Below are 144,179 nucleotides of genomic sequence, written 5' to 3'. Positions count from 1 at the left end.
CAGCCTGATGTGAATCTGCCTTTTCAGGTTGAGGTTGACGCTTCGGAGATCGGAGCTGGGGCAGTGTTGTCGCAGAAAGGTTCCGACTGCTCCGTCATTAGGCCTTGTGCCTTCTTTTCTCGCAAATTTTCGCCCGCAGAGCGGAATTATGATGTTGGGAATCGGGAGCTTTTGGCCATGAAGTGGGCGTTTGAGGAGTGGCGCCATTGGCTCGAGGGGGCTAGGCATCAGGTGGTGGTATTGACTGACCACAAAAATTTGATTTATCTTGAGACTGCCAGACGCCTGAATCCTAGACAGGCGCGCTGGTCTTTATTTTTTTCTCGCTTTAATTTTGTGGTGTCATATCTACCGGGTTCTAAGAATGTTAAGGCAGATGCCCTTTCTAGGAGTTTTGACCCGGACTCTCCTGGTAATTCTGAACCCACAGGTATCCTTAGGGAGGGAGTAATTTTGTCGGCCGTTTCTCCTGATCTGCGGCGGTCCTTGCAAGAGTTTCAGGCGGATAGACCGGATCGTTGTCCGCCTGATAGACTGTTTGTTCCGGATGATTGGACCAGCAGAGTCATCTCTGAGGTACATTCTTCTGCATTGGCAGGTCATCCCGGAATTTTTGGTACCAGGGATTTGGTGGCAAGATCCTTCTGGTGGCCTTCTCTGTCACGAGATGTGCGAGTCTTTGTGCAGTCATGTGACGTTTGTGCTCGGGCCAAGTCTTGTAGTTCTCGGGCTAGCGGACTGCTGTTGCCCTTGCCTATTCCTAAGAGGCCTTGGACACACATCTCGATGGATTTTATTTCAGATCTGCCTGTTTCCCAGAAGATGTCTGTCATCTGGGTGGTCTGTGACCGTTTCTCTAAAATGGTCCATTTGGTTCCTCTGCCCAAGTTGCCTTCTTCTTCTGAGTTGGTTCCTCTGTTTTTTCAGAATGTTGTCCGATTGCACGGTATTCCTGAGAATATTGTTTCTGACAGAGGTACCCAATTTGTGTCTAGATTTTGGCGGGCATTCTGTGCTAGGATGGGCATAGATTTGTCTTTTTCATCTGCTTTTCACCCTCAGACTAATGGCCAGACCGAGCGGACTAATCAGACCCTTGAGACATATTTGAGGTGTTTTGTCTCTGCTGACCAGGATGATTGGGTTGCTTTTTTGCCATTGGCAGAGTTCGCCCTCAATAATCGGGCCAGTTCTTCCACCTTGGTGTCCCCGTTTTTCTGTAATTCGGGGTTTCACCCTCGATTTTCCTCCGGTCAGGTGGAATCCTCGGATTGTCCTGGAGTGGATGCGGTGGTGGAGAGATTGCATCACATCTGGGGGCAGGTTATGGACAATTTGAAGTTGTCCCAGGAGAAGACTCAGCGTTTTGCCAACCGTCATCGTCGTGTTGGTTCTCGGCTTTGTGTTGGAGATTTAGTGTGGTTGTCTTCTCGTTTTGTCCCTATGAGGGTCTCTTCTCCTAAGTTTAAACCTCGGTTCATCGGCCCTTATAGAATATTGGAGATTCTTAATCCTGTTTCTTTCCGTTTGGACCTCCCTGCGTCCTTTTCCATTCATAACGTTTTTCATCGGTCGTTATTGCGCAGGTATGAGGTACCTGTTGTACCTTCAGTTGAGCCTCCTGCTCCGGTGTTGGTTGAGGGTGAGTTGGAGTACGTTGTGGAGAAAATTTTGGACTCTCGTGTTTCCAGACGGAAACTCCAATATCTGGTCAACTGGAAGGGTTACGGCCAGGAGGATAATTCTTGGGTCAATGCATCTGATGTTCATGCTTCTGATCTTGTTCGTGCCTTCCATAGGGCTCATCCTGGTCGCCCTGGTGGATCTGGTGAGGGTTCGGTGCCCCCTCCTTGAGGGGGGGGTACTGTTGTGAATTTGGATTCTGGGCTCCCCCGGTGGCCGCTTGTGGAATTGGACTTGTCATCTTCTTTCCTGTTTCACCTGATTCCATCAGTAGTGGGTGTCGCTATTTAAGCTCATTTCTCTGGTGGTTTCTTGCCGGTCAGCAATGTTATCTGATGCCTCTCAGTGCTTGTTCCTGCTTCTAGACAACTACTAGATAAGTTGGACTTTTGTCCATGTTTTGTTTTGCCTATTTGTTCCAGTTCACAGCTGAAGTTTTGTTACTGTGTCTGGAAAGCTCTCGTTGATCAGGGATTGCTACTCTGGCGTTATGAGTTAATGCCAGAGTTTAAGGTAATCTCTGGATGGTGTTTTGTTAGTGTTTTTCTGCTGACCATGAAAGTATACTATCTGTCTTCTGCTATCTAGTAAGCGGACCTCAAATTTGCTAAGACTATTTTCCTGCTGCGTTTGTTGTTTCATCTGAACTCACCGTCATTATATGTGGGGGGCTACTGTCTTCTTTGGAATATTTCTCTAGAGGTGAGCCAGGTCTTATATTTCCCTCTGCTAGCTATTTAGGTCTTAGGCCAGAGCTGGGCATCTAGCGATAAATAGGAAATGCTACCTGGCTATTTCTAGTTGCGCGGCAGGCTTAGTTCATGGTCAGTATAGTTCCATCTTCCGAGAGCTTGTCCCTCTATAGGCTTGCTATGATCTCTGCCTGCAGAGATCATGACAAATGCCGCTGTCAAACGCTGACCGCCGCGCGGCCAGTAATGCGGTCATTGCCGACCCCGTCACATGATCGGGGGTCAGCAATGCATCGGCATAGCAACCAGAGTTCTCCTTGAGGCCTCTATGGTTGCTGATGCTGGCTTGCTGTGAGCGCCACCCTGTGGTCGGCACTCATAGCAAGCCTGTAATTAAGCTGATGAGCGCTGCTATGTAGCAGAGACGATCAGTCTATGCCAGCTTCTAGCCTCCCATGGAGGCTATTGAAGCATGGCAAAAGTTAAAAAAAAATGATAAAAAATATATGAAATAAATAAAAAAATATAAAAGTTTAAATCACCCCCCTTTTGCCCCATTCAAATTAAAACAATAAAATAAAATCAAACATATGCATATTTGGTATCGCCGCTTTCAGAATTGCCCGATCTATCAATTAAAAAAAGGATTAACCTGATCGCTAAATGGCGGAGCGAGAACAAAATTTGAAACGCCAAAATTACCTTTTTTTGGTCGCCACGACATTGCATTAAAATGCAATAATGGGCGATCAGAAGAACATATCTGCACCAAAATGGTATCACTAAAAATGTCAGCTCGGCTTGCAAAAAATAAGCCCTCAGCCGACCCCAGATCACGAAAAATGGAGACGCTACGGGTATCGGAAAATGGCGCAATTTTTTTTTGCAAAGTTTGGAATTTTTTTTCACCACTTAGACATATTAATAACCTAGACATATTTGGTGTCTATGAACTCATATTGACCTGGAGAATCATAATGGAAAGTCAGTTTTAGCATTTAGTGAACCTAGCAAAAAAGCCAAACAAAAAACACGCATGGGATTGCACTTTTTTTGCAATTTCACCGCACTTGGAATTTGTTTCCTATTTTCTAGTACATTTCATGGTAAAACCAATGATGTCGTTCAAAAGTACAACTCGTCCCGCAAAAAATAAGCCCTCACATGGCCATATTGACGGAAAAATAAAAAAGTTATGGCTCTGGGAAGGAGGGAGCAAAAAACGAACACGGAAAAACGGAAAATCCCATGGTAATGAAGGGGTTAATGGGAGTACCATTTACTGCCACTGCTCAATGTGAGAAGCTGTGCTACTTACCCAAAATCCATTTGTTTCAACAATTTAATTAAAATTATCAGTGGGGTTGATAGTCGAATAGATTATTATTTTGTCAAACAGATCTTCATTTATTATGTATATTTCAATAAATATATAGGTTTTCTCATTGGATAATAAAAATGCTTTTATCATAGATAATAAACTCTCATATTTATTATTTGAAAAAATGCTGAATTTGTATTTGGTTTCAGTTCAGGTGCGACACTACATGGTTGTCAATATTATTTTTATGTAAGGGCCAAAGCACATTGAACCATGATAAGTAGAGTTTTTAGTTTCCTAGGAAACAAAACTATAGCAGTTTCAATTACATAAGATAAGAGAAAGTCATGTGAATTCTATAGAAAGTCTATAAAATTAGAGTGTTTTATAATGTTAGAATGGACACCCTACTGATATTACATGAATACTACAAGTCAGTAAGGAATTCTATGACTGTAGAGAAGCCAGCAGCCGCAGGCAGAGTTCTTTTATGTAAGAATGACACTAGGCAGGAATTGTCACATGTCCTTTGTATAAAGTAGGATAAAGGAGGATATTCATCAGGATATGGAGCATATACGTCTTCTAAAATTAGACTGAAATTATAATGCTGTGTCAGGTAATCTATATCTGATGACATCTCTACTCGTTAATTTTAAACATGTCACAGGCACTTTCACTATTTGCAAATTTTCTGTATTTACGAAACTATTTGAAAATCAAAATACGAGCAGATGGAGTAGCTTGAATCAGCAAATCTCCTGATTTATCAGTGAAATTTGATTCACATCGAAGTTATTAGATGCAAATTAAATGTTCCTTATTATTCTTTGGGATCTCTCTAAACACCATAGTATAATAAACATAAGAAATAAAAGGGAAAAAAAACTCACCTCACAGCTCACCTGTCCCACCGACCCCACAGCCCATTTTCCTGTCCTACAAGTTTCATATTTTCATCTTAGCACATCATGTGCATCTTCATTGGCCTACTACACTCTTTGCCACATCTTTCATTTCAACTAGGCCTCTGACATTCCATGTAGAGCACAAATTCAACAAAATTGCGGCCAGCTGAATACACCATTTTGCTAAACCATGGAGGACTAGCAAAAGGTAAAAAAAGAACAATATTCAACTCACCTCTTTCCTGTTCCATAGCTAAATATTTCAGTCTACAATGCCTCTTCTTTTCACCTTTCATAGTCATGTGCATCCATTTTGGCCTCCTTCACTTTATGCTGGGACCTCCGGTGCCAATTTGTACTCTAATGTCATTGCACGCCATGCTTCCATGGCACATATCATGACGTCATGCTCCCTCTTTGCTCTGATCAACAAAACGTGATTGCGATCGTGTCATGCCAATGGTCTCCATGGTGACCACAGGTTGAAAAATGTCCACTGAGTCACCCAGGTACAGTGGCCTCTTAGGTCCTGTCTTGGGCAGAACCGGACATGCTTCCTGCCTGTGATTAATTGACAGCTCTAATGCCTTGCAATGCAAAAGCATTGCAAAGTATTAGATCAGCCAATGTATGGGTATCAGTTAGATCAGCGATCAAACAAGGGAAAATTATGCCCATTCTTGGGACTAAGTAAAAAAGTTAAATAAAATGAGTAAAAATGTGAAAAAATAAAAGTGAAAGTACTAAAAAAAGGGAAAACATTTGTTTTCTCTAAAACAAAAGTACAGCAAAAAAAAAAGTACACATATTTGGTATTGCCGGATCCAGAATAAACAAATCAAGAAAACTGTTACATTGTTTAACCCACTTAGTAAATATTGTATAAAAATTAATTAAAAACACACCAAGAATATAGTTTTTTCAACATGCTGACACACAAAAGAGAATGAAAAGTGATAAAAAAATCAAATGAAAAAATAATATTATCTATAAAAACATCATCTTGTCAAGCAAAAAACAAGCCTTTGTGCAACTCGTTCAACAAACAAAATAAAAAGGTTACAGCTATTAGAGTACGTCGATGGAAAAACAAATTATTGCTTTGGAAAAATTTGATTTTAGTGTGCAAAAGTAGCAAAACATAAAAAATCTATATAAATCTGTTATCACTGTGATCGTAATGACCCGAAGGAAAAGTTACCTGATCAATTTTACCACACAGAGAATGGTGTGAAAAAATGGTGTGAATGCACTTTGACACTCCAAAATAACAAAAAAAAAACCAATAAAAAATGTTATGTAGGCCAAAATGGTACAAATAAAAAAAACTATCTCATCCTGCAGAAAACAAGCCTCCACATAGATCGTTCAGCGAAGAGAAAAAGTTACAGCTCTCAGAATGTGGCATTGGGTCTGTTACTTCAAGATGTTATTTCTACACAAAATAATGATAGATTAAATAATATTTTCATCTTTTGAGTTTACTCTGAAGAAGCTTTTTCAGTAGTCTTGATTTAAATAACCAATGGTGATTGTATTGTAATAATTGTTCTTACAGTACAGTTATTTTTAAATCAGTAAAATAATTTTAGTGAATTAAAGATGATTATAATTTTTCTCTACACACTACAGTAATTGAAATCAATCAGTGTGAACAAGCAGTAGCGTACTTACCATAGTGACTGCTATGGAAACCAGCGCTAAAGTTCTTTCCCTGGTTGTCATAAGACTTTTATAATGTTCCTTGCAGCTGACACTGAGATAGGCCTCAGCTTGAATCTATAATTATATCAAATTGTAACACAAACTAAAACTAATCTGATTGATGGAGCTAAATTAAAATAGTGGCCATTAATTTTAATACAGGCAGTACAAATTTGCTGGAGCCGCAATGGGAAGTGTGTATCATTCTCAACTTTGCTAACAGCATTATGTTTCCTATGTATATATTGCTGTGTCTTTCCATTTCTGTTTTCGGCTCAAAATATCCCGTTAAATAATAGTATTATGAGCTTATAAGACAGAAACATTATTTTGTGGCACTGTGTAATAAAAAGGTTTTATTTACCAGCATGTGTCTATATGTGGGATTATGAAGTGACTTATAAATTGTCAAGCTTTTTGATTTAAGGAGTAACCATTTTTTTTTTATATCATGAATAGTGTTGAGCATTCTGATACCGCAAGTATCGGGTATCGGACGATATTTGCTGTATCGGAATTCCGATACCGAGATCCGATATTTTTGTGATATCGGAAATCGGAATCGGAAGTTCCCAGTGTATGGTTCCCAGGGTCTGGAGGAGAGGAAACTCTCCTTCAGGCCCTGGGATTCATATTCATGTAAAAAATAAAGAATGCATTCCTAAGAATGCAGTGAGTGTAGGACCTGCGATGACGTCGCGGCTTGTGATTGGTCGCGTGAGCGGTCACATGAGCGGTCACGCGACCAATCACAAGCCGTGACGTCATCGAAGGTCCTTCACTCTGCATTCTTAGGAACGGAGGCTGCCGGTTACATTGCTAAGGTCCAGGGTCCGCCGGAGGGGTGAGTATATCCATAATTTTTATTTTTATTCTTTATTTTTTACATGAATATGGATCCCAGGGCCTTAAGGAGAGTTTCCTCTCCTTCAGACCCTGGGAACCATCCAGGATACCTTCCGATATTTGTGTCCCATTGACTTGTATTGGTATCGGGTATCGGTATCGTCGAGATCCGATATTTTGCCGGTATCGGCCGATCCAATCCGATACCGATACTTTTGAATATCAGAAGGTATCGCTCAACACTAATCATGAATCATTGGTGCACATGAAAATAAGAAACTCTCTCATATACAGGTGCTTCTCACAAAATTAGAATATCATCAAAAAGTTAAATTTATTTCAGTTCTTCAATGCAAAAAGTGAAACTCATATATTATAAAGAGTCATTACAGAGTGATCTATTTTAAGTGTTTATTTCTGTTAATATTGATGATTATGGCTTACTGCCAATGAAAACCCAAATGTCATTATCTCAGTAAATTAGAATACTTTATAACACCAGCTTGAACAATTATTTTAAATTCCAAAATGTTGCCCTACTGAAATGTATGTTCAGAAAATGCACTCAGTAGTTGGTTGTGGACTCCTTTTGCATCAAAAACTGCATCAATGTGGCGTTGCATGGAGGTGATCAGCCTGTGGCACTGCTGAGGTATCGTGGAAGCCCAGGTTGCTTTGATAGCAGCCTTCAGCATATCTGCATTGTTCGGTCTGGTGTCTCTCATCTTCCTCTTGACAACACTCCATAGATTCTCTATGGGATTAAGGTCAGGCAAGTTTGCTGGGCAAACAAGCACAGTGATACTGTTGTTCCTAAACCAGGTATTGGTACTTCTGGCAGTGTGGACTGGTGCCAAGTCCTGCTGGAGAATGAAATTTCCATCTCCTAAAAGCTTGTCGGCAGAGGAAAGAATGAAGTGCTCTAAAATGTCCTGGTAATAGGCAGGGTTTTATTCACTACCATAATAAACAAAGCAGCTAGTTTTTGAGCCAAATAATATTACTTAGTACCATCATATGCTAAACACATTTTTTGGAGCTACATAATATTCTTGCGTACCAGCATATAGATTTTTTTTTTACAGCTATATAATATTCCTCAGTGCCGGCATATAGTAAACATAATTTTTAAAAGCTAATTGCTAAATAATATTCCTCGCCTATTGCTGAAATAGCTAATATTTATTTAGCAGTTGTGTAACTGGCACAAAACCTGAGAGCTACTCAAACGTCACTATTTATTAGAAATTTTCCTGAGTCTGCTGTTGCCACGTGTCATAAAGGCGATATAAAATAACACAAAAAATGTATATTGGTTGAAAATAGTGAATCTTTATCTAGCAGTTCTGCACCTTCTGCTTTTGCAGTGTTATAAAGTTGATATAAAAAAATAAAAATTTTCTATTGGTTAAATAAATAGCATATCTTTGTCTAGCAGTTGTGCAACTGGCACAAAGCCTACAGAGATAAGCAAATGTCACAATTTACCAGTGCCAATAATTTTCCTTACTCTGCTGTTCCCTTGTGTCATAAATGTGATATAAAAAATAATGATTTTCTATTCATTAAATAAATAGTGCATCTTTATCTAGCAGTTATGCGACTGGTGCAAAGCCTGCTGAGATACCCAAATGTGACTATTTACCTGTAATTTTTATGAGTCTGCTGTTGCCGTGTGTAATAAAGCGGATATCTGAACCAAAATACCCATACATTGCTAGATACAGGGAACTTGTACATAACACCTCTGTGAGGGTACATGTGAAAAATGGTGGTGCCCGCCAAGGCCATGTGACAGAATAGAAGGTGACTGTCTCATTCTAGCTTCCTGTCCAAATTCAGTCAGCACACTACACCACTATCAAACCAAGACAAGTGCAAGGATTTTGAACTTGCTGGCATTGTCCACTTAATGACTGACACTTGGACAAGTGCTTGTGGCAAGGGACGCTACATTTGCCTTACGGCACACATGGTGTACATTGTGGAGGCTGGGGCCGAGTCACACCCTGTGTAAAGATTATAAGGGATAACTCATGAGACTCTTTGCATGGAACAAGACAACTACAGGACACAGTTTTATAAGTGGTAAAGTTTATATTATCACACGGTGATTCAAACAGGTACAGAGAGAAACTCAAGTCCACAACACTTGGTGTAAATATTAAATGCAGCTTAACAGTCTATAGGAACTTCAGAGGAAAATGCAATCATGCAGAAAGTCTATGAAGCACAATTATTCTTGAGGATACTTGACACAAATAAGTCCTTGATAGTCCAAACACAGATAGATATGCTTATAAGGCAGTTCAAATAATATCTTAGCACAACCAGGGAGGCCTGGGTAAAAGTCTCAGGTTTAAGCAGAGTAGCAACAGCTTACATGTCCAGCAAATGCAGATGGAAACAAACACAAGCAGCCAGATGGAGGATTACTGGAAACCGATGTATGCAGCAGAAACTCAGAGCTGAGTAGCAGGATCTCCACACAGGTTCACAGGAGCAGGTACAGGTGCAAAGCCAGGGAGTCGTCAGGAGCTGGATGCAAGGCAGAATACTATAGCACAGACTAAAGGCTGGGGTGGAGTTATATAGCAGGAAGAGACAGTGCACATGAGACCAAAGACGCCATCTTGGAAAAGGGCAGTAATGCACAAAAGGTCATCAAAATGTTCAGAGTCCTGATACCCTGGCATGGCACATGTGTTCCCAACACCGAGGACTGCTGGCCCTACTTCGAATATTATTTCCTCCTACTCCCACAACAAATCCTGCACCCTCTCCTGCTTCTCCTCATCCTACATCTCCAATGTGCTATCACAGAGCATGTCATCTACAACAGCCAAAGATGAAAATTCTGCAGCACTGCCTTAATGAAGCAGCAGCAGGCTCTGCTGAAGCTAATTTGTTTAGGAGACAAACTGCACACAATGGCAGATCTACATAAAGAAATAACAGACTTGACAAATCTGTGATTTTTGCCGCTGAACCTCCAACCAGGATAGTTGTGTGTCAGAATGGTATAATCTGGTGGAGGCTGTGAATCTTGGGAAGCTCACACACTCAACTTGGTAGTTTAGCAGTTTCTGAAAACCTACCCAGATTTGCCAGAGCTTCTGGTCAAGGTGAAGAATCTCAGTGCTTATTTATGTAAGTCATCTACAGCTGCCACTGCTCTGGCGGTGCTGCAGCATTGCATGCAAGTTCCAGCTAACCAACTGGTGTGCAACATCACCATATGCTGGAACTACACACTGCACATTCTGGCAAGGCTTTGCAAGTAGCAGAAGCCAGTGGTTGAGTATTAGCTTCAACACACCCATGAGTATTCTGGACAGCCTCTGCACAAAAAAAACTGAATAGTGGGCATGGATGTCTGACATTTGTGTGGTACTCCAAGACTTTAAGGACTCCACACATATCATAAGTGGTGATAATGCCAAAGTCAGCGCAACAATCTCACATCTGTGCTTACTTAAGCAGTCGCTGGTAACAATGAAACATGAAGCTTTGCATGCAGACCAAGTGGGAATGGAGGAAAACAGAACACAGAGAGATTCTATCCAGCTCAGCCTCATATCATCTGTTTAGTGCAGATTGGGTAACAATGAGGTGGTGGATTTTGAGAAGGAGGAACAGGAGCTGGTGGCTAGTGCAATAGAGAAACCTTTGCCCATCTCTTCTACTTGTATGGGCTGAGGAGCAAGAGAGGGAAGAGGAGGAAGAGATGGAAAGCTATCATCAAGGTGGAGGCAGGAAAATGTTGGTTGTATGAAGCTTGGACATATGGCTGACTTTGTTTATCACTGCCTTTCTCGTGATCCTCGTGTTGCATTCATCTTGGCCAGAAAAGAGGACTGGTTGTTCACCATGCCAGACCCATGCTAGAAGGAGAACTTTAAATCTCTTCTTCCTGAGGTGAAGAGGTCTTCTAAAATGATGGCGCCATACCAGAAGGCCATTGTGGAAAATATGTTGAAAAATTTTTTATCAGACGGTGTTAGCGGCAGGGAGACATACAGCATAGGCAGGGGTACACTGTCAAAGTTATGGGCCAATTTCATGACACCAGCCCAGTGTCCAGGGCCAGAGGACCAGGTATTTTTGACAAGGAGGGAAAAGTTTTTAAAGATGGTCAAGGAATACCTGGCTGACCAAACCAGTGTACTCCCTACTTCCTCAGCAATTTTCAACAATTGGGTCTAAAAGCTGGACACCTGGCATGAACTGTCCCTCCATACCTTGGAGGTATGATGCTGCCCTGCCTCAAGCATCTTGTCTATATGAGTTTTTAGTGACCCCGGGGGTCATAACAGACAGGCGCTTTCACCTGTCAACTAAGAATGCTGACAGGCTCATTTTCATATAAATGAGCAAAGCCTGGGTTAGCCCACACTTTTTGCGCATCACAAGATGACAGCAGCCTAAAAGTGTTTTTAATATTCAACATTTTAATGAGGCTCAACAGTTGTTGCCTTTCAGGGGTCTATGGATGACTTTCCTTATAATTTTTGGCTGGCTTTGCACTTTCTGCAAAGCCTTTATGACTGTATAAGTGCATCAATTACACTTTCAAAATATTTACATTCAAATTTTTTTTATCCATTCAATGAGTCATCCATACAGGTCAACATTGTAATTATTGCATTACGGTGGTATGAAAGAATCACAAAAAGCATTGAAAAGTATTTCTGCAATAGATTACTCATCCATAGAGTATTACATGCTTTCTGTCACGTTTTGGTGGTATATAACAGTCCAAAAAGTGTTTAAAAATTTTGCTTGGTTACATTTCTTCATTTCTTACCCATACATTATTCGGTGATCTGGGGCTCATTTATGTAATATACAGTATAACTCTCAAAAACAGCATTTAAAAATGTAGCTGGGTTATATTTCTTACAAATACAGTGTTCTGTGGTCTGGGGTACATTTTTGACATATGCAACACTCAAAAAAAGCGTTAACAAATTTGCTGATTTACATTTCATAGCCATAGAGTATTAAGTGGTCTTAGGTACATCTTATATAGCACTCCCAAAAAGTGTTAAACATATTTGTTGTGTTAAATTTCTCACCCATACACTATTCCGTTTTCTTGGGTACATTTTGTTGTTATATAACCCTCAAAAAACGTGTTAAAAAATTTATCAGTATTATATTTCTCATCCATACAGTATCACGTGTTATTGGGCACATTTTGATGGTATTTAACCCTCAAAAAAATCTTCAAAAATGCATTGGTATTATATTGCTCATCCATAGAGTATTACAGCTTCTTGGGTCCTGCGTGAGAAAGGGAATTAGACTAAAAGATACTCAAAAGCTAGACATCATGCCGTGATTCAAAGAAATTCTGGAACAGATGAAAAACAAAGAATCAGTCTTGAAAAGGTTCTAAAGCTATTTCTAAAGCTTTGAAAGTCCAGCGAACTACATTGACCGCCATTATCCACAAATGGCAAAAATATGGAACAGTGTTGAATCATCCCAGCAGTGGCCGGCTGACCAAAATTACCCCAAGAGCGCATTGATGACTCATTCAAGAGGTCACAGATAACCCCACAACAAAATCCAAAGAACTACAGGCCTCACTTGCCTCAGTAAAGGTCAGTGTTCACGGCTCCACCATATGAAAGAGACTGGGAAAAAATGGCCTGCATGGCAGAGTTCCAAGACAAAAACCACTGCTGAGAAGAGATGAGCGAACATGTTCGTAAAACGTTCGCCAATCTCAAATTTGGCACAAACATAGCACATTTGTATTTGTGTTCACTTTCACAAGCATTTTTATTCAAAGTCAGCAAATGTTGGTCACTGTTCAGTAAATCATCGAGTTTCCAATAATGCTTTTGTAATAATTTGGCTACAATAGTGCTGCTGTATGATGAGGGGGTTTGGAAACATTAGAGTAGCATCTGAAGAGATTACAGAAGTGGCGCATGTTTTTTTTGCCTTTAACTTTATGTGGGTTGATTCCGGCAACCAATCAGGGCACATAAACCATTCACAATGTTATGATACAAGGTCTTCTGTGATTGGCTTAAGAGGTTACATGTCTCTGGCCATATAAAAAGTAAGCATTTTATTTTGTTGACACCATTTTCTCAGTGTCACAGTGCAGAGACGTTGCTTCTGCGATAGTGCTAGTGCTGCTGAAAGTGAACTTGTCCTGTGTGGAATCGTTCTTCCAGCATCAAAGTAGATTTCCACTTACAAATTGTTAGGCCTAATATAGTGATGCAGCCACGAGGCCCAATTGCCTACTCCAAATCGTTTGTGCTAAAATTGTGTTTCAGTGTCAAATCAATAGGCCAGATTTCCACTTAAAAATGATTAGGCCCAATATAGTGGTGCCTCCACAAGGCCAAATTAGCTACTTCAAATCGTTTGTGTTAAAACTGTGTTTCAGTGGCAAATCAGAATGCGAGATTTTCACTTAAAAATTGTTAGGCCTAATATAACAGTGCAGCCATGAGACTCAATTACCCACTCTAAATCACTTGTGCTAAAACTGTTTCAGTGGCAATTTAGAAGACCAGATTTACACTTAAAAATTGTTAGGACTAATATTGGGTTGCAGCCACGAGACTCAATTACCTACTCAAAATTGTTTGTGCTAAAATTGTGTTTCAGTGGCAAATTAGAAGGCCAGATTTCCACTTAAAAATTTATTAGGCCTAATATAGTGGTGAAGCCACGAGGCCCAATTACAAATCCGGCACCACTGCGGCAGCGCATGCAAGTGCCAGCTCACCAACTGGTGTATGACCGCAAGCTGGAAATACACACTGCACATGCTGGCTAGGCTTTGTGACCAGAAGAGGACAGTTGTGGAATACCAGCTCCAACATGCCTGTCTGCATTCTTGTCAAGCTCCACACATAACAACTGAAGAGTAGGCATGGATGTCTGACATTTGTACAGTTTTCTAAGGCTTTGAGGACTCCACAAAAATGGTAAGCACAACAATCTCGCTTCTTTGCCTATTTTAAGCAGTCGCTGCTGACAATTAAACATGAAGCTTTACATGTGGACCAGGTGGAGACGGATTCTCGAAACAGAAGTCAGTAATAACCCATCAATTTACACAGGAAAATAAATCAAACCAGCGATTTCCATATATTAAATTATGTGTAATAATGATAAAAGACATATTGAAAAAGAATTGAACATGATTATTGAAATTTTAATAATACTTTGCGCAAAAGCTTTTAAGCTTTTGTTGGTGGTGATAGTTTCATGACCCCTCATCTATGCAGAAATTAGAAGCTTTCATTGCTCAGCTATGATTTTGGCCCATTCTTCCATGCAAGCACTCTTTATAACCTGGAAACCAAAAGAGAACACCAAATATATGGTCAGAAAAGAAATATGAAGCAAAAGATAGATAAAAATACCTTTAGACAAGAAATGGTCTATGGTGGCACTACATGCAGAGAGATGCCACTTAGCTAAAGACAATTTTTCATAAAAGAAAAAATACAATAACAAAATACCAAAAGGGACCACTCAACGGAAGTGTAAATCAATTTGTGTATATTGCTTGCTGGATATAAATAAATCACAATGGATAATAGATACAAATAGATCAAGACAATATATCAATGTGTGTACGTTGCCTGAAAACAAGTGCCCCACAAAATGAGATAAGAACACCCATTCCCAGCTTTAAAAGGGTTGTATATAGTAAGGTGAAAGTAGATAATTCATGATGTAAATATATCAAACATAGGTATAGATGTGGTAGGTGACAGCCAAACAGTTGCCTAGTAATGGCTAAGTACCCACAATTTGGAAGTCAAAAATCCATGGCTCTAGATGTATGCTGCAGATAATGTTAGCTGATAAAGTGAGCAGTAAAATATATACATGAGCATGCATAGATGATCGAAAATAACCTACCACGTATAAATACAGAGCAGGGAATTTATATTGCAAATAGTTAATCACTGATGCATGTCAGTCAAAGGTATAGTTTTTAGAGTAGGCATGGAGGAAACATGGTGCATAAGAGTGTCTAGATAATTATACAGGTGCACATGAGTGAATCAATTAGACAGATGCTGTACAAGAGTAGATCAGACAAATGTGTACCAAAGAGGTATTTATCCTTCCATCTTTTGTTCCATATTTGTTTGACGGATTGCACTAAATAGATTTAATGAGTGCAATCGCAACTCGGGATCCACTGTGCAGAGATGTAAAACTGCAGCTAATGTGAACAATGACGGAGAATGCAGTGAGGGATTGCTAGCTCGCACCGAGTTTCACGTGACTCAGTGAGCAGCACAAGAGGTAGTGTCACTCACACACAGTAATGAAGCTGATGTTCTGCAATAGAGCTGTGTCAATCGCACACAGTAACGAAGCAAATGCTCAGCAATAGAGCTGTGTCACTCGCACACAGCAATGAAAGATATGACGCTAGACACAATCTCTGTTAACTTCACAGAGGATCGAAGCCCACCAACGGAGCAGATAGCAACAGTGGTCAGTCAGCAAAAGCACTCAAACAACTCCTCTCCGGAGGTGCCAGAATTCTAACGGCTAGCAGCCAACCCTGAGCTCATGTTGACACAGACCACACCGTTGCAAAGTACATTCACACATGAAATTAGATTGATAGCGCACCTCTGAGAACCTTTTATATGTACAGCTCAAGTCCAGTCGTACAGGACCTTGCCCGTGGACCAATCCAGAGCTGCCACATCACCAGAGCAACTGACGACCGACCACCAATGAGACGTCGCCACATAATGAGCATGTTCAGTAAGGTGATCTCTGGACTTAGTCTCCAGAGTGTTTGCTCGTCACTGACTACTGCTGGTTACCATAGGCTTGGCTGAAGAGCCAGCAGTAACCAAACGAATAGCACGAAACTGAGCGAGACGCTGGGATGAACATCTATGATCAGCAGCCCCCACAGTGGTCAAAGCAGAATGGGAGACTGCAGATGCAGGCAAGGCTTGGGATCTACCCCATGCAGCGAGAGAATCCTGGCACCTAACAATATGTTCGGTGTTCTCTTTTGATTTCCAGTAATATTCTGAATGGTCTGCCATCCATCCACTAAGCAAATATATCACTTTTTCCACATAGTGGTCTATTCAATTTTCCCAAGTTGATGTATTTTATTTGCTATGTTCAGCATGTGCTCACTCTTCAAGACTTAAAGGTTCCGTGGGCATCTTCTATGAACTCTGAGCTCTAGTTCCTTCCATGAATTGTCTATTGGATTCAGATCAGGTGATTGGCTGGACCATTCTAGCAGCTTTATTTTCTTTCTTTGAAACCAATTGACAGTTTCCTTGGCTATGTGTTTGGGATCATTGTCTTGCTGAAATATCCACCTTCATTTCATCTTCACCATCTTGCTAGATGGCAGCAGATTTTTATCAAGTACATTTGTTCATTCATCCTTCCTTCATCTCCATGAAGTATGCCAGTGCCGTAAGCTGAAAATCAGCCCCACATCATGATGTTCCCACATCCAAACTTTACTGTTGATATGGTGTTTTTGCAGTGATATGCAATGCCTTTTGGCCTCCAAACATGTAGTATATTATGACATTCAAAGAGTTCAATTTTGGTTTCATCTAACCAGTATATTATCCCAGTATTCCAAAGGCTCATCTAAATGTTGTTGATAAAACTTTAAATGTGCTAGAACATGCTTTTTGTTCAGTAATGAAGCCTTGCATGGTGAGCATGAACACATGCCATGTAGGTTATAGTTTTCTTTGAATCAAATATACCTCCTGATTCCAGATCTTTCTGTGGCTCCCTGCAGGTGGTCTTTGGCTCTTAGACAACTCTTCTGATAATTCTTTTCACTCCTTTGTCTGACATATTGCAGGTTGTGGCTGGTTTATGATTAAATTATGTTCTTTCCTCTTCTGGATTATTTCCCCAAAAATGCTCACTTGAGCCTTCAATAGTTTGGAAATTCTTCTGTAACCAATGCCATCATTATATTTTGTAACAATAAGATTGTGAGGGTCTTGAGACAGCTCACTGGTTTTACCCATCATGAGGTGTTTCTTGTATGGCATCTTGGTAATGTGACACCTTTTTATACAGCTGACATTATTTTTCAAAAAGTGGCAGGATTTCTTTCTAATTTCTCATAGATTTCAGCTGGCATTTTGACTTTCCATGGCCTTTTGCACCTTTTTTTTTCATGTTTTCTATACTTTACTCTGTGTCATTTCTAATTGCTACACATAACTTAATCTATATACATCATGCCAAGAATGAACAGACCAAAATTACATTAGCTGAAATAAGAGGCCTTTAGAACAGGAAAGTGAGCAAAGAGCAGGACTGCCATTGCGATGATGCTTCTTTGGTCTGTTTACTTGAGGCTGGAACTTCAGGTCACCAACTGATCTCAAAGGTCAATACAGCATACAACCTTGTGGTCACAACATGCAAAGGGCAGTGAATGTGACCCCTGAGGTGCAGCTGTGGCCAAAAGTTAAAAGAGAACAGGCTGGAAGATGTGGGTCAAAATGGTGGAAAGAAGCTCTGAGGACTGGATGGTGGACAGATGCAGGGAGGAGTGAGGTAATGAGTGAGATGAGTCTTTTGTTTCTTAAACTTTTGCAGGGTATCTACTGTTCAACAATTTAAAATGAAATAAAAAAAAGCCATATTTTTCAAAAATGCAGATTTTATTGTATATTCGAGAAGAATTCAATTCCACTAGAATTTCTTCATCTCTAGTCTTGATAGCATTTTATCTTTTGAGCAAATGTCTTAATTAAATTCAAGAAGACAACTATAGAAAACATGGACCGCATGTTGCTGCCAAGCAAAATAAATGAGTTTCTTAGTTAACATTCTGACTAGAAAATAGAAAGCCCATTTCCCCATCACGGCAAATCTTTCAGTGGGTTCCAAACATAACAAGTATAGTGACACACATTGACCACTACAGCCATGACATCATGCCAGCAAGGAGAGCAACCAGGGTGTCTCAGAGCACGGATGCTTAAAAGCACAGCCCCGATAAGTCCAGGCCACAGCACCACACCACAGCAACAATGACCATGACACACAACCAACACTAAATGATTAGACCTAAAAGCTCACTTTGCATGTGGCGTAAGATAAAAAGCTGAGACAAAAATTGCAGGATCCACTCTTTCAGTCTCCAGCTAGTTAAAATCACCAGGGAGGGAAAACAGCAAATGGGAGAAGTGATGATCCAAGTAAAGCAAAAATAATGTTGGAAAAGACTATGCAACATACCATAACTGTAGAAAAAAAATTAGACTTCAAATCCAAAAATTATGCGTTGTTTTTTCGCAGGTAAGCAAAAGAACTATGGTTCTTTATTAATGTTCTGATTGGAATGCATAAAGTCCAGTACCACAGCAAGGAAGTCAACAGGAAGCAGAATTGAAAATAAAACTGGCTCTGCTCTGTAATATAATTGGTTGTGCTACTAAATGTTGTAAATGCAACCTGATCACGTAAAAATATAGCTTTTTGTTTGATTTTTCTGCATTACATGTTTAGTTACCCTGGGGTACAAAAAGATAAAATTATTGCATACAATGAGCCCTTTTCAAAGACATAAATCCAACAATAATTAATTCAGACAATTTTATCCCTAGAGTCTTCCAAAACAAATATTCCCTTATGACTTTACACCAGACATAAAACATCAGGAAGATATAGCAATGCATTAGCATTTTCGAGTTTTCAAGGAAATTTAATGTTACTCTTAAAAATCTAACATTGACAATTGGTGTCTTGTTGACATTTACTTGTCACTCATTCAAGCTTGAGCTCCTTCTCTATATTATTCAAAAATTCAGATAGTTTTAGGCTAGTTTAAGTTGCATTATCTGTCTTATCTTTAATAAAAATAACTTGACGTGAACATCCAGTTTATATGTTTCCAATTCTTTTAGATAAATCAGTAAATGAATGCCAAGAAGTACTGCAAGGTAAAGATATGCTATACTTTCTTGAAAACCAAGCCAGTGAAAACTAAAGGAACTTTTAAATAGTTATTCTGAAGTTGTCTCTTGAGCAGCACTCAGCTTTCCAGTCTTTTTCACTTCCTAATTTAAAGGTGGCCACCCTCCACGATACTACCAGGCTGTATACTGGAGCATTTAACTTATTGGGATCTTGAGATTAATGGAAAAAAACATATATTTCGTAGCGGCACTAATGTAGGTGCATAGAGTCAGCTGCAAGTATAACCCCAAACCACATAGGACTACAGAGAATAATATATATATATAATATATGTATATAATACCTGCGATCAAGGTCAATATGCACTTGTAAGACACCAATAAGATATTAGTTACCTGTTGGATGGAAAAAAGGCTGTGCACCGTTGAACACTGAAGGTGGATCAGATAGGTATGTGCTGACTCAACTAGAGTGAAAGGGAAAAGGGTTAATTAGTATACACCCCCACTGTCCAAGTGCTAAGCGATAGCTAAGGGATGCCGAGGTAAGAATAAATACATATGTATGTATGTGCCGCGGCACACTTCCACGGGTTAATACTGGAGGACTTAATAGCAAAAAAAGAGCAAAGTGTATTAAATCGTAATGGAGGACGTGCCTCCTTAATGTAGATACAATAAAACGGCAGGACTTCCGATATTAAAATTATCAATACCTGTATGGAAGGTACAAGTTGTTTCCGGAGAAGGTGTCCTTATTGGTGGTAATGAGATAGTGGAATAATACTTAGCTTCTATCTTTTCTGAACACACTGTACTGGCCGGTGACAGGTGCTCGTTCAATAGGAAGTGTAGTGCTCATTGTGCTGTGCTGAGCAGCAGCTGATTGCAGGACCTGTGTGAAGTTCAGGTCACGTGACTCGCCCGGTCACGTGGTGCCCCTGTGTGCAGTACGGAGCCCTGCAGGAGCCAATAACCAATGCGTTTTGGAATAACAACAGATTCCTTCATCAGGGGTTCCGCTAGCCCTAACAGTATACTAGCGCCCGGGTCTGGCTAAATAATGGCGGACGAACAGCGATTGCAGGGGTACATTCAGCAGCTGAAGGGCAGGTTGGCGGCTCTCGAGCGTGCAACCTCAGCTGTGGATGTTACTCCAATAGCTGTTCAGGCTGCTAGCGTGGCTGCAGCAACTTTAACCACTGCCACCCCTGATCCAACCTTATGCCACCTCCCGCTGCCAGAAAAATACTCTGGTGACAGTAAATCATGTAGGGGTTTCGTAAGCCAGTGCGGTATACACCTCGAGCTCCTGGCTGCACATTTTCCCACAGAGCGGGCAAAGGTGGGATACATTATTTCTCTTATGTAGGACAGGGCGTTGGAGTGGGCTGGCTGACATGTGGTGCAGAGTGCTCCTTGGTTTTTGAGCACTCTGAAAACAGGTCTTTTTAGGACCTTGAGTCACCCATGATGCGGTGCTCCAACTGCTGGCATTGACTCAGGGTTTGTCCATTGTCAGCCATTTTGCTGTCCACTTCCGGACTTTAGCATCCGAGCTGGAGTGGCTGGATAAAGCCCTCATCCCAGTATTTTGGAGGGGGCTGGCTGACCATGTGAGGGATGCATTGGCCACTAGGGAGATTCCCGCCACGCTGGAGGAGCTCATAGCAGTATCAACTCGCATCGACCTTTGTTTTAAGGAGTGAAGGTTGGAGCGAGCCCAGTGTAGGCAGAGGTTTTGACTTGCTCCCACCTTCGCCGAACCTCTGGAATCTCTGGTCCAGGTGTCCGACTCACATGAGGCCATGGAGGTGTCACGAGCAGGATCTAAGTCCCGGACCGCTTGAACACTTAAGGTCTGTCATGTTTGTCGGCAATCAGGACACCTTGCCTCCAGGTGTTCTCAGCGGTCGGGAAAACTTCAGCTTCTAGTGGTAGTCGGAGGAGGTACACTAGACCCGGCGACCTTTTCCTGCAAATTGTCCTTCAAGGGGACAATTACCATAGGCCCATCCACTCTTATGGTAGAGCTTTTAGTGGATTCCAGGGCGGAGGGCACTTTTATGCCATCTGCTTTCGCCCAACGACACGCAATACCCCTGGTGATGCTCGCCAAACCTGTGACCATTCGAGTGGTAAATGGGTCGACACTACCCTCACAGATTACACACCAAACCATTCCTTTCACTCTTTCCATGTCTCCATCTCATCAGGAGATTATTTCCCTACTAGTCATTCCCAAGGGAATTGATGAGGTTGTTTGGGATACCATGGCTACGCTACCACTCTCCTCATATGGAGTGGTCCTATGGGAGAATTCTGGGATGGAGTAAATCCTGTGAAGGTAGATGTCAGAGGGAGTGCATTCAGGTTGCTATAACAGAGGTACCCGCAGATCTTTCCTCTCTCCTCAAGCACTATTGGCCCTATGCGGACGTGTTCTCCAAAAGGGCTGCAGAGACCCTTCCGCCTCACCGCCCCTATGACTGTCCTATTGATCTCTAGCCTGGTGCAGAGCCTCCCCGAGGTCGAGTCTATCCGTTATCTCTTCCAGAGACAGAGGCAATGTCCCAGTATATCCTAGAAAATCTGGCAAGAGGATTCATTAGGAAGTCAGTGTCACCTGCAGGAGCTGGGTTCTTCTTCATGCAGAAGAAGAGTGGAGAACTACGTCAATGTATAGACTACAGGGGTCTTAACGCCATCACCATTAAGAATAAGTACCCACTACCCTTGATACCTGAGCTCTGAGCTATGGGGAGCAAGGGTATTTGCTAAATTAGATCTGTGGGGTGCTTACAACCTGATTCGCATCCGTGAGGGGGACGAATGGAAGACGGCTTTTAACACCAGGGATGGGCACTATGAAAATCTAGTGATGCCCTTTGGGCTCTTTAATGCCCCTGCCATTTTCCAAGACTCTGTGATTGACATATTCCAGGATATGCTCACCACCTCAGTCGTGGTCTATCTGGATGATATTCTCATCTTCTCTCCAGATATTGACTCCCATCGGAGAGATGTTTGCAAAGTCTTCGACCTCTTACGGGCAAACTCCCTCTATGCCAAGTTGGAGAAGTGTGTGTTTGAGCTGGAGTCCTTGCCTTTTCCTGGGCTATATCATATCTGCCAGGGAATGGCTATGAATCCTGCCAAGTTACAGGCTGTGATGGACTGGCAGGAACCTCATTCTCTTAAAGCGGTGCAGCGCTTCATGGGGTTCATCAATTACTACCGCCAGTTCATTCCCCACTTCTCAACTTTAGTAGCTCCCTTGGTTGCCCTCACCAAGAAGGGAGCAAATCCCAAAATTGTGGTAGGAGGAGGTCTCCAAGGCCTTTCTCGCTATTAAGTCAAACTTTCCTAGCGCTCCCATCCTACATCGCCCTGATATAGATAAGCTGTTTATAATGGAGGTGGATGCCTCATCCGTTGGTGCTGGAACAGTCATCTTCCAAAAGGATGCTCAAGGTCGGAAGCATCCTTGCTTCTTCTTCTCCAAGACCTTCTCACCAGTGGAGAGGAATTATTCCATTGGGGACAGGGAGTTGCTAGCCATGAAGTTGGCATTCTCAGAGTGGAGATACCTCCTGGAGGGGGCTCGCTTTCCCTTCCAAGTTTTTACAGACCACAAAAATTTTGGGTACTTACAGGTAGCCCAGCGGGTAAATTCTCACCAGGTCAGATGGTCCCTGTTCTTCTCATGGTTCCATTTCACCTTCCATTTTCTCTCCGGGGAGAAGAACATTCGTGCCGACGCTGTCTCCAGCTCCGTAGTGTCATAGGAGGAGGAGGAGTCTCGGTTTTTGTCCCTTCTGAGAGCCTGAGAATCGTGGCTCTGATTTTGCTAGAGTCTGTGCCCCCGGGCAAGACTTTTATACATCAAATTAGTGACCGGAGGTTCTCTCTTGGGCTCATTCGTCCAGGGTAGGTGGACATTTTGGGACCAAGAGGAAATCTGAGCTTCTGGCGAGGACATACTGGTGGCCGCATATGGCTCGTGATGTTGGGGATTATATTTGGGCGTGTGTCTCCTGCGCCAAGAATCGATCTCCTCAGCAACGGCCTGCTGAGCTACTTTACCCCCTGCCGGTAGCAGACAGACCCTGGGAGATGGTCGGGATGGATGTCTTGGTGGGATTATCTAAGTCTCATAGCTGCACCATTATCTGGATAGTCACCGATCATTTTTCTAAAATGGTGCACTTGGTGCCGCTTCCACAGTTACCTTCTGCATGGGCCTTGGCGGCGTTGTTCATAAAACATATTTTCCATCTACATGGCATGCCTGACAAAGTTGTCAGTGACCGGGGTCCCCAGTTCGCGTCTCGGTTTTGGAGAGAGCTCTGTCGTTTACTCAGCATTGAGCTGAATCACTCTTCTGCATAGCATCCCGAGACGAATGGGTTGGTAGAGAGGACCAACCAGACTCTGGTGACATAACTGCGACATTTTGTCTCTGCTAGGCAGGATGACTGGGCATTTTTGCTACCTTGGGCAGAATTTGCTTTGAACAACGCCGTAGCTGACTCCACTGGGCAGACTCCGTTTCTCCTTAATTACTGCCAGCATCCGCATGTCCATGTGCCCATGCCCGTGTCATCCACTGATTCCAGGGTGGCAGACTGGGCAGTGGGGGCACGTGACATTTGGGACTGCACACAATGCCATTCGGACCTCCAAGGAGAGAATGAGGGTTTCTGCTGCTGCACACTGGTGCCCCACTCCAACCTTTGCTCCTGGTGACTTAGTGTGGCTCTCTGCCTGTAACATCAGGTAGCGAGTTGAGTCCACTAAGTTAGCGCCTCTCTACATTGGTCTGTTATGATCCTTAGTGGTTGAGGATCACAAATTACTCCAGCTAAGTAACATACATAGGACAAGCTCTAGGGAGGTGGCAAACTGGACTGACCGCAAATCTGAACCTATCCAAACACACTAGAAGTAGCCGGTGAACGTGCCTAAAAATCCTAGACGTCTCGAGCCAGCCTGAGGAACTAACTACCCCTAGAGAGAAAGAAAGACCTCTCTTGCCTCCAGAGAAATAATCCCCAAAGAAATAGAAGCCCCCAACATATAATAACGGTGAGGTAAGAGGAAGGCACATACACAGGGGTGAAAACAGATTTAGCAAATGAGGCCCACTAATACTAGATAGCAGAAAATAGTAAAGGGGTCTGAGCGGTCAGTAAAAAACCCTTACAAAATATCCACACTGAGATTTCAAGAACCCCTGCACCAACTAACGGTGTGGGGGGGAGAAACTCAGTCCCCTAGAGCAACCAGCAAGCGAGGAAATCACATTTTAGCGAGCTGGACTAAAAACATAATAAATGCTGATAATCAAAAAATTATCAAACAAAAACTTAGCTTGTCTTGGAGAGACTGGGAGCAAGGTAGTCACAAGGAATCTGAAGAGCACTGAATACATTGAGAGCAGGCAAGGAACTGAGTATCCAGGTGAACTAAATAGGAAACCAACCAAGGATAACGAACCAGCTGATGCTGCCAACCTGCAGAAAGACAACACTACACAGTACCGCTTGTGACCACTAGAGGGAGCCCAAAAACAGAGTTCACAACAGTACCCCCCCTTGAGGAGGGGTCACCGAACCCTCATCAAGACCCCCAGGGCGATCAGGACGAGCCGCGTGGAAGGCACGAACCAAATCGGCCGCATGAACATCAGAGGCGACAACCCAGGAATTATCCTCCTGACCATAGCCCTTCCACTTCACCAAATACTGAAGCCTCCGTCTAGAGATACGAGAATCCAAAATCTTCTCCACCACGTACTCCAATTTGCTCTCGACCAGCACCGGAGCAGGAGGCTCAACAGAAGGAACCACAGGTACCACATACCTCCGCAACAAAGACCTATGGAATACATTATGAATGGCAAACGATGCTGGGAGATCCAAACGAAAAGACACCGGGTTAAGGATTTCCAAGATCTTATAAGGACCGATGAAGCGAGGCTTGAATTTACGAGAGGAGACCTTCATAGGAACATACCGAGAAGACAGCCACACCAAATCCCCAACACGAAGTCGGGGACCCACACCGCGGCGGCAGTTGGCAAAGCGCTGAGCCTTCTCTTGTGACAACCTCAAATTGTCCACCACATGGTTCCAAATCTGCTGCAACCTATCCACCACAGAATCCACCCCAGGACAGTCAGAAGGCTCAACCTGACCTGAGGAAAAACGAGGATGGAAACCAGAATTGCAGAAAAAAGGCGAAACCAAAGTAGCAGAACTAGCCCGATTATTAAGGGCAAACTCGGCCAATGGCAAAAGAGTCACCCAATCATCCTTATCAGCAGAAACAAAACATCTCAAATAAGTTTCCAACGTCTGATTAGTTTGCTCGGTTTGGGCATTAGTCTGAGGATGGAAGGCCGACGAAAAAGACAAATCAATGCCCATCTTAGCACAAAAAGTCCGCCAAAACCTGGACACAAACTGGGATCCTCTATCAGACACAATATTTTCAGGAATGCCGTGCAAGCGAACCACATTCTGAAAAAATAGAGGAACCAAATCGGAGGAAGAAGGCAACTTAGGCAAGGGCACCAAATGGACCATCTTGGAAAAATGATCACACACCACCCAGATGACAGACATTTTCTGAGATACCGGAAGATCCGAAATAAAATCCATGGAAATGTGCGTCCAAGGCCTTTTCGGAATAGGCAAAGGCAAAAGCAAACCGCTGGCACGAGAACAGCAAGGCTTAGCCCGAGCACAAATCCCACAAGACTGCACAAAGGAACGAACATCCCGCGACAAGGAAGGCCACCAGAAGGACCTAGCCACCAAATTTCTGGTACCAAAAATCCCAGGATGAACCGCCAACACCGAAGAATGAACCTCGGAAATAACTCTGCTGGTCCATCTATCCGGGACAAGCAGTCTCTCTGGTGGACAACTGTCAGGTCTATCCGCCTGAAATTTCTGCAGCACTCGTCGCAAATCTGGGGAAATGGCAGACAAAATCACTCCCTCTCTGAGAATACCAACCGGCTCAGAAACTCCCGGAGAGTCAGGCACAAAACTCCTAGAAATTGCATCAGCTTTCATGTTCTTCGAACCAGGCAGATATGAGACCACGAAGTTGAAACGGGAGAAAAACAACGACCAACGAGCCTGTCTAGGATTCAGGCGCTTGGCAGATTCAAGGTAAATCAGATTTTTGTGATCAGTCAAGACCACCACACGATGTTTAGCTCCTTCGAGCCAATGTCGCCACTCCTCAAATGCCCACTTCATAGCCAACAACTCCCGATTACCAACATCATAATTCCGCTCGGCAGGCGAAAACTTTCTTGAAAAGAAAGCACATGGTTTCATCACAGAGCCATCAGAGCTTCTCTGCGACAAAACAGCCCCTGCTCCAATCTCAGAAGCATCAACCTCGACCTTGAAGGGGAGAGAGACATCTGGCTGACATAAGACTGGAGCTGAAGAAAACCGGTGCTTCAGCTCCCGAAAGGCCTCCACGGCCGCAGGAGACCAATTAGTCACATCAGAACCCTTCTTGGTCAAATCCGTCAAAGGTTTAACCACGCTAGAAAACTTAGCGATGAAACGACGGTAAAAATTAGCAAAACTCAAGAACTTCTGAAGACTCTTAACAGACGTGGACTGAGTCCAGTCATGAATAGCCTGGACCTTGACTGGGTCCATCTCCACAGTAGAAGGAGAAAAAATAAAACCCAAAAAGGAGACCTTCTGTACTCCGAAGAGGCATTTTGAGCCCTTCACAAATAAAGCATTAGCACGCAGGACCTGAAACACCATCCTGACCTGCTTCACATGGGACTCCCAATCATCAGAAAAGACCAAAATGTCATCCAGATAAACAATCATAAATTTATCCAGATATTCTCGGAAGATGTCATTCATGAAAGACTGAAACACAGAAGGAGCATTAGAGAGTCCGAAAGGCATCACCAAGTACTCAAAATGGCCTTCAGGCGTATTACATCCTGTTTTCCATTCATCTCCCTGCTTAATGCGCACAAGGTTATACGCACCACGGAGATCTATCTTGGTGAACCAACTGGCACCCTTAATCCGAGCAAACAAATCAGACAATAGTGGTAAAGGATACTGAAATTTGACTGTGATTTTATTCAGAAGACGATAATCTTTACAAGGTCACAACGAACCGTCCTTCTTGGCCACAAAAAAAAAATCCTGCACCAAGAGGGGAAGAGGATGGGCGAATATGTCCCTTCTCCAAAGACTCCTTTATATAACTCCGCATCGCGGCATGCTCTGGTATAGACAGATTAAAAAGTCGTCCCTTAGGGAATTTACTACCAGGAATTAAATTTATAGCACAGTCACAATCCCTATGAGGGGGCAGGGCACTGGACCTGGGTTCATCAAATACATCCTGGTAGTCAGACAAAAACTCAGGGACCTCAGAAGGAGTGGAAGAAGCAATAGACACCAACGGAACATCGCCATGAATTCCCTGACAACCCCAACTTGACACAGACATAGCTTTCCAATCTAAAACTGGATTATGAGCCTGCAGACATGGCAGACCCAAAACGACAACATCATGCAAATTATGCAGAACAAGAAAGCAAATCACCTCCTGATGTACGGGAGTCATGCACATGGTCATTTGCGTCCAATACTGAGGCTTATTCTCAGCCAATGGCGTAGCATCAATTCCCCTCAGAGGAATAGGAAATTCCAAAGGCTCCAGGACAAAACCACAGCGCCTGGCAAACGACAAATCCATCAGATTCAGGGCAGCACCCGAATCCACAAAAGCCATAACCGGGTAGGATGACAAAGAACAAATCAAAGTAACAGACAAAATAAACTTAGGCTGCATAGTACCAATGGTGACAGGTTTAGCGATTTTTTTTAAGCGTTTAGAGCATGCTGAGATAACATGAGTAGAATCACCACAGTAAAAGCACAACCCATTTTGACGTCTATGACTTTGTCGCTCAATTCTGGTCAGAGTTCGGTCACATTGCATAGACTCAGGTCTCTGTTCAGAAAATACCGCCAAAGGATGAGCAGATTTGCGCTCCCGCAAACGCCGATCAACCTGAATGGCTAAAGCCATAGAATCACTCAGACTTGTAGGGGTGGGAAACCCCACCATAACATTCTTAACGGCCTCAGAAAGACCTTCTCTGAAATTTGCAGCCAAGGCACACTCATTCCATTGAGTAAGCACCGACCATTTCCGAAATTTTTGACAATACACCTCTGCTTCATCCTGACCTTGAGAGATAGCCAGCAATGCTTTTTCTGCCTGATTCTCAAGATTAGGCTCCTCATAAAGCAGTCCAAGAGCCAGAAAAAATGCATCTACATTAAGCAATGCAGGATTTCCTGGCGCCAGAGAGAAAGCCCAATCTTGAGGGTCGCCACGCAACAAGGAGATAACAATTTTAACTTGCTGAGCGGAATCACCAGAGGAACGAGGTCTCAGAGATAGAAATAACTTACAATTATTCTTAAAGTTTAGAAACCTAGATCTATCACCAGAAAACAATTCAGGAATGGGTATCTTTGGTTCTGACATAGGGCTATGAATAACAAAATCCTGAATACTTTGCACCCGTGCAGTCAGATGATCCACACTAGAAGTCAGAGTCTGAAAATTCATGTCTGCAGCTGAGCTCAAAACCACCCAGAGTTCAAGGGGATGAAAGAAGCTAAACAGACTGCAGCAAAGGAAAAGCGGGAGGAAAAGAAAAAAAAAATGTACTCAGGTCTTCTTTTTATCCCACTTCTGCTATGCATTAACACTTTTGAGGCCTGCTCTACTGTTATGATCCTTAGTGGTTGAGGATCACAAATTACTCCAGCTAAGTAACATACATAGGACAAGCTCTAGGGAGGTGGCAAACTGGACTGACCGCAAATCTGAACCTATCCAAACACACTAGAAGTAGCCGGTGAACGTGCCTAAAAATCCTAGACGTCTCGAGCCAGCCTGAGGAACTAACTACCCCTAGAGAGAAAGAAAGACCTCTCTTGCCTCCAGAGAAATAATCCCCAAAGAAATAGAAACCCCCAACATATAATAACGGTGAGGTAAGAGGAAGGCACATACACAGGGGTGAAAACAGATTTAGCAAATGAGGCCCACTAATACTAGATAGCAGAAAATAGTAAAGGGGTCTGAGCGGTCAGTAAAAAACCCTTACAAAATATCCACACTGAGATTTCAAGAACCCCCGCACCAACTAACGGTGTGGGGGGGAGAAACTCAGTCCCCTAGAGCAACCAGCAAGCGAGGAAATCACATTTTAGCGAGCTGGACTAAAAACATAATAAATGCTGATAATCAAAAAATGATCAAACAAAAACTTAGCTTGTCTTGGAGAGACTGGGAGCAAGGTAGTCACAAGGAATCTGAAGAGCACTGAATACATTGAGAGCAGGCAAGGAACTGAGTATCCAGGTGAACTAAATAGGAAACCAACCAAGGATAACGAACCAGCTGATGCTGCCAACCTGCAGAAAGACAACACTACACAGTACCGCTTGTGACCACTAGAGGGAGCCCAAAAACAGAGTTCACAACATTGGTCCTTTCAAGGTTCTGGAACAGGTTAACCACGTGGTCTACCATTTCGCTATTCCTCCACGCCTTGGTATCACCGACACCTTTCATGTTTCCCTCTCAAAGCCCGTCTATATGTCCCGCTTTTCCGAGTCTTCTGCTTGGACATCGGGTTCATCCACGGATGGGTACGAGGTGAACTCTATCTTGGGGTGCAAGGTGGTGCGTGGCAAGAAATACTATCTGGTGGACTGGAAGGGTTACGGCCCAGAGGACAGAACCTGGGAACCTGTCGAGCACATTCGGGCTCCGCTGCTCAGTGCAGCCTTTGAGCGTAGCAAGGCTCAAGGAGGAGGGGGCATAATGTTAGGTGTCGAGTTCCCACCACTGCACAGGGGGAATCTCGAACCATGTCTGCTGCCATCTCCCATTCTCCTCAAGCCACAGTGGAACCTGCTCAGCGGAGACGTCGGTCCCAGCGTCTGGCTCAGCCTGATACTGTGCGAATGGTTACTGCTGCCTTTTGTAGCCAGCAATGGTCAGCGGCAAGCAGGCTTTTCTGGGACTAGGTCCTGCTTTTTTATGCACTGAGCATGCCCATGGGAGGATCTCTCATTGGAGGTCGGGGGTCACATGCTCAGGTCCTGTAGCAGCTCCCATTGGTCTATCACGAAGGTCCTGAAGAGCTGCAACTATAAAAAGTTTGCATGGCCGCACGGCCATGCGTTAATATCAAATGTGATTGGCTTATGCCAGTGGATACTATACCACTCTATTCATATGTGGTGTGAGGCTGTAGCTTTGGGACGGTACACTCAGGCAGGCAGCTAACGTCAGTGGGGGCAATTAGCCTTAGCTTAGCATCTGGTTCCTTCATGTGTGCGGTTAGCACAGAAGACTTCCAGAGCAAGCACAACCCTAGTTAGGGTAATAGTTTTGTGTACAGTACGACTCTGTGAGGCAACAGAGATCGCTTCCAGTTCACATGGGGTGAAGCTTAACCCACGTGAGAGCTCAGAGTTTACCCACCGTTCCTTAGCAGCAGATATCTCTGCACAGTGGACCCTGGGCTGCGAATGCATCTTGTAGCTACCTATCTTTACTCAGTGTGTTCTGCTAGCCCTAACAACGTATGCCTGCAAAGCGAGGATTTTTACACCACAGATATACCAGTAGTGTTGAGCATTCTGATACCACAAGTATCGGGTATCGGCCGATACTTGCGGTATCGGAATTCCGATACCGAGTTCCGATATTTTTGTGATATTGGAAATCGGAATCGGAAGTTCCCAGTGTATGGTTCCCAAGGGTCTGGAGGAGAGGAGACTCTCCTTCAGGCCCTGGGATCCATATTCATGTAAAAAATAAAGAATTAAAATAAAAAATATGGATATACTCACCCGTCCGGCGGCCCCTGGACCTTACCGCTGTTAACCGGCAGCCTCCATTCCTAAGAATGAGGAGTTTAGGACCTGCGATGATGTCGCGGCTTGTGATTGGTCGCGTGAGCGGTCACATGAGCGTCACGCGACCAATCACAAGCCGCGACGTCAGCCGCGACGTCATCTAAAGTCCTAAACTCCTCATTCTTAGGAACGGAGGCTGCCAGTTAACAGCGGCAAGGTCCATGGGCCGCCGGACGGGTGAGTATATCCATATTTTTTATTTTAATTCTTTATTTTTTACATGAATATGGATCCCAGGGCCTGAAGGAGAGTTTCCTCTCCTTCAGACCCTGGGAACCATCCAGGATACCTTCCGATACTTGAGTCCCATTGACTTGTATTGGTATCAGGTATCGGTATCGGCAATATCTGATATTTTTCGGGTATCGGCCGATACTATCCGATACCGATACTTTCAAGTATCGGAAGGTATCGCTCAACACTATACACCAGGCATCTGACGGAGATATCAGACCATTTACATGTGTGGCCTTGGTTTTTTTTTTTTTTTTTTTTAACCACTAAATAATGAGTAGACCTAGGCTAGCAGACAAAACAATGAAACATATGCCTGCAAAGCAAGGATTTTGACACACAGATACACCAGACATCTGACAGAGATATCAGACCGCTTAAATGTGTGGCCTTGTTTTTTTTTTTTTTTTAATTTTAACCACTAAATAATGAGTTGACCAAGGCTAGCAGACAAAACAATGCAACATATAGTCTGATTGCCGTATGTGGAGTCGGGAAGGAATTTTTTTTCCCCAATGTGGAGCTTACTCTTTGCCACATGTTTTTTTTTTGCCTTCCTCTGGATCAACATGTTAGGGCATGTTAGGTTAGGCTTTGGGTTGAACTAGATGGACTTAAAGTCTTCCTTCAACCTTAATAACTATGTTACTATGTATGGCTGCAAAGCGAGGATTTTGACACCACAAATACACCAGGCGTCTGACGGAGATAACAGACTGATCAAAATGTGGCCTTGATTTTTTGGGCCCACCAAAATTGTGTCAATAAGTAGGCTATGACACTAGAAAAAAAATTGAACTACTAAAATTGTAAGATATTTAGCGCAATGATATGCGATGCGTGTGGGTACAAATCACAGTGATAAATATAAGAACTGTAGCTAAATATTTTGGGGCCAGCTACAGATTTTTGAGGTGGCAAAATGGTGTCCTAAAATGTTGCAAGACACTCCAAAAAAATAATATAGTACAAAAAAAAGGCCAAATTTTTCTGCGCACTCACATCTCATGCCTGGGACAAAAAATAAAATAAAATTGATAGATTTTCATGCTCTTTTATTTCAATGACCTGGCTGTAGTCTGCAGCGTAACCAAGCAAATAAATGTAGAAAAAAAGGGGGCTATGGATTGCTTTCTAATAAAATGAGCTGGTATAAGCTGCAAAAAAAAAAAAAATGGCCACGATACCTGCAGCTATGTATATATAAAATATGCAGCAGCAGACAGGAATGGAGCTTTTGATGTATGCTGTGAGATCTATATACTCACATACAATGCCTGCAGGCCTAGCACTGATGTGGATATGTGCACATAGGCTCCCCTGCCTACCTAGCGCTGCAATCTATGTACCCCTGAATTAGCCCTAAAAAGGACTGTTGGTTTATCAGGATTTGTGGATTCTGTGATGGCAGACCCACACTAACCAATAAACTAGCTGAGTCCTGAGTAGAATGCGGCGAGCAGGGCGGCGCCAGGTCTCTTATAGACCTGATGACGCTGTGCAGCCATACAATCACTGTAATACCACAACAAAGATGGCTGCAGTATTACAGTGCATGGCAGACAATCAATGCATGCTGATTGGCACTCTAAAAAGCGCCAAAATTAAAAGGAGGAGACCCGACCTCCCGCCGAATAATCCCAGAAATACTCTGTGCTCGCCGAGTACACCGAGTATAGTGATACACAGGCAAATAATGAGTATTGGCAAGCACGTTCGCTAATCACTACTGATGGCACATGCTGTGTGACATTGTTATCTTTCTTTGCACTGCCACTTTATCTGGATTATGGCGAATGAGTAGCCTGGGGAGATTTTACTATAAATGACAGATTGAGATTTAATGCTTTTGCATAGACCCCTGCTTTTGCATTTTCCCAGCTAATCTCCATTCTTGAAGCTTAGGGTACCATCTCACATAACGATTTACCAACGATCACGACCAGCGATACGACCTGGCCGTGATCGTTGGTAAGTCGTTGTGCGGTCGCTGGGGAGCTGTCACACAGTCAGCTCTCCAGCGACCAACGATGCCGAAATCCCTGGGTAACCCGGGTAAACATCGGGTTACTAAGCGCAGGGCCGTGCTTAGTAACCCGATGTTTACCGTGGTTACCAGCATAAAAGTAAAAAGTCTGCGCCAGCCGGAAAGCACAGCGGTGACATCACCGCTGTGCTCGCTTTCCGGCTGGCCGGCGCTCACAGTGCAGAGAAGCAGAACGCCGGGGGACAGACACCGGAATGTAAGTATGTACTGTTTGGTTTTTTTTACTTTTACGCTGGTAACCACGGTAAACATCGGGTTACTAAGCGCGGCCCTGCGCTTAGTAACCCGATGTTTACCCTGGTTACAAGCGAACGCATCGCTGGATCGCTGTCACACACAACGATCCAGCGATGACAGCGGGAGATCCAGCGACGAAATAAAGTTCCAAACGATCTGCTATGACGTATGATTCTCAGCAGGGTCCCTGATCGCTGCTGCGTGTCAGACACAGCGATATCGTATGGATATCGCTGGAACGTCACGGATCGTACCGTCGTAGCGACAAAAGTGCCACTGTGAGACGGTACCCTTATACAATGTTCTAAAGTTATGGGTATTATTTATTGGTAATAGTAATCATTTTCCTTTGGAATCTCCCTTGCACTTTATGGTAGTATAGATTGTGGTGCTACTGATATCTTTGTCCTCAGCACTGTGACTTTTTATAGACATTTTTTATATTTCTTTGTTTAACTCCCTAACGACTAGGGGTATTTCTGTTTTTGAATTTCTGTTTTTCCTCCCCTTCTCCCCAGAGCCATAACTTTTTTATTTTTTGGTTAATATGGCCATGTGAGGGCTTGCTTTTTGAGGGACAGGTTGTACTTTTGAACAACAACACACTGTTTATTGATTCTTTTAATTCTTTTTTTTAGATTGATAGATCGGGTAATTCTGAACTCGGCAACACCAAATATGTGTATATTTCTTTTTTTTGTTTGTTTCATTTTGAATGGCGTAAAATGGGGTGATTTTAACTTTAGTATATTTTATTTTTAAAAAATATTTTTTGGAAACATTTTTTTTTACTTTTGCATGCTTCAGTAGTGTCCATGGGAAGCTAGAAGCTTCAGTACTCTGATTGCCTCTGGTAAGCAAAGGTAAGGTGATGATCAGATCACCTGTGTATAGCAGAAATGCTCATTTGCTATGAGCGCTGACCATGGGCAGTGCTCATAGTAATCAGCCAACGAAAACCATAGAGGTTTGCGTGAGACCTCTGGTTGTTATGCCGACCCATCGGTAACCCGCGATCATGTGATGGGGTCACCGATGGGAGAGATAAGTGACACGCTTCCAGTAAGCGCGAGTTAAATGCATCTATCACAGATTGACTGTGGCATTTAACCGTTCATAGACATGGGTGGATAGCTATTTCTCTCTTGTCTGTTGCGGGCACATGTCAGCTGTAAAAATCAGCATTCAAGTGTCTGGAAAGGTGCGCCGGTGCCCGCACCGAACAGTGGTATTCCTACATAATTGTATGCCCAATATTAGAAACCGGTTATAGAACATGTGGGCCTAGAAACTTGTTAGCCAGTTGAGATAAATGCTCTTAGTTGGAGAAACCAGATAACCTTGTGGTTATGATAACGTTGGTGAGCTTTCTACTTTTTTGTGCATATATTCACAGGTGTTCAATAGGATTTAGATCTGGACTCATTGCTGTTCAGTTTGGAATGCTCCAGCACTTTTTTCAATCCATTTCTGGGTACTTCTTAAAGTATGTTTGGGGTCATCAAACCCACTTTTCTGAAATTTGGTCACTGCATTGCGACCCAAAAATCTTTGATAATCTTCAGATTTCACGATAACTTGGAAAGTCAAGGCACCCAGTGCCAGATACAGCAACACATCCCCAAACCATCTTTGAACCTCCACCATATTTGACTGTAAGTGCTGTGTTCTTTTCTTTGTAAGCCTCATTCCATTTTCTGTAAACAGCAGAATAATGTGCTTTACCAAAAAGCTCTCTCTTGCTCTCATCTGTCCTAAAGAAGCTTTTATAAGTATGTATATAAGGGGTGCACCCCTGTGTTCATAGTAAGACAGGGTACAATACCTAGTCTGTTAAACAAATTAAGAAGAAAAAAAAAGACTAGACCAATAATGGTATGCACACCCATGGATAGTACAAAAACATTATAGTACTTTATTGACACCTCAGAAAAAGACAAACACAGGATAAAACCAAAGAAGCTTTTGCTGAAGGCTTTTAGCTTACTCATGTACATTTTGGTAAACTTCAGTCTAGATTTGTTATGTCTTCGTGTTAGCAGTGGGGTCCTCCATTAACTCCTGCTATATCATTTCACTTCATTCAAATGTTGACAGATAGGTGGCGCTGACAATGATGCACCATGAGCCTGTAGGACAGCTTGCAATTCTATGGAACTTGATTGGCACTACTTATCCACCATTTGGACTATCCTTCAGTGCAACATTTCATCAATTTTATTCTGCCGTCCATGTCCAGGGAGATTAGGTACAGTGCCATGGGTTGTAATCTTCTTGATCATGTTTCACACCATGCAAAAAGGAACATCAAGATCTCTGGAGATGGACTCGTAACCTTGAGATTGTTGACATTGTTCAACAATTTTGGTTCTCAAGTCCTCCATCAGTTTATATCTCCTTTCTGTTCTCCATACATAGTGTGGCACACACAGACACACAATGCACAGCTTAAGTCACCGTCCTCATATTGTCCACACCTGTTACCTGCTACAGGCGACTTTGAATAAGCATCAAGTACTTGACACAAAGTTGTTTACCCACAATTTGGGAGAGGTGCCAAAAAGTTTGTCCAGCCCACCTTTAAGATTTTGTGTGAAATTACATCCAATTTGCGTTTGATTCTACATTTTTTTGTTGTCCCAATATGCACAAAGGAAATAAACATGCATATAAAAAGCATGGAGAAATGCTTTATTTGGAACAAATTCAATGTTGTCAACACTTTTGGCCATGACTGTATGTCCACTTTCACCTATTCATGATTTTGATTAACAGAGTTTCTGAGGAGAAAAAAATACTTAGGCTATTTGCAATATTAAATTATATAACTTATTAATTTTATTTTTTAACTTCTGAGGCTGATGTAGATACTCCTACATCAGCTTGGATCCCAGGTGACTTCCCGCATGCTTGCTCTTCTGTGCTTAACACAGGATAGCATTTCCTATTATGCCATGTAATTATAAGAGTGTGTGAGGGCCCAGCTAGCTATTACTTGCAGTTTTTAGGCTGCTCTTTTCTTTACAGTATAAAGAGCACTGGGCCAGAAAAGCAATGTCAAGTACATAAAATCAAAGAAACCATGTGAGGATAGGAGCAATAGAATTAATAATTATAAATCTGTAAGTTACATAATTTTCTACTTTGTTGTATGTGCGCATGACATCTTTTAAACTCAAGCTAGACCATTAAGTTTTATAAGCAGAAACAGTTATGGGAAACAGCAATGTTTTTGCCTCTTATTTAAAACATTACAAAAGAGGCTTTTTCTGTCTGTCTTTTTGGGATCCCCATTTAATTTTTTTATTTAGTCTATGGTGTGTGCCAAGCAGAAGATGTCATAAGAATGTAATGTCGCTTCTTTTAACTTCTTTGCATCTTTTGAGATCTAAAGTGGTTAAAGGATGATAAGATATGTAAAGTGCTGTGTAATATGACGGTACTATATAAGCGAGTAACATAAAAATTAAAATAATTGACCCCATAAGATGCTTCCTATTAAATTGGCCCCATAAGATGCTCCCTATACAATTGGCCCCATAAGATGCTCCCTATAAAATTGGCCCCATAAGATGCTGCTTATACAATTGGCCCCATAAGATGCTCCCTATACAATTGGCCCCATAAGATGCTCCCTATTAAATTGGCCCCAAAATATGCTCCCTTTTAAATTGGCCCCATAAGATGCTCCCTATAGAATTGGCCCCATAAGATGCTCCATATTAAATTGGCCCCATAAGATGTTCCATATTAAATTGGTCCCATAAGATGCTCCATATTAAATTGGCCCCATAAGATGCTCCCTATATTACTGGCCCCATAAGATGCTCCTTATATTACTGGCCCCATAGGATGCTCCCTATATGACTTGCCCCATAAGATGCTTCCTATATTACTGTCCCCATGGGATGTTCCCTATATTACTGGCCCCATAAGATGCTCCCTATATTACTGGCCCCATAAGATGCTCCCTATATCACTGGCCCCATAAGGTGCTCCCTATATCACTGGCCCCGTAAGATGTTCCCTATATGACTGGCCCCATAAGATGCTCCCTATATCACTGGCCCCATATGATGCTCCCTATATCACTGGCCCTATAGGATGCTCCCTATATCACTTGCCCCATAAGATGCTCCCTATATCACTGGCCCCATAGGATGCTCCCTATATCACTGGCCCCATAGGATGCTCCCTATATCACTGGCCCCATAGGATGCTCCCTATATCACTGGCCCCATAGGATGCTCCCTATATCACTGGCCCTATAGGATGCTCCCTATATCACTTGCCCCATAAGATGCTCCCTATATCACTGGCCCCATAGGATGCTCCCTATATCACTGGCCCCATAGGATGCTCCCTATATCACCACTGGCCCCATAGGATGTTCCCTATATCACTGGCCCCATAGGATGCTCCCTATATCACTGGCCCCATAAGATGCTCCCTATATCACTGGCTCCATAGGATGCTCCCTATATCACTGGCCCCATAAGATGCTCCCTATATTACTGGCCCCATAGGATGCACCCTATATCACTGGCCCCATAAGATGCTCCCTATATCACTGGCCCCATAAGATGCTCCCTATATTACTGGCCCAATAGGATGCTCCCTATATTACTGGCCCCATGTATGGCTCCAAATATTTAAAAAAATGGAATACTCACCTCTCCTTGCTTGATGCTGCTCTGCTCTGGACTCCTCACCGTCGGCGTCTTCCTGCTCTGCGCTGTGACTGCTCAGGCAGAGGGCGCACACTGGTGACGTCATTGCGCCCTCTGACCTGAACGTCAAAGTCAGAGGATGGAAGATGCTGCAGCACTGGAACCGGGAGAGGTAAGTATCTCAAGTGCCGGAGCCCGGAGCAGGCGGGGGGTCCACTCACAGGGGCCGGCACTATAGCGTGCCAATGTCCCTGACGGCGAGGGGGCCCCCTGCCTGCTCAGGGCCTCGGCACTTACCCGGGTGCTGACGCCCGCCCTGGGTGGGTATTACAGGCAGCGAGGCGGCTCCCTAGGGACTTTTTTTTCTGTGATCGTCGGCGAGCCACATGTCAGGGGCTGGCGAGCCACATGTGGCTCGCGAGCTACGGGTTGGGGACCCCTGTGTTAAATCAAGGTGTGTCCACTAACTAGCATCACAGGTGTTTACAATCTTGGAATCAGTGAGTGGGCTTGTATGTAGGGCTACAAATACTTATTGTGCTGTTTGGTGACGTGGTATGTATCACACTCAACATGGACCAGAGGAAGCAAAGGAAAGAGTTGTCTCAAGAGATTAGAAAGAAAATTATAGACAGACAAGTTAAAGGTAAAAGTTATAAGACCATCTCCAAGCAGCTTCATGTTCCTGTAACTACAGTTGCACATATTATTCAGAAATTTAAGATCCATGAGACTGTAACCAACCTCCCTGGATGTGGCTGCAGGAGGAAAATTGATGACAAATCATGGAGATGGAAAATACGAATGGTAACAAAAGAGCCAGGGCCGTATTTGCCACTAGGCATGTGAGGGCACGTGCCTAGGGTGGGGACAATGCAGGGGGCGGCACCTGAGCGAGGTTTGTTGTTTTTTTTTATAAAAGCTGGGTCACCTCCCGACCAACCCTGCCCCGCCATCACCTTCCCCCTCCCCCCCGCCCGGCCGCCCGCCTCCCACCCACCCTCTTTGTAGACGATACTCACCCTGCTCCAGCGATGCCTGGTCTCGGCTTCTGCAACGCTCCTGAATGAGCGGTCACGTGGTACCGCTCATTAAGGTCATGAATATGCACATATTCATGACCTTAATGAGCGGTATCACATGACCGCTCACGCAGGAAGAAGGTGCTGCGCTGGGAGTCGAGACAGAGCCAGGGGGATGACGGCGCGGCCGTGCAGTGAGGAACAGGTAAGTATGAGGGACGGAGGGACAAGGGAGGGGGGATGAAGGAGGACGGCAGTGGGGTGGAGAGATGAGCCATGCATACAATAGGGGGAAATATGAGCCATGCATACAGGGGGGGAAATATGAGCCATGCATACAGGGGGGAATATGAGCCATGCATACAGGAGGGGGAAATATGAGCCATGCATACAGGAGGGGGAAATATAAGCCATGCATACAGGGGGGGAATATGAGCCATGCATACAGGGGGGTGAAATATGAGCCATGCATACAGGGGGGTGAAATATGAGCCATGCAAACAGGAGGGGGAATATGAGCCATGCATACAGGGGGGCGAAATATGAGCCATGCATACAGGAGGGGGAATATGAGCCATGCATACATGAGGGGGGTCATTATACAGTATGGAGCATCATGTAGGATTATAATACAGTATGGAGAACTGTGTGGCCATTATAGAGTATTGAGCATCATGTGTGGCCGTTATACAGTATGGAGCATCATGTGTGGCCAATGGCCATTATACAGTATGGAGCATCATGTCTGGCCCTTATACAGTATGGAGCATCATGCGTGGCCAATGGCCATTATACAGTATGGAGCATCATGTGTGGCCGTTATACAGTATGGAGCATCATGTGTGGCCAATGGCCATTACACAGTATGGAGCATCATGTGTGGCCGTTATACAGTATGGAGCATCATGTGTGGCCAATGGCCATTATACAGTATGGAGCATCATGTGTGGTCATTATACAGTATGGAGCATCATGTGTAGCCATTATACAGTATGGAGCATCATGTGTGGCCAATGGCCATTATACAGTATGGAGCATCATGTGTGGCCGTTATACAGTGTGGAGCATCATGTGTGGCCAATGGCCATTATACAGTATGGGGCATCATGTGTGGCCGTTATACAGTGTGGAGCATCATGTGTGGCCAATGGCCATTATACAGTACTAGATTGTGGCCCGATTCTAACGCATTGGGTATTCTAGAATATGCATGTCCCCGTAGTATATGGACAATGATGATTCCGACTGTGCCCATCGCTGATTGGTTGAGGCAACCTTTTTGACATCATCATCGCCATGGCAACCATTATGACATCTACGTCGATACTGTGCTCGTCACTGATTGGTCGAGGCCTGGCGGCCTCGACCAATCAGAGACGCAGGATTTCCATTATGACATCATCGTCGCCATGCTATGCCCGTCGCTGATTGGTCGAGACCCAGGCGGCCTCGACCAATCAGAGAAGGAATAAACAGGACAGACAGACAGACAGACAGAAAACCCTTAGACAATAATATATATAGATGGAGCATCATGTGTGGCCGTTATACAGTGTGGAGCATCATGTGTGGCCAATGGCCATTATAGAGTATGGAGCATCATGTGTGGCTGTTATACAGTATGGAGCATCATGTGTGGCCAATGGCCATTATACAGTATAGAGCATCATGTGTGGCTGTTATACAGTATGGAGCCATCATGTGTGGCCAATGGCCATTATACAGTATGAAGCATCATGTGTGGCCGTTATACAGTATGGAGCATCATGTGTGGCCAATGGCAATTATACAGTATGGAGCATCATGTGTGGCCGTTATACAGTATGGAGCATCATGTGTGGCCAATGGCCATTATACAGTATGGAGCATCATGTGTGGCCAATGGCCATTATACAGTATGGAGCATCATGTGTGGCCGTTATACAGTATGGAGCATCATGTGTGGCCATTATACAGTATTGAGCATCATGTGGGATCATTATACAGTATGGAGAACTGTGTGTGGCCATTATACAGTATGGAGCGCTATGTGTGGCCATTATACAGTATGGAGCACTATGTGTGGCCATTATACAGTATGGAGCATCATGTGTGGTCATTTTACACTATGGAGCATCATGTGTGGCCATTATACAGTATTGAGCATCATGTATGGCCATTATACAGTATGGAGAACTGTGTGTGGCCATTATACAGTATGGAGCATCATGTGTGGTGGACGTTATACAGTATTAAGCATCATGTGTGGCCATTATACAGTATTGAGCATCATGTGGGGCTATTATACTGTATGGAGCATCATGTGTGGCCATTATACAGTATTGAGCATCATGTGTTGCTATTATACAGTATGGAGCACTGTGGTCATATTTTTTTTGTTTATAATTATTGTATATAAAACAGTGTGATCAGCAGTGCTAAATGGGTGTGGTTGGGACGCGGATATAGGTGTGTCTAGTTGTGAAATGGGTGTGGTCAGAGGCGTGGCCTAAAATTTGCCGCGGCGCACTACGCATGCCGCAAACTTTATACCTCCTTCCCTTCTTCAAAAGTTGGGAGGTATGGTACCGCATTTGCCAGATCATGGCAAGTGCCGCAAATCTCATAGGGAATGATTGAGGCCGAACGCAGTGTTGCCGTAAGTGATCCGTTACGCAGCAGATACCGAAAAACTGCCCGATCTGCTGCAAAAGGCGACTTTCACATCAGCGATTTTTGCCAAAGTCACTGCCGATAGTGTCATACTCACCAAAGGGGGAGGCAGCACTAAAAATGCCTAGGGCAGCAGAAACTCTAAAGAGCCCAGAAAAACTTCTACATAGATTAAAGGTGAACTTCAAGCTCAAGGAACATTACTGTCAGATTGCACCATCCGTCATTGTATGAGCCAAAGTGGACTTCATGGGAGATGATCAAGGAGGACACTATTGTTGAAAAAAGTCATAAAAAAGCCAGACTGGAATTTGCCAAACTACATGTTGAAAAGCCACAAAGCTTCTCTGAGAATGTCCTATGGGCAGTTGAGACAAAAATTGAACTTTTTGGCAAGGCACATCAGTTCTATTTTCACAGACGCCCTGACCTAAATCCTATTGAGCATCTTTGCAAAGAGCTGAAGCATGCTGTCTGGAAAAGGCAACCATCAAACACGAGACATCTGGAGCAGTTTGCTCTTGAGGAGTGGACCAAAATACCTGTTGAGAGGTGCAGATGTCTCACTGACAGTTACAGGAATCGTTTGATTGCAGAGATTGCCTCAAAAGGTTGTGCAACAAATATTAAGTTAAGGGTACCATCATTTCTGTCCAGGCCTATTTCATGAGTTTTATTTTTTTTTAATTCTGTGGAAGCATGGTTGAAAAGCAATGTCTGACTTTCATTTGTTCATTTTCATAGATTTTTTTAATTTATTATTGCTTTTTGTCAGATTCAAGTTATTTCTGTGAATATTGTGGGTTTTTCTGTCATTAAACGAGGGGTACCAACAATTTTAACCAAGTGTGTATGTACAGTAAATCACTTTAATACAAAAATGCAAATGTTCAAACTTTTTAGCGCTTTTAAGGTATTTCTTCAGCTTGGTTTCATACTGGACCCCCTGAAAAAGATACTCCTAAAACTCAATGAAGGTCCCCGTATTGCCTGCACACTGTGATGGCACATGCGCATATTAGGCTACTTTCACACTAGCATCGGTACGGGGCCGTCGCGTTGCGTCGGCCCGACGTACCGATGCATACTGTGCAAGCGCCGCACAACAGGGGCAGCGGATGCTGTTTTTCCGCGCATCCGCTGCCCCATTGTGAGGTGCGGGTAGGTGGGGCGGAGTTCCGGCTGCGCATGCGCGGTCGGACATGGCGGACCGTCGGCACAAAAAAACGTTACATGCAGACGACTTTGCAGGATGCGTTTTTTCGCCAAAACGACGCATTGCGACGTATGCAAAAAAACGCTAGTGTGAAAGTAGCCTTACATTGTCATCTTTACAATGTGAATGGTCAGCTTCTTGTACCACATTCTTGTTTTATGCAAGGCACTATAGGGCTGGAGGACTTGATCAGAGATATCAACTCCCCCCATGTTCTTACTGTACCCTAGGACACAGTACCTCAAACAGTGGAGGGGCTGCTGCCATTACCATGTATTGTGGTCAAGAAAAGGACATCCCTCTTGTCCTTATACTTGACCACCAGCAGATTGTCACTTTATTGAGCCCTGCTTTCACCCTTTCTGAGCAGCTGCCCAATTACCGACCTAGTGAGGTCTCTATGATTTTTTTTTGCACAGTACCACTTGCTGTGGTAGTTTTGGCAGAAAGGAATGTGAAAAGTTGGATGGTTTTATAGTAGCTATCTATGTAGAGGTAATAACTCTGTTCCAGCAGTGGGTGCACCAACTCCCACACAATTTTCCCACTCACCTGCAGGACAAGGGGGCATTCAATAGAATCTATCTAGGTGACCTTCCCTTCATAAACTCTTAAGGTACCATCACACTTAGGCTAGGTTCACATTGCGTTAAGGCAATCCGTTTAGCGCTAGCGGATTGCGCTAACGCAATGTTTTTGTAGGGGCCGCGTTTAGGGGTTGCTCTAACGTCCCCGCTCTTGCAGATCCCCGATTTGCGAGAGCGGGGAATGGACCTCGGGCGCGCCGCAGACGCTGCAAGCAGCGTCCGAGGCGCGCTACAAAAGAACAGCACATCGCTAGCGCGAGCCGAAAAAGGCACGCGCTAGCGATGCGCTACAGGCGAATTTTACATTGTTGTCAATGGGTGCGCTAACGGACCCGTTGCACGGCGTTAATTGCGACATTTTCACCATGCAACGCTGTCCATTAGTGACCACCAACTAACGCAATGTGAACCTAGCCTTAGCGACGCTGCAGCGATATAGACAACGAGCCGATCGCTGCAGCGTCGCTGTTTAGGTCGCTGTAGAGATGTCAAACACAGCAGCTCCAGAACGATGCAGGAGCGATCCTGTGATGTAACGGTGACTCACTTATCGTTCTCACAGGTCGTTAGCTCCATGTAAAACATTGCTGGCATCGGTGCTTTTGCTGTCAAACATGACGATACACGCCGACCTGATGACCAAATAAAGTTCTGGACTTCTAGCTCTGACCAGCGATATCACAGCGGGATCCAGATCGCTGCTGCGTGTCAAACACAACGAGATCGCTAATTAGGACTCTGCAATGTCACAGATCGTTGTCGTTCTCGTTGTAAATTGCTGAGTGTGAAGGTACCTTTATTCTGTGGATGTGCTCTGAGATATTCTCACACAGCATGTGCAGGTTATTTCTGTACCTGGCTGTCTTATTGGGCAGGTATTGCCTAATTCTAAGCCTCAGCATGAAGTGAATTAGTGACTAATCCACGAAGATTTATCTTTGTGGAATGTACACCTCAGCAAATTTGTTGCTAAAGTGGTCTACGACTGATCTAACTACGACTAAAAAGTCGGTCAAAGTTGGGGTCATCTAGGGATGAACACTGCATAACTGTTGCAATGCAAAAGTTTGAGAGTGGCCTCAAAACATGTCCAGGTCATAGCCGTGAGGAAAATTGGAGCATTAAATAAAATATCAGCACTCTAGTATTGGCAAACTTCTAGCCTCTTCATTATCCCCATGAGAAGCTCAAGACCCCAAAACATAATTTCTGCAGCATCGGCAGGGGTGGGGTTTTCGGATACACATTGTTGTGAGTATAATTTTGTCTGGGATACCATGTGATTTTAAAAATCTTCAGAGACAAAGACTTTGAAAAAGTCAATTTCTAAGAGGGTGGCAGGGTCAATTTGAATTCCTGATCAGGCCACAAAATCAGGAATCTGAGACTCATAATCTTCGTAGGGTGAAATCCATAGGAGGTCAGTAGCAATGGGTCCTGGCTCACATGCAGTACTGGTGCATCTATGTGAGGGTTCATTTTCATTAGAGAAGGTGGATGATTAGGAAAAACAGAGGAATGTGGCATAGAGGAATGTTGGCAGCAGATTAAAATTTGCATAATATAAATTCTTGCAGCGTATTTCACAAATACTAATAAGGAAAAATACGTAAAGCATGGGAAAAATTTGGAAAATAAATAAATGTATTTTACGCAGTGTACTTCTTGCCAACACATTAAGACATGCAGCAGATTTTTCTCCTGCAAATCCTGAATATGTGCTCATAGTCTTAGTCTCTGTCCTGTGCCCCCCATTCATTTTAAGTCCTTGATAGCATCATAATGAATATGGGGGTGAGAGAAGACAATATCAGATACTGAGCATCCTCCGCCACTTTCCAATTCATTACAAGTCCCTGACAACGTATTCTCCCACCTTATAATTCATTATTAAGAGTCCTATGCACCTTACCCCCTCCTCTCCCAATTCCCAATAAGTTTTAAGTCCTCAACAGCGTCACAATGAATTGTGAGGTGGATAAAGACACTATCATGAGCTTAGGACCCTCCTCCACCACTCAATTCATTTTGCATCCATATCTAACATCCTCCTCCCCCTGTTAGTATGTTCTTTATAAGTCCCCCTTAGTCACATCCCAATCCCCCACATCCCTCATTGTCTTCCTCCCCACCACCATCATTGCCCTCTCCAACACTTCCATCATTGCTCTATCCACCACCCTCATCATTGTCCTCTCCACCACCCCATCATTGCCCTCTCCACCACCCTCATCAATGCCCTCTTCACCACCCCATCATTGCCTTCTCCAACATGCTCATCATTGCCCTCCCTCATCACCTTCATCATTGCGCTCTCCACCACCTCCATTATTGCCCTCTCCACCACCTTCATCATTGCCTTCTCACTCACCTCCATCATTGCCATCTCCAGCACCTCCATCATTGCCCTCTCCACCACCCCTATCATTGCACTCTCCAGCACACCAATCACTACCCTCTCCCACACCTCCATCATTGCCCTCTCCACCACCCCAAACATTGTCCTCTTCACCACCCATATCATGTTCTCCCCCACCACCTCCATCATTGCCCTCTCTATTACTTGTAAGGCTGCAGTAGCATTATACGCAGTGAAGAAGCAGTGACCCACAAATTCAAACACAAAAGTCTCTTTTAATGTGTTTCTTCACAGCATTAAAGTCCAATTCACATAAATGCATATAACTTCAGTGGATATTTTCAGTGACCAGTTTACACCACTTCAAAGCAATACATATCACATGGCTTTAGATTTGCCGTCCCTAAACAGGCCAGACTTCATTTGTCCAGTTTCCCTGGGCGACCGCACGCCATCTCACAGTCTCTATATGTCTCCATACACACAGCCTCATATGTTGCAGACACTACACACACCAGCCCTCCTCTGACTAGTTCTCGTGGGTGTCCTGCATCGCTGTATCACAGTCTCTTTACAGACTCTTTACTCACACAGTCATACACAGTTCAGGATATCCTCTGGATAGCAACCAGGCACCATATCCACCTGTTTGCAATCATTGCACATGCTAGTCCTCTTTCGGGCACAGGACATCCACCTCCGGGCACAGGACTGTCCACATCTGACTCCTTCGGGCACTGGACATCCATCTCAGGGCACAGGACTGTCCACATCCGAGACCAGTACCATGGACGAATTGCATCTCTGTGTACGCTAAAGGGTGCCAGGCTATTCAGCTGCCCTGGGTGCTGGCTCTGCTGGCCTGTGCCTCCATGCACTCTGCAGACAAGCACACATCAGACTGACACTGACGTGCACCTCACACACCTGACACGACCCGATACGTGACACACCCATACCCCTTACTGCAGGGTTTCTAAACACACAAACCTGTGGCCTTCAGCCACCTGGAAAACCCGGACCAGAAATTTGTGACTCTCATGCACACCTATGGACTTCATCCGTCTGCATGTACATTCTGGGGAGAACAAACAGCGCCCCCTAGCTATATCAGAGGCCACAGCCTCACACACTCTATTCATTGTTCTCCCCAGCACCTCATCATTACCCTCTCCACCACCCTAATTATTGTTCTCACCTACCACCTCCATCATTGCCTTCTTCACTACCTCCATCATTGCCTTTGCCCCCACCTCCATCACCAACCCCAATATTACAAACACACAACACATACATATTATCTTTCACCTCTCCGCATGTTTCCCCTGCTGCAGCTTTCTATCTGTCACAGACATGCAATGAATGCTGATGTCATCCAGCCGCGTGGCTGTGTCAGACAGGAAGCCAGGCAGGAAGAAGAGGTCAGATCCTTGCAGCTCTACTCTGCTGCCATTTCCTCCTGTAGGCAGCAGAGCTCCAGGGATTCGAGGGAAACCAGGCCAGGCCCTTCCTGGAACCTTGGGGCCAGAGAAATAGGCTAGATTGACCTCAGTGTTAGCCACCCTGCAGGGACTCCCCTCCACCTCCGGGCACCGTTGCGCCTGTAGCAGCTGCACATGCGGTATGTCCACCCCTGCTCTACACAAGTTTGCATGAACTCTGCGATTTGTGACAGAATATTTATTTTAGGATGCAGGACAGAGTTTTTAAATTTTCTTTTTTTGGAGATTTATAATTAAGAAAAGACAATTGTAGATAGTTATAACAATGTGTTCCAAGCAAAGTTTTGAGTATAATCTAATAAAAGAACAGTAGCAAACATATGGAAAATGTATTAAAAGTAGTAAACATTAAAACATAGTGGAGGGATGTTCTTTTGTAACCAACTTTATAACCTGCTGTGTCATTGTCACATACCAAACAGGAGGTAATAAATCCTCACACTCATTTTGGCAGCAAATGAACAGCGTACCCTGGTCTTGCTGTCAGTTCTCTTTGGATGTTTCTCACTGAATATACAGAGCAAATGACTGTGTGACTGATGATATGACATCGCAAAGGGTGAAGTCATATTGATCTTATTGACATGGGATTCATTAGTAGTCTCTTGAGTGTCAATCAGATGACCGCAAAGCATTTAATATATCATCCTGGTAGATTTGAAACCATTGAGGTTAGATGAAAGATGAATAGATGAAAGTCATAAATAAGTAAATAATTCAAGTTATCTATCAATAGACTGTCTCTGTTTTATTTTTTACTGAGAATGCTATTTGGACGTTTCATAGTAATGTCTCTATGCACGTTGGAGTACATTTAAAGGGAATTTTCAAGAAAAGTTATTTTGATCCCATAGACCAGCGGGTAGTTAAATTAACAAAATAGTTGTTACTCAAACTCTCTGGGTCAAGCGCTGCCTCTCTGCCAGTGCTACATTGATTTAAATACACTGTTTCTCATCCCTTTCACCAGTGGTTGATTTACGCCTTTACACCCAGTGATGGACATAGCAGGTCATTAGTGGGTGAAAGTTTCCGCATCATGCTGTGCTATGTTCCTCATGACTTTACCACTGCGTGTAAACACACAGTGACAGTTTTGTCCTGACAGCTGTCACTGACAGCTGAGTCACACGGGAAGACGTGTGGGGACCTATGTTTTCAGTACCCACATTCGTGCTGTGAGTGCTTGGTCAATCTGATTGATCGATCACAACATGATCGTACAGGAGGGGCTGAGATATCAGCCCCTTCTTCCCGATCACAGCAGGAGCTCAGCGCTGCTAGTGGCCAAGCTCCTGCACTAACAACTAGGGATGGTGCCAGCTCATCTTCTGGCTGTTTAACCCCCTAAATCCTGCGATCGCAACATTTAAGAGGCATGCAGAGGAAGCAAGCTCTTCAGAGCTTGGATTAATAATGGATAGGTGTCATAATTGACTCCTCTCCATTATTAATCTGGCTTAATGTCACCTTACAATAGCAAGGTGGCATTAACCCTTCATTACCCCATATCCCACCGCTACACGGGAGTGGGAAGAGAGTGGCCAAGTGCCAGAATAGGCGCATATTCCAGATGTGCCTTTTCTGGGGTGGCTGGGGGCAGATGTTTTTAGCCACGGGGGGGCCAATAACCATGGACCCTCTCCTGGCTATTAATATCTGCCCTCAGTCACTGACTTTACCACTCTGGTGGGGAAAATTGCACGGGAGCCCACGCCAATTTTTTCCGCGATTTAACCCTTAAATTTAATAGCTACAGCGCCGAAATTTTGCACATACACACTACTAACATTAGTAGTGTGGAATATGCAAAATAAGGGGGATATGACGTGGTTTACTGTATGTAAACCATGTCTCATATCATGTCGGGTTTAGGCAGGAGAAATGAAAAGCCGGCAATTGAATTACCGGCTTTTCAACATTATCGCGCTGAAGTAAATATAAATATATATACACTCACTGGCCACTTTATTAGGTACACCTGTCCAACTTCTTGTTAACACTTAATTTCTAATCAGCCAATCACATGGCGGCAACTCAGTGCATTTAGGCATGTAGACATGGTCAAGACAATCTCCTGCAGTTCAAACCGAGCATCAGTATGGGGAAGAAAGGTGATTTGAGTGCCTTTGAACGTGGCATGGTTGTTGGTGCCAGAAGGGCTGGTCTGAGTATTTCAGAAACTGCTGATCTACTGGGATTTTCACGCACAACCATCTCTAGGGTTTACAGAGAATGGTCCGAAAAAGAAAAAAAATCCAGTGAGCGGCAGTTCTGTGGGCGGAAATGCCTTGTTGATGCCAGAGGTCAGAGGAGAATGGGCAGACTGGTTCGAGCTGATAGAAAGGCAACAGTGACTCAAATCGCCACCCGTTACAACCAAGGTAGGCCTAAGAGCATCTCTGAACGCACAGTGCGTCGAACTTTGAGGCAGATGGGCTACAGCAGCAGAAGACCACACCAGGTACCACTCCTTTCAGCTAAGAACAGGAAACTGAGGCTACAATTTGTACAAGCTCATCGAAATTGGACAGTAGAAGATTGGAAAAACGTTGCTTGGTCTGATGAGTCTCGATTTCTGCTGCAACATTCGGATGGTAGGGTCAGAATTTGGCGTAAACAACATGAAAGCATGGATCCATCCTGCCTTGTATGGAGCATCTTTGGGATGTGCAGCCGACAAATCTGCGGCAACTGTGTGATGCCATCATGTCAATATGGACCAAAATCTCTGAGGAATGCTTCCAGCACCTTGTTGAATCTATGCCACGAAGAATTGAGGCAGTTCTGAAGGCAAAAGGGGGTCCAACCCGTTACTAGCATGGTGTACCTAATAAAGTGGCCGGTGAGTGTATATATGTGTCTCTATGACATATATATATATATATATATATATATATATATATATATATATATATATATATATATAAAACAAAACCCGACTTTGGAGAAAGTAATATAGTGGACAAAGAAATATTTTTAATGAACTACTGAGCCAAACTAACAGCATTGCTTTATCAACTTTATATGAAGTGTATTGTGTCCAATGTGAGCAGCCAGGCAACACAAAAAGTAGCTTTTAAAGTGAGCTCTTTAAGGTATACAAATGTTATGAAGTCTTTGCTAACAAGGATGTGTCTTTCACCAATGTGGAAAGGAAGGAAGCAGATGCGAAACGCGCGTTGGGGTAATCAAGGTGCAGCGTGACACAAGGCACGGGAGCAGCGGATTCATTCAGGTAATATGTACCGAGCAGTTTGCTCATAACCCCGTGTGATATTTCAGATTACAGAGGTATTAGTTTCACGGTAGATATGATGATCTGCGGTTTTGTCTGGTGGGATTTTTTGATGGTGGGACCTTTTCGCCCTGGGTTCCACTAACGTAGTATGAGATTATGAGATATGGATAACGTGCAATATTTTGTGGTCCCACTTTGATTATCTGGAAAAGGGATTGGCTTTGGCTTTTGGGTATATCCGTCCCGTGTAGTGCCATCTATTGACATACGATTGATAATTTTTGCACTGTCACTTTAATAAAAAAACTTTTTGAGCATTTACCGTAGGAAGTTTATAGGGGTATTTGATGTTTGTGTACCCTTTAAGAGCATTTCAGCGCTGTCCAAAACTCTTCTGCATTGTGCGGTTTGTCACCTATTCAGATTAGCTACAGCACAGCCTGTTGCCGCATCACTGAGGCAGTGCTGCTGTGCATCCAGCTTCTGACTGATGTGTTGATTTCAGAGATGGAGGGTGAAGAGGAGGAGATGGTGCAGGAGCTGTAGACTGTGGGGCAACCCTGATTGACGTAGGGCCAGCAATCCTCGGCGTGAAGAGGATGCGTTCCATCCCAAGGTATGACTGGGTCTTGGCTTCCACTAAGTTATCCCATTGTGCCATCAGTGAGATGTACCATCCCAGCCCACAAACACTTGTCCATGTGTCTGTGGTTAGGTGGACATTCCCTGTAACAGCATTGTTGAGGGAATGGGTAATGTTGTGGGACACATGCTGATGTAATGCTGCTACGGCACACAGGGAAAAATTGTGGCGACTGGGGACTGAGTACCTTGGGACGGCCGCCATCAGGTTGCGGAAAACTTCCGTCTCAACGAGCCTAAAAGGCAGCATTTCTAGCTCAAGCAGAAGGGAAATTTTAGAATTTAGGACTGTGGCCTGTGGGGCATTGGCTGGGTATTTCCGCTTGCGTTCCAACGACTGGGTTACAGACAACTGAAGGCTGTGCTGGGACAAGGATGTGGACAGGCTTGATAATGGTGCTGCGTTTTTTTTGCATACGTTTAGCCGCGTTTGACAACGCATGCGTTTTTTCCATGCTTGCGGCAAAAAAACATACTGCTGTCTATGTAAACGCATGCGTTTTTAAGCACATGTGTTTGTTGCGTTAAAAACGCATGCGTTTTTATAGAAAAAAACAAGAATACACACTTATAAGCCACCCCCCACCATCAAGGTGATAAAGGGATCCAAACCCTAACCCTAACCCTACCCCTAACCCTACCCCTAACCCTAGGTATCCTAACCCTAACCCTACCCCTAACCCTAACCCTAACCCTACCCCTAACCCTAACCCTACCCCTAACCCTAGGGATCCTAACCCTAACCCTACCCATAACCCTAACCCTAACCCTACCCCTAACCCTAACCCTAACCCTAACCCTTACCCTACCCCTAACCCTAACCCTAACCCTAGGGATCCTAACCCTAACCCTACCCCTAACCCTAACCCTAGCTATTTCTATTTATAATGGGTTTTCTTGTTGATTTTGATGATTGGCAGCTGTCACACACTTCTCAGCATGCGTTTCAAAAACGCAAACGCAGGAAAAAAGGCATGTAAACGCAGCAAAACGCCGCACTTTTTTTCTGCATGCAAAAACGCATGCGTCTAAAAAACGCAGCGTTTGCACGCGTTTACATGCGTTTTTTCACCACATGCGTTTGCGTTAAAAACGCTGCGTTTTTAAACGCAAATGTGAAACTAGCCTGACTGTGGGCCACAACAGGTGCAGGGCTAGAGGCATCTTCACATGCACGGTGTACTGGGGATTGTCTTCTACGCAAAACAGTGAAAGAAGCAGTGGTGTGACCTGCAGGCAGTGGTTCTGGAGCCTGGGGTTCGGCCCACAAAATCAGGTGCTTTGCTGCCATGTGCCTGATCATGCTGGTGGTGGTCAGGCTGGTTGGTTTTGCTACCCCTGCTGATGCGCGCATGGCAGATGCTGCAAATGGCCTCTTTGGGGTTATCGGCAGAGTCTTTAAAAAATAACCAGACTCGGGATCTAACAGTTGGAATGGCAACTTCCCTCATGTTGGTGTTACGGGGAACGGATGCACACCTTCTGTCTGTGGCCACCACACTGCTTCTTTCTGCCTGTTGGGGTGATATGCCTCCTTCCCCATGTGTGCTGCTGCCCTCGCTCTGCATGTCCTCCTGAGAGGTTGGGTCAGTCACATAGTCATCCACCACATTGTCTTCTACATCCGCACCCTGCTCCTCCTGACTTTCTTGCAATTGTGTCTCATCATCGTCAACCTCTTCTGACACTTTCCCACCATCACCTTTGCATAGCCAAGGCTGGTAAAAGCTTTCGGCATCTCTACATGTGATCTTATCTGTCCCCACTTCAGTTGTCTTAGGGCACTCGGCATGGTGGGAGGAAGGAGGATCAAGGTGAGGAATATCCGGGCGACACTCATGGCTACTCAGACTTGACCGTGTAGAAGACATGGTGGTGGTGGTGGCTAAGTGACTGGAAGCATTATCCGCTATCTAACCAACAACTGTTTCACACTGCTCTGGCTTTAATAGTGGTGTGCTGTGGTCACCTAGAAACTGGGACAGGAAGGTCGAGCGAAAAGATGTGGGTCTTTGTTGCTACCCACTTTCACCCTGGCCACGGCCTCGTCCTCTGCATGCACCAACATCATCACGTACCACTTCCCCGTCCCTTGCCTTTCACATTTTAAATGGACTACTGCACTATTTCAAAGGCTCAACACAAATATATTTATTAGTAGAGAAATAATATCTGATCAATATGACTGCAAATCTACGATTTTTCAAACCCAAACACAAGGCAGGCCTCAGCCTGATATAACAGACTGTATTCAGTTTTTGGGGGCTTTTTTGTGAAGTGAATGTTTGCGAAATAGTGCTGCATATAAGTAGAGTATCAGACAGCAAAAAAAGTGGTCCACCGACCTACAATGACCAAACTTGGAGCACGCAGATATATGAAGGCTGTCATGGAAATACCACACTTACAAATATGTTGCCTTTTTATATTTTTTATGCTAAATAGTGCTGTATATAATTACAGTATCAGACAGCAAAAAAAGTGGTCCACCGGCCTACAATGCCAAAACTTGGAGCATGCAGATACAGTACAGACCAAAAGTTTTGACACGCCTTCTCATTTAAAGATTTTTCTGTATTTCCATGACTATCAAAATTGTACATTCACACTGAAGGCATCAAAACTATGAATTAACACATGTGGAATTATACACTTAACAAAAAAGTGTGAAACAACTGAAAATATGTCTTATATTCTAGGTTCTTCAAAGTAGCCACGTTTTGCTTTCATGAATGCTTTGCACACTCTTGGCATTCTCTTGATGAGCTTCAAGAGGTAGTCACCGGGAATGGTCTTCCAACAATCTTGAAGGAGTTCCCAGATATGCTTAGCACTTGTTGGCCCTTTTGCCTTCACTCTGTGGTCCAGCTCACCCACACCAGGAAAGCACCCCCACACCATCACACCTCCTCCTTCATGCTTCACGGTGGGAACCAGTCATGTAGAGTCCATCCGTTCACCTTTTCTGCATCGCAAAAAGACACGGTGGTTGGAACCAAATATCTCAAATTTGGACTCATCAGACCAAAGCACAGATTTCCACTGGTATAATGTCCATTCCTTGTGTTCTTTAGCCCAAACAAGTCTCTTCTGCTTGTTGCCTGTCCTTAGCAGTGTTTTCCTAGCAGCTATTTTACCATGAAGGCCTGCTTCACAAAGTCTCTTCTTAACAGTTGTTGTAGAGATGTGTCTGCTGATAGAACTCTGTGTGGCATTGACCTGGTCTCTAATCTGAGCTCCTGTTACCCTGCAATTTCTGAGGCTGGTGACTCAGAAAAACTTATCCTCAGAAGCAGAGGTGACTCTTGGTCTTCCTTTCCTGGAGCGGTCCTCATGTGAGCCAGTTTCTTTGTAGTGCTTGATGGTTTTTGCCACTGCACTTGGGGACACTTTCAAAGTTTCCCTTAATTTCTTAAAGTAATGATGGCCACTCATCTTTCTTTACTTAGCTGCTTCTTTCTTGCCATAATACAAATTTTAACAGTCTATTCAGCAGGCCTAACAGCTGTGTATCCACCAGACTTCTGCGCAACACAACTGATGATCCCAACACCATTTATAAGGCAAAAAATCCCACTTATTAAACCTGACAGGGCACACCTGTGAAGTGAAAACAATTTCCGGTGACAACCTCTTGAAGCTCATTAATGAAATGCCAAGAGTGTGCAAAGCAGTCATCAAAGCAAAACGTGGCTACTTTGAAGAACCTAGAATATAAGGCATAATTTCAGTTGTTTCACACTTTTTTGTTAAGTATATAATTCCACATGTGTTAATTCATAGTTATGATGCCTTCAGTGTGAATGTAAAATTTTCATAGTCATGAAAATACAGAAAAATCTTTAAATGAGAAGGTGTGTCCAAACTTTTGGTCTGTACTGCATATGAGGTCTGTCACGGAATTAGCACACTGGCAAATATGTGGCCTTTTTATATTTTTTTTGCTAAATAGTGCTATAATTAGAGTAACAGACAGCAAAAAAAGTGGTCCACTGGCCTTCAATGCCCAAACTTGGAGTACGCAGATATATGAGGGCTGTCACAGAAATACCACACTGGCAAGTATGTGGCCTTTTTAGAATTTTGGAAGCTAAATAGTGCTGTATAGAATTAGAATATCAGACAGCAAAAAAAGTGGTCCTCCGGCCTACAATGCCCAAACAGAGCACGAAGATATATGAGGGCTGTCACAGAAATACCACACTGGCAAATATGTGGCCTTTTTATAATTTTGGAAGCCAAATAGTGCTGTATAGAATTATAGTACCAGACAGCAAAAAAGTGGTCCACTGGCCTACAATGACCTAACTTGGAGCACAGATATATGAGGGCTGTCACGGAAATACCACACTGGCAAATATGTGGCCTTTTTATAATTTTGGAAGCTAAATAGTGCTGTATAGAATTAGAGTATCAGACAGCAAAAAAAATGGTCCTCCGGCCTACAATGCCTAAAATTGGAGCACACAGATATATGAGGCCTTTTTCGGTGAATTTAAAACACAAAAAAGTGGCACAAGGCTAGCACACACAACTATGCTACGTGTGCCTGACAAACTATGATTTTTCAACAGGCCTCAGTCTGACAGAACAGACAGTATATTTTTGTTTTTTTGAGGTGAATTTTTGGAAAAAATGCAACTAGGTATACAGTAAAGAAGTGCTCACCGAGTACTCCAAGCACAGTGATACTCGTGCGAGTAACGATTAGTGGTGAGCACGTTTGCTCATCATTATTGCTTTTTAGTCCTACATTCCACTTTTTTGGCTGTCTGCTACCCTAGGTCTATAAATTATTTTGGGGTAAAAAATAAAAATATAAAAGCCACATATTGAACAGTCTGGTATCTCTGTGACACGCCTCATCAATCTCTGGCCTACAAATTGTGTCATTAGTAGTGTTGAGCATTCCGATACCGCAAGTATCGGGTATCGGCCGATACTTGAGGTATCGGAATTCCGATACCGGGATTCCGATACTTGCCGCGTATCGGATACCGGAATCGGAAGTTCCCAGATTCAACCTGCACAAATTCAGCCAATGAGAATGATTCCAAGTGTGGGCATATCCTGTTCAGCATGGAGGGCATGAAACTACTGGCATGGCTGTGATTGGCTGCTGAAATGATGTCATGATGCAGTTTAAAAGTCGCTGGCGCCATTTTGCGCTCACTCTGCTGTGAATTCAGTTAGTGACAGGACGCTGTTTGCTGACTGAGGGCCAGTTTAGAGATAGCGATTTGCTTCTTTGTGCTTTTCAAAGGCTAATTTAGCAACCGCTGTGTTCACCTACTATTCACCTTGCTTTTGCCTTGTAGCGCTGTTTTCACAGCGATCTGCAAGGTCTGTGTGTGTGTGTGTGTGTGTGAGTGCAGCCCACTCTCTAGTCTGAGTGCAGCCATAGGCCATCCATAGCTGGTTGTATTCAGTTCAGGGAGGGTGGTTCATTGCCTCATACTGTTTTTTTTTTTTTTTTTTCCAAGTAGTGTAGTCTGCTGCTCATTTTTTCAAAAAATTCCTATTAGTGTCTTTCCACCCGTCTCCAGCTAACTTGTGGAAAAACACTACATAGGATAACGTAGAGGAGGGTTTTTGGGCCTTGCAGCGCCGTTTACGGCTGTCTGCACGGTCTCCGTGTGACTGCAGCTCGCCCTGTAGTCTGTGAGCAGCCATAGCCTGGTTGTCTCCAGCTCAGGGTTCTTCACTGCGTCATACCGTAAAATCAATTTTCCTTTTGTTTTAAGTAGTGCAGGCTGCTGCACATTTTTTCAAAAAATTCCTATTAGTGTCTTTCCACCCGTCTCCAGCTAACTTGTGGAAAAACACTACATAGGATAACGTAGAGGAGGGTTTTTGGGCCTTGCAGCGCCGTTTACGGCTGTCTGCACGGTCTCCGTGTGACTGCAGCTCTCTCTGTTGTCAGTTCAGTCCCCAAAAAATAAATAAATAATAAAGTTCACCAAACACACCAGTGACACCACTTAACATTTGTGTAGGCCACATTAGCTCATATTAAAGTCTAGTCCACACTTTATAAAATTAGTGTTTCTTATACCTGTTAGGAGTTGTTCAGGAATAAGCACACAAAGCCGTTAGTACTTTTCTGCTTATCTTTATCAGTCAACCAAAATGAAGAAGGCAGTGAGTAAGGCACGTGGGCGTGGGCGCGGAGCAGGGAGAGGACGTGGGGATTCTGTGCCTGCTGCGGGCACCGGTGACTCATCAGCACCCACTTTCACCAGGGAACAGTCCTTCATGCGCAGCTTTGTCGCAGAGCGCCGTACACCGCTGCTGCGTGAAGAACAAATTGAAGCCGTTGTCGGATGGATGGCAGCTAATGCATCAACTTCAATTAGTGCCACATCCTCTCAGACACAGAGCACTGGAGAGCAGCCATCTGTCTCTTCACCACCTGCCAAATTGCCCAGGCAGACAGAGAGCCCAGGACAGGAGCCGTCTCTACTTCTGTTCTCTGAATCTCTTGGCTTGGAAACAGGGGGCCAGCCAAGCAGCATTGGAGAAATGGAAGAAGAGGCAGGGTGCAGTGATGCCCAACAGCTTTTTCTCTCTTCCTCTGAAGAGGCGGGTGGGCCAGTGCTTCCGGTCACCACATCGCAGGCCACATCCGCTGATGATGACACTCAGGTGCCACTTTCTGGTGCGTGCTCTGCTGCTGAGACTACCCAGGAGGAGCAGTTGGGGGCAGAGGGTAGTGTAGATGATGAGGTCCTTGACCCATCTTGGCGTGAGGGACAGGAAGGTGGTGGGAGCAGCTCTGAGGAAGAGATTCCCCGTATGGCCCAAAGAGGGAGAGGGAGGGGGAAGACTGCGGATCCTGCAGCCTCCGCTTTGGCACCCGTTAGGAGCATGTCTCTTCCAAAAGCCAAAAAGGGCGCTCCCAAGACTTGCAGTGCCTGGGCCTTTTTTGACACAGTTACAGATGACATTTGCTATGTCAAATGCAAGGTGTGTCATCACAAAGTCAAAAGAGGTCGAAATGTCAGCAGCCTCAATACCTCCAACATGTGGAAACATGTGCGGACCAGGCACGCGGCGTTGTTAGAAAAACACACTGAAGAGCTAGGCCAACCAACAGCGGCAGCTACCACCTCTTCAGCTCGTGTTGCCTCTTCCTCCAGCTCACACGCAGCTGGTTCGGCTTCCTCCCAGGATCACCGTGGAAGAACCTCTGGCCCTGTTGTCCAGAGACCCGCTGTAATTCCACCCGCAGCACCACTTTCCCAGTCATCCACACACTCCCAGCCCAGTCTACAGCCATCGGTAGTACAGGCATGGGAGAAAAGGCGGCCTTTCTCGTCAAACCACCCACGAGCACAGGCTCTGACTGCAGGCATTGCCAAACTTCTGTCACTGGAAATGCTGTCATTCAGGCTGGTGGAGACTGACAGCTTCCGTGACTTGATGTCATTGGCAGTCCCACAGTACAATGTGCCCAGCCGCTTTTACTTCAGCAGGCAAGCCGTCCCTGCCCTGCACAAGCATGTGGAGGGACACATAAAACACGCGCTACTGAATGCCGTCAGTAGCAAGGTCCACCTCACCACCGATGCGTGGACCAGTCAACATGGACAGGGGCGATACCTTTCCCTCACTGCCCATTGGGTTAATGTTGTTGAGCCGGGTACAGATCGTGCGAGTGGCGCAGGACGTGTCCTGCCCACTCCAAGGATTGCAGGAATCCATTCTGTACGCATTAACTCCTCCTCTTACACCAGTTCCTCAGAATCATCGCTGCAGGAGCCGTCACAGTCCACCTCCACATGGACCCGTGATGAACGTTTACCTGTTACGACCGACATGAGCACAGCCGTGGCCAAACGTCAACAGGCCATCTTGAAATTAATTTCTTTGGGGAATCGAAGCCACACAGCGCAGGAGCTCTGGAATGCCATCAAGCAGGAGAGCGATGTGTGGTTTGTGCCAGCGAATCTCCAGCCAGGCATGGTAGTGTGTGATAATGGCCGAAATCTGGTGGCAGCTCTGGGCCTCGGCAACCTCACTCACATCCCATGTCTGGCACATGTGCTCAATTTGGTCGTGCAGAGTTTTTTGAGGGACTATCCGGATTTTGATGCACTGCTGCACAAGGTCCGCCTAGAGTGTGCTCACTTGCGGCGTTCCAGCACGGCAAAAGCGCGCATTGCAGCTCTGCAGCACCGACACCGCCTGCCGGAACATCGCATCATATGTGACCTACCTACCAGGTGGAATTCCACGTTACATATGTTGGAGCGGTTGTGTGAGCAGCAGCAAGCTGTAATGGAGTACCAGCTGCATCAGGCGCAAAGAAGTCGCACTCCGCGCCGTTCAGACTTCACAACCACAGAGTGGGCCACTATGAATGACGTCTGCCAGGTTTTGCGTCCCTTCGATTATTCCACGCGGATGGCGAGTGCAGATGATGCACTAGTCAGCATGACTGTCCCCCTTATCTGCCTGTTTGAAAAATCACTGCAAGCGCTAAGGGATGATGTTGTGGAAGAGGTGGAGGATGAGGATTCAACATTTCCATTATCTTCTGGACAGTCAGCGCCACGTGGTTCCTCACAAATGCGTAGGCAGGGGACACTTTGTGAGGAGGATGAGGAGGAGTCAATGGAGGAGGAAGACATCCGTCCAGAGGAGGGAGTTACACAATTGTCCAGTACTCAGTGTGTACAGCGAGGGTGGGGTGATGACGAGCGGGCAGAGATCACGCCTCCAGCAGGGGACAGCGTTTCTTGGGCAGTTGGCAGTCTGCAGCACATGGTGGATTACATGCTGCAGTGCCTGAGAAACGACCGCCGCATCGCCCACATTCTCAACATGTCTGAATATTGGGTGTTCACCCTCCTCGATCCTCGCTACCGGGACAACGTAGAAAGCCTCATCACACCGTTGAACCGGGAGCGAAAAATGCGGGAGTACCAAGACACACTGGTGAATTCCATCATCTTCTCCATTCCAAGTGAGAGAAGTGCTGCTAGTGCATTACAAAGCAGCTCAGTGCGTCCAGGCAGTGGTGGAGGCTCTGCACAAAGAGGGAGCAGAAGCAGTGCCTCTGCCCAAGGCAAGAGCAGTATGGCCCAACTGTGGCACAGTTTTCTGTGCCCGCCACAAAAGTCAACACCATCACAGACGGCTCCAGTCAGCAGGAGGCAACGGTTCCGTCAGATGGTGACAGACTACATGTCTTGCCCTCTTGCTGTACTCCCAGACGGCTCTTCACCTTTCAAGTTTTGGGTCTCAAAGCTGGATACATGGCCAGAGCTAAGCCAGTATGCATTGGAGGTGCTGGCTTGCCCTGCGGCTAGTGTATTATCGGAACGCGTCTTTAGTGCTGCAGGTGGTGTACTAACTGACCGTCGCATGCGACTATCCTCCGATAACGTTGACCGGCTTACTTTCCTGAAAATGAACAAGGCCTGGATCTCGCAGGAATTTGCCACTCCTCTTCCTGATTAAATAATTAGGTGACTGTCTACGTTATCCAGGTCTCCTGTTGTGTTCATCTTTCTACCACCTGAACTTAAATTCCTGGGCTCCAACACCGCCAGTAGAGGCTCAGAAGTGCCGTCTGCACAGTCAAAACATACGACCCAGTGTTATTGGGTTTCAGTAACGTCAGCTGATCCCCAGCTGTGTAGCCAGCAATGTGTCCTGCGACCGCCACGCTGACACAACAACTGAAATGTAAGGGAACCTGTCCCCCCCCCAAGGCGTTTGTTACTGAAAGAGCCACCTTGTGCAGCAGTAATGCTGCACAAGGAAAAGGTAGCTATTTTTGTTTAGCTCCTTGCACACGCAGAACTTAACACTTATAAAATGTGTCCACTGATACCGTAAAACCGTCCCGGAGGTGGGACTTTCCTTCGTAATATGACGCAGCACAGCTGTCATTCCTACCCCCTTGGCGCCGTGCCCCGGCTCCTCAGCGTTGTTTGAATCTGTCCCGGAGCCTGCGCTGTTATGTTATCCCTTGGCCAGGCACACTTAGCGCTGCCCATCTTCTGACATCATTTGGTGTCAGGCTGGCTGCGCCTGTGCGGCCGCGCTGGCCGAGAGCCCGCCTCGCATTGTCTTCTGATTTCATCCCACTGGGGGCCTGAGATCCATGGACATGCGCAGTGCATATCTGAACCTCCGCCTCTCACTCATCTCCCTACGCCTTCTTCAGACTGTGCGCCGTCAGCTGATCCCTAATAGCATGCCACGGCCGTGACGCCGCACAGTCTGAAGAAGCAGTAGGGAGGGGAGTGAGAGGCGAGGATATGCACTGCGCATGGCCATGGATCCCAGGCCCGCGGTGGGATTACATTAGACGACACTGCGAGGCGGGATCTCGGCCAGCGCGGCCGCACAGGCGCAGCCAGCCTGACACCAAATGATGTCAGAAGATGGGCAGCGCTAAGTGTGCCTGGCCAAGGGATAACATAACAGCGCAGGCTCCGGGACAGATTCAAACAACGCTGAGGAGCCGGGGCACGGCGCCAAGGGGGTAGGAATGACAGCTGTGCTGCGTCATATTACGAAGGAAAGTCCCACCTCCGGGACGGTCTCACGGTTTCAGGGGACACATTTTATAAGTGTTTAGTTCTGTGTTTGCAAGGAGCATAATGAAAAGAGCCACCTTTTCCTTTTGCATCTTTTGTGCTGCACAAGCTTGTTCTTTCAGCTACAAACGCCTTGGGGGGGGTTAAAGGTTCCCTTTCTCCAATCAGGCTTCGGCCTACATTGTGTTCCTCTGCTTCTCCTGCTGTCCCTGGGCTCCAACAACGCTAGTTGTTGCCTGGTAGTGCTGTACGCACAGTCCCAACAGTCCCTCCTCTGTTATTGGGGTTCAGTAACGTCAGCTGTTCCCCTGCTGTGTGTGTGGCAATCCCTCCTATCTCCCCCACCTCCTCCTCCTCCTCCTGTCCCTGGGCTCCAACACCGCTAGTTGCTGTCCAGAAGTGCTGTACACACAGTCCCAACAGTCCCTCCTCTGTTATTGGGGTTCAGTAACGTCAGCTGTTCCCCTGCTGTGTGTGTGGCAATCCCTCCTATCTCCCCCACCTCCTCCTCCTCCTCCTGTCCCTGGGCTCCAACACCGCTAGTTGCTGTCCAGAAGTGCTGTACGCACAGTCCCAACAGTCCCTCCTCTGTTCTTGGGGTTCAGTAACGTCAGCTGTTCCCCAGCTGTGTGTGTGGCAATCCCTCCTATCTCCTCCACCTCCTCCTCCTCCTCCTGTCCCTGGGCTCCAACACCGATAGTTGTTGCCTGGTAGTGCTGTACGCACAGTCCCAACAGTCCCTCCTCTGTTATTGGGGTTCAGTAACGTCAGCTGTTCCCCTGCTGTGTGTGTGGCAATCCCTCCTATCTCCCCCACCTCCTCCTCCTCCTCCTGTCCCTGGGCTCCAACACCGCTAGTTGCTGTCCAGAAGTGCTGTACGCACAGTCCCAACAGTCCCTCCTCTGTTATTGGGGTTCAGTAACGTCAGCTGTTCCCCTGCTGTGTGTGTGGCAATCCCTCCTATCTCCCCCACCTCCTCCTCCTCCTCCTGTCCCTGGGCTCAAACACCGCTAGTTGCTGTCCAGAAGTGCTGTACGCACAGTCCCAACAGTCCCTCCTCTGTTCTTGGGGTTCAGTAACGTCAGCTGTTCCCCAGCTGTGTGTGTGGCAATCCCTCCTATCTCCTCCACCTCCTCCTCCTCCTCCTGTCCCTGGGCTCCAACACCGATAGTTGTTGCCTGGTAGTGCTGTACGCACAGTCCCAACAGTCCCTCCTCTGTTATTGGGGTTCAGTAACGTCAGCTGTTCCCCTGCTGTGTGTGTGGCAATCCCTCCTATCTCCCCCACCTCCTCCTCCTCCTCCTGTCCCTGGGCTCCAACACCGCTAGTTGCTGTCCAGAAGTGCTGTACGCACAGTCCCAACAGTCCCTCCTCTGTTATTGGGGTTCAGTAACGTCAGCTGTTCCCCTGCTGTGTGTGTGGCAATCCCTCCTATCTCCCCCACCTCCTCCTCCTCCTCCTGTCCCTGGGCTCCAACACCGCTAGTTGCTGTCCAGAAGTGCTGTACGCACAGTCCCAACAGTCCCTCCTCTGTTATTGGGGTTCAGTAACGTCAGCTGTTCCCCAGCTGTGTGTGTGGCAATCCCTCCTATCTCCCCCACCTCCTCCTCCTCCTCCTGTCCCTGGGCTCCAACACCGCTAGTTGCTGTCCAGAAGTGCTGTACGCACAGTCCCAACAGTCCCTCCTCTGTTATTGGGGTTCAGTAACGTCAGCTGTTCCCCTGCTGTGTGTGTGGCAATCCCTCCTATCTCCCCCACCTCCTCCTCCTCCTCCTGTCCCTGGGCTCCAACACCGCTAGTTGCTGTCCAGAAGTGCTGTACGCACAGTCCCAACAGTCCCTCCTCTGTTATTGGGGTTCAGTAACGTCAGCAGTTCCCCTGCTGTGTGTGTGGCAATCCCTCCTATCTCCCCCACCTCCTCCTCCTCCTCCTCCTGTCCCTGGGCTCCAACACCGCTAGTTGCTGTCCAGAAGTGCTGTACGCACAGTCCCAACAGTCCCTCCTCTGTTCTTGGGGTTCAGTAACGTCAGCTGTTCCCCAGCTGTGTGTGTGGCAATCCCTCCTATCTCCTCCACCTCCTCCTCCTCCTCCTGTCCCTGGGCTCCAACACCGATAGTTGTTGCCTGGTAGTGCTGTACGCACAGTCCCAACAGTCCCTCCTCTGTTATTGGGGTTCAGTAACGTCAGCTGTTCCCCTGATGTGTGTGTGGCAATCCCTCCTATCTCCTCCACCTCCTCCTCCTCCTCCTGTCCCTGGGCTCCAACACCGCTAGTTGCTGTCCAGAAGTGCTGTACGCACAGTCAACAGTCCCTCCTCTGTTCTTGGGGTTCAGTAACATCAGCTGTTCCCCAACTGTGTGTGTGGCAATCCCTCCTATCTCCTCCACCTCCTCCTCCTGTCCCTGGGCTCCAACACCGCTAGTTGCTGTCCAGTAGTGCTGTACGCACAGTCCCAACAGTCCCTCCTCTGTTATTGGGGTTCAGTAACATCAGCTGTTCCCCTGCTGTGTGTGTGGCAATCCCTCCTATCTCCCCCACCTCCTCCTCCTCCTCCTGTCCCTGGGCTCCAACACCACTAGTTGCTGTCCAGAAGTGCTGTACGCACAGTCCCAACAGTCCCTCCTCTGTTCTTGGGGTTCAGTAACGTCAGCTGTTCCCCAGCTGTGTGTGTGGCAATCCCTCCTATCTCCCCCACCTCCTCCTCCTCCTCCTGTCCCTGGGCTCCAACACCGCTAGTTGCTGTCCAGAAGTGCTGTACGCACAGTCCCAACAGTCCCTCCTCTGTTATTGGGGTTCAGTAACGTCAGCTGTTCCCCTGCTGTGTGTGTGGCAATCCCTCCTATCTCCCCCACCTCCTCCTCCTCCTCCTGTCCCTGGGCTCCAACACCGCTAGTTGCTGTCCAGAAGTGCTGTACGCACAGTCCCAACAGTCCCTCCTCTGTTATTGGGGTTCAGTAACGTCAGCTGTTCCCCTGCTGTGTGTGTGGCAATCCCTCCTATCTCCCCCACCTCCTCCTCCTGTCCCTGGGCTCCAACACCGCTAGTTGCTGTCCAGAAGTGCTGTACGCACAGTCCCAACAGTCCCTCCTCTGTTATTGGGGTTCAGTAACGTCAGCTGTTCCCCTGCTGTGTGTGTGGCAATCCCTCCTGTCTCCTCCACCTCCTCCTCCTCCTCCTGTCCCTGGGCTCCAACACCGCTAGTTGCTGTCCAGAAGTGCTGTACGCACAGAGCCAAACACCTCGCCAATGTGTTAGTGGGGTTCAGCACCGCCAGCTGTTCCCCTGCTGTGTATACGGCAACGTGTACTGCGACCGCCACGCAGGCACAACAAGTTAAATTTAAGGGAACCTGTCCCCCCCCCAGGCGTTTGTTACTGAAGGAGCCACCTTGTGCAGCAGTAATGATGCAAAGGGAAAAAGTGCCTCTTTTCGTGGTGCTCCTTGCACATGCTGAACCTGACACTGATGAAAAGTGTCCCCTCCTACCGTGATACCGTCCGGTTGGTGGAACTTTCCTTTGTGATGTGACGCAGCACAGCCGTCATTCTTACCCCCTTGGTGCCGTGCGCCGCCTCCTCAGCGTTGTTTGAATCAGTCCCGGAGCCTGCGCTGTTAGGTTAGCCCTTGGCCATGCACACATTTTGCGCTGCCCGTCTTCTGACATCATTAGGTGTCAGACTGGCTGCGCCTGTGCGGCTGCGCTGGCCGAGATCCCGCCTCGCAGTGTCGTCTAATGTAATCCCACCGCGGGCCTGGGATCCGTGGCCATGCGCAGTGCATATCCTCGCCTCTCACTCCCCTCCCTACGGCTTCTTCAGACTGTGCGCCGTCAGCTGATCCCTAATAGCATGCCACGGCCGTGACACCGCACAGTCTGAAGAAGCCGTAGGGAGGGGAGTGAGAGGCGAGGATATGCACTGCGCATGGCCACGGATCCCAGGCCCGCGGTGGGATTACATTAGACGACACTGCGAGGCGGGATCTCGGCCAGCGCAGCCGCACAGGCGCAGCCAGTCTGACACCTAATGATGTCAGAAGACGGGCAGCGCAAAATGTCTGCATGGCCAAGGGCTAACCTAACAGCGCAGGCTCCGGGACTGATTCAAAGAACGCTGAGGAGGCGGCGCACGGCGCCAAGGGGGTAAGAATGATGGCTGTGCTGCGTCACATCACAAAGGAAAGTTCCACCAACCGGACGGTATCACGGTAGGAGGGGACACTTTTCATAAGTGTTAGGTTCAGCATGTGCAAGGACCATAATTAAAAGAGCTAAGTTAACCTTTTCCAGCATTAGTGCTGTACACGATGGCTCTTTCAGCTACAAACGCCTGGAGGGGGTTAAAGGTTCCCTTTCAACTTGCTCCAGTGCAGGCTTCGGCCTACACTCTGCTCCCTCTCCTCCTCCTGCTGACCCTGGGCTCTAACACTGCCAGTTGGGGCCCAGATGTGCTAGCTGCACAGAGAAAAGCACCAGCCAAAGTGTCAGTGGGGTTCAGCACCGCCAGCTGTTCCCCTGCTGTGCAGCCGGCAACGTGTCCTGCAACAGCCACGCAGGCACAACAGACCCAAAGCTGCCGCCAGTGCAGGCTTCGGCCTACACTCTGCTCCCTCTCCTCCTCCTGCTGACCCTGGGCTCTAACACCGCCAGTTGGGGCCCAGTGTTGTGAATTCTGTTTTTGGGCTCCCTCTGGTGGTTACTGGTGGTACTGGCTGACTTTTGTCTTGCACCTGTTCCCATCAGGAAACTGGGAGTTTCCTATTTAGTCTAGCTTCTCAGTCATTCTAGTGCCGGCAATCAATGTTACCAGAGCACCTCTGTTGCTTGCTACCTGCTCCAAGTCTGCAATTCAGCTAAGTTGGATCTTTGGCATTTTTTGTGTTTGTTTGTCCAGCATGCATTTATATTTCTCTTGCTGCTGGAAGCTCTAGTGATCTGAAATTACTACTCCGGTGTCATGAGTTGATAACGGAGTTAAAGTAATTTCAGGATGGCTGTTTAGGGTTTTGAGGTGACCGCGAAGTCCTCTTTTGTATTTTCTGCTATCTAGTCAGAGGGCCTCTCTTTGCTGAATCTATATTCATACTGCGTACGTGTTTTCCTCTTACCTAACCGTTATTATATGTGGGGGGCTACTATCACTTTTGGGGTTTCCCTGGATTCCCAGCATTGGGAACCATGACAGTATTGCCGGCCACAAATGTATTAAAGGTATTGGCTGAAGAAAGAGAAAAGAAGAAGTTTCTGACATTTTTTTTTTTTTTTTTACTCAGAAGTTCTGTCTAGCCATAATTGCAATCTGCTGCTTTTTTCTCTCCTCTTAACCCCTGAATGGCTCAGATCTCAGCTGTTGAGAAATGGATATACAGAGTTTAGCTACAGGCCTGAGTGCTCTTGCTTCTAAGGTTCAAAATATCCAAGACTATGTTATACATGCTCCTATGTCAGAACCCAAGATTCCTATATCTGAGTTCTTTTCTGGAGATAGATCTCGTTTTTTGAATTTTAAGCACAATTGTAAATTGTATCTTTCTCTGAGATCTCGCTCCGCTGGAGACTCCGCTCAGCAGGTTAAAATTGTGATTTCCTTGTTGCGGGGTGACCCCCAGAATTGGGCATTTGCATTGGCACCAGGGGATCCTGCGCTGCTCAATGTGGATGCGTTTTTTCTGGCACTGGGGTTGCTCTATGAGGAACCTAATTTGGAGATTCAGGCTGAAAAGGCCTTGATAGCCCTCTCTCAGGGGCATGATGAAGCTGAAATATATTGTCAAAAATTTCGAAAATGGTCTGTGCTTACTCAGTGGAATGAGTGCGCCCTGGCGGCGAATTTCAGAGAAGGTCTCTCTGACGCCGTTAAAGATGTCATGGTGGGGTTTCCTACGCCCACAGGTCTGAATGAATCCATGACTATGGCTATTCAGATTGATCGGCGTTTACGGGTGCGCAAACCTGTGCACCATTTGGCGGTGTCTTCTGAGCAGACTCCGGAGATTATGCAATGTGATAGAATTCTGTCCAGAAGTGAACGGCAGAATTATAGGCGTAAAAATGGGTTGTGCTTCTACTGTGGTGATTCTGCTCATGTTATATCAGCATGCTCTAAACGCACAAAAAAGGTTGATAAGTCTTTTGCAATTGGCACTTTACAGTCTAAGTTTATTTTGTCTGTAACTTTGATCTGTTCATTATCATCTATTACTGTGGATGCCTATGTGGATTCTGGCGCTTCCTTGAGTCTTATGGATTTGTCCTTTGCCAGACGCTGTGGGTTTAGCCTAGAGCCTTTGGAAGTTCCTATCCCTCTGAAGGGTATCGACTCCACACCATTGGCTAGGAATAAACCACAATACTGGACACAAGTGACTATGTGTATGACTCCTGACCATCAGGAGGTGATTCGCTTCCTTGTGTTGCATAACTTGCATGATGTCTTAGTGCTTGGATTGCCATGGTTGCAAACTCATAATCCAGTCCTTGACTGGAAAACAATGTCTGTGTTAAGCTGGGGATGTCAGGGGGCTCATGGGGAAGTACCTTTGGTTTCCATTGCTTCATCTACTCCCTCTGAAATTCCGGCATTTTTGTCTGACTATTGTGATGTTTTTGAGGAGCCCAAACTTAGTTCTCTCCCCCCTCACAGGGATTGTGATTGTGCTATAGACTTGATTCCGGGCAGCAAGTTTCCCAAGGGTCGTTTGTTTAATCTGTCTGTGCCTGAGCATGCTGCTATGCGGGAGTATATTAAGGAGTCCTTGGAAAAGGGACATATCCGTCCATCCTCATCCCCTTTAGGAGCAGGTTTTTTTTTCGTGGGTAAAAAAGATGGCTCCCTGAGGCCCTGTATTGATTATCGCCTGTTGAATAAGATTACAGTCAAATACCAGTATCCTTTGCCACTATTGACTGATTTATTTGCTCGTATTAAAGGGGCAAAGTGGTTCTCTAAGATTGATCTTCGGGGTGCGTATAATTTGGTGCGGATTAAGCAGGGAGATGAGTGGAAAACTGCATTTAATACGCCCGAGGGCCATTTTGAGTATTTGGTAATGCCTTTTGGTTTTTCTAATGCTCCTTCAGTCTTTCAGTCCTTTATGCACGATATTTTCCGTAAATACCTGGATAAATTTATGATTGTGTATTTGGATGATATTTTGATTTTTTCGGATGACTGGGAGTCGCATGTTCAACAGGTTAGGAAGGTTTTTCAGGTTTTGCGGGCCAATTCTTTGTTTGTAAAAGGTTCAAAGTGTATTTTTGGGGTTCAGAAGATCTCCTTTTTGGGGTATATTTTTTCCCCTTCTTCTGTTGAGATGGATCCTGTCAAGGTTCGGGCTATTTGTGATTGGACGCAGCCTACTTCCCTGAAGAGTCTTCAGAAGTTCTTGGGCTTTGCTAATTTCTATCGTCGATTTATAACTGGGTTTTCAAGTGTTGCTAAACCTCTGAATGATTTGACTAAGAAGGGTGCTGATGTTGCCAATTGGTCCTCTGCGGCTGTGGAGGCCTTTCGGGAGCTTAAGCGCCGCTTTTCTTCCGCCCCTGTGTTGCGCCAGCCTGATGTTTCGCTCCCTTTTCAGGTCGAGGTTGATGCTTCCGAGATTGGAGCGGGGGCGGTTTTGTCGCAGAGAAGTCCCGATTGCTCAGTGATGAGACCATGTGCATTCTTCTCTCGAAAGTTTTCGCCCGCCGAGCGAAATTATGATGTCGGTAATCGGGAGCTCTTGGCTATGAAGTGGGCATTTGAGGAGTGGCGTCATTGGCTTGAGGGTGCTAGACATCAGGTGGTGGTCTTGACTGATCACAAGAATCTGATTTACCTTGAGTCTGCCAGGCGTCTGAATCCTAGACAGGCGCGCTGGTCGTTGTTTTTCTCCCGGTTTAATTTTGTGGTTTCATACTTGCCGGGTTCAAAAAATGTGAAGGCAGATGCCCTTTCTAGGAGTTTTGAGCCTGACTCCTCTGGTGATTCTGAGCCTACGGGTATCCTTAAGGATGGGGTGATTTTGTCTGCTGTCTCCCCAGACTTGCGACGTGCTTTGCAGGAGTTTCAGACTGATAGGCCTGATCGTTGTCCGCCTGGGAGACTGTTTGTTCCAGATGAATGGACCAGTAGAGTCATCTCAGAGGTTCATTCTTCTGTGTTGGCAGGTCACCCTGGAATTTTTGGTACCAGAGAATTGGTGGCCAGGTCCTTCTGGTGGCCTTCCCTGTCTCGGGATGTGCGTGCCTTTGTACAGTCTTGTGATGTTTGTGCTCGGGCCAAGCCTTGCTGTTCTCGGGCTAGTGGATTGTTGTTGTCCTTGCCTATTCCGAAGAGGCCGTGGACGCACATCTCTATGGACTTTATCTCGGACCTCCCGGTTTCTCAGAAAATGTCCGTTATTTGGGTGGTGTGTGACCGTTTTTCTAAGATGGTTCATTTGGTACCCTTGCCCAAATTGCCTTCTTCATCTGAGTTGGTTCCTTTATTTTTTCAGAATGTGGTTCGTTTACATGGTATCCCGGAAAACATCGTTTCTGACAGGGGGTCTCAATTTGTATCTAGGTTCTGGCGAGCGTTCTGTGCCAGGATGGGCATTGATTTGTCTTTTTCGTCTGCATTCCATCCTCAGACTAATGGCCAGACGGAGCGAACTAATCAGACCTTGGAGACTTATTTGAGGTGTTTTGTGTCTGCTGATCAGGATGATTGGGTCGCCTTTTTGCCGTTGGCAGAGTTTGCCCTCAATAATCGGGCCAGTTCTGCCACTCTGGTTTCTCCTTTCTTTTGCAATTCAGGGTTTCACCCTCGTTTTTCATCTGGCCAGGTGGAATCTTTGGATTGCCCTGGAGTGGACACGGTGGTGGATAGACTGCACCGGATTTGGAGTCATGTGGTGGACAGTTTGAAGTTGTCTCAGGAGAAGACTCAGCAGTTTGCTAATCGTCATCGTTGTGTGGGTCATCATCTCCGCGTTGGGGACTTGGTGTGGTTATCTTCTCGTTTTGTCCCTATGAAGGTCTCTTCTCCTAAGTTTAAACCTCGGTTCATAGGTCCTTATAAGATTTTGGAGATTCTTAATCCTGTATCTTTTCGTTTGGACCTACCAGCATCTTTCACCATTCATAATGTCTTCCATCGGTCGTTGTTGCGGAGTTACGAGGTACTGGTTGTTCCTTCTGTTGAGCCTCCTGCTCCTGTGCTGGTGGAGGGTGAATTGGAGTATGTTGTGGAGAAGATTTTGGACTCTTGTGTTTCCAGACGGAGACTTCAATTTTTGGTTAAATGGAAGGGATACGGTCAGGAGGATAATTCTTGGGTGACTGCCTCCGATGTTCATGCCTCTGATTTGGTTCGCGCCTTTCATAGGGCGCATCCAGATCGCCCTGGTGGTTCTCATGAGGGTTCGGTGCCCCCTCCTTAAGGGGGGGGTACTGTTGTGAATTCTGTTTTTGGGCTCCCTCTGGTGGTTACTGGTGGTACTGGCTGACTTTTGTCTTGCACCTGTTCCCATCAGGAAACTGGGAGTTTCCTATTTAGTCTGGCTTCTCAGTCATTCTAGTGCCGGCAATCAATGTTACCAGAGCACCTCTGTTGCTTGCTACCTGCTCCAAGTCTGCAATTCAGCTAAGTTGGATCTTTGGCATTTTTTGTGTTTGTTTGTCCAGCATGCATTTATATTTCTCTTGCTGCTGGAAGCTCTAGTGATCTGAAATTACTACTCCGGTGTCATGAGTTGATAACGGAGTTAAAGTAATTTCAGGATGGCTGTTTAGGGTTTTGAGGTGACCGCGAAGTCCTCTTTTGTATTTTCTGCTATCTAGTCAGAGGGCCTCTCTTTGCTGAATCTATATTCATACTGCGTACGTGTTTTCCTCTTACCTAACCGTTATTATATGTGGGGGGCTACTATCACTTTTGGGGTTTCCCTGGAGGCAAGCCAGGTCTGTGCATTCCTCTACTAGGGGGTATCTAGATCTCCGGCTGGTGCGAGGTGTCTAGGGATAATCGTAGGCACACCCCCTGGCTACTATTAGTTGTGTGTTAGGTTCAGCGTCGCGGTCATCTGAGATTCCATCATTCCTAGAGCTAGTCCGTTTTTGCCTGAGTCCCTGCCATTGGGAACCATGACAGCCCAGATGTGCTAGCTGCACAGAGAAAAACACCAGCCAATGTGTCAGTGGGGTTCAGCACCGCCAGCTGTTCCCCTGCTGTGTAGCCGGCAACGTGTCCTGCAACAGCCACGCAGACACAAGAACTGAAATTGAAGGAAACCTGTCCCCCTCCCCCAGGTGTTTCTACGTTTTACAGCCACCTTGTACGACAGTAATGCTGCATGTGTGCAAGGTGGCTCAGAAACTTATTCTCCTTGCCCATGTTGAACTGAACACGTCTAAAATGAGTCCTCTGCGACCATTAAAACGTCCCTCAGGTGTGATTTTCCTTTGTATTGACACGCAACAAGCTCCTTGGTAGCGCTGCTCGTCTTCTGGCATCATTGTTTGGCTGCCTGCGCCTCTTTGTCTGCCTTGCCCCACACAACGCCCCTCAAGGTCTTATTTATTTGGACTGCGAGGGTGTGATTGATGGGCATGAACGGTGCATTTCTTCGCCTGTCCCTCATCTCCTTCCGCCTTCTTTGGACTGTGCGTCTTCATGGCCGTGGCATGCGATAAGGGATCAGCTGACGCCACATAGTCTGAAGCAGGTGTAAGAACCCAAGCGAGAGGCGAACATATGTACTGCGCCAGGCCATGAATCCCAGCCCCGCAGGGTTTTAACAATGTTAAGACACTGCGGGGCTGGGATTCATGGTCATCGCAAACCGCAACGGCCGACATTACATGATGTCAGAGGATGGGCAGCGCTAACAGCGCAAGGCCAAGGGATAACACGACAGCGCAGACTCCTGTGCAACAAATAACGATGCTCAGGAGGCCACGCCAAGCACCAAGGTGGCATTTTTGCCAGCTGTACTGCGTCTCTTTACGAAGGGAACTCACGCCTCAAAATCAGTTTGACTGTGTAAGGGCCTAAATGTTATACGTGTTCCTTTCAGCGTGTGCAAGGAGAAAAATTAAAAGAGCAACCTTTGACTTGTGCAGCACTACTGCTGCATAAGGCGTGGCTCTTCTAGTTTGTAACACCTGAGGGGGGGTTAAAGGTTACCTTTAAAATTGGTTCAATTAGGCTTCGGCCCTCACTCTGCTCCCCCTGCAGAGCCTGGTCTCTAAAACCGCCAGTTGGTGCCCGGTACTGCTAGCTGCACAGAGAAAAACACCAGCCAAAGTGTCAGTGGGGTTCAGCACCGCCAGCTGTTCCCCTGCTGTGCAGCCGGCAACGTGTCCTGCAACAGCCACGCAGGCACAACAGACCCAAAGCTGCCGCCAGTGCAGGCTTCTGCCTACACTCTGCTCCCTCTCCTCCTCCTGCTGACCCTGGGCTCTAACGCCACCAGTTGGGGCCCAGATGTGCTAGCTGCACAGAGAAAAACACCAGCCAATGTGTCAGTGGGGTTCAGCACCGCCAGCTGTTCCCCTGCTGTGTAGCCGGCAACGTGTCCTGCAACAGCCACGCAGACACAAGAACTGAAATTGAAGGAAACCTGTCCCCCCTCCCCCAGGTGTTTCTACGTTTTACAGCCACCTTGTACGACAGTAATGCTGCATGTGTGCAAGGTGGCTCAGAAACTTATTCTCCTTACCCATGTTGAACTGAACACGTCTAAAATGAGTCCTCTGCGACCATTAAAACGTCCCTCAGGTGTGATTTTCCTTTGTATTGACACGCAACAAGCTCCTTGGTAGCGCTGCTCGTCTTCTGGCATCATTGTTTGGCTGCCTGCGCCTCTTTGTCCGCCTTGCCCCACACAACGCCCCTCAAGGTCTTATTTATTTGGACTGCGAGGGTGTGATTGATGGGCATGAACGGTGCATTTCTTCGCCTGTCCCTCATCTCCTTCCGCCTTCTTTGGACTGTGCGTCTTCATGGCCGTGGCATGCGATAAGGGATCAGCTGACGCCGCATAGTCTGAAGCGGGTGTAAGAACCCAAGCGAGAGGCGAACATATGTACTGCGCCAGGCCATGAATCCCAGCCCTGCAGTGTTTTAACAATGTTAAGACACTGCGGGGCTGGGATTCATGGTCATCGCAAACCGCAACGGCTGACATTACATGATGTCAGAGGGTGGGCAGCGCTAACAGCGCAAGGCCAAGGGATAACACGACAGCGCAGACTCCTGTGCAACAAATAACGATGCTCAGGAGGCCGCGCCAAGCACCAAGGTGGTATTTTTGCCAGCTGTACTGCGTCTCTTTACGAAGGGAACTCACGCCTCAAAATCAGTTTGACTGTGTAAGGGCCTAAATGTTATACGTGTTCCTTTCAGCGTGTGCAAGGAGAAAAATTAAAAGAGCAACCTTTGACTTGTGCAGCACTACTGCTGCATAAGGCGTGGCTCTTCTAGTTTGTAACACCTGAGGGGGGGTTAAAGGTTACCTTTAAAATTGGTTCAATTAGGCTTCGGCCCTCACTCTGCTCCCCCTGCAGAGCCTGGTCTCTAAAACCGCCAGTTGGTGCCCGGTACTGCTAGCTGCACAGAGAAAAACACCAGCCAAAGTGTCAGTGGGGTTCAGCACCGCCAGCTGTTCCCCTGCTGTGCAGCCAGCAACGTGTCCTGCAACAGCCACGCAGGCACAACAGACCCAAAGCTGCCGCCAGTGCAGGCTTCTGCCTACACTCTGCTCCCTCTCCTTCTCCTGCTGACCCTGGGCTCTAACGCCGCCAGTTGGGGCCCAGATGTGCTAGCTGCACAGAGAAAAACACCAGCCAATGTGTCAGTGGGGTTCAGCACCGCCAGCTGTTCCCCTGCTGTGTAGCCGGCATCGTGTCCTGCAAAAGCCACGCAGACACAAGAACTGAAATTGAAGGGAACCTGTCCCCCCTCCCCCAGGCGTTTGTATGTTTTCCAGCCACCTTGTACAGCAGTAATGCTGCATGTGTGCAAGGTGGCTCATAAACTTATTCTCCTCGCACATGTGGAACTGAAAACACGTCTAAAATGTGTCCTCTGTGTGACCATTTAACCGTCCCAGAGGTGTGACTTTCCTTTGTAATGACACGCTGCAACCCCCTTGATAGCGCTGCCCGTCTTCTGGCATCATTGTTTGGCTGCCTGTGCCTCTGCGGCCGCCCTGACCCACACAACGCCCCTCGGTGTCTTATTTATTTGGACTGCGAGGGTGTGATTGATGGGCATGAGCAGTGCATAAGTTCGCCTGTCCCTCATCTCCTTCCGCCTTCTTCAGACTGTGCGGCTTCATGGCCGTGGCATGCGATAAGGGATCAGCTGACGCCGCACAGTCTGTAGCAGGTGTAAGGACCCGGGCGAGAGGCGAACATATGTACTGCGCCAGGCCATGAATCCCAGCCCCGCAGTGTGAAACACTGTAAAGACACTGCGGGGCTGGGATTCATGGGCATCGCGAACCGCACCAGCCGACATGAAATGATGTCAGAAGACGGGCAGCGCATGGCCAAGGGATAACGCAACAACGCAGACTCCTGTACTTCAAAATGCGATGCTCAGGAGGCCGCACCAAGGTGGTATTTTTGCCAGCTGTGCTGTGTCTCATTACGAAGGGAACTCCCGCCTCCAAGACAGATTGACTGTATAAGGGCCAAAATGTTGTACGTGTTTCATTCAGCTTGTGCAAGGAACAAAATTAAAAGAGCAACCTTTGACTTGTGCAGCACTACTGCTGCATAAGGCGTGGCTCTTCAAGTTTGTAACACCTGAGGGGGGGTTAAAGGTTACCTTTAAAATTGGTTCAATTAGGCTTCGGCCTACACTCTGCTCCCCCTGCAGAGCCTGGGCTCTAACACCGCCAGTTGGTGCCCGGTACTGCTAGCTGCACAGAGAAAAACACCAGCCAAAGTGTCAGTGGGGTTCAGCAACGCCAGCTGTTCCCCTGCTGTGCAGCCGGCAACATGTCCTTCAACAGCCACGCAGGCACAACAGACCCAAAGCTGCCGCCAGTGCATTCCATGTAGTGATGCCCAAATATTGGAGCAGTCACGGTCACACGAAGGCGACAGTGTTAACATGCCACAAGAGGTGGACAAGGATGAGACACAATTGCCAGAAAATCAGGAGGAGGACCAGGGTGCGGAAGTGGAAGAAGAGGTGATGGATGATATAGTAACTGACCCAACCTGGCAGAAGGACATATATAGCAAGGACAGCAACAAACAGGGGGATGAAGGCTCAGCACCCCAACAGGCAGGAAGATGCAGTGTGATGTCAACAGACAGAAGGCGGACAACCGTTCCACGCAAAACCAACATGATGGAAATTGCCAGTCGAACTGTAAGTTCTTCACGAGTATGGTTATTTTTAAAGACTCTGCTGATAACCTCAAACAGGCCATTCAAACCACCTGCCATGCCCACATCAGCAGGGGTAGCAAAACTACCAGCTTGACAACCACCAGCATGGTCAGGCACATGGCAGCAAACCACAAGACTTTCTGGCCAAACTACAAGCTCCAGGAACAGTGACTGCGGGTAACATAACTCCTTCCTCCACTGTTGTGCGTGAAAGCCAATCCACTGTCCACAATGCATGTGAATGTGCCTCCTGCCCCGCACCTGTCGTTACCCAGACTCAACTAGCACCATTATCGAGCACATCCACGTCCTTGTCTCAGCGCAGCCTTCAGTTGTCCATACCACAGTCATTGGAACGCAAGCAGAATAACACCTCCAACGCCCCACAGGCCACAGTACTAAATTCACAAATTTCTCATTTGCTCTCATTTTGCCTTTTAGGCTCATGGAGATGAAAGCTTTCCATAACCTGATGGTGGCGGCCATCCCATGGTATTTGGTCCCCAGCCACCACTCTCTTTCTCCTGGTGTGCCGTTCCAACATTACACAAGCACATGTTTCACAACATTAGCCATGCCCAACAATGCTGTTACTGGGAAAGTCCACCTAACCATGGACATGTGGGTAAGTGCTTTTGGGCAGGCAAGGTACATCTCACTGACGGCACACTGGGTTAACATAGTGGAAGCCAGGACCCAGTCGGACCTTGGGATGGTGCATGTCCTCCAAACCCCTAAGATTGTGGGCCCTACATCAATCTGGGTTTCCCCCACAGTCTACAGCTCCCGCACCTCCTCCTACGCCTCCTCTTCAGCCTCTATCTCCAAAAATAGGACATCAGTCACAAGCTAGAAGCACGGCATCAATGCCTAAGCCAAGCGCCAACAGGCTATGCTGAAGCTAATCTGCTTAAGTTACAAACCGCACAATGCTGAAGAGTTGTGGACAGCTCTGAAAGAGCAGTTAGATCTGTGGCTGACACAGCTGACCTACAGCCAGGTATGGTCGTGTGTGACAATGGCAGGAACCTGGTGGCGGCTCTAATGCAAGGTGAGCTCACACACGTACCCTTCCTGGCCCATGTGCTTAACCTCGTGGTTCAGCATTTTCTCAAAACCTACCATGAGCTGCCTGATCTGCTTATGAAAGTACGCTGACTGTTTACCCAGCATCCGGCTCACCGACTGGTGTGTTATGTATCCACGCATTAGTACTCAACACTGCATATGTTGGAAAGGATGTCTGAGCAGAAGAGGGCAGTTGTTGACTACCAGCATCAACAAGGCCATCGTTATTCAGTTCAGACTCCACATATAAGACCTCAGGAGTGGACTTGGATGTCAGACATCTGTACCATTCTGCAAAACTTTAAGGAGTCAACCAAAATGGTGAGCAGCGATTATGCCATAATTAGCATCACCATCCCGCTTCTCTGCATTCTGAAAAGCTCTCTGCTCACAATGAAAGAGGATGCATTGCAGGCTTAGCACAAGGACATGAAGTAAGGAACCATGCAGGGTGATTACATACAGCCCAGCCTCATGTCATCCCAACGTGGATTGGGTTGACAATGAGGAAGAGGAGGAGGAAGAACAGGAGCTACTTTCATGTGGTACAGATGGGGCTACAAGCACAACTGTAATGCTGTCTGTTCAGCGTGGATGGCCTGAGGACAGGCAGGAGAAGGAGGAGGAATTTAAGGATGAGGATGACACCTTGGTCACTGGACCTGTTGTTGAGGACACGGAAGGCTTTCCTGTTACCAGTTTGGCATGAATGACTAACTTTATGTTGTGCTGCCTTTCCTGTGACCCTCATATTGCAAAAATTTTGGGTGACAGTCATTACTGGGTAGTGACACTTTTAGACCCATGCTACAAAGAGAACTTTCAATTTCTTGCACCAGAGGCAGACAGGTTTACTAAAATGGTGCAGTACCAGAGGGCCATTGTTGCAGAATTATTAAACAAATTCCCATCTGAAAACGCTGGTTGCAGACATCACAGTTCGTTGGACAACCAAAGAGTACAGGTGAGAGAGACACAACTCCAATCTAGCAATGGCAGGGCATCACTGGCAAAGTTCCGGGACAGTTTTCTCAAACCCTCCCATCGCCCTGGCCCAGACGAGTGGGGTAATGTCTTAGGAAACGGAATGTTTGGGAAGATGGTGAGGGAGTACCTTGCTGACTGAACCAACATCCTACTTGATTCCTCTGTGCCTTTTAATTATTGGGTATCCAAGCTGGACACATGGCATGAACTGGCTTTCTGTGCTTTGGAGGTCCTGGCCTGCCCTGCCGCTAGCATTTTGTCAGAGCGTGTTATTAGTGCCACTGGTGGAATTATAACAGATAAGCGCATTTGCCTGTCAACTGAAAATGCAGACAGGCTGACTCTTATAAAAATGAACAAGGGCTGGATGGGGCCAGACTTCTCTACACCACCAAATGATAACAGCGAAAAATAACCTCCTATACAGTGTCTTTTTGGGAGGTGTACTCCCATGAACCTCTTCACAACCACACATGGGTATATGCTTTCTGATTTTGGCTATTTTGTGTCCGCCTCCTTCTCCTCATCCTTATCATCCACCACCACTCGAACGCCAGGGTGAATGTGTTCTGTGATGCTACAGCCAGTCTATTTTTTTGCAAGGGTGTCTTTGAGGCATGTAATTTTTTTAAAAAATGTACCCCACATGGGGAAATGTTTGTCAGCCCTTGTACTTAGTTTATGGGCATTACAAGTATAGGAGACCGGCTCCTTTTCATTGGGAAAACAGTCATTGGAGCGCATCCTCCACGTCTCTTCAGACACCACCACTAGAAGATGAATGTGAACGTATTCCATGATGCTACAGCCAGTTATTGTAGTGCGGTCCCTTTTTTTATATATATATCTTCCAGCCACGTTCTGCCACTTACATTGTGTAGTGTAATACAGCAGGCCTGATTTTTGCAGCAGTCTCCTGTTGTGAGCTCTGTTTTCAGGCTCCCTCTTGTGGTCACTGGTGGTATGGTGTGACTTTTGCTTTGGGCTCCCCCTGGTGGCTTTGTCTGTTATCCTGCTGGTCTCTGGCTATCAGCTGGTTTGTTATCCTCTGGGAGGTTTCTATATAGCTCTGTTTTACTTCCACTTGTTGCCGGCTGTCGATGGAATCAGTGCTACTCAGATTCCTTCTGACTACCTTGCTCCCAGTCCATCCAGGATAAGCTAAGTTTTGTTTGCTCATTTTTTGATCAGCAGTGTTTATCATGTTTTCTTGTCCAGCTTGCTAAAATGTAATGCCCTCGCTTGCTGGCTGCTCTAGTGGGCTGAGTTTCTCCCCACACACCGTTAGTTGGTGTGTGGGTTCTTGAAATCTCAGGATGGATATTTTGTAAGGGTTTTTTATTGATCGCATAGACCCCTGCTCTATTTTCTGCTTTCTAGTACTAGTGGGCCTCTTTTGCTGAATCTGATTTCATCCCTACGTATGTGCCTTCTTCTTACTTCACCGTTAATATTTGTTGGGGGCTTCTATATCTTTGGGGATTATTTCTCTGGAGGCAAGCGAGGACTTTCTTTCTCTTTAGGGGTAGCTAGTTCCTCAGGCTGGCTCGAGACGTCTAGGAATTTTTTAGGCACGTTCACCGGCTACCTCTATTTGTGTTGGATAGGTTCAGATTTGCGATCAGTCCAGTTACCATCTCCCTAGAGCTTGTCCTTAGTTTATTCACTTGCTGGTCTGTTCGTGATCCTCAGCCACTAAGGATCATAACAGTACAGCCAGCCCATAAAGTGTTAATTGCATGGCAGAAGCAGGAGAAAAGAAGCCTTGAGATTTTTTTTTTATTTTTTTTTTGTTGCCGTGTGTCTAGCTGCTGTGCTAGCTTCTCTCCTCCTCTTAATCTTGGTGTGGCTCTGACTTCAGCTGCTGACATGGATGTCCAGAGCTTGGCTTCCAGTCTGGATCATCTTGCTGCTAGGGTTCAAAGTATTCAGGATTTTGTTGTTCACAGTCCTATGTCTGAGCCTAGAATACCTATTCCGGAGTTGTTTTCTGGAGATAGATCTAGGTTCCTGAATTTTAAGAACAATTGTAAGTTGTTTCTTTCTTTGAAACCTCGTTCCTCTGGTGATGCCGTTCAGCAAGTTAAGATTATTATTTCTTTCTTGCGTGGTGACCCTCAAGATTGGGCCTTCGCATTGGCGCCAGGGGATCCTGCATTGCTTAGTGTAGATGTGTTTTTTCTGGCCCTTGGATTGCTCTATGAGGAACCTAATCTTGAGAACCAGGCTGAAAAAGCGTTATTGGCCCTCTCGCAGGGGCAAGATGAAGCAGCGGTGTACTGCCAGAAATTTCGGAAATGGTCAGTGCTTACTCAGTGGAATGAGTGTGCCCTGGCTGCAAATTTCAGAGAGGGTCTTTCTGAAGCCATTAAGAATGTCATGGTGGGGTTCCCTATGCCTGCAGGTCTGAATGAGTCAATGACTCTGGCCATTCAGATTGATCGGCGGTTGCGGGAGCGCAAACCTGTGCACCATTTGGTGGTGTCTTCTGAACAGACATCTGAATCTATGCAGTGTGACAGAATTCTGACCAGAAGTGAACGGCAAAATTATAGACGGCAAAATGGGTTGTGCTTTTACTGTGGTGACTCAGCTCATGTTATCTCAGCATGCTCTAAGCGCAAAAAAAAGGTTGATAAATCTGTCACCATTGGTACTTTACAGCCTAAGTTCATTTTGTCTGTTACCCTGATTTGTTCCCTGTCATCTTACCCGGTTAATGCCTTTGTAGATTCAGGTGCTGCCCTGAGTCTGATGGATTGGTCATTTGCCAGGCGCTGTGGTTTTGATTTGGAGCCTTTAAAATTCCCTATTCCACTAAGGGGAATTGACTCTACACCATTGGCTACGACTCAATACAAAACTCACAAAAATTAATACATATGCGTGGCCGAGAGACAAGGATTGTTATATCTCTCCCAATATTTCTGTCCGAAACAATAGGACAGTCTAGGAAACTCCCCAATAAATACAAAACAACAGAACGGAGTATACAAGTCCCAATACGCATTTTATTTAAAAATTGTATAATTTTATTTATATTATCAAAATATATAATTCAAACTGAGTAATCAAATATAAATACAATACATATAAATAACAGGATTAGTGGAGGAGGAAACACTATAATAGTGGCGGAGCGGATGACAACACCTATCACATCATATCACAAGGACTGCTATTGTGGGAGCCATAGTATGAAAACAGTCTGTGGCAATAGCCCTAATCATCATAGCTATATTGCTCAAAAAAAAAAAAAAAAAGTTGCAACAGTGCAGGTTATATCACTAGCTAAAGTGCCATAGTGCCTACAGGACTCATCACCTCATATCATATAAAGCAGCTTACCCATTAGGTCTGAGATGTCTCACCACACTCCACACACCACCCCCTTGACGCACGTTTCGCGGTCGCTTTCTCAAAAAGGGGTTTGTTGCTAGCTCACTCTCTCACCGGTTAAAATAGGGCGCATACAGGAAGTCTCATCAAGCGCATCGGCGCACATGTGTCCAAGGTCCAGATCCATCATACCCGGCGGTCGTCAGAGCCGCACACACAGGGGGCGGAAAACCGCTCAGTGACGTCACATGGTGTGTGTGCGGCATCTAATGATAACCGCCCAGGAAGTCAGGTGCATAGACTCTAGAGCACGTGTGCGCACAGCCTGAGACCCTCCCACCGAAGTCCATGGCGGCCGCCATTTTCTAAATGATATCCAGTATGTTACAAAGTAACATGTGAGTAAATAAAAGAAAGTCTTTGACCAGAGACCATCAGAAGCACGAATCACCGCAAAGTAAGTAATACTACTAAGCCTGCTGTGAATTACATAGTTTAACTCCCCAGATCACCATATCGGGGACCACAAGAAAAGTGCTTAAAGTGCTGTAAACAAAGTGACTGCCTACATAAATAAATCCAAAACCCACCCATGGATAACCATGGGAATCGCTATATTATAATGGTGAGATATAACGTGCATAAGCACGATTAAAATAGTGAAATGTCATTAATGGAGATCATACAACCCCTCCTGCTATACTAAATAGAAACTCATACTTGGTGAAAACATAACAGTGTGCACCATGACAGGGGCCCATCAGAAAACATGATAAGTGATATACAAAAACTAAACATAAATTCATATGTGAATACATAAGTAATTACAGACGTGTACACATACATATAAATGCAACACAGCAGGAATAAAAAAAAAAAAAAAAAAAATAATAATAAATATATAATACTAATAAATAGTATGCATAAATAATAATAGAAAAAAATATAAAGATATAATAAGACAAATAATCAATAATGAATATATATATGAATATGAATATATAAATATATATGAGTAATTGAATAATACGAAAAAAATAATACAAGAACGATATCTAATATAATAATAATAACGAAGAAAAATAAACACATCAAATAATAAAGAAAATAAAATGAAAATAAAAAATAACAAAATAATAAAGTTGAAATCCGGTTTCATTCATAGAAGGTCTCAGGCGAATCCGGTGAGAGATCGCATAACAGGTCACATTGCGGCAGCGTCCCATACTAATAAAAACTAAAGACAAGAGAACAAACTTATTAGAATAAAACTTAAAAACACAGAAAGGAATCATCTGGAAAGAGGATAAACAACAATAGTCAGAATTGTACTGAGTGCTGGGACAGCACAAAAGTATTACCAATGAGGACGAAGTCGTGGTGGAACAGCAATCGCACATAAGAGGTGGGAAAGGCGTGTCATAAAAATGGAACAAAACTCAATTGTTCATTAAGTCCCTTGGGGGACATGGTGTCAAGGGTGGCAATCCACCTGCATTCACATTGTGCAAGCAGTTGCTTCAGATTGCCACCCCTGATGCCGCCATGAATCCTATCAATTCCCCTCACTTTTAGACCGGTGGGATCAGACCCGTGGTACATGCGGAAATGCCTAGGTAGGGTTTTCAAAGTTGATATATCCTTTGTTTCTTTTGCAGCCAGAATGTCACGAACATGCTCGCGCGTCCTAACCTTCAGTTCCCTAGATGTGAGACCGATATAAATCAGGGAGCAGGGACATGTAGCGTAATATACCACATGGGTGGAATTGCATGAAATATAATCACGAATTGTATATTCCCTGCTCCCATCAGATGATAAAAAGGTCCCACATCTAAGGATATTAGGACACGCGACACATGACCCGCAGGGGAAGCAACCCAGTCTGGGATTTATTTTCGCCAAGAAGGTATCACATTTTGCCACATAATGGCTTTTCACCAGACTGTCTTTAAGATTTCTTCCCCTGCGCTGTACCATACATGGGGCTGGAGACAAATGTTTCGCCAGAACATTATCCGTCATTAAGACCGACCAATGTTTGGTCAAAATATCACGGATCCGATCCCACCGGCAATTTGCTGTGGAAATAAACCGTATCTCAGGATCCCGTGCTTTGTTGGTCTTTTTAGATGGTACCAACAGATCCTCTCTCCGGGTCTGTTTCGCCCGTCTATAACCTGCCTTGATGCACCGACGACTGTACCCCCTGGCCTTGAATCTGTCCGAAAGAGTCGCGGACTGTCCCTCAAAGCGGGCCTCGGTGGAGCAGACACGCCTATTCCTCAAGAACTGACCAACTGGGATGGCCTTAATAGTTGAGTAGTTATGTGCTGAAGAGGCATGAAGTAAAGAATTGACGGCCGTCTCTTTGCGATAGAGGTCCGTCTCAATAGAGCCATCTGCGGCAACACAAAGAGTGATATCCAAAAAATTAATCCGAGTTTTGTGCCAGCAATAGGTAAACTTCAAATTAAAACAATTTTGATTAAGGTACTGCATGAACTGGGTCAGGCTGGTCTCGTCACCGTTCCAGATCATAAGTACATCATCGATGTAACGAAACCAGCCCACCACCTGGTCCGCGGCATGTGCCCCGTCGCCCTGGAAGATGGTTCTTTCCCAGTACCCCAAAAATAGATTAGCATAAGACGGGGCACACGCCGCGCCCATTGCAGTACCTTGTAACTGTAAAAAAAAATTATCCTTAAATACAAAAAAATTGTGCTTCAAAATAAATTCCAATAATTCTAAAATAAATTCCGAAAAATGTCCATCCCAGTTGGTTGTCTCAAGAAAGAAGCGTGCCGCCCTTAACCCATCGCTGTGTCGAATTGACGTGTATAATGATTCGATATCGATGGTAACCAGAAGCATACCCGCCTCGAGGGACAGGCCATCGACCCTTGTTAGAACATCCGTAGTGTCTCTGACATAGGAGGGGAGCGTTTCCACGAGTGGTTTTAGATAGTAGTCAATAAATTTACACACATTATCGCACAACCCTCCCATGCCAGAGACAATCGGTCTGCCAGGGGGATTAACAGCGTCTTTGTGCACCTTCGGCAGTAAGTAGAAGGTGGCTATCTTTGGAAATTTTGGAAGCAGGCCATCAAGGACCTTCTTTGGAATAATCCCTGACTCCCCAGCATAGGATAGAATCACCTCTAATTCATTAGTGAAGGATTGTAAAGGGCTGTGGGGCAACACACAGTAAGTGGTTTTGTTCCTCAACTGTCGAAATGCCTCCTTCTCGTATTTGTCGGTTGGCCAGATAACCACATTCCCTCCCTTGTCTGCTGGTTTAAAAACCACTGAATCCAATGATTGTAATTCCTTCAGAGCTCTCCTCTGTGTCTGTGTAAGATTGTCATTACATCTAAATTTTGATATCTTCTTGAGATCCTCCGTTACAAGTCTACAGAAGATCTCAACTTGTGGACAGAGAGACAAGGGAGGGAATGAAGAGGATCTGGACACAACCGACAGGGGAAATTTACCTGGAAGTTCAGACTCCTGCTCCCTCAAAAGATCTTCCAATGCCTCCAAGAATTCACGTTCCGCATCCACAGGTAGATCTTGATTGGAATCCCTTTGACTATATAGCTTCTTAAGTATCAACTTACGACAAAAGAGATGGGTATCTTTTAGGACTGTAAAAAAGTCAAAGTTATTACAGGGTACAAAATTTAAACCCAATTTCAACAGTTCCACCTGTGTTTGGGAGAGATGATGGGATGATAAATTAATTACCTCCAAGTCAGAGGATTTGGATTTGCAGTCATATATCCCTGTTGGTGAAAATTTATTCTTATTAAAATTTCGTTTCTTGGCAACTCTGCCCGGTTGTATCTTTCTGGCTGGCTGCTTATTCCTTGAGTGATCAGATATAATACTTGATTCATCAATAGAAGTTACGTAGCTATGGCTACGAATAGACCTCAGTACTGGACACAAGTGACCATGTGCATGACTCCTGTTCATCAGGAGGTGATTCGCTTTCTTGTATTGCATAATTTGCATGATGTCGTCGTGTTGGGTCTACCATGGTTGCAGACTCATAATCCAGTCCTGGATTGGAAAGCAATGTCTGTGTCAAGTTGGGGTTGTCAGGGAATTCATGGTGACGCTCCTGTGGTGTCAATTGCTTCATCCACTCCTTCTGAAGTCCCTACGTTTTTGTCAGACTACCAGGTTGTATTTGAGGAGCCCAAACTCAGTTCTCTACCTCCTCATAGGGACTGTGATTGTGCTATAAATTTGATTCCTGGTAGTAAGTTTCCTAAGGGACGACTTTTCAATTTATCTGTGCCGGAGCATGCTGCCATGCGGAGTTATATAAAGGAGTCTTTGGAGAAGGGACATATTCGCCCATCCTCTTCCCCTCTTGGTGCAGGATTCTTTTTTGTGGCTAAGAAGGATGGTTCCCTGAGACCTTGTATTGATTATCGCCTTTTGAATAAAATCACGGTCAAATTTCAGTATCCTTTGCCATTGTTAAGTGATTTGTTTGCTCGCATTAGGGGGTCTAGTTGGTTCACCAAGATAGATCTTCGTGGTGCGTATAACCTTGTGCGTATAAAACAGGGTGATGAATGGAAAACTGCATTTAATACGCCTGAAGGCCATTTTGAGTACCTGGTGATGCCTTTTGGACTTTCTAATGCTCCTTCAGTCTTTCAGTCGTTTATGCACGATATCTTCCGTGAATATCTGGATAAGTTTATGATTGTGTATCTGGATGATATTCTGTTTTTTTCGGATGATTGGGAGTCTCATGTTAAGCAGGTCAGGATGGTCTTTCAGGTCCTGCGTGATAATGCTTTATTTGTGAAGGGCTCAAAATGTCTTTTTGGAGTCCAGATTTCTTTTTTGGGTTTCATTTTTTCTCCTTCTACTATTGAGATGGACCCAGTCAAGGTTCAGGCTATTCATGACTGGACGCAGCCTGCATCTGTTAAGAGTCTTCAGAAGTTCTTGGGTTTTGCTAATTTTTACCGTCGCTTCATAGCTAATTTTTCTGGTGTTGTTAAGCCTTTGACGGATTTGACCAAGAAAGGTTCTGATGTGACTAATTGGTCCTCTGTGGCTGTGGAGGCCTTTCGGGAGCTGAAGCGCCGGTTTTCTTCGGCTCCGGTCTTATGTCAGCCAGATGTCTCACTTCCCTTCCAGGTGGAGGTTGATGCTTCCGAGATTGGAGCGGGGGCTGTTTTGTCGCAGAGAAGCTCCGATGACTCTGTGATGAAGCCATGTGCTTTCTTTTCAAGAAAGTTTTCGCCTGCCGAGCGGAATTATGATGTCGGTAATCGGGAGTTGTTGGCTATGAAGTGGGCATTTGAGGAGTGGCGACATTGGCTCGAGGGAGCTAAGCATCGTGTGGTGGTCTTGACTGATCACAAGAATTTGATTTACCTCGAGTCGGCCAAGCGGCTGAATCCCAGACAGGCTCGTTGGTCATTGTTTTTCTCTCGTTTTGATTTCGTGGTTTCGTACCTGCCTGGTTCGAAGAATGTGAAGGCTGATGCTCTTTCTAGGAGTTTTGTGCCTGACTCTCCTGGAGATTCAGAGCCGGCTGGTATCCTTAGAGAAGGGGTGATTTTGTCTGCCATCTCCCCAGATTTGCGACGTGTGCTGCAAGAGTTTCAGGCGGATAGACCTGATCGCTGTCCACCGGAGAGACTGTTTGTCCCGGATAGATGGACCAACAGAGTCATCTCCGAGGTTCATTCTTCAGTGTTGGCGGGCCATCCTGGAATATTTGGTACCAGAGACTTGATGGCCAGGTCTTTTTGGTGGCCTTCCTTGTCGCGGGATGTGCGTTCCTTTGTGCAGTCTTGTGGAATTTGTGCTCGGGCTAAGCCTTGCTGTTCTCGAGCCAGTGGTTTGCTGTTACCTTTGCCTGTCCCGAAGAGGCCTTGGACGCACATTTCCATGGATTTTATTTCAGATCTCCCTGTCTCTCAGAGAATGTCTGTCATCTGGGTGGTGTGTGATCGTTTTTCTAAGATGGTCCATTTGGTGCCCTTGCCTAAGTTGCCTTCCTCCTCCGAGTTGGTTCCACTGTTTTTTTCATAATGTGGTTCGTTTGCATGGGATTCCTGAGAACATTGTTTCTGACAGAGGATCCCAGTTTGTGTCTAGATTTTGGCGGACCTTTTGTGCTAAATTGGGCATTGATTTGTCTTTTTCGTCGGCCTTCCATCCTCAGACGAATGGCCAAACCGAGCGAACTAATCAGACCTTGGAGACTTATTTAAGATGTTTTGTTTCTGCTGATCAGGACGACTGGGTTACTTTTTTGCCGTTGGCCGAGTTTGCCCTTAATAATCGGGCTAGTTCTGCTACTTTGGTTTCTCCTTTTTTTTGTAATTCGGGGTTTCATCCTCGTTTTTCCTCGGGTCAGGTGGAGCCTTCTGACTGTCCTGGAGTGGATGTTGTGGTTGATAGGTTGTATCAGATTTGGAATCATGTGGTGGACAATTTGAAGCTGTCTCAAGAGAAGGCTCAGCTCTTTGCCAACCGCCGGCGCTGTGTGGGTCCCCGACTTCGCGTTGGGGACTTGGTGTGGTTGTCTTCTTGCTTCGTTCCTATGAAGGTCTCCTCTCCTAAGTTCAAGCCTTTGTTTATCGGTCCTTATAAGATTCTGGAAGTCCTTGGCCCTGTGTCATTTCGTCTGGACCTCCCAGCATCATTTGCTATTCATAATGTGTTCCATCGCTCGTTGTTGCGGAGGTATGTGGTGCCTGTGGTTCCTCTGGTTGAGCCTCCTGCCCCGGTGCTGGTTGAGGGAGAATTGGAATACGTGGTGGAGAAGATCTTGGATTCTCGTATTTCTAGATGGAGGCTCCAGTATTTGGTTAAATGGAAGGGCTATGGTCAGGAGGATAATTCTTGGGTTGTCGCCTCTGATGTTCATGGGGCCGATTTGGTTCGTGCCTTCCATGTGGCTCATCCTGATCGCCCTGGCGGTTTTCATGAGGGTTCGGTGACCCCTCCTCAAGGGGGGGGTACTGTTGTGAGCTCTGTTTTAAGGCTCCCTCTTGTGGTCACTGGTGGTATGGTGTGACTTTTGCTTTGGGCTCCCCCTGGTGGCTTTGTCTGTTATCCTGCTGGTCTCTGGCTATCAGCTGGTTCGTTATCCTCTGGGAGGTTCCTATATAGCTCTGTTTTACTTCCACTTGTTGCCGGCTGTCGATGTAATCAGTGCTACTCAGATTCCTTCTGACTACCTTGCTCCCAGTCCATCCAGGATAAGCTAAGTTTTGTTTGCTCATTTTTTGATCAGCAGTGTTTATCATGTTTTCTTGTCCAGCTTGCTAAAATGTAATGCCCTCGCTTGCTGGCTGCTCTAGTGGGCTCAGTTTCTCCCCACACACCGTTAGTTGGTGTGTGGGTTCTTGAAATCTCAGGATGGATATTTTGTAAGGGTTTTTTATTGATCGCATAGACCCCTGCTCTATTTTCTGCTTTCTAGTACTAGTGGGCCTCTTTTGCTGAATCTGATTTCATCCCTACGTATGTGCCTTCTTCTTACTTCACCGTTAATATTTGTTGGGGGCTTCTATATCTTTGGGGATTATTTCTCTGGAGGCAAGCGAGGACTTTCTTTCTCTTTAGGGGTAGCTAGTTCCTCAGGCTGGCTCGAGACGTCTAGGAATTTTTTAGGCACGTTCACCAGCTACCTCTATTTGTGTTGGATAGGTTCAGATTTGCGATCAGTCCAGTTACCATCTCCCTAGAGCTTGTCCTTAGTTTATTCACTTGCTGGTCTATTCGTGATCCTCAGCCACTAAGGATCATAACAGTCTCCCACACAAGAAAGGGAGATTTAGATTGCCCCTAAGTGGATCTGCATCAGTTCTGTTTGTCGTATATCTGCCTGCCCCTTTCTGCCACTTAGATTGTGTAGTGTAATACAGCGGGCCTGTTTTTTTGCAGCAGTCTCCCACACAAAAAAGGGAGATTTAAATAGCCACTAAGTGGATCTGCGTCAGTTCTGTTTGTCGTATATCTGCCAGCCACTTTCTGCCACTTACATTGTGTAGTGTAATACAGCGGGCCTGGTTTTTTGCAGCAGTCTCCCACATAATAAAGGGAGATTTAAATTGCCCCTAAGTGGATCTGCGTCAGTTCTGTTTGTCGTATATCTGCCTGCCACTTTCTGCCACTTACATTGTGTAGTGTAATACAGCGGGCCTGGTTTTTTGCAGCAGTCTCCCACATAATAAAGGGAGATTTAAATTGCCCCTAAGTGGATCTGCGTCAGTTCTGTTTGTCGCATATCTGCCAGCCACTTTCTGCCACTTACATTGTGTAGTGTAATACAGCGGGCCTGGTTTTTTGCAGCAGTCTCCCACATAATAAAGGGAGATTTAATTTCTCAACGAGTTTATATACACCTTCTACCTTGTTTTATAGTACCATATAATGGTTGTTAGTTTGGTTACATTTTCCCAAATATGAGGAAGTCTGGTGGAAGAGGCCGTGGGCGGTCATTGGTAATGATGGTGGTGGTGGTGGTGGAGCATCTGGTGGTAGTTGGAAAAGCAAAATAGCACCTAAGGCTAGAGTTGTTCAGAGAGTGTCATCGTCTGGCTACACAAGGCCTCGAAGGCTCCCTTATCTGGGAGTAGGAAAACCACTTTTAAAGCCGGAGCAGCAGGAACAAGTTTTGGCTTTCACTGCTGACTCAGCCTCTAGCTCTTTTGCCTCCTCTTCAGAAAGTTCTAAATATAAAAGCAGCGAGTCGTCAGTGGATGCTCCCGGTCAGGAACAAGTCGCTTCCTTGTGTCCTTCACCCAAAGCAAAAGTGAAGGATGCGGCAGACGACACTACAGTTTTCTCCATGGAGCTCTTTACACATACCGTGCCAGTGTTAGAAAGGGAAATAGTTAACAGCTAGTGTTGAGCGATACCGTCCGATACTTGAAAGTATCGGTATCGGATAGTATCGGCCGATACCCGAAAAATATCGGATATCGCCGATACCGATACTCGATATCAATGCATTTCAATGGGACACAAAGTATCGGAATGGTTCCCAGGGTCTGAAGGAGAGGAAACTCTCCTTTATTCCCTGGGATCCATATTCATGTGTAAAATAAAGAATTAAAATAAAAAATATGGATATACTCACCTCTCCGAGGGCCCCTGGATCTTATCGCTGTAACCGGGAGCCTCGGTTCCTAAGAATGAGCGCGTGAAGGGCCTTCGATGACGTTGCGGCTTCTGATTGGTCGCGTGACCGCTCATGTGACCGCTCACGCGACCAATCAGAAGCCGCGACGTCAGCCGCGACGTCATCGAAGGTCCTTCATGGGCTCATTCTTAGGAATGGAGGCTCCCGGTTACAGCGGTAAGATCCAGGGGCCACCGGAGAGGTGAGTATATGGATATATATGGATATACTCACCTCTCCGCCGGCCCCTGGACCTTACCGCTGTAACCGGGAGCCTCGGTTCCTAAGAATGAGCCCGTGAAAGACCTTCGATGACGTCGCGGCTTCTGATTGGTCGCGTGAGCGGTCACATGAGCGGTCACGCGACCAATCAGAAGCCACGACGTCATCGAAGGCCCTTCATGCGCTCATTCTTAGGAACCGAGGCCCCAGTTACAGCGGTAAGATCCAGGGGCCACCGGAGAGGTGAGTATATCCATATTTTTTATTTTAATTCTTTATTTTACACATAAATATGGTTCCGATACCGATTCCCGATACCATAAAAGTATCGGAACTCGGTATCGGAATTCCGATACCACAAGTATCGGCCAATACCCGATACTTGCGGTATTGGAATGCTCAACACTATTAACAGCCCATTACAAGATGAATCGGACATGGAGTGCACAGATGAACAGCCACAGCAAGATTATTATGCTGTTCCATTGACTCAGATCACTACATTGCCCTCGCAGTGTACTGAGCCCGAATGTGACCCTGATGAGACTATGGTGCCCCGTCCCGAACGCTATAGCACCTTACACCGTGACACAGAGGATGGTGCACAGGACATTGAAGAGGAGGTGATAGATGACCCAGTTGTTGACCCAGATTGGCAGCCATTGGGGGAACAGGGTGCCGCTGGCAGTAGCTCTAAAGCAGAGGAGGATGATCCGCAGCAGGCATCAACATCGCAACAGCTTTCATCTGGCAGGCCCGTATCAGGCCCAAAATGTGTGTCTAAAACAAAAACAGTTTTAGGACAGCGTGGCCATCTGTTGAAAGTAGCACAGCGTGCAATGCCTGAAAAGGTATTCAATAGTAGGAACAGTGCAGTGTGGCAATTTTTTAACCAAGATCCGAATGATCAGTGCAAAGTTATCTGTAAGAAATGCTCAAATACCTTTAGCAGAGGGAAGAATCCAATAAATTTAAATACAGTGTGCAAGCATAGACATTTAACCAGCATGCACTTGCAAGCCTGGACGAACTACCAAACGTCCTGTAACGGTGCACCCGCTCAGAATGAAGGTAGTCAGCAATGCTACATTGCTTCCCTCACTGTAAGCCCACCGTTTAAGACACCACCTGCAGCAAATGTGGAGGTATCGTCGCAAGGCCAAGGCAGTCAGGGAATCACCAGGTTCTTGGGAGGAAACACTGCATGTAGGCCAACATCAAGAATACCATCACCAACCCTCTTTCAATCTGCCATGTCCACCACCACCCCCACTAGTTCCACCATATACAGCTCTCCAGTCCAGCTCACCCTACAAGAGACTCTCATTAGGAAAAGGAAGTACTCATCCTCTCATCCACGTACACAGGGTTTGAACGCCCACATTGCTAGACTAATCTCATTAGAGATGATGCCCTACCGGTTGGTTGAAAGCAAAGCTTTCAAAGCCCTGATGGCCTATGCAGTACCCCACTATGAACTAGCCAGTCGACACTTCTTTGCGAGAAAAGCCATCCCAGCCCTCCACCAGCATGTCAAAGACCGCATTGTCCATGCACTCAGGCAATCAGTCAGTAGAAAGGTGCACCTCACAACAGATGCATGGACCAGTAGTCATGGCCAGGGATGTTACGTGTCTAGGGTTGAGCGAAACGGGTCGATCATTTTCAAAAGTCGCCGACTTTTGGCTAAGTCGGCGTCTCATGAAACCCGATCCGACCCCTGTGCTTGTCGGCCATGCGGTACGCGACTTTCGCGCCAAAGTCGCGTTTCAATGACGCGAAAAGCGCCATTTCTCAGCCAATGAAGGTGAACGCAGAGTGTGGGCAGCGTGATGACATAGATCCTGGTCCCCACCATCTTAGAGAAGGGCATTGCAGTGATTGGCTTGCTGTCTGCGGCGTCACAGGGGCTATAAAGGGGCGTTCCCGCCGACCGCCATCTTACTGCTGCTGATCTGAGCTTAGGGAGAGGTTGCTGCCGCTTCGTCAGAAGCAGGGAGAGCGTTAGGCAGGGTCCACTAACCACCAAACCGCTTGTGCTGTAGCGATTTCCACTGTCCAACACCACCTTCGGTGTGCAGGAACAGTGGAAGCTATTTTTTTTTTTTTCTCCTCAGCGCTGTAGCTCATTGGGCTGCCCTAGAAGGCTCCGTGATAGCTGTATTGCTGTGTGTACGCCACTGTGGAAACCAACTGCTTTTTTCAAAGCACATATCCTCTTGTTCCTTTCTGCACAGCTATCTTTTTTGTTTGTCCACACTTTTTATTTAATTTGTGCATCAGTCCACTCCTATTGCTGCCTGCCATACCTGGCTTAGATTACTGCAGGGAGATAGTAATTGTAGGACAGTCCCTGTTTTTTTTTTTTTTTTTTTTTGTGGGAGATTAAGATTGGCATTTCTGCTACAGTGCCATCCCTGTGTGTGCCATCTCTCACTGAGTGGGCCATAGAAAGCCTATTTATTTTTTCCGTGATTTGTGTTCTAAATTCTACCTCAACACAAAAACACTACATCAATCAGTGGTAGAAAAATATTGGCCTCAGTCAGGGCTTGTGTGCCACTGCTGTGTGTGCTATCTCTCATTCAGTGGGCTATAGAAAGCCTATTTATTTATTTATTTTTTTTCTTATTATTTGGTTTCTAAAGTCTCCCTGAAAAAAAAAAAAAAAACAGTGGGAGAGTAATATTGCCCTTTCAGCTTGTGTGCCAGTCTTGACTCCTGGGTGTGCCACCTCTCTCTCATTCAGTGGGCCATAGAAAGCCTATTTATTTTTTTGGTTTTTTTAATATTATTTGGTTTCTAAAGTCTCCCTGAAAAAAAAAAACATAAAAAAACAGTGGGAGAGTAATATTGCCCTTTCAGCTTGTGTGCCAGTCTTGACTCCTGGGTGTGCCACCTCTCTCATTCAGTGGGCCATAGAAAGCCTATTTATTTATTTTTTTAAATATTATTGGGTTTCTAAAGTCTCCCTTAAAAAACAAAAAATACATAAAAAAACAGTGGGAGAGTAATATTGCCCTTTCAGCTTGTGTGCCAGTCTTGACTCCTGGGTGTGCCACCTCTCTCTCTCATTCAGTGGGCCATAGAAAGGCTATTTATTTTTTTGGTTTTTTTAATATTATTTGGTTTCTAAAGTCTCCCTGAAAAAAATAAATAAATAAATTAGGTGGGAGATTAATATTGACATTAGTGCTTGAGTGACAGTCCTGCGTGTGTGTCATCTCTGTGATTTTGTGCCACAGAAAACAGAGTGTGTAACATTGTGCCTGATTTTCCTTGTGGTCTCACCAACCTGTTAAGGGATATTGAAATCATACTGAAGTTATAGCTCACCGTGTAAGTTGTTTGACAGCAACAAATAAAGTTACTTTGGTTAAGATTTTAAAACAATGAGGAAGTCTGGTGCAAGAGGTCGTCGTGGGCGTTCATTGTCAGCTGGTAATGATGGTAGTGGTAGTGGAGCATCAGGTGGTCGTGGGGATAAAAATATTCCACCTAAGTCTGGAGCTGTGGAGCCAGTTTCGTCGTCAGGCTACACAAGGCCTCGAACGCTCTCTTTTCTGGGAGTAGGAAAACCGCTTTTAAAGGCGGAGCAGCAACAGCAAGTTTTGGCTTACATTGCAGACTCAGCCTCTAGCTCTTTTGCCTCCTCTTCCGAAACTGGTAAATGTAAAAGCAGCGCGTCGCTTGTGGATGTTCACGGTCAGGGACAAGTCGCTTCCTTGTCCTCCTCAGCAAAAACTACAACAAGAGAGAAGGATGCAGCAGGCGACACAACGGGTCACTCCATGGAGCTCTTTACACATACCGTCCCTGGCTTAGAAAGTGAAACATTTAACAGGCCATGCCCATTACAAGTATATTCTGACATGGAGTGCACTGATGCACAGCCACAGCCAGAGTACTATGCTGCTCCTTTGACTCAGACCACCACATTGCCCTCTCAGGGGTACAGATCCACAATCAGACCCTGATGAGACTATGTTGCCCCGCCACGAACGCTATACCACCGACCGACACAGTGACACAGACGAAGTTGCACACGAGCTCGAAGAGGAGGTAATAGATGACCCAGTTATTGACCCCGATTGGCAGCCATTGGGGGAACAGGGTGCAGGCGGCAGTAGTTCAGAAGCGGAGGTGGAGGAGGGGCCGCAGCAGGCATCAACATCGCAACAGGTTCCATCTGCCGGGCCCGTATCTGGCCCAAAACGCGTGTCAAAGCCAAAACCTGTTGGAGGACAGCGTGGCCATCCGGTTAAAGCTCAGTCTGCAATCCCTGAAAAGGGATCCGAGTCTAGGAAGAGTGCAGTCTGGCATTTTTTTAACCCCTTAGTGACAGAGCCAATTTGGTACTTAATGACCGAGCCAATTTTTACAATTCTGACCAGTGTCACTTTATGAGGTTATAACTCTGGAACGCTTTATCGGATCCCGCTGATTCTGAGATTGTTTTTTCATGACATGTTGTACTTCAAGTTAGTGGTAACATTTCTTCGATATTACTTGCGATTATTTATGAAAAAAATGGAAATATGGCGAAAATTTTTAAAATTTTGCAATTTTCAAATTTTGTATTTTTATGCCCTTAAATCAGAGAGATATGTCACAAAAAATAGTTAATAAATAACATTTCTCACATGTCTACTTTACATCAGCACAATTTTGGAAACAATTTTTTTTTTTGTTAGGGAGTTATAAGGGTTAAAAGTTGACCAGCAATTTCTCATTTTTACAACACCATGTTTTTTTTAGGGACCACATCACCTTTGAAGTGATTTTGAGGGGTCTATATGATAGAAAATAACCAAGTGTGACACCATTCTAAAAACTGCACCCCTCAAGCTGCTCAAAACCACATTCAAGAAGTTTATTAACCCTTTACGTACTTCACAGGAACTAAAACAATGTGGAAGAAAAAAATTAACATTCTACTTTTTTTTGCAAACATTTTACTTCAGAACCATTTTTTTAAATTTTCACAAGTGTAAAAACAGAAATTTAACCACAAATTTTGTTGTGCAATTTTTCCTGAGTACGCCGATACCCCATATGTGGAGGTAAACCACTGTTTGGGCGCACCGCAGAGCTTCGAAGTGAAGGAGCACCGTTTGACTGTTTCAATGCAGAATTGGCTGGAATTGAGATCGGACGCCATGTCGCGTTTGGAGAGCCCCTAATGTGCCTAAACAGTGGAAACCCCCCACAAGTGACACCATTTTGGAAACTAGACCCCCCAAGGAACTTATCTAGATGTGTGGTGAGCACTTTGAACCCCCAAGTGCTTCACAGAAGTTTATAACGTAGAGCCGTGAAAATAAAAAATCGCATTTGTTTTCACAAAAATGATTTTTTCGCCCACAAATTCTTATTTTCACAAGGGTAACAGGAGAAATTAGACCACAAAAGTTGTTGTGCAATTTCTCCTGAGTACGTCGATACCCCATATGTGGAGGTAAACCACTGTTTGGGCGCACCGCAGAGCTTGGAAGTGAAGGAGCACCGTTTGACTTTTTCAATGCAGAATTGGCTGGAATTGAGATCGGATGCCATGTCGCGTTTGGAGAGTCCCTGATGTGCCTAAACAGTGGAAACCCCCCACAAGTGATACCATTTTGGAAACTAGACCCCCAAAGGAACTTATCTAGATGTGTGGTGAGCACTTTGAACCCCCAAGTGCTTCACAGAAGTTTATAACGTAGAGCCGTGAAAATAAAAAATCTCATTTTTTCTACAAAAATGATCTTTTTGCCCCAAAATTTTTATTTTCACAAGGGTAACAGGAGAAATTAGACCACAAAAGTTGTTGTGCAATTTCTCCTGAGTACGTCGATACCCCATATGTGGAGGTAAACCACTGTTTGGGCGCACCGCAGAGCTTGGAAGTGAAGGAGCACCGTTTGACTTTTTCAATGCAGAATTGGCTGGAATTGAGATCGGATGCCATGTCGCGTTTGGAGAGTCCCTGATGTGCCTAAACAGTGGAAACCCCCCACAAGTGATACCATTTTGGAAACTAGACCCCCCAAGGAACTTATCTAGATGTGTGGTGAGCACTTTGAACCCCCAAGTGCTTCACAGAAGTTTATAACGTAGAGCCGTGAAAATAAAAAATCTCATTTTTTCTACAAAAATGATCTTTTTGCCCCCAAATTTTTATTTTCACAAGGGTAACAGGAGAAATTAGACCACAAAAGTTGTTGTGCAATTTCTCCTGAGTACGTCGATACCCCATATATGGGGGTAAACCACTGTTTGGGCGCACCGCAGAGCTTGGAAGAGAAGGAGTGTCGTTTTACTTTTTCAATGTAGAATTGGCTGGAATTGAGATCGGACGCCATGTCACGTTTGGAGAGCCGCTGATGTGCCTAAACAGTAGAGAACCCCCACATATGACACCATTTTGGAAACTAGACCCCTTAAGGAACTTATCTAGATGTGTGGTGAGCACTTTAAACCCCCAGGTGCTTCACAGAAGTTTATAACGTAGAGCCGTGAAAATAAAAAAATCGCATTTTTTCTACAAAAATGATCTTTTTGCCTCCAAATTTTTATTTTACCAAGGGTAACAGGAGAAAATGGACCCCAGAAGCTGTTGTACAATTTGTCTTGAGTACGCCGACACCCCATATGTGGGGGTAAACCACTGTTTGGGCGCATGGCTGAGCTCGGAAGCAAAGGAGCGCCATTTGACTTTTCAATGCAAAATTGACTGGAATTGAGATCGGACGCCATGTCGCGTTTGGAGAGCCCCTGATGTGCCTAAACAGCAGAAACCCCCCAAAAGTGACCCCATTTTGGAAACTAGACCCCCCATGGAACTTATCTAGATGTGTAGTGAGAACTTTGAATGCCCAAGTGCATCACAGAAGTTTATAATGCAGAGTCGTGAAAATAAAAAATATATATTTTTTAACAATAAAGATTTTTTAGCCCCCAAGTTTTTATTTTCACAAGGGTAACAAGAGAAATTGGACCCCAAAAGTTGTTGTCCAATTTGTCCTGAGTATGCTGGTACCCCATATGTGGGGGTAAACCACTGTTTGGGCGCATGGCAGAGCTCGGAAGGGAAGGAGTGCCATTTTGGAATGCAGACTTTGATAGAATTGTCTGCGGGCGTTATGTTGCCTTTGCAGACCCCTAATGTACCTAAACAGTAGAAACCCCCAACAAGTGACCCCATTTTGGAAAATAGACCCCCCAAGGAACTTATCTAGATATGTGGTGAGAACTTTGAATGCCCAAGTGCTTCACAGAAGTTTATAATGCAGAGTAGTGAAAATAAAAAATATTTTTTTTCCCACAAAAAAGATTTTTTTAGCCCCCAAATTTTTATTTTCACAAGGGTAACAAGAGAAATTGGACCCCAAAAGTTGTTGTCCAATTTGTCCTGAGTATGCTGGTACCCCATATGTGGGGGTAAACCACTGTTTGGGCGCACGGCAGAGCTCGGAAGGGAAGGAGCGCCATTTTGCAATGCAGACTTTGATAGAATTGTCTGCGGGCGTTATGTTGCATTTGCAGACCCCTAATGTACCTAAACAGTAGAAACCCCCACAAGTGACCAAATTTTGGAAACTAGACCCCCTAAGGAACTTATCTAGATATGTGGTGAGAACTTTGAAAGCTCAAGTGCTTCACAGAAATTTATAATGCAGAGTAGTGAAAATAAAAAAATATATTTTTTTCCAACAAAAAAGATTTTTAGCCCCCAAGTTTTTATTTTCACAAGGGTAACAGGAGAAATTGGACCCCAAAAGTTGTTGTCCAATTTATCCCGAGTACGCTGATGCCCCATATGTGGGGGTAAACCACTGTTTGGGCGCACGGCAGAGCTCAGAAGGGAGGGAGTACCATTTGACTTTTTTAGCGCAAAATTGGCTGTCGTGTTTGGAGACCCCCTGATGTACCTAAACAGTGGAAACCCCCCAATTCTAACTCCAACCCTAACCCCAACACAGCCCTAACCCTAATCTCAACCCGATCCATAATCCTAATCACAACCCTAACGATAATCACAACCCTAACCCCAAAACAGCCCTAATCTCAACCCTAACCATAACCCTAATCAAAACCCTAAATCCAACACACCCCTAACCCTAATCCTAACCCTAATCCCAACCCTAATCCCAAACGTAACACTAATCCCAACCCTAATCCAAACCCTAACCCTAATCCCAACTCTAACCCTAACTTTAGCCCCAACCCTAACTTTAGCCCCAACCCTAACCATAACTTTAGCCCCCGTCGTCACAAAAAAAGTTCAATGTAACCTTTTTTTTGTACGTCGCGTCCGCCATTTCCGCGGATGCGTGGCCGTAACTCTGCCCCCTCCTCCCCAGGACATAGACTGGGCAGCGGATGCGTTGAAAAACTGCATCCGCTGCCCACGTTGTGCACAATTTTCACAACGTGCGTCGGTACATCGGGCCGACGCATTGCGACCGCCCCGTACCGACGCAAGTGTGAAAGAAGCCTTAGGCTACTTTCAGACATAGCGCATTTTTGAGCGCTATTTTGCGGGCGCTTTTCAAAAATGCGCAATGTCATTTTCGTCTGCCGGCAAAGTGAATGAGAAATTCACTTTGCCGTTCAGACACACCGCAAAAAAACGCGGCGCTTTTGTCTGCAAACACGCCGGCGTAAAAAGAATTGACATGTCAATTCTTTACGCAGCGGCGTGTCTGCGTATCCCCCTAGGGCCCCATATTACCTTCCACACACAGCGCCTTTGTCCTGGGTGTCGGCGTCTTTGTACGGAGGGGTTGACACCCAGGACCGGACGTGACGTCGGACAGGAAGAGGGAAGCCCCCGCCCCCCAGTGAAGCAGCATGGAGTCCTTCTGTGTGTGTGTGTGTGTGCGTGTGTGTGCGTGTGTGTGCGTGTGTGTGTCCCCATGCGACGCTAGTGCCACCATTGTGCTAAGTCGCCGTATGGGACTACTACTCCCATCCGGTATTAGGATGGGAGAGTTGTCCCTGTGTCCGGCGACTTAGCACAATTGTAAAGTTACACAAAACACCTACACACAATACACATACATGACACACAGTACATACAACATATAACACAGAGTATATACTCACCAACAGCACACTTGTAGGCGAAGCCCTCGATCCTCCAGGAAAAAATCCAAAAATAATAAACCAAATTCATACTCCCTGTCCGCAGAATCCATAAAACGAGTGTCCCACGCCGATCGGCTGCTCTCCGGCGATACACTGCCAGGAGCGAAGCTCCTAGCAGTGTATCGCGTACTGTTCCGGAGTTCAATGACTCCGGCGTCTCGGTTAACAGCAGTACAGCTGCGTTGAACTTTCCCACGCAGCACTGCCGTTAAGCGAGAGTGCCGGGGTCAATGACCGCCGGTAAACTCGCTCGCGCATGCGCAGTGACACACCGACAGGAACTATGGCTCCTGTCAGTGTGTTGCTGCAGCCGTGGAGAGCAGACATATCTCTGGATGTGTCTGTTCTCCATGGAAAATCTTGATACGTGGCACTTAAATATGTGGAAATTAAATACGTGACACGTGGCACTTATACGTGATACGTGTCACTTAAATACGTGGCACTGAAATACGTGGCACGTGGCACTTTGATACGTGGCACGTGGCACTTTGATACGTGGCACGTGGCACTGTGGCACGTGGCACTTTGATACGTGGCACTGAAATATGTGGCACGTGGCACTTTGATACGTGGCACGTGTCACTTAAATACGTGGCACGTGGCACTGAAATATGTGGCACGTGGCACTTTGATACGTGGCACGTGTCTCTTAAATACGTGGCACGTGGCACTGAAAGATGTGGCACGTGGCACTTTGATACGTGGCACGTGGCACTTTGATACGTGGCACGTGGCACTGAAATATGTGGCACGTGGCACTTTGATACGTGGCACGTGGCACTTTGATACGTGGCACGTGGCACTTTGATACGTGGCACTTTGATACGTGGCACTGAAATATGTGGCACGTGGCACTTTGATACGTGGCACGTGTCACTTAAATACGTGGCACGTGGCACTGAAATATGTGGGACACGTCGCACAAAAAAGTTACATGTAGTTTTTTTTGTGTCGACGGTCCGCCGAAGCACGACGCATCCGTCGCACGACGGATGCGACATGTGGCAATCCGTCGCAATGCGTCGCTAATGCAAGCCAATGGAGAAAAAACGCATCCTGCAAGCACTTTTGCAGGATGCGTTTTTTCTCCAACGACGCATTGCGACGGAAGCCAAAAAACGCTAGTGTGAAAGTAGCCTAACCCTAACCCTAGCCCTAACCCTAAATTTAGCCCCAACCCTAACCCTAACCCTAACCCTAACTCTAACCCTAAACCTAACCCTAATTTTAGCCCCAACTTGTCTTCTCCTGCCGGCCGGCAGATGGCAGCAGATGGCGGGCGCACTGCGCATGCGCCCGCCATGATGAAAAAGCCGGCTGGCAGGAAAAGACAGAAGAGGACCCAGGGACCCCGGGTGAGTATGATAGGGTCCCCGAATCCCCCTATTTCTCTGTCCTCTGATGTGCGATCACATCAGAGGACAGAGAAATAACTGATCGCTTTTTTTTTTTTTTTTTTTTTTTTTGCGGTCGCCGGTAAACTGTTAATTACCGGCGATCGCAAAGCAGGGGTCGGTGCAAATCGACCCCGATCATGTTCTTTGGGGTCTCGGCTACCCCCGGCAGCCGAGACCCCAAAGAACATCCGGGTGCCGGGCGGCGGGCGCACTGCGCGTGCGCCCGCCATTTTTTCCCGGAAAAAAGATGGCGGCGCCCATGGGGAGACACGAGGAGCACCGGGGGAGGTAGGTAAGTATTGGGGGGCTATTGGGGGCCATCGGGGACCACATTTCTCTGTCCTCCGATGTGCGATCACATCGGAGGACAGAGAAATTAAATGGCAAATCGCGTTTTTTTTTTTTTGTTGCGACCGCCGGTAAACGGTTAATTACCGGCGATCGCAACTCGGGGGTCGGTAAAAACCCCCCGAATCATGTTCTCTGGGGTCTCGGCTACCCTCGGCAACCGAGACCCCAGAGAAAATCCGACTCTGGGGGGCGCTATTCACTTTTTCCACAGCGCCGTTAATTAACGGCGCTGTGGTTTAAGTACCCTTAGCGGCCGCCGTTAAAAGGCGTATCGGCGGTCGTTAAGGGGTTAAACAACATCCAACTGATCAGCGCAAAGTCATCTGTCAAAAATGTTCAACTAGCTTAAGCAGAGGTCAGAATCTGAAAAGTCTAAATACTAGTTGCATGCATAGACACTTAACCACCATGCATTTTCAAGCCTGGAGTAACTACCAAACGTCCCTTAAGGTTGTAGCACCCTCGGCCAATGAAGCTAGTCAGCAACGCAACATCCCTTCCGTCACTGTAAGGCCACCATTTTCCGCACCACCGGCAGTATCTGTGCAGGTTTCTTTGCCAGCCAAAAGCAGTCAGGGTCAGGGAACCACCAGTTTTGTAGGAGGAAATATTGCATCTAGGGCACCGGCGGAAACAATACTGTCTCCAACCGTCTCTCAGTCTGCCATGTACACCGGCACACCCGAAAGTTCCACGATCTCCAGCTCTCCAGTCCAGCTCACCCTACATGAGACTCTGGTTAGAAAAAGGAAGTACTTATCCTCGCATCCGCGTACACAGGGTTTTAACGCCCACATAGCTAGACTAATCTCGTTAGAGATGATGCCCTACCGGTTAGTTGAAAGCGAAGCTTTCAAAGCCCTGATGGAGTACGCTGAACCATGATACGAGCTACCCAGTCGACACTTTTTTTCCAGAAAAGCCATCCCAGCCCTGCACCAGCATGTTAAACAGCGCATCGTCCATGCACTCAGGCAATCTGTGAGTACAAAGGTGCACCTGACTACAGATGCATGGACCAGTAGGCATGGCCAGGGACGTTATGTGTCCATCACGGCACACTGGGTGAATGTGGTGGATGCAGGGTCCACAGGCGACATCAATTTAGGGACAGTTGTGCCTAGCCCACGGTCTAGGAAACAGTTGGCTGTAGGCGTTCGCACCCCCTCCTCCTCCTCCTCCTCGTCCTCCTGCAGAAGCTACAGCTCTTCCACAGAACGCAGTCTGCCAACCACTCCATCGGCAGATGACACTGTTGCACACCAGTTGTCCCATTTTGGGCCAGCTACTGCCAAGCGTCAGCAGGCTGTATTGGCTATGAAGTGTTTGGGCGACAACAGACACACCGCGGAAGTTCTATCCGAGTTCTTGCAACAAGAAACGCAGTCGTGGCTGGGCACAGTAGATCTTGAGGCAGGCAAGGTAGTGAGTGATAACGGAAGGAATTTCATGGCTGCCATCTCCCTTTCCCAACTGAAACACATTCCTTGCCTGGCTCACACCTTAAACCTGGTGGTGCAGTGCTTATTGAAAACTTATCCTGGGTTCTCCGACCTGCTCCTCAAAGTGCGTGCACTTTGCTCACATATCCGACGTTCGCCTGTACACGCCAGCCGTATGCAGACCTATCAGCGGTCTTTGAACCTTCCCCAGCATCGCCTAATCATAGACGTTGCAACAAGGTGGAACTCAACACTGCACATGCTTCAGAGACTGTGCGAACAGAGGCGTGCTGTTATTTATTTGTGGGAGGATACACGGGCAGGCAGTAGGATGGCAGACATGGAGTTGTCAGGTGTGCAGTGGTCTAAGATACAAGACATGTGTCAAGTCCTTCAGTGTTTTGAGGAATGCACACGGCTGGTTAGTGCAGACAACGCCGTAATAAGCATGAGCATCCCCCTAATGCGTCTGCTGATGCAAAGTTTGACGCACATAAAGGAGCAGGCGTCTGCACCAGAGGAAGAGGAAAGCCTTGATGACAGTCAGCCATTGTCTGGTCAGGGCAGTGTACAGGACGAGGTAGCGGGCGAAGAGGAGGTGGAGGACGAGGAGGATGATGGGGATGAGTATATTTTTAATGCCGAACCTTTCCCGGGGGCACAGGAAATTGGTTGCGTGTCACGGCCGGGTTCTGGTTTTTTGAGGGACACAAGTGACGTAGATTTGCCTGCAACTGCCCCTCAACCAATCACAACCGGAGATTTGACAACTGGAACTTTGGCCCACATGGCGGATTATGCCTTACGTATCCTAAAAAGGGACACACGCATTACGAAAATGATGAACGATGACGATTACTGGTTGGCCTGCCTCCTTGATCCACGCTATAAAGGCAAATTGCAAAATATTATGCCACATGAGAACTTGGAACTAATATTAGCAACCAAACAATCAACTCTTGTTGACCGTTTGCTTCAGGCATTCCCAGCACACAGCGCACGTGATCATTCTTACACGAGCTCCAGGGGGCAGCAGACTAGGAGTGTTAGGGGTGCACACATCAGAAGTGGCGTTGGACAGAGGGGTTTTCTGACCAGGTTGTGGAGTGATTTTGCTATGACCGCAGACAGGACAGGTACTGCTGCATCAATTGAAAGTGACAGGAGACAACATTTGTCCAGTATGGTTACTAACTATTTTTCATCCCTTATCGATGTTCTCCCTCAACCGTCATTCCCATTTGATTACTGGGCCTCCAAATTAGACACCTGGCCAGAATTGGCAGAATATGCATTGCAGGAGCTTGCTTGCCCGGCAGCAAGTGTCCTATCAGAAAGAGTATTCAGTGCTGCAGGTTCAATATTAACTGAAAAAAGGACTCGTCTGGCTACCCAAAATGTTGACGATCTAACATTCATTAAAATGAACCACAACTGGATTTCGAAATCTTTTGCCCCACCTTGCCCGGCCGACACCTAGCTTTCCTATGAAAAGCTCTTGCCTGTGAATTACTTTTCTAATGTCTAATTTGCTGCAGCTGATTGTACAGCATACGACATGTTTACACCTCCCTAAATGGCAAAACTCCCCACACGGGGCCGTGGTATCGCGACTTGGCGCAAGCACCCGTGAGACTGCTGTTTGTCTGAAGAGGTGGGTGTGCTCGCTTTTGGTTGACGGCATTGCTACTGGGTCCCTCATAGTACAATGTAGTGTCTCTGGCGGTGGTGGTGCGCACCCAACGTCAGACACACCGTTGTAACATGAGGGGCCCTGGGGCGGTCCCGCCGGCCTCAAGAGAGTTCCCCCCTACCCCAGCTCAAAATGTGCTCTACCACGTGCAAAATTATGTCGCACAGCTCCACCAATCTTTAGTCTATTCACTGACATCATTCAATGTCTGGCACTGACAATACAAATTTGTAGACATCTATGATGCAACTTAAAGTAGTCTGTGTCTGTGTCCTATATTGGCACCATTAAATAGTTACTGCCAAATTACTATGTCAGAAACTCAGTAGATGAGCCCACCCCTGTACCTAAGTATGCCACCTTTTTTTTGTTTTGGTTGTTTTGCGAGACATTAACATCTATTTATATTTTGGGAGTACTGGGACAGACACTCCTTGCACTACTCCTCCACTCACCACCAAGCTGCCTGTGTATCCATGTAACCGCTGTAAAGCTGCCATGAGCCTATTGTTTGTTATTTTAGGCCTTTGATAGCCTGTCTGCGGTCCCTACTTTAAATACTCCTCCACTCATCACCAGCTGCCTGCCCGTGTATCCATGTAACCGCTGTAAAGCTGCCATGAGCCTATTGTTTGTTATTTTAGGCCTTTGATAGCCTGTCTGCGGTCCCTACTTTAAATACTCCTCCACTGACCACCAAGCTGCCTGCCCGTGTATCCATGTAACCGCTGTAAAACTGCCATAAGCCTATTGTTTGTTATTTTAGGCCTTTGATAGCCTGTCTGCGGTCCCTACTTTAAATACTCCTCCACTCACCACCAAGCTGCCTGTGTATCCATGTAACCGCTGTAAAGCTGCCATGAGCCTATTGTTTGTTATTTTAGGCCTTTGATAGCCTGTCTGCGGTCCCTACTTTAAATACTCCTCCACTCACCACCAAGCTGCCTGTGTATCCATGTAACCGCTGTAAAGCTGCCATGAGCCTATTGTTTGTTATTTTAGGCCTTTGATAGCCTGTCTGCGGTCCCTACTTTAAATACTCCTCCACTGACCACCAAGCTGCCTGCCCGTGTATCCATGTAACCGCTGTAAAACTGCCATGAGCCTATTGTTTGTTATTTTAGGCCTTTGATAGCCTGTCTGCGGTCCCTACTTTAAATACTCCTCCACTCACCACCAAGCTGCCTGTGTATCCATGTAACCGCTGTAAAGCTGCCATGAGCCTATTGTTTGTTATTTTAGGCCTTTGATAGCCTGTCTGCGGTCCCTACTTTAAATACTCCTCCACTCATCACCAGCTGCCTGCCCGTGTATCCATGTAACCGCTGTAAAGCTGCCATGAGCCTATTGTTTGTTATTTTAGGCCTTTGATAGCCTGTCTGCGGTCCCTACTTTAAATACTCCTCCACTGACCACCAAGCTGCCTGCCCGTGTATCCATGTAACCGCTGTAAAACTGCCATAAGCCTATTGTTTGTTAGTTTAGGCCTTTGATAGCCTGTCTGCGGTCCCTACTTTAAATACTCCTCCACTGACCACCAAGCTGCCTGCCCGTGTATCCATGTAACCGCTGTAAAACTGCCATGAGCCTATTGTTTGTTATTTTAGGCCTTTGATAGCCTGTCTGCGGTCCCTACTTTAAATACTCCTCCACTGACCACCAAGCTGCCTGCCCGTGTATCCATGTAACCGCTGTAAAACTGCCATAAGCCTATTGTTTGTTATTTTAGGCCTTTGATAGCCTGTCTGCGGTCCCTACTTTAAATACTCCTCCACTCACCACCAAGCTGCCTGTGTATCCATGTAACCGCTGTAAAGCTGCCATGAGCCTATTGTTTGTTATTTTAGGCCTTTGATAGCCTGTCTGCGGTCCCTACTTTAAATACTCCTCCACTCATCACCAGCTGCCTGCCCGTGTATCCATGTAACCGCTGTAAAGCTGCCATGAGCCTATTGTTTGTTATTTTAGGCCTTTGATAGCCTGTCTGCGGTCCCTACTTTAAATACTCCTCCACTGACCACCAAGCTGCCTGCCCGTGTATCCATGTAACCGCTGTAAAACTGCCATAAGCCTATTGTTTGTTATTTTAGGCCTTTGATAGCCTGTCTGCGGTCCCTACTTTAAATACTCCTCCACTCACCACCAAGCTGCCTGTGTATCCATGTAACCGCTGTAAAGCTGCCATGAGCCTATTGTTTGTTATTTTAGGCCTTTGATAGCCTGTCTGCGGTCCCTACTTTAAATACTCCTCCACTCACCACCAAGCTGCCTGTGTATCCATGTAACCGATGTAAAACTGCAGTATTTTGCTTATAAAAAAGAAAATACTGGAGAGATATCAAATGCAGACATTTTAACATTAAAAACAAAAACACATACAACAAAAAACTGGTACAGTACAAAAATTGGCCACCAGCTACAAAAACTTTCTCCTGCAAGTAGTTAACTGAAAGGTTTTTTTCCATTGAAAACACAGATATGGCATCCACCGAGTGTTGTCCTGTCGCGTCTTCTTTATATTATTGCCAAGAAGCTGCAACTGAATAAAGCTGAGCTTCTACCTTCTGCCTCTTATTAACTGCTTTTTTTAAAAAAAATTGTCCACCAGCTACAAAAACTTGCTCCTGCAAGTAGTTAACTGAAAGGATTTTTTCCATTGAAAACACAGATATGGCATCCACCGAGTGTTGTCCTGTCGCGTCTTCTTTATATTATTGCCAAGAAGCTGCAACTGAATAAAGCTGAGCTTCTACCTTCTGCCTCTTATTAACTGCTTTTTTTTTATAAAATTGGCTGTTCCGGCCTACTAAAGGTGTCTGTCTGCCCCTGCCTGGTGTTGTCCTCAACTGAATAAAGCTGAGCTTCAACCTTCTGTTCCAAATTACCATTTTTAAAAATGCAATTGGCTGTTCCGGCCTACTAAAGGTGAATGTCTGCCCCTGCCTGGTGTTGTCCTCAACTGAATAAAGCTGAGCTTCTACCTTCTGTTCCAAATTACCATTTTTAAAAATGCAATTGGCTGTTCCGGCCTACTAAAGGTGAATGTCTGCCCCTGCCTGGTGTTGTCCTCAACTGAATAAAGCTGAGCTTCTACCTTCTGTTCCAAATTACCATTTCTAAAAATGCCATTGGCTGTTCCGGCCTACTAAAGGTGAATGTCTGCCCCTGCCTGGTGTTGTCCTCAACTGAATAAAGCTGAGCTTCTACCTTCTGTTCCAAATTACCATTTCTAAAAATGCCATTGGCTGTTCCGGCCTACTAAAGGTGAATGTCTGCCCCTGCCTGGTGTTGTCCTCAACTGAATAAAGCTGAGCTTCTACCTTCTGTTCCAAATTACCATTTCTAAAAATGCCATTGGCTGTTCCGGCCTACTAAAGGTGTCTGTCTGCCCCTGCCTGGTGTTGTCCTCAACTGAATAAAGCTGAGCTTCAACCTTCTGCCTCTTACTAACTGCTGTTTTTTTTAAAAATTGGCTGTTCCGGCCTACTAAAGGTGTCTGTCTGCCCCTGCCTGGTGTTGTCCTCAACTGAATAAAGCTGAGCTTCAACCTTCTGTTCCAAATTACCATTTTTAAAAATGCAATTGGCTGTTCCGGCCTACTAAAGGTGTCTGTCTGCCCCTGCCTGGTGTTGTCCTCAACTGAATAAAGCTGAGCTTCAACCTTCAGTTCCAAATTACCATTTTTAAAAATGCAATTGGCTGTTCTGGCCTACTAAAGGTGTCTGTCTGCCCCTGCCTGGTGTTGTCCTCAACTGAATAAAGCTGAGCTTCTACCTTCTGCCTCTTACTAACTGCTGTTTTTTTAAAAAATTGGCTGTTCCGGCCTACTAAAGGTGTCTGTCTGCCCCTGCCTGGTGTTGTCCTCAACTGAATAAAGCTGAGCTTCAACCTTCTGTTCCAAATTACCATTTTTAAAAATGCAATTGGCTGTTCCGGCCTACTAAAGGTGTCTGTCTGCCCCTGCCTGGTGTTGTCCTCAACTGAATAAAGCTGAGCTTCTACCTTCTGCCTCTTACTAACTGCTGTTTTTTTTAAAAATTGGCTGTTCCGGCCTACTAAAGGTGTCTGTCTGCCCCTGCCTGGTGTTGTCCTCAACTGAATAAAGCTGAGCTTCTACCTTCTGTTCCAAATTACCATTTTTAAAAATGCAATTGGCTGTTCCGGCCTACTAAAGGTGTCTGTCTGCCCCTGCCTGGTGTTGTCCTCAACTGAATAAAGCTGAGCTTCAACCTTCTGTTCCAAATTACCATTTTTAAAAATGCAATTGGCTGTTCCGGCCTACTAAAGGTGTCTGTCTGCCCCTGCCTGGTGTTGTCCTCAACTGAATAAAGCTGAGCTTCTACCTTCTGCCTCTTACTAACTGCTGTTTTTTTAAAAAATTGGCTGTTCCGGCCTACTAAAGGTGTCTGTCTGCCCCTGCCTGGTGTTGTCCTCAACTGAATAAAGCTGAGCTTCTACCTTCTGTTCCAAATTACCATTTTTAAAAATGCAATTGGCTGTTCCGGCCTACTAAAGGTGTCTGTCTGCCCCTGCCTGGTGTTGTCCTCAACTGAATAAAGCTGAGCTTCAACCTTCTGTTCCAAATTACCATTTTTAAAAATGCAATTGGCTGTTCCGGCCTACTAAAGGTGTCTGTCTGCCCCTGCCTGGTGTTGTCCTCAACTGAATAAAGCTGAGCTTCTACCTTCTGTTCCAAATTACCATTTTTAAAAATGCAATTGGCTGTTCCGGCCTACTAAAGGTGTCTGTCTGCCCCTGCCTGGTGTTGTCCTCAACTGAATAAAGCTGAGCTTCTACCTTCTGTTCCAAATTACCATTTTTAAAAATGCAATTGGCTGTTCCGGCCTACTAAAGGTGTCTGTCTGCCCCTGCCTGGTGTTGTCCTCAACTGAATAAAGCTGAGCTTCAACCTTCTGTTCCAAATTACCATTTTTAAAAATGCAATTGGCTGTTCCGGCCTACTAAAGGTGAATGTCTGCCCCTGCCTGGTGTTGTCCTCAACTGAATAAAGCTGAGCTTCTACCTTCTGTTCCAAATTACCATTTTTAAAAATGCAATTGGCTGTTCCGGCCTACTAAAGGTGAATGTCTGCCCCTGCCTGGTGTTGTCCTCAACTGAATAAAGCTGAGCTTCAACCTTCAGTTCCAAATTACCATTTTTAAAAATGCAATTGGCTGTTCCGGCCTACTAAAGGTGAATGTCTGCCCCTGCCTGGTGTTGTCCTCAACTGAATAAAGCTGAGCTTCTTCCTTCTGTTCCAAATTACCATTTTTAAAAATGCAATTGGCTGTTCCAGCCTACTAAAGGTGAATGTCTGCCCCTGCCTGGTGTTGTCCTCAACTGAATAAAGCTGAGCTTCAACCTTCAGTTCCAAATTACCATTTTTAAAAATGCAATTGGCTGTTCCGGTCTACTAAAGGTGTCTGTCTGCCCCTGCCTGGTGTTGTCCTCAACTGAATAAAGCTGAGCTTCTACCTTCTGCCTCTTACTAACTGCTGTTTTTTTAAAAAATTGGCTGTTCCGGCCTACTAAAGGTGTCTGTCTGCCCCTGCCTGGTGTTGTCCTCAACTGAATAAAGCTGAGCTTCTACCTTCTGTTCCAAATTACCATTTTTAAAAATGCAATTGGCTGTTCCGGCCTACTAAAGGTGTCTGTCTGCCCCTGCCTGGTGTTGTCCTCAACTGAATAAAGCTGAGCTTCTTCCTTCTGTTCCAAATTACCATTTTTAAAAATGCAATTGGCTGTTCCAGCCTACTAAAGGTGAATGTCTGCCCCTGCCTGGTGTTGTCCTCAACTGAATAAAGCTGAGCTTCAACCTTCAGTTCCAAATTACCATTTTTAAAAATGCAATTGGCTGTTCCGGCCTACTAAAGGTGTCTGTCTGCCCCTGCCTGGTGTTGTCCTCAACTGAACAAAGCTGAGCTTCCACATTCTGGCTTTCGCCCTATACTATCAGATATTAAACTGCATTTGGCCTACTAGTGTGGTTATGCCCTTGAAACAGTGTCTGCTGCTCTTGGGTTTGCTACTCCACTGAACAAAGCAATGCCGCCTGTTTAGTCCTGTTACCAATTTTGAACTGCATTTAGCCTACTTTATTCTTTGGCCCTATATCTGTTTCCTCCTCATCCTGCCCATTGCCCAGCCACTGCTAGATGAGTCTGCTGGTACATTGACCTAGACCACTACATTCCCCTTATACTCTACACAGCCAGAATCTGACCCTGCTGAAAGTAAGGTTCCCCTTCCCGCATGTTATACCACCTTACACAGGGACAGAGAGGAAGGTGCAGATGAAAGTGCAGGTTCCTTCATCAGGTGGGGGGGCATACTCGTTGGCGACGTCACTGGCACAGGGCCCCTCAGAGTACGCAAAAGTGTCGCTGCTGGTGGGAGGCGCCCCCGCCATGCAAACACACACCGCTGTACTTTGAGGGGCCCTGTGCCAGTGCCAATGCGAACGAGTGGGCCCCCCCTGCTTGCTCAGGATCACAGCACTTGCAACGTTGAAATACTTACCTTTCCCTGCAACACCGCCGTGACGTAGTCCGCATTTCCTGGGCCCACGAAAAACTTGAGCCGGCCCTACTCCCCCCACAACTTTTGCCAAATGACCCCCAATTCCCTATGCCCAACTATTATTATAAAGTTAATTAAGATTGACAAGCTTCAGAAACAAGAATGGATGTTTTTGGCATTAAAATGGGCACTGTAGGTGTTTTCCTGGCCTCCACTCACTGCCGACTATGCTTCCCCATTGACTTGCATTGGGTTTCGTGTTTCGGCCGATCCCCGACTTTTAGCGATAATCGGCCGACTGCACTCGACTCGACTCTGGACAAAATCGGGTTTCACAAAACCCGACTCGATCTTAAAAAAATGAAAGTCGCTCAACTCTATACGTGTCCATCACGGCACACTGGGTTAATGTGGTAGATGCAGTGTCCACAGGGGACAGCCATAGTGGGACAGTTCTGCCTAGCCCACTGTCTAGGAAACAGTTGGCAGTAGGCGTTCGACACCCCTCCTCCTCCTCCTCCAGAAGCGAAAGGTCGTCCACAGAGTGCAGTCGCCCTGCCACTCCATCTGCAGCTGCCAGTGTTGCACACGAGGTGTCCCATTATGGAACAGCTAGTGGAAACAGCAGGCTGTGTTGGAAATGAAGTGTTTGGGCGACAACAGACATACCGCGGAAATACTGGCAGAGTACTTGCAGCAAGAAACTCATTTATGGCTGGGCAGACTACATTTTGAGGCAGGCAAGGTAGTCAGTGGTAACAGAAGGAATTTTATGGCTGCCATAGCCCTTTCAGAACTGAAACACATACCTTGCCTGGCTCACACCTTGAATCTGGTGGTGCAGTGCTTCCTGAAAAGTTATCCGGGCTTACCAGCCCTGCTCCTGAAGGTGCAAAGACTTTGCTTGCACATCCGCCGGTCGCCCGTACATTCCAGCCGTATGCAGAACCATCAGCGATTGCTGAAGCTTTCCCAACACCGCCTAATAATCGATGTTGCAACAAAGTGGAACTCCACACTGCACATGCTTCAGAGGCTGTGCAAACAGAGGCGTGCTGTTATGTATTTGTGGGAGGATACACATACACGGGCAGGCAGTTTGATGGCAGACATGGAGCTGTCAGGTGTGCAGTGGTCGAAGCTACAAGACCTCTGTCAAGTCCTTCAGTGTTTTGAGGAATGCACACGGCTGGTAAGTGCAGATGATGCCATCATAAGCATGAGCATCCCACTAATGCATCTGCTGATGCAAAGTTTGACGCACATTAAGGAGCAGGCATCTGCAGCCAAGGAGGAGGGAAGCCTTGATGATTGTCAGCCATTGTATGCTCAGGGAACTCTCCTGGATGATGTGGCAGATGGAAAGGAGGAGGATGCTTTTCAGGGGGCAATAGAAACTGGTGGCGTTGCAAGGTCAGGTACAGGGTTTTTGCGGGAGACAAGTGATGTTGATTTGCAAGAAAGTGCTCCTCAGCCCAGCACAAGCAGTGAATTGACGCCTGGAACATTTGCCCACATGGCTGATTATGCCTTGCGTATCCTAAAAAGGGACCACCGCATTATAAAAATGATGACCGATGACAATTACTGGTTGGCCTGCCTCCTGGATCCACGCTACAAAGGGAAATTACAAAATATTATGCCACATGAGAACCTTGAACAAATATTGGCTACCAAACAAGCAACTCTTGTAGACCGTTTGGTTCAGGCATTCCCAGCACACAGCGGCGGTGATGGTTCTTACATGAGCTGCAGGGGGCAACATAGCAGAGGTGCTAGAAGTGCGCAAATCAAAAGTGGCATTGGACAGAGGGGTTTTATGACCAGGTTGTGGAGTGATTTCGCAATGACCGCAGACATGACAGGTACTGCTGCATCAATTCAAAGTGACAGGAGACAACATTTCTCCAGTATGGTTACGAACTATTTTTCCTCCCTTATCGATGTTCTCCCTCACACGCCATTCCCCTTTGATTACTGGGCATCTAAAATAGACACCTGGCCTTAATTGGCAGAATATGCATTACAGGAGCTCGCTTGCCCAGCTGCTATCAGAAAGAGTCTTCAGTGCTGCTGGTTCAATACTGACCAAAAAAAGGACTCGTCCGGCTACCCAAAATGTCGATGATCTAACCTTCATTAAAATGAACCAATTATGGATTTCTAATTATTTTGCCCCACCTTCCCCTGCTGACACGTAGCTTGCCTAAAAATGTCTTGCTTTTGGCCTCCTCTTACTGACTGCTCCAATTCCTCCATTGGCAGCTGCTGAATGTCCACCATAGGCCATTTTGTTACCTCCCTAAATGGGCTGACTCCTCCCACAGGGGCGTGGTCACCATCTGGCGCAAGCACCCGTGCGAGTGCCATTTGCCTGGACAGGTGGGTGTGCCCACTCTTGGGCGACGGCACTGGCACAGGGTCCCTCATAGTACAATGAAGTGTCTCTGATGGTGGTGGTACACAACCAACGTCAGACACACCGTCGTAATATGAGGGGGCCTGTGTGCCAGTACCGCCGCCCACGAGAGAGTGTTCCCCCCAGGTCAAACAGTGCTCTACCACTTACAATACTTACCTCTCCCTGCTTCACCACAGTGTAGTCTGTGCTGATAAATCCTTCAATGGCACTGCCAATACAAATTTGTTGAAATGATAGATGATAGTTAAAATATACAGTTGTCCTGGCCTCCATTTAGACCATTTAATACTTTGCGCCAACTACCACTGTCTGCTACTCAGCAGAGGAGCCCACCCTTGTACGTAGCTATGCCACTTGTTTATTTTTGAAAATTGTTTTGGCAGACATTTACCTGTTGTGAATTCCGCTCTTGGGCTACCTCCGGTGGTTGTAAGTAGCACTTTTGTGAGTTCTGCTCTTGGGCTCCCTCCGGTGGTTTTGAGTAGTATGGCTGCTTCTTGGATTTAGCATCAGCAGCTGCTTCCACTGATCATCTTTCTGGCCCGGCTATTTTAGTCTGGCCTTATCCCTCAATCAATGCCAGTTGTCAATTTTTCCTGCTTGGAGTCATGGCTCTTTTGGATTTCCCTGACACTCTGACCTGTTCAGCAAAGATAAGTCCTTGCTTGTCCTTTTGCAGTCCTCTTGCTGTGGACTTATTGTTCAGCACATTTATGTTTTGCTCATTTGTCCAGCTTATCAGTATGGATCTATTCAGCTAAGCTGGAAGCTCTGGGCAGCAGATTTTGCCCTCCACACCTTTAGTCAGGTGTGGAGATTTTTGCATTTCACTGCGGTGGACTTTTTCTAGTTTTTGTTACTGACCGCAGTGTTCTGTCCTGTACTATCTATCTAGCTAGAAGTGGCCTCCTTTGCTGAATCTTGTTTCATTCTATGTATGTTATTTCCTTCTCCTCTCACAGTCATTATTTGTGGGGGGCTGTCTGTCCTTTGGGGATTTTCTCTGAGGCAAGATAGCTTTCCTGTTTCTACCTTTAGGGGTAGCTAGTTCTCCGGCTGTGACGAGGTGTCCAGGGAGTGACAGGAACATCCCACGGCTACTTCTAGTGTTGTGTTAAGATCAGGAACTGCGGTCAGTATAGTTACCACCTGCTCAGAGCTAGTCGCATATCGCTCCTAAATCACCAGTCCATAACAGTACAACTGGCCAAAAATGAGTTGAATGCATCTCAAAAGAAGGAAAAGAAAAAGAGTTCTGAGCCATTTTTTTTTTCTTTAGTCTGTTTTGTCTTTTTCCTTCCTCTTAATCTCTGGGTGGTTCAGGATTTGGGCGCGGGCATGAATGTTCAGGGTTTGTTTTCTCGTGTGGATCAGCTTGCTGCAAGAGTACAGAGTATCCAAGAATATGTTGTTCAGACTCCGGTTTTAGAGCCTAGAATTCCTACTCCAGATTTGTTTTATGGGGATAGATCCAAGTTTTTGAACTTTAAAAATAACTGCAAATTGTTTTTTGCTCTGAAACCCCGTTCCTCTGGTGATCCCATTCAGCAAGTTAAAATAGTTATTTCTTTGCTGTGTGGTGACCCTCAGGACTGGGCATTCTCCCTTGAGTCAGGGGATCCGGCATTGCTTAATGTCGATGCATTTTTTCAATCGCTCGGATTATTGTATGACGAACCTAACTCTGTGGATCATGCGGAAAAAACCTTGTTGGCCCTGTGTCAGGGTCAGGAAGCGGCAGAATTATACTGCCAGAAATTTAGAAAATGGTCTGTGCTCACTAAATGGAATGAGGACGCTCTGGCAGCAATTTTCAGAAAGAGTCTTTCTGAAGCCCTTAAAGACGTTATGGTGGGGTTCCCCATGCCTGTTGGTTTGAGCGAATCTATGTCTCTAGCCATTCAGATTGATCGGCGCCTGCGCGAGCGCAAAGTGGTGCACCATATGGCAGCGTCCTCTGAACAGAGTCCTGAGCGTATGCAATGTGATAGGATTTTGACTAGAGCAGAACAGAGGGGATACAGACATCAGAATGGGCTGTGTTTTTACTGTGGTGATTCTGCTCATGCTGTTTCTGATTGCCCTAAGCGTATTAAGAGGGTAGCTAGATCTGTTACCATCAGTACTGTACAGCCTAAATTTCTCCTGTCTGTGACCCTGATTTGCTCATTGTCATCCTTTTCTGTCATGGCATTTGTGGATTCAGGCGCTGCCCTGAACTTAATGGACTTAGAATTCACCAGGCGCTGTGGTTTTTCTTTGCAGCCTTTGCAGAGCCCTATTCCTCTGAGGGGTATTGATGCTACACCGTTGGCCAAGAATAAACCTCAGTATTGGACTCAGCTGACTATGTGCATGGCTCCAGCACATCAGGAAGATTGCCGTTTTCTGGTGTTGCATAATTTACATGATGTTGTTGTACTGGGTTTTCCATGGTTACAAGTACACAATCCAGTGCTGGATTGGAAATCTATGTCTGACTAGTTGGGGTTGTCAAGGGGTACATAGTGACGTTCCTTTGATGTCAATTTCCTCTTCCCCCTCTTCTGATGTTCCTGAATTTTTGTCAGATTTCCAGGATGTATTCGATGAGCCCAAGTCCAGTTCCCTTCCTCCACATAGGGACTGTGATTGTGCTATTAACTTGATTCCTGGCTGTAAGTTCCCTAAGGGCTGACTTTTCAATCTGTCTGTGCCAGAGCATGCTGCCATGCGGAGCTATGTTAAGGAGTCTTTGGAGAAGGGGCATATTCGGCCGTCTTCGTCACCATTGGGAGCGGGATTCTTTTTTGTTGCCAAGAAGGATGGCTCCTTGAGACCCTGTATTGATTATCGCCTTCTTAATAAAATCACGGTCAAATTCCAATACCGTTTACCTTTGCTTTCAGATTTGTTTGCTCGGATTAAGGGGGCTAGTTGGTTTACCAAGATTGACCTTCGAGGGGCATATAATCTTGTTCGTATTAAACAGGGTGACGAATGGAAAACTGCATTTAATACGCCCGAAGGCCATTTTGAATACCTTGTGATGCCTTTCGGGCTTTCTAATGCTCCTTCTGTATTTCAGTCCTTCATGCATGATATTTTCCGCAATTATCTTGATAAATTCTTGATTGTGTATTTGGATGATATTTTGATTTTTTCCGATGATTGGGAGTCTCATGTGAAGCAGGTCAGGATGGTATTCCAGATCCTTCGTGATAATGCCCTATTTGTGAAGGGGTCTAAGTGCCTATTTGGAGTTCAGAGGGTCTCTTTTTTGGGGTTTATTTTTTCTCCTTCGTCTATAGAAATGGATCCTGTTAAGGTCCAAGCCATTCATGACTGGATTCAGCCCACATCTGTGAAGAGCCTTCAGAAATTTTTGGGCTTTGCTAATTTTTATCGCTGTTTCATTGCCAACTTCTCCAGTGTGGTTAAACCCCTGACCGATTTGACGAAGAAAGGCGCTGATGTGACAAATTGGTCCTCTGCGGCTGTTGAGGCATTTCAGGAGCTTAAACGCCGATTTACTTCTGCCCCTGTGTTGCGTCAGCCTGATGTTTCTCTTCCTTTTCAGGTTGAGGTTGACGCTTCTGAGATTGGGGCAGGGGCCATTTTGTCACAGAGGAATTCTGATGGTTCCTTGATGAAACAATGTGCCTGCTTTTCCCAAAAGTTTTCGCCTGCGGAACACAATTATGATGTCGGCAATCGGGAGTTGTTGGCTATGAAGTGGGCATTTGAGGAGTGGCGACATTGGCTTGAGGGAGCCAGACACCGCGTTGTGGTCTTGACCGATCATAAGAATCTGATTTACCTCGAGTCGGCCAAGCGGCTGAACCCTAGACAGGCTCGATGGTCCCTGTTTTTCTCCCGTTTCGATTTTGTGGTCTCATATCTTCCGGGATCTAAGAATGTTAAAGCGGATGCCCTCTCTAGGAGTTTTTTGCCTGATTCTCCTGGAGTTCTTGAGCTGGTTGGCATTTTTAGGGAAGGGGTGGTTCTTTCTGCCATCTCCCCTGATTTACGGCGGGTGATTCAGGAATTTCAGGCTGATAAACCTGACCGCTGTCCTATGGGGAAGCTGTTTGTTCCTGATAGATGGACAAGTAAGGTAATTTCTGAGGTCCATTGTTCGGTGTTGGCCGGTCATCCTGGGATTTTTGGTACCAGAGATTTGGTTGCTAGGTCCTTTTGGTGGCCTTTCTTGTCTCGGGATGTGCGTTCTTTTGTACAGTCCTGTGGGACTTGTGCCCAGGCTAAGCCTTGCTGTTCCCGCGCTAGTGGGTTGCTTTTGCCTTTGCCTGTCCCTGAGAGGCCCTGGATGCATATTTCCATGGATTTTATTTCGGATCTTCCTGTGTCCCAGAGGATGTCTGTTATCTGGGTGGTTTGTGACTGGTTCTTTAAAATGGTCCATTTGGTACCTTTGTCTAAATTGCCTTCCTCCTCTGATTTGGTTTCATTGTTTTTTCAGCATGTGGTTCGTTTGCATGGCATTCCGGAAAATATTGTGTCTGACAGAGGTTCCCAGTTTGTTTCCAGGTTTTGGCGGGCCTTTTGTGCTAGGATGGGCATTAATTTGTCTTTTTCTTCGGCGTTCCATCCTCAGACAAATGGCCAAACTGAGCGAACTAATCAAACCTTGGAAACCTATTTGAGATGCTTTGTGTCTGCTGATCAGGATGATTGGGTGGCTTTCTTGCCGTTGGCTGAGTTTGCCCTTAATAATCGGGCCAGTTCGGCTACTTTGGTTTCGCCTTTTTTTTGTAATTTTGGTTTCCATCCTCGTTTTTCTTCAGGGCAGGTTGAGCCTTCTGATTGTCCTGGTGTAGATTCTGTGATGGACAGGTTACAGCAGATTTGGACTCATGTGGTAGACAATTTGACGTTATCTCAGGAAAAGGCTCAGCGTTTTGCTAACCGCCGTCGGTGTGTTGGTCCTCGGCTTCGGGTGGGGGATTTAGTCTGGTTATCTTCTCGTCATTTTCCTATGAAGGTTTCTTCCCCTAAGTTCAAGCCTCGGTTTATTGGTCCTTATAAGATTTCTGAGATTATCAATCCAGTGACTTTTCGTTTGGCCCTTCCAGCCTCTTTTGCCATCCACAATGTTTTCCATAGATCTTTGTTGCGGAGATATGTGGTACCCGTTGTTCCCTCTGTTGATCCTCCTGCCCCGGTGTTGGTTGAGGGGGAGTTGGAATATGTGGTTGAGAAAATATTGGATTCTCGTTTTTCAAGGTGGAGGCTTCAGTATCTTGTCAAGTGGAAGGGTTATGGCCAGGAGGATAATTCTTGGGTGGTTGGCTCCGATGTTCATGCCGCCGATTTGGTTTGTGCTTTTCACTTGGCTCGTCCTGATCGGCCTGGGGGCTCTGGTGAGGGTTCGGTGACCCCTCCTCAAGGGGGGGTACTGTTGTGAATTCCGCTCTTGGGCTCCCTGCGGTGGTTGTAAGTAGCATTTTTGTGAGTTCTGCTCTTGGGCTCCCTCCGGTGGTTTTGAGTGGTATGGCTGCTTCTTGGACTTAGCATCAGCAGCTGCTTCCACTGATCGTCTTTCTGGCTCGGCTATTTTAGTCTGGCCTTATCCCTCAATCAATGCCAGTTGTCAATTGTTCCTGCTTGGAGTCACGGCTCTTTTGGATTTCCCTGACACTCTGACCTGTTCAGCAAAGATAAGTCCTTGCTTGTCCTTTTGCAGTCCTCTTGTTGTGGACTTATTTTTCAGCACATTTATGTTTTGCTCATTTTTCCAGCTTATCAGTATGGATCTATTCAGCTAAGCTGGAAGCTCTGGGCAGCAGATTTTGCCCTCCACACCTTTAGTCAGGTGTGGAGATTTTTGCATTTCACTGCGGTGGACTTTTTCTAGTTTTCATTACTGACCGCACAGTGTTCTGTCCTGTACTATCTATCTAGCTAGAAGTGGCCTCCTTTGCTGAATCTTGTTCATTCTATGTATGTTATTTCCTTCTCCTCTCACAGTCATTATTTGTGGGGGGCTGTCTGTCATTTGGGGATTTTCTCTGAGGCAAGATAGCTTTCCTGTTTCTACCTTTAGGGGTAGCTAGTTCTCCGGCTGTGACGAGGTGTCCAGGGAGTGACAGGAACATCCCACGGCTACTTCTAGTGTTGTGTTAAGATCAGGAACTGCGGTCAGTATAGTTACCACCTGCTCAGAGCTAGTCGCATGTCGCTCCTAAATCACAAGTCCATAACATTTACCGCACTTTATTATTTGGGCCTACTAACTGTGTCAGCCACTCCTTACAGTTGTCCTCCACTGAACAAAGTTATGTCACCAGTTTACTTCTGTTACAAATTTCGAACTGCATTTAGCCTATTACTTTTTTGGGCCTACTAACTGTGTCTGCCACTCCTTACAATCATCCTCTGCTGAACAACGCTATACCGCCTGTGTTCCCCTGTAACCAATTTTAAACTGCATTGAGCCTACTTTTTTATTTTAGGCCTACTAAGTCTGTCTGCGCCACTCCTTACAATCGTCCTCCGCTGAGCAATGCTATGCCGCCTGTGTACCCCTGTAACCAATTTTAAACTGCATTTGCCCTACTTGTTTGGTTGGGCCTACTAACGATGTCTGCTGCTGCTTTCTTTTCTCCTCCACTGAACAAATCTGAGCTTCAATTTTCAGGCTTTCAGCCTACATCAGATATTAAACTGCATTTGGCCTACTTGTTTGTTTGAGCCTACTAACGGTGCCTGCCGCTGCTTGTTATTCTCCTCCACTGAACAAAGCTGAGCTTCAATTTTCAGGCTTTCAGCCTTTATCAGATATTAAACTGCATTTGGCCTACTTGTTTGGTTGGGCCTACTAACGGTGTCTGCCGCTGCTTGCTTTTCTCCTCCACTGAACAAAGCTGAGCTTCAATTTTCAGGCTTTCAGCCTATATCAGATATTAAACTGCATTTGGCCTACTTGTTTGGTTGGACCTACTAACGGTGTCTGCCACTGCTTGTTGTTCTCCACTGAACAAAGCAGTGCCACCTGTTTACTCCTGTTACCAATTTTGAACTGCATTTAGCCTACGTACTTTTATGGGCCTACTAACTGTGTCTGCCACTCCTTACAATTGTCCTCCGCTGAACAAAGCTATGCCGCCAGTTTACTCCTGTTACCAATTTTGAACTGCATTTAGCCCACTTTATTATTTGGGCCTATATCTGTGTTTCCTCCTCATCCTGCCCATTGCCCAGCCACTGCTAGATGAGCCTGCTGGTACATTGACCCAGACCACTACATTCCCCTTGCACTCTACACAGCCAGAATCTGACCCTGCTGAGCGTCAGGTTCCCCTTCCCGCATACTATACCACCTTACATGGGGACAAAGAGGAAGGTGCAGATGAAAGTGCAGGTTCCTTCATCATGTGGGGGGGCATACTCATTGGCAACATCACTGGCACAGGGCCCCTCATAGTACGCAAAAGTGTCTCTGCCGGTGGGTGGCGCCCCCGCTGTTGAACACACCGCCATACTTTGAGGGGCCCTGTGCCAGTGCCAATGCGAACGAGTGTGCCCCCCCTGCTTGCTCAGGATCACAGCGCCTGCAAAGTTGAAATACTTACCTCTCCCTGCTCCAGCGCCGTGACGTAGTCCGCGTTTCCTGGGCCCATGGAAAACTTGAGCCAGCCCTACCCCCCCCCCACAACTTTAGCCAAATGACCCCCAATTTTCAATGCCTAACTATTATTATAAGCAAATTAAGATTGACAAGCTTAAGTAACAAGAATTGATGTTTTTGGCATTAAAAAGGGCACTGTAGGTGTTTTCCTGTCCTCCACTCACTGCCGACTTTGCTTCCCCATTGACTTGCATTGGGTTTTGTGTTTCCGTCGGATCCCCGACTTTTCGCAATAATCGTCCGATTTCACCAGACCCGACTTTTGACAAAGTCGGGTTTCGCGAAACCCAACTCGATCCTAAAAAAGTAAAAGTCGCTCAACTCTAATGCTAAAGTTGAAAAACGGATCAAAAACGCTGCGTATGAACATAGCCCAAGTGGCAGAGGAGCATTTTTGTTTGGAGTTAATTATTTTGCCTTATATACAAGTCATTTCCCTGGAAAGGATGTTCCTTAACTTATTTCCCAGCAAAATCCATTTTGTTTTTGATTTGATGTTTTTTGGTGCACCTGTAAAAATGGCGTGAAACTCTGACAACATTGTTTACAGCTGTAACCTAGGAGTTAGAAATGATTCCAGGGACATTTTTTCCATGATGTTCCCGTGTCATTTAAGCAGTGTTTCTATCATTTTTAGACATTTCTAGACCCCTAAAGGACCCCAGGGGGTGATCGTGGTAAAAATGCTCGAGTCTCCCATAGACATACATGGGGCTTGTTGTTCTGTCCGAGTACCCGAGTATTATAAATTGCTCGACCCGAGCAGCCGAGCATTTTAGTGCTAGCCCATCACTAGTTCTAACTCAATAGGATTACATTAGCAAAACATCTTCATAGTTATTTGAGTTCCCAACAAACTCACTGGATATGAAATAGCAATACAAAATCAATTAAAAAAGCACAAATATCTTCATAGTTACTCCATATACTTATGCAGGAAATATGTAACGTGTGCCACAGTAAATTCAAAAATGTCACTGAAAATTCCTGTGTATACATAAGCAAGCGTAATAAGGAGCAATCTCACCCAATATATAGTCAGTAGCATTCGGGTAGTCAAATTAAATTCAACGGTCTTGGTGGTCCGGGAGAGGGGGAGAAAATCTATGTCCTTAAACACTTGAAAGCCCAACACTAGTATATCCAGGTATAAACAAATAACCATATCCCCATCATCTCCTGAGGCGTTTCGTTTTTCCAAATCATCAGGGGAGAGAGATAAGAGAGGGAAGGGGGGAGAGTTCCTTAATAAAGGATGGTATGCATCCTCTATGCACAGATATACTAAAGTCTGACTGTTATTTCCTGCAGAGACAAGTCCCGGCAGAAAGTCTTTATGACTAGATTGTAGTATTCAGTCACCATGTGGTGGTAAAATGTGGTCTGTTCACTGTGTGGCTGCAGGTTTCCATTATATGTGATATTATTCAGTCACTGTTTGGAGGTAATATCTGGTCTAGTCATGATGTGGCTGTGATTGTTTTTCTATTGTAGCAATTTGTGGTCTGGTCATGTTGTGGTGGTATTTGTCACTTGTATGTGGTATTATTATAACTTCTTTTAACTAAAAAACATCTTTAATTAAACTTCTGTAATTGTACATATTAGTTATGATGTTCGCACAATAGATGTACAGGAGTCGCCTGTGTTTTACAGTCAATGCTCCACTATAACAGGGATAATGGCTAATGGGCGTTTGTGAATAACAGTAGGATGGGCCCCTAGAGAATATTCCCTCTGCATGCCCCATACACCCCATTCCAACTATAATGATTTGCATTGGTTAGTTGGTTCAACATCATGGATCAAAGTATGACATTGAGTTTTCAAAAAAATGACATGCAAAAAGGCAAATTCATTGTAGTAGGTTTGTGATTGATCTGCAAAAGTAACAATAGCATTTATATTAGAACAATGACATGTGAAACCAGATTCACTACAATATATACAGTATTTTTGGACCATAAGATGCATTTTTTTCCTCCAAATTTGGGAGGAAATTGTGGGGTGCGTCTTTTGGTTCGAATGTAACATGTGGGGAGGATCGCACTCGTAGGAGGCAGGGAAATGTCGCTGCTGCAGGAATTTGGTGCTGAGGAAACTACATGGTCCCAATGCTTAAAGTGAAGGAATATTAATTAGCCACTTCCCCACCCACCTGTTGGCGTCGAGCAGTGGGCAGGGAGCAGCAAATTAATATTCCTTCAATTAAACAGTGGACCCACATGGTTTCCCCAGTGCGGGATTCCTTCAGCAGCTGGCGAGATCGTGTGTCCAGTGGAGAAGGAGGTGGCAGGAGCAGGGTGCCACAGAATAGATCGCTGCAGTCGCATACCTGACTGTGCTGATGCTGAGTGCTCTCATCATTATGGGACCTGTGGTGAGGTAATGAAGAGAGTGGGCTGGAGCATCACATGAAAGCACAGATCACTCCCTCTTCATTATGTCACCAAAGGTCCTGCAGACACTGCACTAGAAACAATGCAGCTTCCTTTTTCAGGACCTGTGGTGAGGTAATAAGAGGAAGGGCTCTGTGCGGTCATGTGATGCTCCAGCCCTTCATTACCTCACACAGGTCCAGTAAGCTGTTGCGAGAGATACTTTCGGTTTTCTAGCATGGCTGGCTGGCTGGCTGCAGGACTTGAACTGATATGAGCACAGCCTGTACAAGTAAGAGTTAATTAAAAGTTTAGTAATTACAACACATGAAAAAGCACTCTGCCACTCTTGTGGTGAACTATAACTCCCAGCATACCATAGAATCTGCAGGACATGCTGGGAGTTATAGTTCTCCCATGGGATCTTAAAGCAGCACTCCAGTGTTATTTTTCAGTGCTGGAGTGGTGCTTTAAATATAAGCCCTGTGCCCCCATTCTTATACTCCCCCTCCAGCATCTTCATATAATGCTTTACAGACAGCACACTGGTCCCGCAGCACCATCTTCTACCCGCAGCTTCCAACATAATAACATACTATTATATATAATAACACCACATATAATAGTATGTTATTTAGGTTATTAAATATTTTACCACATTTTTTGCTTCAAATATTTTTTTCCCTATTTCCCACCTCTAAAACCTGGGTGCGTCTTATAGACCGATGTGTCTTATAGTTTGAAAAATATGGTAAGCTAATCATGCAATCTTTGATGTTATGTACTCGGTTATTAAGATATGTAAATCTGCATTAAGGTATATTCAGTACAGATTCATTACAGACGTTTCTGATAGAGGACAATTTGTTGTATACAGTACATTGGTAGGGTTGTTCCTTCAGACTTTTACAATTCCTATTCAGTGTCTATAAAGTAACCTTTATCTTGACAAGTTGGAAACACTTTGGTCTGCAGCTTCATTGGGGTTTTCGAACTAGTAAAAAATATGGCAACAGCATGTATTGAAATAAAAAACAACTCAAACTGGTTTAAGAATTCCTCCACAAGTTTTTATGGTCTTCCACCCATCTGTGCTTATAATAACAGCAATGACATGACACACCAGCAGCAATCTCTACTTCAATTTAAATAGAGACCAAAGTAAAACCATCTCCCATCTTTAAAACAGTACAGTACAGGTACAGTAGATGAGTTTACATCTTTGTCTTGCTTTCTTATTTCAACACATATGATGCTGCAGAAATGTTTTACTAGTCAGACAAACATAGTAAATTAGGTAAAAATACATATTTTTGTTCTCCAGAATTGCTAATTGGATATAGAAATCCATTAGTGACCACAGCATTCTAGGACAGTTAAAGCAGCTCTACAGTCAGAGGACCCTTCCCACCAAAATTAGGTCTCACATCTCTGTTCTTTAGACCAGAATGCATGAGATATAATGGAGGCTTTAAATGGATTTATGATTTACCGTATTTTTCGCTTTATTAGACGCACCTGATTATAAGACGCACCCCCAAATTTGGTGAAGAAAAAGAGAATTTTTTTATGTTAAATGGGGGTCTGTCTTATAATACCAGTGTCCGTCTTACAAATCATATTCCCCTCATCCTGGTATCTATATAACCCCCATCCTTGAGCTGGCACAGGCCCCCCTGTGCTGCTGTTAGGCACATGCCCCCTGTGCTGCTGGCAGACACATCCCGCTGGGTCACTATATGCCCCCCTGTGCTGCTAGCAGGCACATGCCCCCCTAGTCACAATATGTCCCCTTGTGCTGCTGGCAGGCGCATGCCCCCTTGTGCTGCTGGCAGGCACATGCCCCCCCTGTGCTGCTGGCAGGCACACCCCCCCTTGTGCTGCTGGCAGGCACATGCCTGTATAGGTATATATGTATATATACACCGTATTTTTCGCTCTATTAGACGCACCTGATTATAAGACGCACCCCCAAATTTGGTGAAGAAAAAGATAATTTTTTTATGTTAAATGGGGGTCTGTCTTATAATACCAGTGTCCGTATTACAAATCATATGTCCCTCATCCTGGTATCTATATAACCCCCATCCTTGTGCTGGCACAGGCCCCCCTGTGCTGCTGTTAGGCACATGCCCCCTGTGCTGCTGGCAGACACATCCCGCTGGGTCACTTATAGGCCCCCCTGTGCTGCTAGCAGGCACATGCCCCCCTAGTCACAATATGTCCCCTTGTGCTGCTGGCAGGCGCATGCCCCCTTGTGCTGCTGGCAGGCACATGCCCCCCCTGTGCTGCTGGCAGGCACACCCCCTTGTGCTGCTGGCAGGCACATGCCTGTATAGGTATATATGTATATATACCGTATTTTTCGCTCTATTAGACGCACCTGATTATAAGACGCACCCCCAAATTTGGTGAAGAAAAAGAGAATTTTTTAATATTAATTGGGGGTCTGTCTTATAATACCAGTGTCCGTATTACAAATCATATGTCCCTCATCCTGGTATCTATATAACCCCCATCCTTGTGCTGGCACAGGCCCCCCTGTGCTGCTGTTAGGCACATGCCCCTTGTGCTGCTGGCAGACACATCCCGCTGGGTCACTATATGCCCCCCTGTGCTGCTAGCAGGCACATGCCCCCCTAGTCACAATATGTCCCCTTGTGCTGCTGGCAGGGACATGCCCTCCCGGTCACAATATGCCCCCTTGTGCTGCTGACAGATACAGCCCCCCTGGTCACTATATGCCCCCCATTGCTGCTGGCAGGTATAGCCCCCCTTGTGCTGCTGGCAGGTGCATGCCCCCTTGTGCTGCTGGCAGGCACATGCCCTACCTGTGCTGCTGGCAGACACATGCCCCCCTGGGCTACTGGCAGGCACATGCCCCCTGTGCAGCTGGCAGGCACATGCCCCCCTGTGCTGCTGGCAGGGACATGCCCCCTGTGCTGCTGGCAGGCGCATGCCCCCCCTGTGCTGCTGTTAGGCACATGCCCCCTGTGCTGCTGGCAGACACATCCCGCTGGGTCACTATATGCCCCCTGTGCTGCTAGCAGGCACATGCCCCCCTAGTCACAATATGTCCCCTTGTGCTGCTGGCAGGCGCATGCCCCCTTGTGCTGCCGGCAGGCACATGCCCCCCCTGTGCTGCTGGCAGGCACACCCCCCTTGTGCTGCTGGCAGGCACATGCCTGTATAGGTATATATGTATATATACCGTATTTTTCGCTCTATTAGACGCACCTGATTATAAGACGCACCCCCAAATTTGGTGAAGAAAAAGAGAATTTTTTAATATTAATTGGGGGTCTGTCTTATAATACCAGTGTCCGTATTACAAATCATATGTCCCTCATCCTGGTATCTATATAACCCCCATCCTTGTGCTGGCACAGGCCCCCCTGTGCTGCTGTTAGGCACATGCCCCTTGTGCTGCTGGCAGACACATCCCGCTGGGTCACTATATGCCCCCCTGTGCTGCTAGCAGGCACATGCCCCCCTAGTCACAATATGTCCCCTTGTGCTGCTGGCAGGGACATGCCCTCCCGGTCACAATATGCCCCCTTGTGCTGCTGACAGATACAGCCCCCCTGGTCACTATATGCCCCCCATTGCTGCTGGCAGGTATAGCCCCCCTTGTGCTGCTGGCAGGTGCATGCCCCCTTGTGCTGCTGGCAGGCACATGCCCTACCTGTGCTGCTGGCAGACACATGCCCCCCTGGGCTACTGGCAGGCACATGCCCCCTGTGCAGCTGGCAGGCACATGCCCCCCTGTGCTGCTGGCAGGGACATGCCCCCTGTGCTGCTGGCAGGCGCATGCCCCCCCTGTGCTGCTGTTAGGCACATGCCCCCTGTGCTGCTGGCAGACACATCCCGCTGGGTCACTATATGCCCCCTGTGCTGCTAGCAGGCACATGCCCCCCTAGTCACAATATGTCCCCTTGTGCTGCTGGCAGGCGCATGCCCCCTTGTGCTGCCGGCAGGCACATGCCCCCCCTGTGCTGCTGGCAGGCACACCCCCCTTGTGCTGCTGGCAGGCACATGCCTGTATAGGTATATATGTATATATACCGTATTTTTCGCTCTATTAGACGCACCTGATTATAAGACGCACCCCCAAATTTGGTGAAGAAAAAGAGAATTTTTTAATATTAATTGGGGGTCTGTCTTATAATACCAGTGTCCGTATTACAAATCATATGTCCCTCATCCTGGTATCTATATAACCCCCATCCTTGTGCTGGCACAGGCCCCCCTGTGCTGCTGTTAGGCACATGCCCCCTGTGCTGCTGGCAGACACATCCCGCTGGGTCACTATATGCCCCCCTGTGCTGCTAGCAGGCACATGCCCCCCTAGTCACAATATGTCCACATGTGCTGCTGGCAGGGACATGCCCTCCCGGTCACAATATGCCCCCTTGTGCTGCTGACAGATACAGCCCCCCTGGTCACTATATGCCCCCCATTGCTGCTGGCAGGTATAGCCCCCCTTGTGCTGCTGGCAGGTGCATGCCCCCTTGTGCTGCTGGCAGGCACATGCCCTCCCTGTGCTGCTCGCAGACACATGCCCCCCTGGGCTACTGGCAGGCACATGCCCCCTGTGCAGCTGGCAGGCACATGCCCCCCTGTGCTGCTGGCAGGGACATGCCCCCTGTGCTGCTGGCAGGCGCATGCCCCCCTTGTGCAGCTGGCAGGCACATGCCTGTATAGGTATATATGTATATATACCGTATATATACCTACACTATGTGTATACATTCATTTTATCTATTCTATTTTAACCTGTCATTGTGATTTTACATTACGCCGCACTGAATTGCCAGCTTTTCTATAGGACACCGATGAGTATTTCTCGCAAGTCACACTGATGGTCTGTGTGGTGTAAGAGTTTTTCTCGCACCCATAGATTTTCATTGGTGAGCCTCAGACGATATATGGTGCAAATTGCAGCATGCTGCAAATTCTCTCACACATTTAATACTGCCGAGAAAACAACAGATGATGGGAGCTGCCCCATTGATTAATATTGGTCCGAGTGCTATGCGATTTTATATCGCATAGCACTCATCCGTATTACGCTCTAATGTGACTCCGGCCTTAGAAGCAAAATAGGTCAATTTTGGCTTGCTTTTGGTAGTAATACTGCCAGATGGTGGCAGTGATGATGGTGTTGCTTCTGCTGCTGATCATGAGTCCCACACTCTTAGCTGTGATTTATTCTTTTTATTTCTCTTACAGTACACCATCCATTGCCATTGACAATTTGTCTTCTACCATACATTTTATACAACACTAACATTTTTTACAATGTATTTAACCATAACTATTCAACCTTGGCCACAAAACAAGGTAAGATTCTAGGTAGGTAATTACATGTACAAAAAGCATAATGTAGCTTCAACCCTTTAGCCAACAATATACAGTAGGTGTGCCTTTTGCAGTTTTTAAATTTGACTATTACAATAGGAATGCAAAACAAATATTTTTTTTTCAGCCAAAATATGCTACCATGCCAAAAATGACAAAATTATAAATGTTAGATAGGTATAAAGTCCCAGCACCTGAAAAATGGTGCTGTATTAGTGTGGCATGTAAGAATGTAAAATTTGACTCGTAAAACAGTTGTGCAAACAAATTTGCTTAAAACATGCACATTGTGCATGTAGGCAGTCACAGTTAAATGTCTAGATTTTAGGGAATTTTATTTTGCATAAAGAAATAGTCTCTCCTTCACAAAAACAATTGTGAAAGAATTGAAAAAAATCTGTAGAATTTCTTGTGACAAGCCACTACATTCTCTAACACTAATTTCAGTTTTTTTCTGTGAATATGTTGTGCTGCTTTTTAGTGCACTAAGAAAGAATAAAATAATGTGTAATGATAATTAAAATGCAGTAGGACAAATTCAAGCTTCATAATGGCGCTGAAAGCCATATCTCTATTTCCCTGTTTCAATAGAATCTCTATTGGGCCGGAGTCACACTAGTGTGGCACCCCAGGAGTTCGGGTACCACAGTAGCGCTGCCGTCCTCTCGGGGAGGGCAGTGCTATGCCTGGAAACAAGAGGGATCCCTTTGGCAGGTTATCACACACACACAACACCTTCCAAATCCAGGCCAGGAGGGGGAGCTCAAAACCCTGTTTTAGGCCAGCTTCAATGGATAAAGATCCTGGTTTGGAGGAGGAGATAGTTCAGTTTGTACAGACAGTCTGTGAGCGAGGACAGACAGGAAAGGAACAGAGGAGAGATTCAGGGCTCAGGGACGCTGAGATTAGGCCTCCGAAGAGTCAGTGCGCAGAAATCGGGTACCGGGAGCCCGAGGCTACAGTGAAACTTTAGGACACTCAGCAGAACCAGAGGGCATAAGATCATACAGACATTGCCCAAATTACACCTGTGGCACAGCAGCATCCTGGAGCCTGGAGTCCCTGTGTAGAGACCCCAGAAGGTACGACTCAAGCTGCCTGCCATACAGGCACCTGTCCCAAGGCAGGAGAAAGAACTGTAAGAATTAAGACCTTGTTTGGAACACTTCAGGCAGCAAGGGACTTTAGCAAGTGCAGAGTGGAAGGCTCCAAATCTGACTTGCCAAAGGGATTTTGCTTGTTTCCGGGCGGCCTGGATTCCTATGTACCTGTTGCTGGTGCCATGGACTGTGGCCTGTCAACTACAGTAAACCAGGAAAAGACATACAACTTGTGTCCTTCACTCATTTACCGGCAACCGTCATTTCCACCATACACCTTAGGACCCCTGGGGACCCCGCTTCACCTGTGGGAAGTGTACCATCAGTGCTGCAATAACATCCTTCAGAGGACCCCTTTAACAGAACGTCAGTGCCACTATTGACTGAACACCACAGGTGGCGTCATGACAGACTCATAAACACTTTATCTTAAAAGACCGGCCACGGACCGGGTCGCAGCCACCGTGACCTCCCCTTTAAGACCGGACCTAGTACCGAGTACCCAGCTGCACTGGTGGGTGACTTACTAGTATAGAATACAGGCGAGTGCTATGCGAGAAAAATTTGCATTTCACTCAGTCCAGTGTCAGTCTATGGGGCAGCTCACATCACAGTTTATTTCCTCGGGCGTGTTCAGCGTGCATGTAAATTCGCAGCATGCTGCGATTGTCACCGAGACTCGGCCGAGACTCGCTGTTAGGGCTGGCGGAATGCACTGAGTAAATAGTGAGATGATATTTGGTGCGTTTGCAGCCCGGGGTCCACTGTGCAGGAGAGAACCTGCTGCTGGCAAATGGCGGCCCTATATGGTGGTTGAAGCGAACTCTGTTACTTCACAGAGTCACCTATAAAGAAAGCACTGTGTCCTGTTACACTCACAGGAGAGCACAGCAACTGCCGAGCAGATAGCAGTTTGTGGTCACACCGTGAAAGAGGCAATCATACAATCTCCTCACCGGAGGAGCCGGTATTCTAGTGACTTATTTCAGCCGGGGCCCTGAATCCATACACACAATCTCCTCACCGGTGGTGCCGGTATTCTAGTGGCTTATTTCAGCCGGGGCCCTGAATACACACATGAATGACCACATTGGCGCAAAACTCATTACATGAATTGATACTACCGCATGGCCGTGCGGTCATGCAAACCTTTTATAGCTGCAGCAAGTGCAGGACCTTCCCAGAAGGACCAATGGGAGGCTGCCACAGAAATTGAGCACCTTCAGGACCTTCCTGGAGGACTAATGGGATTTGCTGCAGTATCTAAGCATGTGACCCTTGATCTCCAACGAGAGATCTCACCCTGGGCATGCTCAGAAGGGGAGAAGCAGGACTTAGTCCCAAAAACGTCTGCTCGCCGCTGCCCAGCACTGGCTACAATGGCAGAAGCTGGAAAGGCAGCAGTAACCCTTTGCACAGAGTCAGACTGAGCGAGAAGCTGGGACCGACGTCTCCACTGAGCAGGCTCCACTGTGGCTGGAGAAGAATGGGAGACCACAGCGGAGATGGCCCGAGATTCCCCCCGTGCAGAGGTGGGAACTCGACCCCTAACACTCGCCAATGCAAGCCTATGGGTGTGATAAATAAAAATCGCAGAACACTCGGACTATGTGCTGTCCGAACTTTATGCACCGGTGTCCATTGAAAAGCTGGTAATTCATGTGCGCTTACAGTAAAATCACACTGACAGGTTAGAATAGAACGATTTTATATATATATATATATATATATATATATATATAGAGTATATATAGATATATAGATGTCAGTGACACACACATATTTACATGTATTTATATTGCATAGATACATAGAAGAAAAGCCGCCAATTCATCTGCCATGTACTGTAAAATCACTGCAGGAGTCAACAGGAAAGAAGAGACGGATTACATAAAGTAAATACAAATGGAATAGGTAGATATATAGATGTCCGTGACAAATGCAATTAGTTCAGTGTGTGCAAATTACTGGACATGTATTTAATAAAAGATTGTTTTTCGGACAAAAATGGCATGGGCTCCCACTCAATTTTCGTAACCAGCAGAGGGAAAGCCGACGGCTGGGGCAGATGGTTATAGCCTGGGAAAGGGGTAATACCCATGAAGCTTCACAGGCTATTAATATCAGCTTGCAGCTGTAAAGTTAGCCTTTACTGGTTATTAAAATGGGGGACCTCCCCAAAAAATTATGTAGGGTCCCCTTTATAATTAATAATCAGCAAAGGCTATGCAAACAGCTATGGGCTGATATTAATAGCATAGGAAGGGGCCATGGATACTGGCTCCCCCCAGGCTAAAAATATCAGCTCTCATCCATTCCTGAAAAGGTGCATCTCTAAGATATGCCAATTCTGGCACTTAGCCTCACTCTTTCCACTTGCCCTGTAGCAGTGGCAAGTGGGGTGATAGTTGGGGGGGTTGATGTCACCTTTGTATTTTCAGGTGACATGAAGCCCAGAGATTAGTAATAGAGAAGCATCAATAAGATGCCCCTTTACTAACCCCATAGTCACATTGTAAGAAAACATAGACACCAAGAAAAAGAAAAGTCCTTTAATTGAAAGAATGACAGACTCCTTTAATAGTCTTAATTAAACCATAATTACGACCTTTTCCATTCCCCGATGCCCTCGTAAGTTGCAAAAGAGGTAATAAAAACAAACGACAGTATTCCTCACCTATCTGCAGAGATGCTTTTAATTCATTTGTCCCACGACGGGTCCAGCTCTGCTACATCTAGATGGCAGACTGCATGATGCGACCATTCAGCCTGCCATCCAGCAGACACACTTAGCACTGTGTGATCAGTGTCTCTCTGTGATCTCTTCCGAGGAAGAACTGCCAAAACGTCCAATAAGGGGGTCCACTTTTGCAGGTTGGAGCTCTGATAAATATGCCTGTCTGTATGCCAATACTGAGTGTTGTTTAGATATCTGCTTAGTAAAACAGATCAGTTTCACTGCCCCTAGTCTGTCTGCTCAGAGATGGTTTGGAATCTGTCTGGTTTGCACGACACACCTGGGACAGTCTCTAGCATTTTCCAGCATCATGTACATGTATTAAGCACTTTGTTTATTGCATATTAACTCTTACTGTCTTGGATTTTCATTATGATGTACTGTATATTGCATTGCTAGTGTGATTAGGACTGCAGCATATATTTCCATCATCAAGAATAAGTTCTTACTAGTTTACAGGCCCCATATGTATAAACCCCTATAAATGGAGTGATTCTTACTATAATCTCTGCACAGTGTATTTTTCGTTTTCTGTTGTATGCGCTGCCATCTCCTTTCTTTTAAGTATGTCCTTTTTTTAAAATAATTGTTTAAATACAAATCAATATTTTTTAGACACTATTTTGTGTTTGGAGGATTCTTCTGTTCCTTACCACTGTAACAAGCCAGATTAACCACCCGCCCAGAATATACCCGGGGTTAAAGTAGCCTAGGCCAGATTATACCCCGGGTATATTCTGGCCTAGGCCAAACTATACCCCTCTGGGTCAGAATGTACCCCAGCTGCTGTAGATCAGATTTTTCAGGTTTTTGAGAACCATTGAGTGATATACTCAATAACAAGGCCCCAGGCAGCACACGGGGAGGCAGCAGGGAACGGGGCTCCAGGCAACACACGGGGACCCAGGCACCACACGGGGGACCCAGGCAGCACACAGGGACCCAAGCAGCACACAGGGACCCCAGCAGCACACGGGGCAGAGACAGCGAACGGGGTCCCAGGCACACAGGGACCCCAGGCAGCATACAGAGGCCCCTGGCAGCTCATAGGGGCCCCAGGCAGAATATGAGGGGGGCAGGCAGTGCACAGGGGCCCCAGACAGCATACAGGGGCCCCTGGCAGTGCACAGGAGCCCCAGGCAGCGCACAGGGAGGCAGAGACAGCGAACGGGGTCCCAGCCTGCACATGGGGCCCCAGGCAATGCACAGGACCCCAGCAGCACATGGGGCCCCAGGCAGCACACAGAGGCAGAGACAGCGAATGGGGTCCCAGGCAGCACACAGGGGTCCCAGGAAGCACACGGGGGTAGAGACAGTAAACGGGGTCCCAGGCAGCAAATGGGACCCCAGGCAGCACATGGGGGCCCCAGGCAGCACACGGGGCCCCAGGCAGCACATGGGGGCCACAGGCAGAGCATGGGGCCCCAGGCGGCACACAGTGGCCCCACGCAGTACACAGGGTGGCAGAGACAGTGAACAGGGTCCCAAGCAGCACAAGGGGCCCCAGGCAGCACACGGGGGCCCCAGACAGGACACAGGGGGCATAGTCAGCGAATGATGTCCCAGGCAGCACATGGGGCCGCAGGCAGCACATAGAGCCTCAGGCAGCACATGGGGCCCCAGGCAGCACATGGGGGCCCCAGGCAGCAAACGGGGCCCCAGGCAGCACACAGGGTCCCAGGCAGTGCACAGGAGCCTCAGGCAGCGCACAGGGGCATAGACAGTTCACAGGGGGCAGAGACAGCGCACAAGGGGGAAAGAGACAGTGCGCAGGGCCCCTGTGCACTGTCTCTGCCCCCCTGTGGGATGTCTTTGCCCCCTATGTGCTGTCTGGGGCCCATTCTTGAGTGTATCACTCAATCCTGTGTGATGTCTGGGGCCCCTGTGCAACGTCTGGGGCCCCTGTGCCATGTTTTGGGCCCCTGTGACATGTCTTGGGCCCCATGCGCTGTTTCTACCCCGTGCACTGCCCAGGGCCACATTCTTGAGTATATCACTCAATCCTGTGCAATATCTGGAGCCCCTGTGCCATGTGTGGGGGCCCCTGCGCTGTCTTGATGGACCATGTGCTGACTCTGCCCCCTTGTGCGCTGCCTCAAGCCCCCGTGCACTGCCTCAAGCCATTGTGTGCTGCCTGGGGCCCCTGTGCACTGATTGGGGCCCCCGTTATTAAGTATATCACTCAATGGTTCTCAAAAGCGTGAAAAATCTGATCTACAGCAGCTGGGGTATATTCTGACCTGGAGGAGCATAATCTGGCCTAAGCCAAACTATACCCAGGAGTATAGTACCTGGGGTATATTCTGGCCCAGAGGGGTATAAACCGGCCTAGGCCACTATAACCCCGGGTATATTCTGGGCAGGGGGGGTTAATCTGGCCTGTAACATCGGTTCTTAGTTTTTATGGTCCTCCGTGGTATGATTTAGGGCACAATACTACTATATATATACAGTACAGACCAAAAGTTTGGACACACCTTCTCATTTAAAGAGTTTTCTGTATTTTCATGACTATGAAAATTGCACATTCACACTGAAGGCATCAAAACTATGAATTAACACATGTGGAATGATATACTTAACAAAAAAGTGTGAAACAACTTAAATTATGTCTTATATTCTAGGTTCTTCAAAGTAGCCACCTTTGGCTTTGATGACTGCTTTGCATGCTCTTGGCATTCTCTTGATGAGCTTCAAGAGGTAGTCACCGGGAATGGTCTTCCAACAATCTTGAAGGAGTTCCCAGAGATGCTTAGCACTTGTTGGCCCTTTTGCCTTCACTCTGCGGTCCAGCTCACCCCAAACCATCTCGATTTGGTTCAGGTCTGATGACTGTGGAGGCCAGGTCATCTGGCGTAGCACCCCATCACTCTCCTTCTTGGTCAAATAGCCCTTACACAGCCACCTGGAGGGGTGTTTGGGGTCATTGTCCTGTTTTAAAATAAATGATGGTCCAACTAAACGCAAACCGGATGGAATAGCATGCTGCTGCAAGATGCTGTGGTAGCCATGCTGGTTCAGCATGCCTTCAATTTTGAATAAATCCCCAACAGTGTAACCAGCAAAGCACCCCCACACCATCACACCTCCTCCTCAATGCTTCACGGTGGGAACCAGGTATGTAGAGTCCATCCGTTCACATTTTCTGCGTCGCACAAAGACAAGGTGGTTGGAACCAAAGATCTCAAATTTGGACTCATCAGACCAAAGCACAGATTTCCACTGGTCTAATGTCCATTCCTTGTGTTCTTTAGCCCAAACAAGTCTATTCTGCTTGTTGCCTGTCCTTAGCAGTGGTTTCCTAGCAGCTATTTTACCATGAAAGCCTGCTGCACAAAGTCTCCTCTTAACAGTTGTTGTAGAGATGTGTCTGCTATTAGAACTCTGTGTGGCATTGACCTGGTCTCTAATCTGAGCTGCTGTTAATCTGCGATTTCTGAGGCTAGTGACTTGGATAAACTTATCCTCAGAAGCAGAGGTGACTCTTGGTCTTCCTTTCCTGGGGCGGTCCTCATGTGAGCCAGTTTCTTTGTAGCGCTTGATAGTTTTTGCCACTGCACTTGGAGACACTTTCAAAGTTTTCCAAATTCTTCAGACTGACTGACCTTCATTTCTTAAAGTAATGATGGCCACTCGTTTTTCTTTACTTAGCTGCTTTTTTCTTGCCATAATACAAATTCTAACAGTCTATTCAGTAGGACTATCAGCTGTGTATCCACCAGACTTCTGCATAACAGAACTGATGGTCCCAACCCCATTTATAAGGCAAGAAATCCCACTTTTTAAATCTGACAGGGCACAACTGTGAATTGAAAACCATTCCCGTTGACTACCTATGAAGCTCATCAGGAGAATGCCAAGAGTGTGCAAAGCAGTCATCAAAGCAAAAGGTGGCTACTTTGAAGAACCTAGAATATAAGACATAATTTCAGTTGTTTCACACTTTTTTGTTAAGTATATAATACCACATGTGTTACTTCATAATAATCTTTATTTTTTTTATTTGTATATAGTGCTAACATATTCTGCAGCGCTTTACAGTTTTGCACATTATCATCACTGTCCCCATTAGGGCTCACAATCTAAATTGCCTATCAGTTTGTCTTTGGAATGTGGGAGGAAACCCATGCAAACACGGAGCAAACATACAAACTCTTTGCAGATGTTGTCCTTGGTGGGATTTGAACCCAGGACTCCAGCGCTGCAAGGCTGCGGTGCTAACCACTGCGCCACTAATTCATAGTTTTTATGCCTACAGTGTGAATGTACAATTTTCATAGTCATGAAAATACAGAAAAATCTTTAAATGAGGTGTGTCCAAACTTTTGGTCTGTAATGTATATATATATATATATATATATATATTTATATATATATATATATATATATATATATATATATATATATATATGTGTGTGTGTGTGTGTGTGTGTGTTTTGACAAATATTTCCTTTGAAAACTATGTGCAAATGACAGAGAATTATTGTATGTAAAAGCTCATGTTATAATCTCATTGCTATCGGATAGCAATCACACTGCACTCGGATGTAAATGGGATGTGTGAGATGGCGCCCACTAATGGGTAGGGGAACACTCGCTTGGCAACGGAATAAATGCACACGGGCACGGTTTTTAACACTACACAGTCTATCCGGTTTATTCAGGTATCATAAACAGCAACCACGAACAGTTAATTACACCACTTCAGATACGGCTTCATCTCACAGACACTGAACATGCTGGACCTTACTTTGCCCAGTTGCCATGGGTGACCGCATGCCGCACAGTTCATTAGTTCATGGAACACAAAAAGCACCAACTGTCTGTGGAGGTAACTTATGGGAGCTCCTGCTCCACATGCTGGCTCCTTGTCAGTCCTCTCTCCCTGGGAAAGCTGCCTTACTGGGATCACCAACTTGCCTGGCAAACACACCTCAATCAGTCCAACCCACGAAGGACGGTAGCTTCCCCAACACAGTAGCCATCACCGGCTCTGCAGGTCCTTGGCCTCACCTCATGCTCTTCAGGGACCCAGTACTACTCCCAGGATCTCCCAACAAGGAGGCCACTCGAGATTACGGCCTCACCAGGTGCTATTCAGGGATCCAGTCCCCACTCTGGACCTCCCAACACCCAGGTCTTTCTTTTCACAGGACCTTCCAGCCAAGATCCATTCAGGTCCATACACAAGAACCTTGTGACCCACACCCTGGTCACATTATCAAGCTGTAACCATTCCCACAGATGGGTGGTGTGTGTGTGTGTGGCTAGTTCGAACCGCCCAGCTCTCAGAACTAGCCCTGCCAGCCTCCCTCTAAAACAACACAATTACTTGTGGACTACAGGTCTCAGAACAACTTTACTTCAGGCTTACAGTGCAGAGTATTTTCCTCTGCGACACACATACCGGCCATTCACAATAATGCTGACTTTGCCTCATTACCATAGTCATGCCTGCGACTGCCATGCATTCCTATGGCCTCAATAAGCCTCCATGCGTATTCTGGGGAGACCATGCAGCACCCCCTATCTGTAACAGGGGTCGCTGCATCACAGATGCTAGTTTTGAAAAATCGGATTATACTCGCATGACACTCGCATGACACTGGCATTACACTCATGCGACTATCGGCAGGAAGACTCGGACCGATTTTTCATATGTTTAGTGTGGCTCCAGCCTTACTCCCAGACTACTACTTTCATCTTGTTCATCTAATATTTCAAGGCTTAGGCTGGAGTCACTCTAAACGTATGAAAAATCAGTCCAAGTCTCCCTGCCGAGAGTCGCATGAGTGTTCTCCGCATGGTCATCCGTGTGTAATGTATTTGCAATGCGATGATGTGATTTTCTTGCACCTATGCATCCATATGACATGCGTATGGCTTTTCATTTCTCACTGATTTTCTCTATTGAATTTATTGGCTCAATGGGCTGAAATGAGGAAAATGTGTGCATATTTGTTGCAAGATAGATAAATGGTCCGTGTGGCGTCCGAGTTTTTCTCGCACCCATAGGCTTGCATTGGCAAGTCTCGGATGATATACGGGTACAATTGCAGAATGCTGCCATTTTACACGCACATCAAATACACCTGAGAAAAATACGGTGATGTGAGCTTCCCCACAGATCAACACTGGTCCAAATGCTATGCTATGTTTTCTCGCATAGCACTTGCCCATATTCTATGGTAGTGTGACTCCGACCTTACTCTTGTTATCGTTTAGTTCTGAGCTCTGAAATATCTCAGTCTACTAAAGTTACCCTAAAATGGCTGCTGCATTTCCTACCTAGACTTTTATACAGGCTATGATAGTACCTTCTGATTGGTTGTGCTATACCATTTGATGTCACAGCTGCAAGGAATAGTGAGGCCTGTGTAGTTGTTCATGATGCCATTTCAGTCCTCTGTGACTTCTGAATTGTGTAAAAATGTCACAAGTATTTTTAGTGACTTCTGCAAATTGAGCTGCAAATTGTTCAAATTCCATGAGAGCTGGGAATATCATAAAACTTTACATTAATTTTATTTGCATTAAATTGATTTGACTGTCTCTGGGGATAGTGACAAAACAGCCATTTAAATTTAGTATCTTCTGTCTTCAGAAGTTGCACTTTTTTATGGATTATCATATCTTCATCACTTATGGCCAGCTGGAAATTGCATAGTATACAGTTGTAAAACAAAATGCGGTTGCAAAACCAGTTCTATAATACCATCTACCCTAGTTTAAATACTTGTGAATAGATTTGTATAACATAATTAAATATTGCATAAAATAATACAACTGAATTGTTTTTAATATAAATTTAACCCAATGCAAAAGAATTATAAAGCTGAACCATACAGAATTCTGGCATAATTAGCACCAATAATTTGTTATTAATGACTTGATGTTTTCAGACACTTTTTGCACCATGCTCAGCAATGGGGCATGACTTGACTGAAAAAAAGGCTGAGCTTGCCACACAATACACCAAAATTTTGCCACAAATTTCTGTTATAATGTAAGCCAACTAAAAAGGTAGTATAAATTCAGATGAAACAGTGTATAGGTTTGCCAGGTTTATCAATGAACAGAAACCACTATGATAAACTTAGCATAAACAATTCAGATCACACGCACCCATACAAGTCTATGTGTGCTTGTAAAACATTGGACTGCACTTGTATGTCATCTGAGTGCAAGCCAGTGTACACTTATGGGGACTATGGAAAAAATGGAGAAATAATGTTCTCCATCTTCTCTGCACTTGTGGTCCAATTCTCATATGCGAAAAAATCGGATAATACTCGGATGACACTTATGAGTGTCACAAGCATAATCGGCCTAACTCTCATGCATTAGAAACTGTACACCAGTGTGAGAGAGCCCAAAGGCTTACACTAAAATACCTACCAATAGCAAGAAAAAACAGCCGCACGGAATAAGCAAATGAATTGCCTGATGATGAAACTGCCCTAACTAAAGTCACCAATGACCTACTAACCGCCAAGAGCAAGCAACACTACTTTGCCCTCCTTCTCCTGGACCTGTCTTATGCTTTTGAAACTGTGGACCACTCCCTCCTGCTACAGATTCTCTCATCTCTTGGCATCACAGACTTGGCCCTATATTGGATCTCCTCATACCTAACAGACCGAACACCACCACACCACCTCCTCACCTTGCTCCTTGTCTGTCGGTGTTCCACAAGGCTCAGTTCTAGGACCCCTACTCTTCTCCATCTACACCATCGGCCTGGGACAGCTCACCGAATCCCACGGTTTGCAGTATCATCTCTACACCGATGACACCCAGATCTACCTATGCGGACCTCACCTCCTTACTCACCAAAATTTCACAAAGTCTGTCTGCTATCTCAGCCTTCTTTTCTGCTTGCTTTCTAAAACTGAACATGGACAAAGCAGAATTCATCATCTTTCCCCATTTCACTCTACCCCTCCACCAGACCAATCCATCAAGGTCAATGGCTGCTCACTTTCCCCAGTCCCACACGCCCAGTGCCTCGGGGAGTTCCTCGACTCTGCCCTCTATTTCAAGCCACATATCCAAGCCCTTGCCTCCTCCTGCCAACTCAAACTCAAAAATATTTCCCATATCAGCACATTCCTTGACCATGAACCCACAAAAACACTAATGCTCGCCCTTTGTCATCTCCCGCCTCGACTATTGCAACCTCCTACTCTCTGGACTTCCCTCTAGCACTCTGGCACCACTCCAATCCATCCTACACTCTGCTGCCCAACTAATCTACCTTTCTCCCCACTATTCCCCAGCCTCTCCTCTATGCCAAGCCCTTCACTGGCTTCCTATCATCCAGAGACTCCATTTCAAAACCCTTACTATGACATACAAAGCCATCCACACCGTCTCCTCAATACATCTGTGACATGGTCTCCCGGTACTTACCTACTCGCTACCTTCGATCTTCATAAGATCTCCTTCTCTACTCCCCTCTCATCTCTTCTTCCCACAACCACATCCAAGATTTCTCCCGTGCTTCCCCCCTCCTCTGGAACTCTCTACCCCAACACATCAGACTCTTGCCTACCACGGAAACCTTCAAAAAGAACCTGAAGACTCATCTCTTCCGACAAGCCTACGGCCTGCAGTAATCCTCAACCTACTGAACCGCAGCATGACCACCTCTACCCTCTCCTAGTGTATCCTCACCCATCCCCTGCAGACTGTGAGCCCTGGCAGGCAGGGTCCTCTCTCCTTCTGTACCTGTTAGTGCCTTGTTTTCCTTCATGTTTATTGTATTTGTCTATATTTGCCCCCTTTTCACATGTAAAGCGCCTTGGAATAAATGGTGCTATAAAAAATGTATAACAATAATAGTAATCATCAGGCAATTCATTTGCTTATTCTATGGGGATGTTTTTTGCTTCCTATCAGTAGGTCTTTTGCTGTAAACCTTAGGCCACGTTCATTAAGAGACCAGGAGTGAGTGAAAAATGTAGAAATGATGAAGTTTTTCTATTATACTTTTCCTCTGATTGCTCCACGCCTGGTTTTGGCTTATAAATACTGTTATAAAACACTGACCAATTGCTGAAGGTGTGAATGTGGCCAGATTGTGTATCGCATCAGCTTATATTTTCTCTATAGGGGTACTTTATTATTATTGTCATTGTTGTTTACTAATTGTACATTTTATGTGCCTACTTTATTCTTATATGATCAAATTATATTCAGCTGCACATTTATCAACTCACGTGTTAATTAATTTTGTTTGCCTCACATAGGGTCTATTCCTTGAACTATTTTTATCCATACTCCCAATCGTTGCTTGTATATTTCTTGTACTATTTTCATTGTTTTTAAACTGTCAGTGTCTTTTCTTCAATAAACTTTATTAATAGTTATTTAATTATCTGGTGTGCACTACAATCTTTTTCTATGCAGCTTTCTCCTCCTTGTTTATACTAATGTTCTTTGCACTGGACTAGTGGCCCTGTATTCGCCTTGTTGCTGTGCCCACTGTTTTTTTTATTTTCTTCTTCTTTCTTCACTATGATAAATGTGACTGTCTAATCTAAGTCACCTAGTTAAATGGGTTAAAAAATATGCCCTATTAAACTGAACTGCTTAGCTTAGTAGCAAATATTTTATTATTTTCAATAGTTCAAAATTATTACTGAGCTATATATGCAAATTGCCGTTTGAGAGAAAGAGGATTTGAACTCTAGTGTCACGTATTGAAAGTAGCATTAATAAAAGTCAATATCGACCCTTTAACGAGCCTTACCATATTACAGGATAAAAACTAGATCAGAATCTCAAATTTTTCAGATTTAGCTTTTATCCTGTAATATGGCAAGGCTCATTATAGGATAGATATTGACTTTGAGGATACTTACTTCCAATAGGTGGGACTAGAGTTCAAGTCCTCTTTCTCTCTGATAAGGCAAATTGCATGTTTAATTTCCCAAAGGAGCATCCATGGCTTTTAAGCTTCCTTAACCTAGCATGCCAGGCTACACATGCCAGGCTACACATGTCACTCTCCACAAGGGGAAACGTTACCTCTAAGCTATATACTGTACATATTCTCTTTATGAGATGTTCCATTTTTAGTCACTTGCATTATTGTTCCATTAATCTGTCATGATTCCTCCGCTCAGAGTGTCTGGGACTCACCGATGGATAGCTCTGCCATTCCATCCTGGGGTGTGCTGAGCTTGTCAGTGCTTTGATTGACAGCTCGGCTGACCTATCTAAGACTGGGAGGTGCAGAGATTTCCACAGGTGCTCACTGTTCTTAGTAACTGCCCTGCTTTTTAGGTGAACTGGCCCAGATCACTGCCATTCAAAAGCTTAAGCTCTCTGGTGTGTGTTCACCTGATCCCTGTGCTTTAAGTTCTGATGGTCTGCTGCTGACCTTTGGACCATGTTCAGACTACCCATTTGTTATTGCCCCACTGCTTTTGATCTTCTGCTGCTGACCTTTGGACCGTGTTCTGACTACACTTTTGTTATTGCCCCATTGCTTCTGATCTTCTGCTGCTGACTTTTGGACCATGTTCTGACTATCCGTTTGTTATTGCTCCTTTGATTATCCACTATGTCTCTGGCATTCTGATCCTGGAATGTGACCTGACTTATGACTTCGTATTTTCCCTCGGTTTACTATGTGCTCTTTCGGTATTGAACCAGAATGTCTGAATCACAGTCTGTCCATGGGTTGTGACTGGCGTCACACAATCATTACAGATTGTGATGCTAAAAAAATATCTTTTGAAATTCACAGCAAATAAAAACTGCTTTTCTATAACAC

Source organism: Ranitomeya variabilis, chromosome 2 (assembly GCF_051348905.1).
Source record: "Ranitomeya variabilis isolate aRanVar5 chromosome 2, aRanVar5.hap1, whole genome shotgun sequence".
NCBI classification, from domain to species: Eukaryota; Metazoa; Chordata; class Amphibia; order Anura; family Dendrobatidae; genus Ranitomeya; species Ranitomeya variabilis.
The sequence above is the reverse complement of the archived record's forward strand: the minus strand, read 5'-3'. Positions refer to the sequence as shown.